This window comes from Fistularia commersonii, chromosome 8, assembly GCF_037954325.1.
Source record: "Fistularia commersonii isolate RoL2024-O1a breed Wild chromosome 8, RoL_Fcom_v1.0, whole genome shotgun sequence".
NCBI lineage: Eukaryota > Metazoa > Chordata > Actinopteri > Syngnathiformes > Fistulariidae > Fistularia > Fistularia commersonii.
In genome coordinates, this window is record NC_141291.1 from 17,177,402 (window position 1) to 17,321,580 (window position 144,179).

Below are 144,179 nucleotides of genomic sequence, written 5' to 3' on the forward strand. Positions count from 1 at the left end.
CTCATAGCTACTCATGTTTTCACAAATGAACAGATTATGTCAGATCTTCAATTGACTACGTTTACATGCACACAATAATATGATAGCGGGTAATAATCGGGTAATATCAGTTTTCCAATTGTGTCCATTTCACAGGCACTTAACAAAAGGGATTTAATTCAGACAAATTAGTCAGATTTCTAACTAATAAAATGATGTGTCAAACCCCTCGCCATCTTTGCGCATGTACAGCTGTAAATTAATAGCCAATAGAATAAAATTAAATAAAACAATAAAACTAATGTCTTTATGAATCTAATCAATGTTTCATATGGTACATTATGTATCCTGTTTTTTCTCCATTTAATGAAATACATTGTATTAACTGTAATATCATATATAAAGTAAGGAGTGTTGGAGTTGTTTTTGATACATTGTGTATGTTGCTCCAGGCGGTGATCAAATGTCTGTTGACAACCTTAAGAAGAGACAAGAGCATGAGGAAACTTCGCAAACAGAAGGAACGCACGAGAACATGGTTTTATAAAAACCCCTTCAAATTTGTCAGACTTCTTCATTCAGGAAAAAAAGTGGAACACTAAAAACCCCTCGGCAGGAATTGGAAAATCATCTAGAAAACGTCCACCAGGACACAGAAAGATACTAACAGCTCGTCATCCCGCATGATATCTCACCTATCCAACCTCCCGATTTCCACATGTAGACTGGTCCTCCAAAGTGCAAAGAAATAGAGCACACAGTATGGCGTGCAAGGTCAGCATCGGCTTCCGGACCAAATGCCACATAAGCTCTATAAGAACGCGCCAGATGTACTACGACACCTTTGGAGGCTTATGAGAATAGTGTGGGAGAAGGGAATAATACCTTCTGAACGTGGAGGGGAAGATTTCCTTCAGTGTAATAGCCCAGAGGCAGTCAACCAATCTGCAGAAGAATAAATATGTTGATACATCAGTACAGAAAGCAGGAATTCCTGGGTTCTCGGGGTGTCTGGAGCACATCATTATGATCTGGCATCAGCTATAGGCGGAAAAGAAGGAAAAAAGAGACCTCCATGTCATCTTCCTCGATTTGGCCAATGTATTAGGATCTGTTCCACATAACTTCCTCGTTCAGCTTCTTCTCCCTGGCAAAGGCCTACTTTGAAGACCTGTAACTGTGCCTTACAACAGCTGGCAGCATATGGAAATGGGCATAATGGCAGGGTGCACAATATCAACCCTTACCTTTACAATGGCCATGGAAGTCATCATCAGGGCCTCAAGGTGGGTGGTGTGGGGAGAGCAATCTGCCTCCCCACAATATGAGCATACATGGATGACATGACCATCCTGACCACTACTGTGGCATGAGCCGAGTGACTACTTGGGAAACTACAGGAGAACATCACATGGGCCCAGATGAAAAAAATCAAGCCGAGCAAATCACAAAGCATATCAATAGTAAAGGGAGAGCTCAACATGAGCTTTTACAATGGCAATGACCCAATACCAACGGTATATGAGTGACCTGTTAAAAGTTTTTGGGGATTGTACAATGCCAGGGACAAAGAGCGAGTGCAACAGCCAAAGCAGGATTTTACCAGATGTCTGGAAAACATCAGCAAGACCCAAATACCAGGAATGGTATTTCTCCCTATCTACGAGGTCCCTATAACATCTGTAGAAATGATGGAACTAGCCATGACTTCATACGTGAAGAAATGGCTTGGTGTTCCATGCTGTCTTACCAACATCAGCCTCTATGGCAAAGGAGTCCTTGAGCTGCTGGTCACAAGCATCACTGAAGAGTACAAGTGCTCTAAAGTGAGGCTTCAAATTACCCTAAAGGACTCCAAAGATCGGACGGTCAGTACTACCGCACCACCTCTGGCAACTGGACGGAAGTGGACAACATCCAATGCAGTGCAGTCCTGTCTCAGCCTTAGGGGACAATGACATTGTGGACCATGTCCAGTTGGGAACAGGAGGCTTTGGTGTGTCAGTAAGTAAACTTACTTGGCACAAGGCTTCCACAATGGAAAGGAGGAAAATGGTGGTTGAGGAGGTCCATTGCCAGGAGGAGGCTAATAGAACTGCAAAGGCTGTTTCTCTTGCTAAGCAGGGGCAATGGATGAAATAGGAAGGCCTTGAGAGAAGAAAGCTCAGCTGGAGGGAGCTCTGGGAGATGGAGGCAAATCCGAGCTACCTATGATACACTCCCATTGCCAAAAAATCTCCACCAGTGGTATGGCGAGGACCTAACCTGTGTCCTTTGCCCATCCCATGCGACTCTCAAACACATTCTGAACGGTTGCAAGACCAGCCTCACACAAGGATGTTACACCTGAAGGCACAGCCAGGTGTTGAATTGTCTGCCAGCTGTACTGGAGAACAAGAAGAATGCAGTTAATTCCTTACCCCTGAGAGCGACTAATTCCACCATGGCAGCCTCATTCATCCGCGAGGGTCAGAAAAGCCTAACCATCTTCCAACACATATTCAGGCCTGGACAGCTGGACATGGCCCGAGATTGGAAAGTATTGGTTGACATTGACCTGCAACTAATTTTTCCCCGAGAAATTGCATCTAATACCCTTGGGCCAGATTTGGTACTTTGGTCCCCATCACTGAAGTCTGTGTACATCATAGAAATTACTTTTCCCTGGGAGAATACGATTGAAGAGGCCTATGAGTGCAAGAAACTGCAATACACCGAGCTGGTGATGGACGCTCAACAGTGAGGATGTTGGTGTGTGCAAAGCCACACTACTTATAATGTGTCCCAAAATTTACATCTTTTCTGTTAGTTTCTCATTTTGCTCTCAATATATACCTCATGTAGGTGCATACCATCTACTGGTACAATGAACAGTTTTACATCTCGTCCCATGTTTCTATAATTCTAGGTAAATCACATACGCTCACACACTCGACAGTGCATACAGACACACACACACAGGATTAAAAATCATGACTGAAATAAAGGTACATTTTGGGGTGTTTTTAAGCTGGAACACAAATGTAAATTTTTGGGAGTTAAATTGTATTTAAGATTATAGAGAAGAAATACTAATGCAACATAAATTAAGTTTTCTCTCTGCTGAGCTGCTAATCCTCTCTTGGCTACGGCTGAGGTTTGACCTCAAGGTCTCTCTCCTTCACAAGATTTCTCCCTACTTTTTGCAAGTATAGGCTCAAAGCATGGGCACCTCAGTGGTAGATTTTTTCCCCCAGATACTGCTTGGGTATGCCTTTGGAGTTTGTATTCAATATTCTTGGTTCCAGATGCTTTTGCATCTAGGTTTGCTATAAGATTTACAGTGTAAAATGCAGAAGCCCAGAGTGACTGTATCTCCAAAATATTGAACTATACCTGTTTATAACATATTTATGTGTTTTGAGGAAGTGGTGTGTGTACACATACACTATGACAATTGAAATTACAATTCGGTTGAACTACATTTTCCTGGTACAATAAATGAGCAAAGCAGATGGAGTCAGAGAAGACAATTTCTTTTCTTGCCTCAGGCTAAACTGACAAGAACTTTCTGTCTATTACTGCTTCACACTGTGTAAACATCTTGAGTCTGGATAGGTGGTCAGAAACTTTTTGAAAAATCATATAAGCCTGAAGCTTGATCTGCAGTAAAAGGTGTCTCTATATTCACTTTTCCAGATATAACTTTTAGTCTTTGCCAGTAGCTGGGCTGCTCCGGTCAAAGTGAAACTGCAAATATTACTCATTAAATGTAACAAGGCAGAGTGTGGTCTTCTTTAAAATATTCTTGTGTGTAATGGGTGGTAGTCTACAGCTGAGAACTAATTTAGTGTCCAGCTGAGACTGGTGTGAGAAACGCATCTTGGAACACTAATCAATCATAATTGCTCGATGTAGGTTGGAGAGTGCCTGGCTTATCTTTCTGCTGGGGCTCCCATCACTGCTGAACTTGCAAAATTCAGCTTTTATTCTGTTGAGTTGGACAGGTAAAGGAGGGGGAAGCCATGGTGCTGGAGGTGGTGGATCCATCATCCAGCTGAACCACAGGCTGTATCAAAACATCTTCTGAAGGCTCATATGTCATGTCTGTCACCCACAGCCTGTGCTCTCCCTTTGAATCTGAAGGCAGAGCCCTACCTTATATCTCTGGTGTACACACTGACATTTGGAGACGATAGCGGTAATATCAGCGGTAATATCATTACACCTTGACTGGTAAATTATAGATCAGTCGGCAGATATCACTCATGCTGTGCTTAATATTTAGCACTTCTGCATCACAACATTAAAGTTACCATAAATAATGTATCAGAGGCGGTTGGGTGAGTCATCTCATCCAGAGAAAAATGAACAGTATAGTCAAGTTCAATCAAAATACATTTCACACAATGACTCATGGCAACAAAATATTGTAAATTTGTGAACAGTATACATTAAGTGATATGAATACAACTCGTACAAGTAAAGCACAGATACAGAAATGTATCCTTATTTTAAAACTATATTTGAAGTTTCAGCTGGAAGTTGTGCCGGTAACGCTTTGATCATATGTTCAGTGTGAATAATCGATGGTTCTTGTGCCACAGCTTGGGGGTGTGTGTGAAGCGATATGTCCCTTGGCCCTGGAGATGGAGACTGTCGCTCACTCTCCACAGATCCTCTGAGAGGTTTCTGGTTATTGTTGGGATGGTAGGTTGTGAGAATCTGTAAAAATTTAACTCGTAGACAAATTGTATTTCTGTGTTGCCTCCAATATTTTGGGATGATTTCAAATTGCAAGCACAATATTTATTTGAGGATAAATATTATTACAGTGCAGAACTTCACCACAAATGATATATTTCACATATGACCAAAGGAAAGCATTGGAGTTGGTTGTTGCTTTTGTCATTATTGGATTTCCCTTCCAGGTTCTTAGCATCCCTGTTATTGGCTTATTCCCATAAGGACTTGTCTGAAAAACTAACTGTTGCTCAGCCAGTGAGGAGAGACAGAGAGAGCGAGAAAGTCAGTTTGCAAACAGCACCAAACGACCTACTTCTGATTTTTTCAGCAGGGATTACTTTCAAATGTTTGGCCAATGGGGGCACAGCTTGGTACGAATGCTGACTCTACACAGGAAGGGCCGAATGATATTTGGTGCCGCACAGTGCCTAGGTTTCAAAACCACCATTGTGACAAGTCGCCAGTTGGGAAAAGCTCCCCAAAGCCTGCTTGTATGTGAGTGTGTGTGACTGACACAACTTTCTGTATGTTTTTGGATTGTGGGAGGAAACTCAGGCAGATATGGGGTGAACTTGCAAACCCATGTCAGCATCGAACCAGGGACTTTTTGCTGTGAGGCGGAAGCGGTAACCTTCTGCGCCGCCATGCAGCCCACATGATATTTATGATGAATAAATCCTGTGAGCATGTCAGTGCTTTTCAATTAAGAAGTTGTTCTCACACATGTATTTCATCCAAAAACATGCAGAAAGTCAGTTGGAGACCCGAGAGAGGTGCAAATGACAGTAAATGGTTGTATGTCTCTACAAATGGCCCATTCAAGGTAAACTGCCCCTTGCTCAATGACAACTGAGATAGGCTTATGCAATGTAGATATTGAATGCTTAATGAAAGAATAATGTGATAACACAGGATGATTGACAAGCTGATATGCATTTATGTGTAAACACACACACACACACACACACACACACACGCACACAAACACACACACGCGTACACACACACACACACACATTTTTTCATATACATGCAGTTTTTCAGTTAAAAAACAATGAAATGAACTTGAATAAATGAATATAAGACACGATTTGGCAAATGTACTTCATTTGTATAAAGTAAAATAAAGTATATAAATTGGGTTCCCCTTTTTCACATTAAGTAATTGGTTAAGGGTTTGGGTTTGGACAGGACAGCCAAGAATCTGGATGGCAGTCTGTCCTGTGGGATTTATGTGGGTTTGCCTCAAGATTTATGAGCGACACAAATGGTCAGTTGTGAGGTTCACTTTGACCCTGAAAACTTCTGTCTGTAACTGGTCATAAGTATAATCAGTGTTATGGGTCAACCACTATTCATCATTGGTGATACACTCTATATTCTTTCTTGTTGTTTCTCTGTGCTAACGTTTTTTTTTTTCATAAACTGTTCTCTGGTTCAACAACTCTGGTGGGGATGTTGACATATACAGTAATAATTCTCAAATTGTCGAACATAATTTTCTTGGATTTTGTTGGACTGCCATAATTCAGGTGACAAAAATGTTTTTCAGTTTGCCTCACTTTTGAACAAAAGTGCATGAAGGGGGAAAGAAAGCGTGCTACAATACCAGATGAACTATGAGGACCGTCAAGAAAAAAAACAAACAAACGAAAAAAACTTTTACAATTACAACTTTACAATTACTTCAGTCAAAACCAGATTAACCTGGAGGTCATGAGAATCTGTCCCTCATTATCTCACATATCTTTTTTAATTTCTGACCCCTTACTCCTCTTGAAAACTGAAACGTAAAAACGTATACTGTTTCAAAACTGCTCGTGAAACTTTTCACGCTTAATACAAGCCTATAAATAAATACATACAAAACTATTATAGAAAGTACAAAGTACAAAGACAGGATTATTCTTAACTTGAAATACGAACTTTGACTTACGTAACTCAGATAACACCACTTTACATGTTAGGTATTAAATCTATGATTTTCTCTCACTCTCTCTATATATACACATATAACATGGCTGAATATCATGGAATGTGCATGTTTAAAGTACATCTAGAATACAATGCAAAGATAATATATGCACAACAAGCTCAAGAGACGTCCTTAAAAATTAGCATAATATAAAGTATTTGGATAACCATTATTGAAAGTAAAGAAGGACAGAGTATATTTATATTTGATAAAGTGGGATTACAGATTCTGAGCTGCTCTTCTGATAAGTAAATGGGAATTCTTGGCTCCATGAAAACGATTGAGTGGTTGGAATTGTTGTCAAACTCGGGGTGCAACTATTTTGCAGGTGAATGTTCAAATATAAGTCATAAACTTAGCAATGCTGTCATTATGACAATGACAGTGTTACCTCTTACAAATAAATCTTTTGATCATCAATAATAGAATTGCATTTTGCTTTTCTAATTGCATTTCTAATTTTTGAAATAAGAGAGAAAAAAAAAGGTACTCCAATTAAACAAAAAAATTGCTGAAAAGCAGGGACAGTTATGATTAAGATTTTTTGTGATGGGAAAATAAAATATAAGCCATTCAAGCAATCAAAGTCAAAACAGTAGTTTTTTTTTTTATGAGAATAGAACAGTTATTAACAGCTATAGTGTTTTTTTTCCTTTTTGTTGGGACCAGCTGTCTGAATGATAGCCTGAAAATCACTGAGACCTTATTGAGAGAGCGGCATTTGACCGAGATTCCAAACCGACCCTTGTTCTGGAGTGAGAACATGATCCGGCAGAGCCCCCGCCCAACCTCAGCTACAGCACTGGCAGTTAAAGTCATGTCTGCTTAAAGACAAGATTGACCTCCTTCACTGGGTCAGATGTTTGCATTGAAAGTTATAAAAGCTTTCCAAATATACTCAATGATGTGAACATGTTGGCTGCTCTTAACTTCCAGCTTCCTCATCCTCTCCGTCTTTGACTTCATTCCTGTTTGTGGTGAAAGAAAAGGAAACAAACGGGAAGACTTAAATGTCCCACTGCCAGAAGATCCAGTAGGTCTGACGGAGAGCAGATGCAGCAGTTATGAGACGGAGTCACGTTCGGAAAGAGTGGCTGTGAAGATTCTGGCAAAGCTCAGTGCTGCTGGGAGCACCAGTTGAAAAGAGCCAAAACCTTTCCAAAAGGGTATTCAGGATTATTAAGGGGGACGGGAAATCATTAAGGAAAGGAGAGGAAGACAGGATGAGTGCAAGAGAGTTGGGGAAGGAGAGAGGAAGTTGGGTTGACAGTAGTTTCACCAGCAAAAAAACATTTCTAATAGCACAAGAATGAATATAGTCCTGAATGTACGAGCACCATCCCATTCACAGTTTGTAATTCTGCTGTGGAGGGGACAGTTAAGGAATCATTTCTATTAACAGCATCTTCTTTTATGTACACATCACATTGGCTTAAGTCTTTTTTGTGTTGCAGCTTATTTTTCTAATTTAGTCCTCATTGGACAAGATTATGATCAATGATCGAGTCATACTGTTTTTAGATTTGTCTAACAATTATAATAATTATTATTGATGATGAACATAATAATTATAATAATAATAATACATTTATTGAAGGCACCTCACTCGTCACTGAAGCACACTGTACAGACATATTCATACATATATATATATATATAAATAATATACATTTAAAAGAAACAAAATAAATCTCTATATATAGATACATTATATATATTGTATGATTATTAGCATTCAGCATCCATCCACCCGACGCTTATCCTATTTAAAGTCATAGGGATGCTTTGGCCTATCCAAGGTGCCATCGGGCAGATAGGTACACCACTAGTAATAATAATAATAATAATAATGATAATAATAATAATAATAATAATTTTTATTATCATTTTCATATTTAATAATGGTGTGTATTGTTGTTTATTATTTTCATCATTTTACTATCATTATTTATTTAACTATCATTATTCAATTATTATTATTGTCGTAGTTAGACAACAATTACATTTATTGTTGCTGTTTTTGTTTCTGTCATTGTTATATTTTGCTTGTGCAAGTACGTAATTGTGTTCATCATGTGTAAGATAGTCTGACCCAGGTGTGCCCTGTCTACATAAAAAATCCTGGGACAATCTGATAATTGAGATATGTGTGTTTGTGTGGGTGTGTGTGTGAGAGAGCGAATGAGGGGGGAGAGTGCATATGTGTGTGCAAGTGTATCAGTTTGTCTTCTGATTGCCTTCTCACTTTTGCTGCCTTTAGGGTACAACCTCACATATTATTACCTCAAAGTTTACACAATTCTTCTTCCTGGAAATCAAGGTGGTGACCTGCACTGACAAAGATGACACACCTGTCAGTGATTTTGGGTAGCATTTAAATACATACTCACAATTTTCAATATTCAGGCCTTTGAATTTTCAAACTAGCGCCTTTTCATCATGATTAGGGCAATTATTCCAGACTGAATGCAATATTTCTGTTGCCAAATACTGACAAAAGAAGGAGCGAGCTTCCTGGGGGCTCTTTAGAGACAGCAGTCTTCTCAGTAATGACAGGCGACTGTGCATAATGGCTGGTTCCGTCAGCGGGGGCTGCCAGCGTCATAGCCTGTGACTCAGGGTAGCAACAGCCTTGACAACAACATACTGATTGACTGACACACATAGAGACAGTGTTGATTTTAGACATTGGCGGGTTACAGAAGGTTAGTGGGACAGATCATGAAATATCTGTATATAAGTGATGACATTTCACAATTGTTATTTGATTTGTGGTGAAAACCAGGACAATTATATCCTGGTCTATTATGTAAATAAACAAGGGCATTTTATTGTTGAGGCCTACTGATGTTTGTCGTCCTCTTATTCTCTACAACTACAAATATAAACAAGAGCTCAGCTGTGCAAAGGTCAACGATGACGTTCTTCATATGTGTAAACTGTGATAATGACTGTCACGATGCACAGAAATATTCATTCTGAACACTTTATATAAATTCAGGGCTCAGATGGGGTCACATAATTTCTTCTGATGGACAGCTGTCTCAGCTTAGACTGGTGTGTGTGTGTGTGTGTGGGTGTGTGTGTGCAAACTGAACCTTCATCAGAAGGCTAATGGTTTGCCAAACTTGGCTGTGATGCATTAGCATGCATGCTCCCACACACACACACACACACACACACACACACACACACACACACACACACACACACACACACAAACTTGCTACTCATCCCTCGGTGTTAGTCTAAGTGGAAATTCATTGATCCGGCTCATTACATTTGACCCTCCCCTATTATCTGTAAAGATAAGGGGTAAATGAAAAAAAATAGATTCTGTTTGGTTCAGCATTCTGAGGGAACCACAAGTTAATGTATGGCTCTTAAACAAGGTGACAGCACTCACATGCGTTGTACTCTACTTAATACAATGAGCACAGAAAAGCAAAAAAAAAAACAAAGATAAAAACACCAAAAAATTATGATTGCACTTTTACTTTGCAGGCTCCCACAACTTCGACGACATTGCAGAATTCTGAGAATTATGGATGAGCCATCACTGTCATAATCAACGTTTACTGGAAGGCTGATTCAAAACCATCTGAGAAGTATTGCGCTTCAGGGGAGTCATTTCTGTGTTTGAATGAAGCATCGAGCTCATGGTCGCCCTCTAGTGGTCAAAGACGCGCTGTGGGATTAAATTCAGTGTGAGTGCAATGTGTAATGAGGGATTTATATCAACAGTACAACAAAGGTATATTGTCAAAAGTTGGTGAAAAGATATTAGATTCCTGCTATTCTTGACATTTCAAAAGCAAGCTGTTTTTTTTTTTGTTTTTTTTTTGGAAACATGGCGAAGCAATGTAGTGGTCATTGCCTTTGTCAACATTTGCCATTGACCGGAAGAGCTTGACAAAGGATTCCAAGAGGGATCAAGGAAGTTTTTGTTTTGAAGAGAGTTATGAAGACGGAGTGCACGGATTTAAAAAAAAGGGAGATAGACGTTATTTTATAAAATGGAATTAAAAAATACAGTGCGCGTCGAGCGTGTTAACGCGACCCATCGCACCGACTGACCCGCCGGTGTTTCCATCACAAACCGGCCGGGAGAGAAAGGCAGAAAGGGGGAGGGGAGGGGGAGGAGGGCAGCCCGCGCATGCGCACTGGGCTCTGGAGCACGATTGAAAACGGGCAGCTATGCCGCGCGGCTCAGAGAACGGGCTGGACGCGTCCGCTCGGAACAACGTTTCGTGTGCCGGAGGACTATCCCGGGGACAGCGGGGACCGGGAGGCTGCTGACACGCGTTGACGGCAAGTCGTTCCCCCGGGGGGAACCACCTCCTCCTGAGACCCGAGCCGGAGCACTCGACGGATCCGCTCCCGTTCCCCCCCACGCCAGCCCTCCTCCACCACCACCTCCGCTGTTTTCTGCTTTGGCCAAGAGACGACAGACGCCGAGATGTTGCTGCTAAACGCCTAGGATTTACCGACTCGTGTTTCCGTTCTCTTCCCGTGTTGATATCGCGTGTAAATAAACCCGAACTGAGACAGAAACACCACCGTGGACTCACTATGGTTTTATTGGCGGCGCGCAGTAGGAGATGTGTTGATAGCTGCTGCGTGGGGACGTTATGCGTGCAGTTGTTGCTGTGGATTTTATGCGCCGTGAACGGAGAGGAGCAGCCGTTCAGTGTAGAGGTAAGAAAAGAAGCCAGGCCGTCATTCGTCGGCATCACACGCTAGCAATAATAATAATAATAACAATAATAAAATAACAATAATGATAATAATAAAATAATAATAATAGTATTAATATGCATATGTGCATTCACGCACTCAGCCCCCTGAAACATCACTTTAGTCTAATTCCACGGGTGTTTTACGCACACTGTGTGTTCATTGTGTTCGTCCAACAACAGGGGCTTTGTGGGACTTCCAGCTGGATTTAGTTGCATTTCTTCTCTCTTCACTCAAACTGTTTTTTTTTTTTTTTTTTTTTTTTTGAAAAAGTGAGGGCAATAAGATACAGATTGAGTTTAAAATTCCACCCGCAGTATCGAAGAATATAGTTTAATGATAAGTTTTATGAAGGAAAGCGATACCTGCTTTATTCCACCGTTATGCCATTTAATGAGGATTGAAACCTGGATCGAATTCAGCCGTGCAAACATACCATTAGTTTTTCTTCATTCAAGAACTCCGGCACGTACACCTAAGAGCACAAGATCGCTTGTATTCGTGCAACAAAGGCTCATAAGTCTATTTTGTCTTCATAAATTGATCTTCTGGGAGGCACGGTGGACAATGTGGGAATGCAGAAGGAGGATCTGTCCCGTGCATCTGACCTGCGGCTATCACTGATCGTTTGAAGGATCTTGGCTCACACTGAAACACTCAGTTAGCTTTTAAATCAAATAAAAATAAAAATCAGTCTGTATTTTCTTGTTGGGTGGTTTTATCAAAATGTGTGTTTGTTTCCAAAGTTGTATGCATTAGCTTTATACAGCGTCGCTCGGTAACCTCTCATTGTCTCTTTCACTTGGCTTCACACACACACACACACACACACACACACACACACACACACACACACACACACACACGGAGGAACATCCTGGCATATCTACTGACAGTCATTCACATCCACATGATTTGCAAGTTTGGCATGCCACAGTGCTCCCCACTGACCGAGCTGGCCATTAGATCCAGTCCAGATGCTACAGGTTATTCCGGTAAAAATTTCCGATCTCAGGTTACAAAAAAGAGGAAGAAGACGAACTATAAAGAAGTTTGTTCTTCTCTCTCCGTCTCTGTCCTGGTGTTGACTCAGCTGACCACTTTTACTGAAGTGCTCCTCTGTCTCTGACTTAGTCAGAAGGTGGCGGATTCTAATGGAGAAAAAAAAAAAAGCAAAACTTTGGTCTTTGGGCTCTTTGACTACCGAGGTTTGATTTCATGGATGAAATCACCATCGCTGCTGCTTCCCACAAGTTTCTTGCTGGTTCTTAGCTAATTTTTCACTAAGTTTCAGAGACTTAACGCTCATTCTTGCAAGCACGTACAGTTATTTATCGATGGTCTGATGCCACACACTTTGAATTGTCTGAGCAACATTTCAAGCAATGTCCTGGTGATTTTCATCTTTACTGAAACAGATGCGGGAAAAAGAAGCACTTCACAAACAAAACTCCCCTGATGGTTTCATATCGGAAGAAATCCCTGACTTGATTCCACAGTCGATCAAATGTCTGCTCTTCAGCTCAGCTTTGCTTTATGTCATAGTTAATAAAATAAACAAAAGCCTCATTGATCATGGCTGCTATTATCCTCATTCTAGAACCTCACATTCTCATCTCCCACGTCTTTCCTCCTCCATATGCATGTTCTCATTCTCCCTCAGCATGTGTCTTTCCCACGCTTTTCTTTGTTTGGTGCTCCATGTGAACACCACCACAACACTTTTAGCCATTTGAGTTGAGACTTTCTTGTTATACACTGGCACGCTTTGTTAATGGTGTGTTACACAACAGGTGGGCAGCCCATTGACTTGTAGTCTGCAGTATAACCTGCAGAGTCATTAAATTTTTAACCGCCAGATTAGATTTATGTTCAGTTTACATTCAAAGTGGGTGATGTGCCCGATATGACCGTGTAACTTATAATCACTCCATGCTTTTATGCTCCCATATAAAACTGTCACACAATCTGTGGAGAGGAAAGTTAAAGAGTGCCTGGAGTCATGTGATGGAAATTTAGTCAACAGTTTCCTCACTGTCCACCAGCAATAAACAGGCAAGACTGTGCAACTGGATGCCTTCTTGCTTTATTTATAGACAGTCGATGTCTGTCGGAATCAGCCAGTAAGTGACAAGCATAGAGCGGCAGGCTGAAATGTTGTGTACATTTCCCTTCCTTTTCTTTTGTTTCTTGCTTGTGTTTTCTTGAATAGGAAATAGCAAAGAAGTAGGACAAGGCTGCAGATTTGCATGCTTTTTTCTTGGATTAGTTATGATGATGATGATGATGATGATGATGATGATGATGATTATTTACCTACATTTTGATTACTGCTTGATATTTTTCTGTTTAGATTTCTGACTGTTATTGAAAAATATGTTATTTTATTGTTGGTCTTTTTTTCCAATATATATATATATATTTTTAAGTTTATTTCTTTAAAATAATTCTTTGCTATGATTTATGTATTTTCTTAAATTTTTGGTATTTGTCTGCTTTTTTGTTCAATTTCTACTGTCCCTTTGAGGTTTTCAGGTCATATTGGTCAGTTATAGTAGCTTGAAAGCTGACCGGAGAAAATCCATCAATTCTTGTTATTTTATGCCTTCTTTAAATGAATATAATTGCTATTTTTTGCAAATTTTCTGCCCAGCGTCTTAATGATTTTAAATAGATCTTTCTAAACACACAATTTCAAAAAATGGAAGGAAGATAGCTGTTAGTAGAAGTGTTTGTTCCATCAGGATGAATTATGTGGCAGCTTCAACAGGAGTGACAGCTATGTGCTTGAGTTTGTGCATGTGGTTCAGTGTGTATCTGTCCCAGAGGTTTAAGAGGTTAACAATACAGTCTAAGAAGAGTATTTTCTCAGCATAACAGGTAGGGTTTGATGTGGAGAGTCATTGTAACCCTAAACTGTAATTGCCAGACAAGTTCTAATCTTTAAAAGAAAACAAAAACTCTTTCCTTCATGAAAACTGGTCCTTTTTGATATGATTTCGTGGCAAAGCCGCCTCTGCTCTTAAACCAATGTTGTCAGTTAATTTTATACTAAAAGGAAAAAAACTAATGACATTGATCGGTTGGAAAAAGTATTATGAAGAAAGAGAAAATGGAGATTTAAAACTGGGTGGTTATCAGACTCTTCCACTGATCTTTCAGTAGAAACCACATCAAAATGATTTGATGTGATTTCTTCATGTCAGATTGTTCAAGCAAGAAACCAAACAAAAATTAGATGTTTGTAGAATTGCGTGCTGCCCTCCAGAAAGGTTCAGTTGTATTCCCGTTGTATTTCTTCACAATCTCAATAAACTGGTAACATCTCACTTCAGTGTTGTACTTGTATTCACTCCTGAAATACTCGTGAAATATCTGATCCCATGCATCTCGGCAGAGGTGTTCCTTGTAAATGAGTCACAGTTTTGCAGTTACTACAGTGACCTTTCTTTGCAGCCCGCCCCATCAGTTTAACGTGAAAAATACAGTCTGCTTGTCAGACAGCTGCTAATTACACTCCCAAAACAAGTGTAACAAGTTTACTTTATTATTTTTTTGGTTTATTCATCATTAAATTGATTCTTGTTGCATTTTTTCAGTAAATATACTCATTCATTGGGAGGCAAAGACAAGCGTCAGAGCTGGAGGTCGCAGAGATGAAGATGTTGAGGTTCTCTTTGGGAGTGACCAGGATGGATAGGATCAGGAACGATTCTATCAGAGGGACAGCTCATGTTAGATGTTTTGGTGAGAAGGTCAGAGTTGGTTGGGTCATGTAAAAAGTAGGGATAGTGAATATATTGGTTGACGGATGCTGGAATTGGAGCTGCCAGGCAGGAGGTCTTGAGGAAGACCAAAGAGAAGATTTATGGACGTAGTGAGAGAGGATATGAAGGAAGTTAGTGTGAGAGAGGAGGATACAGAGAATAGGGTTAGGTGGAAAAGGTTGATTTGCTGTGGCGACCCCTGAAGGGAAAAGCTGAAAGGAAAAGAAAGAAGACTGGGGTGTAACAGTTTATCATAAAAATAGCGGAAAGTTCACGACAAATGCATAATAAACATTGCTGCAAATAACTTGTTTGTATACTTGTTCCTTCTTTTACTTTTTGTCAGTATTTGGGCAAAAACCCAAACACGACATGGAAGCACTCATGCCCGATGAGCATTTTAAACCATGGCAATGGTATATTACTGCGAGAAATCAGGTGCAGCCATTTAGCCCTTTGTCACATTGTGTCTATTTGTTCATCAGACAATGGAAAGGTGCTGATTAAGAAATAATTCCAATTACATTTTGTTTCTGCAATGCAATGTCAATAAAGTCTATTCTATTCTATTCTATTCTATTCTATTCGATAATGTGTCGCAAAGCAGAGATTAGGTCTGCCAGTCAGTGTGAGGCGTGTTCCAACAGTTATTTGTATATATGGTTGTTTCAGATTAATAACTTGTTGGTTTTAGTTCACGTTTGGGGTATTTTTGTGTAATTGTAGTTATTTTGGGTTTGGTAATTTTGTGGTTGGCAGGCTATCCAGTTCTTTTGAATTTGGAGATTTAAAGGTAATTTCTTGCAAATATTCTGTGTTTTTTTTTCATTTTTTACTTATTTCTAATCTGATACTTTGTAAACTTTCCTTTCAGTTAGCAAGTTTGAATCTCTGGGGAAATCGCTGATTCAGAGATAATGTGAAGTAAAACCAACACACTTTAACATTGCTTTCCCTGATGTGTAATAATTGACTCTGTTTGTATATCCACCAGTCTATGCATCGGAAACTTAAAAAGAAACTATCCCTTGGACATTTAGCCCAAGGACACTTGCATGGAGGCAAGAGGAGCTGGCATTTGAACTTCCAACGTTGTGATTGGAGGGATGCCCCAAGACCAAATGAGCCACAGCCAACTCGCAAGTCGTACCTATTTGAGTCCATGATGTTTGTCAGTTGTATGAATGCAGTTATATTATAGATGAAAACATGGTAATATGCATTTGTCTCACACATGTAACTTTCAATAGGAAGGAAAATGCAGAAATTGATGAATGTCATTGGACAATGATAATTACAAAAATATGTATTTTACCAATTTAAACAAGTATAGTGATGTAGAGCTTTATTCCACCGCCAATACGTTTTAAATGTGATAGAAACAGTAAATGATTGTTTATCTCAATACATGGCCCTGTGATTGACTGGCGACCGGTCCTGGATGAGCGATGCCTTTCGTTCAATGACAGCTACGATAGGCTCCAGGCACCCCTGACCCCGACAATAGGATAATGTCGATATGAAAGAATGGCCAATATCCTGGAAAAAAAAAAAAAAATCGAAAATTTTCCAGTAATTTTTTGAATGATCAAGGTCTGACTTTGGTAGTAATTTAAACAATGGTACCTTTTTCCTTTTTGCTTTTTCTCAATGTGATGTTCTACTCACTTCCTTTTTGACTTTTGCCATTTCTTGGCACCATTTTGGGAAGGGGAATCCTTGCTGAATATCATCGCTGAGTTATTGCAAAGTTACTTTTTCATTTTTCCCTTACCCAATGTTTTTTTTTTTTTAACCAACTGTATAAAGCCCCCATATGTATGTGAGAAAAAACTCGCAGGCCGCATTAACTCAAACATTCGATTTCAGGCAGGGGACCACAAAATATTATTCCAAGGGCCGCAATGGGCCCGCGGGCCGCGAGTCTGATACCCCTGCCTTAATGTGTACATCTGCATGCTTTATATATAATAGAAAACGTCTCATCAATATCATGCTGTGGATTTGCTGCCCCGTGTCAAACACCTCTAATTTAAACTACTTGATACCTCATATCTGTTGCATTGTCACGTTACCAGTTGGCAAGACCAGCTGCATCTGTGTAGTGGTGTGTATGCGTATGTTTGCTTGTGTGTGTGTGTGTGTGTGTGTATGTCTGCAGTCTTGTGGTCCCTCTGCCTGAATATGTGTCTTCACTTCCTTGATTGTGAAGCGGTGTGTTGATGTTCCTCCCCAGTCCTATTTACCGAGGCAGGGGCTTCTCTGACCTCACTGCCCTGAACTCTGCCAGTTCACTTGCTCAGCAGACCAGAGGAAAGATCGGAGCGATGTCTGTGAGTCAGGAAGTGGTTGCCAGGCTATATTTAGGCTGAAATATTATTGCACACAATCCCAAAGCGTGCTCACATAACTTTGACGGTTTATTCGTCCCTGCCGCTTTATGCTTTAAAGCTGTTTTTGTTTTCCCCTGTGTCTATTTCCCAGAATCCTACCTGTGCAAAGGTGACCATTTCCATTATTAAACGACTGATGATGTTAAAAAAAAAAGCTTTCCTTATTTTCCACTTAGAGAAAACTGCTCAATATCTAGATCAAAATAGCCTAAAATTTAAAAATGGTCCCGATTCCCGATGTTCAGCGCAGCAAATGGGAAAGGCTTTAGTGACGGCTGGTTTGATTTCTTTACCTCACTCATCGAGCAGGACAGGCCTTTATTCTTGTGCGGGGACTTTCTTCTGACTTTAAATCATTTTTTTTAGCCAAATTTCACATAATTTACCGCTGAGTTTTTAACTCATTTTTGGAACTGAGTTTCTAGGTAATTTAATCCTACTTTTACAATATAACCCGTTCTTATGAGGGATTATCTTTTTCTTGTGTATGCCTCTGTTTTTTTTACTCCCTGCCATGAAAGTGTAAACGTTATAAGTCCCTATCAATGTGTTTTTTCTTTCTTACTTACACATTTCTATCGTTCTATCGTCTATCGTATCGTACTGTAATGATAATTTTAAGGTAATTTGTTGCTTTTACGTTTGAGGGGTAAATTCATGTTTATTATGTTTCTTGCTGTGTTTTGTGTAGTTTTTTGTTAATTTTCAAATAATTTATTGCCAATTCTACTCATTTTTCATCTAATTTCTCATTGATTTTTGTAGAATATTATACATTTTCATACTTTGGAATTTTTGTGTCATTCATGCTGTATTTACATTATTTATTTAATGTATTAACTTATTGTGATTTAGCTTATTGTAGGGATATATTGGGGATATTTAGGTCATTTTTCTTAGATGATTCCCCGCTGCATGTTAGATTTATTGCATGTCCTTTGGTTCTCATATTTTGCACTTTACATGTTGAAAAGTTGCCTGTGCTTTTTCCACACTTTCCCTGTCTCTGTGCAAGACAGCATACTTTTGAGTATATTTATATCGGCTTGATTTGATCCATTTCTCACTGTGGAGTCCTATGGATTCCCACAATTGCGTCTGTACGTACACACACATAGACTCTGACACACACACACACGTACAAACTCACACAGGCGTCTTTACGTCATTTGGCTCATATGTGAGAGCAGATTTCTGAGCCACCAGGGTGTCGGTGACAGTCTATTCACCCAATCCTGCAGAAACACACACCTGCACCGACCTAAATGATTCATAATCTTGCTCTCTTTCTTTCTCTCACACAGACACGCTTGTTACAATAGTGTTTTGTTTTAATTTGTCTCCACAGATCCACTGGCATCTTAATGTGACTGACACTGTATCACTCATGAGCTTATTACTGAATGCTTGTTTGCATTCGCTGCGTGTGTACATTTTTTTTACACTTTTATAGCACTTTTTTATCACATTGCTCAGTTTTATCAATTACAGTAGCGCAAATCATCTGTTTCTATTTTCAATAGCATCATTGATTAAAATCATTTACCGGTGTATTTAAATGTGTGAGAATTGCAAAACAAATGCAAAAAGTAACATGGATCAATTGCCATTTTTTTTAACCCTTCACTTAGTTAGTGGGCTGTCATTTGACATCCCGATCTAAACATTTTTACACCATCATTACAAACTTTTTTCGTCATCAAAATGATTTGGGAATTTCCCCTCTCCCTCTCCAGTCCCCCAAGAACTCCCCCGAGAGATATTCAGCTCAAAAGGCAGTGTTCTGATCAGTATGTACGATCAGACTTTGACATTTCTGTGTGACATTTTTGTGACATTTTATCCTAATGGGATGACCAAGAGGGTGGGCATGGTGTGCATACACCTTATTTTTTTTATTTTTTCAAAACATGAATATGTAGCGAAATATCAGTCTTCAAGTGCTTGTTAAAAGTCATCTTTTGTATGTGAGATATTTCACTTTTCCCCTTTGGTTTCAGCAAATAGTAATGTGTGTGTATGTTTGTGGGCGCGCGTGTGTGGGTTGTGGGCAGGAAGGCTGTGGTTGCCTTGACGACCCTGGCACACTTACCAGTGGTTCCCGGCCTTTTGAATAATTGAAGGTGGTCCAAAGGGAGTTGGGTCGAGGATTGTGGGTGGGTGGGAAGTGAGGAGGGGGTCGTATTCCGACAAGCCATCAGGTACTTTGACGTCTAATCTGTCAGTGATCCCTTTTCCCCTTTTCAAACCAATCTAAGAACTACGAATTAGTAAAATGTTTTTGATTTTTTTTTCCACCAAGAAACAAATTCTCATATCAACTATTTTTGATGTTTGGCCCTAAGGTTTGCTACATATTTTACTCCCTGGAAGTGCAATCATTCAATAAGCATAATGATTGTAGTCATTAACAATCGCCATCAACACTACGGGAAGTTTTACAACTCACAATCCATTTACCCCCACTTGAGTAAAAGGTATGGTGAAAGTATCTGTTTCTATTTTTTTGTTCTTCATGTTGCTTTGTCAAACTTTTTGCACATTGTTTGCTTGAAGATGGTCGTAATCTTAGAAGCTCCACCACTTCCGCGTGACAAGTATTCATTGCCGGTTTGGACGATTTTTATGTGCCACTCTTCCTTAAACTGCTTTAACTTTGGTAGATCTGGAACTCGTGGTGAAGGAAAGGTCAGAATAGTTTACTGTTTTTTTCCAAGAAGAGAGATAATCGCATTCACTCAGCATCCCTGTGTGCTAGTCGTTTTCCGATTAAACAAGAAGTGTAGAGGAGCATCAGCGGTCAGAGCTGACGGCCAACGTTTTGCATTTTGGGGACACTTCCCTCTTGTTTTCTGACACTTTTCAGGTTGCACAGTGTCTTATGGTTAACTACTGTAACTGATGCATACTGTTGTTTCACAGTGCTTAGATTAGTGGCTCGAAAGTTGTTAAGGTTCTGATACAAGTCACAACACTTAGTGGATTTCGTTAATACAGCCGTGACTCGAGAACATATACATATACATATACATATACATATACATATACATATACATATACATATACATATACACGCATAAATATATATATTGTATAAATCAATTTATTGAGCATTTATTTTGATACATTGGAATTGTAATAACTAATCTTACTTTTTACATCCAGGATACCTATTTAGCTAGTTCTTTTTTTATCCCCAGGAAAAAAAACAAATATAGAAAGAATTTACCAAAAAACTCAGGAGGAAGTGATCTAAAATTCCACCATTTTGAAAGCAGTTTGTGCCACACTTCCCTCTATAAATTCAGTTAAAATAACTAAGATATAAGACATAAATGAAAGAAAAACTCACATTGGGTAATCCATTTCAGTTCACCAGGGTAGGATAATGTGTACTTATATGTTTTTTATGTCATTTCATAATAGAAATGGAGTTTATATAAAACTTCCAGAGCTTTAGAAGCTTGTGGTGTTACAAATCGATTCGCATTTTCGACAGTATCATGAACCTCTCAGGGGAACAGCGTGAGCAGGATGGGGCTCTTTAGACAAAATAAGGGTGTAGTGCTTCCTCACACTGCTGTCCATGACTTACCTAGGTGGCAATCGACTCCAACCCAGACCTTAATCGGAAAAGCATTTTCTTCTCTTCTCTAATTTTACATGTTAAAGTCTCATTAATGTAAACATTTCGGCCTTCACGTCTAACCAAAGCACCACAGTTGTGCCTACAACTCACTAAAGAAGGGAAAACAAAAGCCACTTGTAACCGGAGTAACTGAGCTCCCGTCAGCTGTCGCGTCACAACACGAGCGGTGAGGGCTCCTCTCTACCCACCAACCTTCTCCAGGCCTCATCTCATCTATAATAGAGCGTTTCTTTACAGTTTGGCCTTCTGATGCCGCACATCACCTAATTAATTAGGCCGCCTTCTGGTTTTCAGGTAGCAGGCCAGATCGGCTTTATGAGGGGTGGTCTGGTGATGCAAACACATTGAGTTCACTCAGTGCAGTGCCTGTTTGCTGCATATGGCTGAGGCTGACGCCTCTGTCACTAATGTACTGCCCTCTGTTTGACTTCCATGTTGTTCTCCAGTTCTCATTTTTATTCTGTGATGCAGTCAAGTGAGTCGTTGTTGACAGAGCTTTTTTTTTTTTTACACCAGGAAAGTTTTTTAGTTGAGTGTCACACCAGTCTGTCTTTGCTGTCTCAATTGGAAGGATCAAGAATTTAAATCACAAGCCGTTTTTCTTGCAGCGTAACAAAGTTGGAAAGAAAAGAAGCAGTTATTGGTGGAGGTGTGCCTAAGCGCCTCTTATAGTAGAAGCAACACAGAATCCCACTTCAAAGTGAAAAGAAATCATATGAGGAGAATCCAGAAACAGGCAGTGATGCATTTTAGCCGGTGGGGTCCTTATCGTCCACCATTTTTAGGAGTGGAAAGAACATTTTAGCCACATTATATCTCCACTCACTCTGTAAATGTTAGGCCACTTTTACAAAGAACATAAAGTGATGAGATTATTTTAATTTCTTTTGAATATGATGCCATTAACCCAGTAATTTTGTTGTAGGGTAGTAGTAGGGTTATTTTCATGACAAATGTTTGCACTGCTCCAAAATGAACGTGAATGAATGTTGAAGTTTAGGAATCAAGGGATATCGAGCTCAATACAGTACATTTATCTTTAATTCAATAAAAAACTTTCATCAACAAAAGGCTTAATACATACAAAAATTTCGAGAATATTCATATTTTTGAACCAATTATTTTTGAACCATTCAAATTGCAAACATTTCTTAAACTACATTACATTCCTATATTTTTTGTTTGCTACTTATAATGTTGTGTTGCTGATTGGCATTACTATACCAGGGGTGGGCAATTATTTTGGCTGGCGTGCCACATTTCTTATTTAATATTTATGCACGGGCTAACTAGGTGAACAAACTGAAATTTGCAGCATAAATATTTCAATTTTTGGCATTTTATCTCAATTTTAAAATTATTAATAATAATATAAATGTACCGACCGACATTACTTTGGAAAAAAATTAAAGGAAAAAAATTGAAAAGGAAAAAAATAAGTTTCTAAATTCAATATTGATTGAAAATACTTTTGTTGAAATTTTCAAAGAAAATAGTTTGGCGGGCCGGATAAAAATGCAAAATGGGTTGGATGTGGCCAGCGGGCCGTAAACGGCCACATCTGATCTGCACTGATATTCATGAAAGCATATTTGTTTCGAGAACACTTAGACTAAATTATCAAATAAATTGGTCTTAATCACTACTTTTGACACTGTTGGCTCTACCACTTGTAAAAACTAAAAGCACAATGAATTGTGTGAAAAAACAACCAATCAGAGATTTTTCTCAGAGACCTTACACTCAAAAATTAATGTAAATTCAAGAAATACACTATTTTTTCTTTTTACTAAATCAGGCTTGGTCTTTCTCTATGTTTTATACTTATTTCTAAACTAAATCATAAGAGCTCCTCATTCATATTTAATGAATGGATAAAAGCGTGTTATCAAAAGTTCACATATGTCTCTCGCAGAAGTACAATGTTTACAGACAATTTTCTTATTGCTATCAATTATGAATAGGACTCAAGAGGAAAGGTAGAAAATTGAACAAAAAAAAAAAACAACAACAAAAAAAGAAAATCATATTATGTATGATTAGTGTTCCATCTCTTCATTATTGCCTACATGGAGCAGAAACTGCCGCTGTACTGAACTGCACCATCATTGCTCATATGATTTCTGTATATCCCTGTGAAGTGAGAAGGTGCAGGGGAATTCCTGTCTCATTGAGCAAGGAGACTGTTGAGCCTCAGCCTCCTGCTCCTAGGAATCCTTACATCGGCAGAACCCTGGGAACCATAGATCATGCAGAAAAAGAATGAATCAATGAAAAACAGAATAGAGCAACGGAGCGGGACAATAAAAAAGAAAAAAAAATAGCTACAGAGACAGAGGAGTGTGGACAAAGCAAAGATCTCAGACCTGATGCAGCAAAAAAGAAAAAAACACTGACTGTGTTACAAGAAAAAGATGGGCCGTGATTCTGGGAGTGTTGAAGATCTGGCAGAGGGCCTTAGCAGTCGAGATGAAATGAGCTTCACAAAAGACGTGTGAATTTTATCTCACATTTAGTGACATTCACATTTAGCTTACAGCCATCACAGCGATCCTTGCTAAAAGATGTTGGGTTTGAATGAAATGAAAAAAAAAATCACACTTACAGTGAAGGTAGTGCACGCCAGTGATGTTCAATACCAAAATAACATTTGGTTGTTTAAAGTTTAGAAATGCAATAATGACACTATTGAGCCACTTGAACTTGTGCAAGGGCAGAGACACACACCGAAAACAGATCATGGGATCAGTGACTTGGACACAGTCGTTGAATGTTGATATTGGTGTATTTCTTGAGCTCATGGTTTTCAATCAACTTTCTATGTGTTCATTTTGATTCTGGAAATATTAGGTTTTATGGCCATTTGAATACAGATATTAAATAATATCCAATTGAATGATCAACTAATGAAAAGAATGGTCCTTAAGTGAACTCGTGGGGTTGAAAATGCCTCCAATGGTCTCAACAGTTCCAGACAGCCGGAATAAAATAGAATATGATTGTCTTGGCGCTACATTATTGATAAAAAAAAAAAAAAAACTGTGTTAGGAATAAAATTATGCTGCTCAGCTAAACCAGGCTCTTATTAGTTATATAGTCTATGGTATTTACCCAGTACAATACTTTGCCCAGTTTGTTGGATACGCTGTTAAGGTGTCGCCTGTACAATCCTGGATGTAATCAGTCCCTCCTTGGCGAATAAGGTGGTGTTAACTCTGCGTATGTGATCATTGACAAACTTCCCTCTCAGATCCTTCTGTCGCACCCTCGGTTCAGAAGGCCAACGTCTCCCTTGTTCAGCAATATTTAAAAAAAAGGGGAAGTGAAACATTCTTTTCCCGTGCACTTCATTTCCAAAGCTTTGCTTCCTGTAAATACCACCATGGCACATTCAAACAACATCCAGCCAAGATCTCTCAACAGGTGTCCTGTGACCTCATGAATCTGAGTCACCGTCATCCATAAGGATGATGTCAGTGCTGAACGGGCCTCCCGTGGCCTACATCCCCTACTGCATTCAGTAACTTTAACCCAGATGAAGCGCACATCGTTAAAATCCTGAAAAATGTTAAAAATTCTGTGTAAGTATAAATATGGGCAGAAGATGTTCACTAAATCCATCCATCCAAGGTTTTGTAGTGACATGCTCCATGGAGATGTCTTTTAAATTAGCCCTTTCTTTAAAATAGTGACACACAACCTTCCATCATCAAACTCAGTGTTGCAATTTAAGACACCTCAATGAAGCAAAGTATAATTCTCAGCTCCGGTAGCCCTCCTGCTCATCCAGGTGCATTTGTATTTCTATATCAACATCGGTATGAGCCTATCAAAAGCCAAGTATTGATTATCTGTTAAAAAAACAGTAGCTATGACTGAGACAGAGATGTCTCACAACAATACAAGCAAAAACACATATTGGCTTATTCAAGCAACATCAAAACTGTCTCTTAAAAGCCATCTCTGTCCTGTTTTCCTTGCCTCCTCCATTTACATAATACATGATGTGACTCATGCTGCACAGATACACTTTTCTGAAATGCCAAACAGTATCATAAAACATGTTGAGTTAAAACATTTTGGTTCTGTGGGTGTGAGTGAAGTAATACACTGGAAATATATACTAGACAATAGCGACTGCGGCGTCTTACTAATATAACTGATTTGTACATGAAGTTATATTGCATTGACACAATTGTAAAGAATAGTAAGTGGCTTTTTGTATGAAAGCTTCATTTTCAAAATGAGAAAAGCGTTTTTTCACTTACATAGCCCTTTCATCACCTTACTGTTTCATTGCACTTGACACTGGACTTTGCATTCACTCATTCACACTCCCACGTCAAGCTGCTGAGATGCCATGCATGTTGCTAACTGAACCATTGCGAATAACTGGATGTTTGGCCCAAGAACACTTCAGCATGCAGAAAGGAAAAGCCAACTTTCTGGTACTATACCATCTGATCAACCACCGCGCCCAGTGATCTCTCCTTTGTGTAATGTGTCGTACGTAGTGAAGCTTGCTCTGCAAGCACAGTCAGAATTGAACAGAAAAGCTCCATTGTGATTGTAAGGTGCAATACAACACAAATAATACGTTCTCACAAAAACATTGGGTAAAAAAAGGGGAAAAAGGTAGTACTATTTAGATATTTGTTTGGATAAAGTTGTTCTGCCACATCTAAGCTAAAAACATTTTCAGTATTATCTGTGTTCCTTTCTTTTTTCCCCGCCAGCCTCAGAGAAGTTACAGAGTCAGTGGTCAGGGCGAAGCCAAAAGTGGCTCAGCTCGTCTTGAGAGCAGATGTGAGGAAAAGACATGGGAAAGGACAGATGATTACAGGAGAGGAAAAGAGAAAGTAGGCATTCGTAGACATTAGAAGAACGACCAAAAACGTCAACATGAAAGAGAAAATAACACTGGAAGAAGCACTGTGGAAAGTGCCAGAACAAGTCTAGAGCTTGATTCTTGTTTCATACTTGCTGTTTCAACGGGCTTGAGTGAAATAAGCTTGAAACTTAGATGCATCGAAATTTGAACCAAGAAAGAGTAGCATTCAGTTAAAAAAAGTCATTATCCTAGTTAAAAATTCAAACCCTTTCTTTTCTTTCACTGAAATAGCCGAATGAAGTCCTTCATTGTTCTTTCGCTCAATTGGTATGAGAAAGAAAAAATAAAGTTGGTCGCTGTCACGGTTATGTCAAAAGGTTGACATAGGTCTCATAAAGGCTGGCTCTGTAAAGCATAATCTTTGATTGTGGGGCTGGAAGATATCTCTCTATGAGGGTGCATGTTCAATGGATCATATATTTTTTTGTTTGTCCCCCTGCAATACGATGCATCGTGTTTAAGCTGTGGGCTCTCTGACAATAACAGCCATCAATTTTATTTCAATGGAGCCACATCTGCATAACTTTGTCTCAATGAACGGAGACATGAGTTCAGGACATTTTGTCCCAAAACTCTGACTCTTCCTCCTCAGCCACTTAAAATAAAAGTCTTAAAATTTCAAACTTGGGTTAAAGAGGACTCAGCAGATTTGAATTTAAGATTAGCATGTCTTTAAGAAGTGCTATGTGGTTGTAATATAGACTGAGTGATGTTTGCACTGCTTTAAAGTTTCAGAGTTTCTGAGCCTGTCTTGTAGAAATTCAACACTTCTCTTGAGATTAAAATATGCCCTTTCAACTTTACACTTGGGATTTTATGAAAGCATGAAAGTAAGGAAGCTCAATGCAAAGTCAGTGTGATTTGTAAAGCATCCGCTTTCGTTATACTCCAATTAAGGAGGGAAATTCACCCCTGCAGAAACCTTTTAACTGGGGAAAATGAAAGAAACGTCTGATCTGTATGTGCTGTCAGACAGACAGAGCAACTTTTTTACTTGTGGATGCAACGGTGCTCAGCAGACGTGTGATTACAAAGCTGCACTCTCAGTACCTGAGTAGTAGGTATCTCTTAGTGGGTAACAAACATCAAAATATGCCATCAACAAACTAGGTGAGAGGGAGGAGTGAGGTCGGTAGTAATATTGAACTATATTGGTAGCAAGGGAAGAATGACACGTGAGGAGGGAGCCTGGCTGAAGAAAGGTTCAAAGGAATGTTAATAATGACACAAATTACGATTTGACGTCATTCACAACGCCAAAAATAGGGCATCATAAGTCACTGCTACAGAGAGAATGTGTGAATTTGCCTGCCTTTTATTCCTCTACAGGAAGTAGGTAGGTGGAGCACTTGGGATTTGTTCCAATCTCATTAATGATCAACTACAGAGAAAAAGATTGGCTTACATGCAAAACTTTCATGGTAAAGCTAATATGAGACGCTCGCTCCATCTACAACCGGACATTGCCAGTCCAAATAATTAAGTCGAGAATGTCTTGTCTTATTCACACAACATGCATTCTCCTCAGAGCAAGGCAATGAGAGATGCTGTGCTGAGAAAAAAAAAAAAAAATCATATTAGTATCAGATACTTTCAAAAGTCCAGTAAAGACCTCTATTCTTAGAGACAACACAATAAAGTGTTTTCTTGTTTGACATTAAAAGCAAATAACCCATTCAGGACATCAATCAACCTCACGGGCAATAGCCATATTGTATTTAGCAAAAACGCCCTCATGCTCTTGTAGGCATTGGTTAGATTTTGAATCCCCTTTAGATAATTAGTTTTGACTGATCCAGGAATCCCAGGTATGTTGGAAAAACAGAATGAATGTTGTGTGTGTGAGGGTGGGGAAGTAGGTGAGTAGGTCTGTTGACTTCATTTACTTACTTCCTCCTTCTGTATAAAGATTGACAATGATATCTACAATACTGAAAACTAACTATTTGGCTTTTTCATTGAACTCAGGCAATATGCATTTCTTTAATAGAAATATCTAAGATAAGATAAGATAAACTTTATTGATCCCCATAGGGGATATTCCTTTGTCACAGCAGCATTAACAGTTATGTCAAAAAAAAGGAAAGTAAATATGAGTATAGATAGAAAAGCAGAAGACAAAAGATAGCAGTACATCCACAAATAAATAGACAGCAACAACAACATCTGGATATTTTCATCTAAAATGAATAATAATAGTTTGCAAAGGAATTTGGTCCTACATGTTATCAGTCATAAGGCTGATTTTCCTATTTTCAAATCAGCATAAGCTGATTAATTGTGTACACCTGTGGCCTACGAAAAAAAAAAAATGAATTAAATTTTCTAAAAGAGTTCAAGGTGAATAATCATTTGGATAGAATGCAAACTAGAACACCTAAATAAGCATCTTGAGAAAGCAATTTGTACCGTGGTCGGTTAAAAAGAGGAAACATTGCTCTAAAACCACTTAATTGCTTTGGCTCAGTGTGAATTGTTAATGAGAAAGTACTTAAAGGCAAGAGAGTGCTGGATTTGTATTCAATTTACTGATGTCAAGTAAAAAATTCTCTATTCTCATTCAGGTATTGCCTTATTAATCAAGTCTGATGTTCAGTGGGTAGTTATAAACAATTTAGCACTCCTCTCATCCAGACCTCAATGACATTTGGGGATATGGAAATGTTTTTTTCATGAACAGTTTGTGGGAGTGGAACATATATTCCTCACTGTGAAGACCATGGACTCTTGTATTAGTTTGGGCCTCAGGTTCCGATTCATTACACCTCTATTATAAAAGGTCACTATTGTATAATGTTTTCGACAGCACTACAACATTGACAAAGTAATAATTTCCCTTGCGTATTCACCCAAGGAAATGGACCCCCAGCATTCTCATACCTCCGATGTCAGATTTAGCTTCACAGCACAGATCCACTTTGGACAATATCGCAGTAGCCTGATCCTTTTAGTCAAAAGTGTATAGTTTTGTTATAATTAACATATGATATGACATCCTCGAATACTAGCCTTTTTGCTACTATTTTCGCCCTTTCTATAGACATTATATATGCACCTTTATATACATACATACACAAGACCTCTCTTTGTTTGTCCCAGTTTTGTCGCCTGTCCAATGGATTTCCATAGAGCCCCCTGGTTGCTTGGAACCTGACAGAAAGCTCGCTCAGTGTAATAGCTTTTGACACACATTTGTTCCCTTGATGAGTAATGCTTTGCCTTTAATTGCATTCTCCACGCTTTTTCTTGTACTGTACTTCCATTCCTGCTATCCAGAGCAGCAGGCCAGCTGAAGTAGCTCGGCAACACTGTATTAGAACAGGACTTTCAACTCGCCGCTCCACAGAATGAGTGGAAATTGAAGCAAATTTGCCGCCTGACAGTTTATTGGGTTTTTGAGATCCTAGGTCGTTACTGTGTTTGTGTTGTTTTGCTTCACTTCAAAGGGTACAATTTATTCTTGCCTTTTATTGTTTGGTTGGCTTTGTGTTGCCAAAAGCAGCAGTTGGCGAATCTGTTTACCATTTTACTGGGAGAATACAAAGTGACTGGGACTATCCAAATCCCTAAAGCCTCTTGGGTGGGAAAGCCCAGCCGACCCACATCTCCCGACTTTCCGAAGATCTGAGCTGTTATTTTCTTTGGCAGGGTTTTATAAGGACACTGAAAGGTTTATTACTCTGAAGCTTCTCACTGACAAACCAACTGACATGATAACAGATGACATTCTGCCCCACAGACTCGTGATTCTCCTCTTCCGTCTTCTTATGTTCTAGTTTAGTGCTGTAAAAAAAATATATATATATATTGATTTTTTATTTTTTTTATTTTTTACTCTCTGCTCACTTGTCAGTTTTAATGATATGAACTGTTTTACAGTCCAAAAAAAAAATGTTTTTTTTCAGGTAAATTGTCATCTTATCTACATTGCCATCGTGGTTAATGGATCATATTAATAGCTGATTCTTTGACCAATTCACATAAATGACACATGTATATTGCCAAGTCTATACTTTTTGTATACTGTATAGTGTCATATAGTGTTGGCATTGCATACTTTAAAACAAACATACAGATACACAGACATACAAACACAGACAAATCTTTTTCAAAAGGGAACGGAAGGTTTTGTTTACTAGTATATATACAAGACTTGAGGTGTTGGTTTGAAGATGTAGTTTGTCTGACAGATGTTAAAGACTTAAAGTTCAATACGCGCATGTTATATTTAAGAAAGAATGAAAGCAGCCACGATATTAAAGGTTCTATTTATTCCCTTTGATGCATGTAACAATTTAGAAACCCTTCAAAGCTTCTACTTCCCAGTTTGCTTACTACCTTCTCCAGCAAATTGAAATTCAACCGTGAAGGGTTCAAACCAGGCAAGTCGAGCAAATGTGAGCAGTCCCACAACATTTGAAATTAATCAGTTTGCTGTTTTGTTTCAGGAATTACTGTCTACCATCTGTAAAATTCCCAAAAAGGAAAGCCGCGGGCCTTGGATTTGACACTTTGGATTTTAAATAAATTCGAACTAGTTGCTAAATACTTTATGTGCTTGTGATTAATCAATTTTGACATCACTGAAATTATGTGAAACCTTTTCATTCCTTTTTTCTTTGTTTTTTTTTTCTTGACAGGCTTGGCTCCAGAGGTATGGCTACCTCCCACCTGCAGATCCCAGAATGTCAGTGTTGCGTTCTGCTCGAGTCATGCAGTCTGCTATCGCTGCTATGCAGCGCCGCTATGGCCTCAACGTTACAGGCACCCTGGACAGCAACACCATAGAGTGAGTCTCAAACACATATTTAATACAAGAATACAAGAAGTCTGGACTGTGTTGACATTAACTTGAAGAATTTTTCCCGCTGTTGTAATTATACCTTCACATTTCAACAAAATTGGTGTTCATGGTAAATTGAATGTCATTCAAATTTAACTGAAGAGCAAGTGATGATCAAGAGCAAACAATAATCATATATATTATCTGCACTGTTGGGCATTTGAATTAATGTGATACATGAATTTTTATTTCTATTTCTCATTTATACATTCTAATTAATAGATTTATTTAATATGTCCCTCTTGTACCTTTAATATCTTAATAACGCTAACAAATATCCGGGCACAGTTTTGCTTCAACAGAACAGAAGCGTCCCAAAATACAGTGGTTCATTAAGCAGTGTGAAAATGAGGCGGTTCTTAAATTAGACCAATGAATTACTGTGAATTTTAAAAGTTGCTGTTCATATAAATGTACCACGCTAAGCACCTCATCTTCTTATTTAATAATAGCACATTACTTTGGTTATGATGTTAATAGCTTTTCCAAGAAAGGTTGTTTGACAGAATGTTTAATCAAATGATTGATTGGCAGAAAGCTCAGGTGAAGAGACTTGAATGTTTGTAGATGTCACCATCAGACAGGTGATTCGTTCATGATTTTCTAAGCGCTGTCAAGGAGAGGGATGACAAGGGAGAATTGACAGAAAGCGTTTATGTTGCGCCTGCTGTCATTTATTTCACAACGTCAAGATCTGCTAAGCGCTGAAGTTTGTCATGCACAACGCCGAACGGTGTTTTGCATTCTGGAGGCTAGAATAGTTGTTTCACCAGACACAAGTAACCCCGACATGGATTAAGTGGGTTGTTTTAATTTGATCAAAGGGGCCTTGTAAAGACAGTGAATCTCCGTTGTGAGATCAAACCGTGCAAAATTCCAAAGTATTAATACACAGTGGAGAAGAAGGCACAGTTTGTCTGCTCCTTGTTTGATCAGTTTTATTTGAACACATCAGTCATGAGAAGACTTAGGAAAAACGGGGTTTGTAGAAAGAAACCTCACCGCTCTGTTTTCTTGTAGAATTTTTGGTGCACTGAGGGGCAAACGATTCCAAACCTCAGTGTGCCAAAGGCAAGATTTAAGACTCATAATCAAAATCCACACAATATTTAAGAAGTACAATATGGCAAGAAAAAAATGTGCCTGTTGTGATTTCGATGAACTTATCAAGACGAGGAATGCCACTCAGGTTCTAAGGGATGAACAAAATCCAGGTATCCTTGCCTTTTTGACATGCTTCTTAAGATACCAATATTAGGACGCCTACTTTGTGCCACTGACTCAGTATTGTCTCTAGAAACAGTATTCAAATATAGAAATGTGTCGATCTCAAAAAACTAAAATGCACTTCTTTAACCTCACTTAGACCCATGTGCATGTGACACATTTTTAATTCACTCTGTGGTATTCAGGCTCCGCAGGGCTCAAAATAGTGTGAAAACTAAGCCTTTTCTTTGAATGTTACCCAGCTATTTGTTTCCCAAAATTGTCTGGAACACAATTCTATCAATATAGCCTGCTCTCGTGAAATAATTTTGAGCAAAAGTTGTGAGAAACAGTTTACGTTCGGCATTCTTTTGTTACCCCCTTTCAACTGTTTTTCACAAACTCTGACATCTGAAGAGAGTTTCAGTTGTTCTATCTTGTATCTATCTTTCAGCAACATCATTTACAAAAACTAAACAGACAAATTCAGGGAAAATATGAAAAATAATACGAATAAATAGATGAATAAACAAATAAATAATTATTAGAATGTTTCGATCTGTACAACAAGGTGTTTACACAGGTGGTGTGAATGCAGATCAACAGTCAACATTCTTTACTGACACATAGTGAAAAGCTAACAGTTTACCTGTTTTGTTTATTTTTTTTCTCTCTTGCTTCTCTTTGTTGATGCAGCAATAACACATTAAGGTGAGGCCCTATTTGTTTTGATTATGTGCTCTCCATGTTTGGATGTGTACAGTTCTGGATGTGGGTAAATGTCCATATGTTCTCTTATAATAGCTCTACATGTACAACCATGCATCATCTGCATATTGTCTGAGTCTGCTCACAATGTAAAAATTCACTGCATTTTCTTTATACCACACTGTAAAACGCAATTACAATAATCATCTTGTACCTTGTTGTAAACAGTTGCTTAGAGAAATATTCACTGACATTCATTGGCTCTTATCATCTTTCAGGTGGATGAAGAAACCCAGATGTGGCGTTCCTGACCAGATAGGAGGCGTGTCCAAATTCAGTGTCAGGAAGAGGCGGTATGCTCTCACAGGACAGAAGTGGCAGCATAAACATATCACGTACAGGTGTGTTGCCCTGGATATTAGGAGTATTGGGAAACAGAGTTACATTATGAAAACTACTCCCTCCTGGTGTTAAATGCCACTTTAATGTTGTTGTTTGTATAATCTTTCAGGCTGTCTGCTTCCCTCTTGTTCTGGATTTTTTTTTCCTATTGGCAGAAATTGATATCTTATTTATTCCCCTAGCGCATTATTTTACACTTATAAAACTGTGATATTTGGCTGCTGACCTGTGAAAAGATCTGAAGCAGAGAAGAAAGTAAATAAATACTTTAGTTTTTCAAACAGGCACAGCAAAAAGTAGAAGGTTTTGCTTTCCAAAGCTTCTTTAGAGACTCTGCTGATGCATCTAAAGTATTTATGCTGTGGCCACTCAAACAGGGTTTTCGTATTTTCTTTTTTTTTTTTTTTCATTCACAACATGACATTCCATGGATAGATTTCCAGCATGTGGATGCCTACATTGTTGCCATACCAAACTACTGACATAGCTATGTGATGTCTGGGCACAAGTCTGATCTTATCAGCTGACATTAATAGTGTGCGCAAAAAAAAAAGATCTGTATTGTGAATTCAATCAGATTTGCTTGAAGTCTGAATAAAGCTGAAGAGATAGTTAACAGCATCTGTTAGACTTTGTTTTTAAGTGTCTAATACCCAAAACCTCCGCTTTGCTTATTGCTTCAACTCTCCTTGTCAAAGCTGCCTGAACCTCATAGAGCATTTTGTTTTCATTTTTAACCTCTGCTTCTGCCACGAAGGAACCTAAAATGAACCTAAAAGACAATATTTGAACTTCTTGAACAGGAAAGACGGTAAAAAAAACATACAGTTCAACCAAAGTTCAACATCGCCTCCACCTCAAACATTAAACGGAACATGTTCTTCAAAGACTGCATCAGAATGCATCAAATCCAGCTTTTGCTCGTAGCAGAAATAGTAAAATACTGCTCAGGAACCATAAATACGAGCATCAGAGATCTCATCACCAACTCAATAACTCACAGCGCTTTTTCTGACATGCAGCTACAGAAGTCATAATGCACAGAACTGCATGCTGTTATATAATATGTCTCTGTTGATTTATTGAGGTCAGTTGCCCACATTCTGTAATATTTTATATATGCCGTACTGTCGCTTGCCCCTGGCTCCATGTTATATGAGTTAATCCTAGAGAAGGGGCTTGTTATTTTTCATGTTTACCCTGCCTTGTGGATAAATGTATGCATAGCATTACATGAAAAACATAATCTTACAGATCAGTGGACTATGGCTGAAAAAGGACTTTACTGTATATCACCGAGGACAGCCACATGCTCATGCATTTTTCTTCTTAAACTATGGTACCAGGCCTGGATTTGAAAATTGTTATGCGTGCAAGTGGTTCAATTGCTGTGGAACAGATCAGAAAGCCAGTAAATGATCAGGCTTGATGAAGAGTGGGAGCGCAGACATATAATGAGGCTAGGGCAAAGTAGTGAGAAGTAATAGTGGAGGAGGAGGAGAGCGAGGAAAGCCCAGTGGAAAGTCGAGGGTGCTCTGACAAATTAGGGTTACGTAAGCGGATGGAAGTATTTTTGAGTGTGTCTTCTTTTGCCGACATATACGTATGTATTTGAAAGTGTCTGCATGTCTTGGTCAGCATGCAGATTTACCTTAAGCCTCAAGTTGGAGGATTAGAAATGGTATTTTAAATAGTTTATAGTCTTGAAAATCCTGATGTTGAGTTTACAAAGGTTAAGACAAAAAATATAAAAAGAGAAAAAAAAGTACGGCTAACAAGAAATCTTTCTTAAATTTTCCATTTATGACACATGGCCATAGCTATAGATGTTATTATGCTTAGCATCGCACCTACATTTCCCGAGCTTTTGTCAAGTATGCATTCTCAATTTATCTTCTACCCGTTTGAAAACTTTAAGACCTAACTAAGCACTGAGAACTAATGATTATCTTTCACTATTTAGCAGTTTACCAAATGTATTTTTTATTTGAAGACAATGGGTTCATTTCACTGTATGGTTACTAAACCAAACCCTTTGGACCACATTATTACATTTGGTGAATTGTGAGACTGCAGGGGATTTTGTGATTAAATCCCAAAGTCCCAAACAGATATTCTTTAATTAGCAACGTCACCACTTGAGTCAGTTGACAAGTTAATTTCAAATTAGCATGTATTTCAAACTGGGGAAGGTTATATTTGAGGTCAAATCCTAATAAGACAACATGGCATGAAAGGAGAGAGAAAATGTCCTCATTTGAGAGTAACTGAAGTGAAAGGAAACTGAAAAGCAAGGCAAGATTTTCCTTAAAGAGAATATGTATGGATTTCAGAAATATTAAATAGTTGCGAAAGCTTGATCTTGGTTGCTTACAGCACGGTCGGAAGTGATATATATCACAATTCTAAATAGTGTGATAATATGATAACATCCAGTCCTACAACAGACACCAGATTAAACAACAGTTAAAGTACAAATGACTGATATGTTTGAGATAGCCAGTGATTGATCCAGATAATCTCCTAATGTTTCAGACGCTTTTTCACTCACTCACCCTCTCACTCTCTCTCTTTCTCCTATATTGGATTTATACCACCAAAACCACTTGCCCTAAAAAAATACAGAATTCAACAACAGCTTAATTTTATGTTTTGTTTTTTGATGCAAAATAAGGTTGCGTTGTGCATCACATATCCATAAATTAATCTATAATGCCCTTCCAGATGGCTCCAATCACCTTATTGTGGTTTCGTTTCACCTTAGGTTCTATGACTCACGCCATCAAACTCTTTCTCTCATTCCCTCTTTTTCTTTCTTAAATAATTGTGGTATCCAAAGCTGGTTATTCCGTCTGTGCTGGTTTGTGCAAAACACTTGCTGTGATGAGACACTAATTAGCTTTGGCATTCCTACTGTTTTCCCTGCATGCAAGTACAATTATAGCACATTAGCCACATCCGGAATTGTTATTGCCTCATAATATAGAGTTAAATATTTGATTAGTGCATTTCCAGTTTCTCCCTGCACGTGTTTCCTATCTCAGTAATCCTGTTTTTTTTACACTGATGTGCATGAATTGACTTTGGGTATGAAATCGACCGAAACAATCTTTTTGTTGCTTGAACAGCCAGAGTTGTTTGTTTTGCCCCCCCAGACATTGCAGGACAAAGACATGTATCCATGCTGGACCCTGGAGGGGCTACAAATTGTTCTCACCATTTTGATCTCGGGGAAAAACATTTTCGCCTTTTCAGAGTCTCTGCAGGCCAGTTGATATTGATTACAAAGCACTATTGTTTCTTTCTGCTTGTCACACTTGAACTGTGGTCATTCCTGTATCCAGTAGAGAGGATTCTCACAAGACAAACTTCCCATTTCATGTTTCCTCCACAAGGAATTTTGATTAGGCAGAGATAGTTTGTTTGGACACAGTCACCTTTTGAAATGATACCTGATTTTGTTCCTGGAAGTATACAGTATCAAGCGTTAACCTCTATCACAAATCGGTAAAGTGTTTGCCGATGTTTCGCAGCATGAAGGTCCCTGGAATATTTTTGATTGGGCCCATGTTCTGTAATGTCTGTCTGGGTTCTCTCTGGGTTCTCTGGTTTCCTCCAGCAGTCCACAATCATGCAATAGGTTATCTTAAAACAATTTGTCAGAAAGTATGAAAGGCAAAGTGAATGGTTGTACGTCTCCGTATGTGGTCATTGTCAGATGACCAATGCCTGATGAGCCCTGCCTCTCACCCATTGCCAACTGGGATTGACTCCAGCCCCCCCTGGATACTGTGTGCAGGATAATTGGCATACACAATGAATGAATGAATGAATGGATAAATGTGTCTCTTACGATAAAGTTAACTCAGACAGAAAAACTATATCTGATACAGTTATATTGACTGGGGCACAATTGGTGGAGATATGATCAGACAATATGCATTTAGAAATTTGCATTGCTGAAAAATGCAACGCAGTTGAAAAAAGATGTGAGAAAATGTGAATATAAGGAACTGGTATGTTTTAATTTTCTTGCCTCTCGGGTCACATAAAACCAATCTGAAAACACACAAAAAAGAAAGCCTTAATCTTATCTCATCCGCCCACAAAATGGTCAGAAAAGATGCTTGAATAAGAAATTACCAAAAAAATGGCAAGAATTGACTGAAAATGGGATGAATGAAGCCCAATTGGAAATCTATGGTTGCCTGAACATGTAGAAAAATTGTGCACATAAAAATAAATAAATAAAAAACAAGAAAAATAGGAAAAAATATTTGCTAAGTGAGATATATAATATCATATTATTGAATATATAAATGTTGCAGAAAAATAATTATTATAAATATAAAATAATAAAATAAATATAAAATCATTCATAAATACATTATTAAAGTAGTCAGTGTCGGTTCTGTAGCGGATAGGTTGCTGCGACTAGCCAAATATTTAGAATAGATTTTGCAGCTTATTTACATTTAGTAACCATATCTTCCATTTAGTAACCGTATCTTCCAAGTCAATACAAATCTGAGACGACATACACTATAAATGTAGGGTATGTAAAACTGCCTTTGAGTGTGCAATTAAAGACCTACTCAAAATAATCATCCTCTCATGGTAAATGATAAGCTGACAGCAAAACGGAGAAGCACAGAAAAATGAGTTATTTATGTATTTATTATCTATTTATTTATATTAAAAAAATGGGGGCAGTTCAAGTTGATTGGGTAGGAAAAAATGATGTCTGAATAAAGTTTAAAAAAAAATATGCATATCTGTTTATTTTCAAAGTATAGTGCATGTATCTAGTAATTACCCAACGACCCTTCACCTAACCCAGGTAGTTTGTTACAATGTAATTCACTGTGCATATATTCAAGTTAGTAGGTTGGATAATGTAAACTATACCTATCTTTCTATCCCTCCAAGAGAAACCAAATTTTAATAGAGCGTGACACATATTTTCAGAGCAAATAAAGTGGGGAAAGGTTTTCCTGATTGCCTAAACCATAGCAGGGCCCTCAGCAGGCAGCGGGCTGTTGATAATCCTTAATTAGAAAAAATAAATTCCAGAGGCAGGAAATTGTCCCATCCTTTCCACACCTGCAGCAACTCAAAGCCAGCAGGGGAGGTCTCAGCTGCTCTTTCTCTCACACATCACTCCATTTAACGGATGGGCATGAAATAGCAGCATGGAAGGGAAAACTTTGTTGTTGTTTTTTTTCCTCAGCATAGCAGCATGATTTTTTTTTAGCATTTTTTATATACTTAGTCAGGTTACAATTAAAGTCAAGCTTTGTATCATTACAATGTGTTTTGTCACAATTAAACAAAGGGTTTCATGCTCATTTACTTCTTGGGCTGTTATTTGAACTGCACGTTGGACTTTTTTTTTAGACTTTGCATGTGTTTCCAATCACAAACAAGTCCCTTGCTGCTCCCGAATCAAAAAAGCCCATCAACGATGTTGTTGCAAAAGCCAGAGCAGCGAGGTGGATATTGGGACGTAAAGTGAGGGGAAAAAAATAGAAATGACAGTGAAAGCAACAAGCCCTGCGCTTTTTAAAATGAACAGAGAAGTCTATTTTGCTTTACTGGTTTATTTTTGAATGCGTATAATGATCCATATTAAAATTTTTTTAACCACGGGTCTCGATATGAGGATACCATTATCTTTGGGGAGGTTGGAAGCAGACCGTCTAATCTCTCACTCTCTGTGGCTTGATAAGGGAACCTTAACTGTTCTTTTCTGGCGCTTCTTTCTGCAGCATAAAGAACGTGACACCTAAGGTGGGCGCTGAGGAGACCCACGACGCCATTCGACGAGCCTTTGACGTTTGGCAAAACGTGACGCCGCTACGTTTCGAGGCCGTGCCATACAGTGAGCTGGAGCGCACCAAGAAAGATGTGGACATCACTATCATCTTTGCTTCAGGTTTCCACGGTGACAGCTCACCCTTTGACGGGGAGGGCGGCTTCCTGGCTCATGCATACTTTCCAGGTCCAGGAATAGGAGGTGACACACACTTTGACTCGGATGAGCCTTGGACACTGGGCAACCCCAACCATGACGGTGAGTTGTTTGGAATTATTTATGGCCTTACAGGGAGATTTTAGGCATATTAATGACAAAAAAGTTCAGATGTATATCAGCATATGTAACATTGATGTAACCGTGTGGGAGGGATGTTTCCAAACGTGTGATGGACCGAGAGAGAAATCTGCTTGAATATTTAGACGGCTGCTGCCTGATATATATTTGTCCTTCCTCATCACAAAATACCTAGTCTCATAATTAACTTTCTGTTTTCATTTTCATTCATTAACCTTCAATGGTCACCCACCATCTTGAGACAGAGAGATAACTGAAGTGTAATAGCTTGAACAGTCGAAGAGGGGCATTACGTCTGATATCTCTTCAAATTAATATGATATTATCTGTATCAGAAAGACGTTTCTGGAAAAAGACAAAATAAAGTAGCGACAATCAACAGTAAAAGCCCTGGAAATTAGCAAGAAAATGTCTACGGATTTTTAAAATTTGTAAAAAGAAATACGTAAACACATAAAAGCATTGTATGTCTGAGATACAAAATGGTGATTGTAGATCAATGACTTTAAAATCACTATTATTAAGCAAAAGATGTCCTTTTCAATTACACATATGATACAGGATACATGATCACTCTTTCTGTGGACATTTGCAATGGGATATTGTTTATATTATGAGTATTTTTTTTTCCAAGCTAGTCTATTTCAGATTCTGAAGACGCCCGGGAACAGTATTTACAAAATATTCTCTAAACGGTACCATAACATAATAAATCTCATGGCTTATTACACTGCATTTGTTGCGTTAAATTGGATTTTTTATGGACACTATTCACCCTGTAGTTCAGTGGGTTGGTTTTTGGATAAACTCATACAAGAGTCATGGAAAAGTAAAATAATGGCTAATGCTGTAGCGTCTTTCACGAAGCCTTTAATTTGAATGCTTTGGAGGTGATTTTCCAACCGTGAAATAATGAAGAAGTGTAACGCTGGATAATGGTTTTGCTGGTCAGCCCAGTTTGTTCTCCTCCAACTGTGATCTCTTTGAGCCTCCATTTCAGTGGAAACAGGAACAGCCTTTGTAAACTACAGTGACCATTTCAACTCCAGTGAAATATACATCCGACCAACGTTAATGGGATGTTGGTTCAAATTAAGGATGAAAATGAAAAATGAAATATAAATGTATTTGCTAGAAACTAAGATACAAAATAGAAGTTATGGAAATCTAAATCTAACACACGAGCCAACCTTATATATACATATATATTGTGGAAACACATGGTTGGTTAATTACAAGAACATATTGCCAAACTCAACGGTACAACAATAATGACACACGATGTGTCAAGTGAGAAAAATACGTACAAGTTACTCAGTTTCAAAAGCGTCAAACAATGTCAGCAAGCAGTTTGGTGGCTGCAGAGCAGGATGAAGAAAAAGTGTATATACATTGGACACTATTAACACCGTGCAATAGATCTAGGATCAATGAAGGGTTTTGGAAGAAAGAATACTTGTCACATGTCTGTGTATGATGCCAGTTATTTCTTTGTTGTGTTCATCACTTTCAGAGGTTTCATTTTCTTTGGAAATGGAGGTTAAGAACTTCTGTCTTCTTTTATTTGGTCACAGCTGACAGTTTTATTGTGAAAACCTTCCCTACTTGGACAGGATGGCAAAATGGGTTTCAAGGCATTCCAAGGCACGGCCTGTGGATTTGGTGTGTTTTCCCCTTTTAACTGGCGGAGTTCAGTTTTCCATTTACAACCACAGACAACCTCCCCCCCGAAAGACAATGTACAATATACAATTTGAAGTAAAAAGATTTATAGTGAGTTGATAGTAGTTAAGGTATCTGCTCCGTGCCAACCTTTGGAAAGGCCAAAAGGTTGTGGGAGTCAGGTGACATTGTATTAAGGCAGTGTTTAGATTCAGCCTAATGAGCATAATGCCTGCTGACATTTGCAAATACAGGATACATAACGCTCACAACCTCTAACTTGGACCAAAGTCTTCTTGCTTGAAGAAATGGTAGTTTTAACAGAAAGCTACTGGAAAAAGAAAGAGACAACATTTTCCTTTTTTTTTTTTTCATAAACTACAAATATATCATGTTCAGTCTCAAAATTTGGTTTAGCTTTGGTATTATTCCTCCTGCCTTGCCCCTCATAACCTTACCATACAATGCAAATGTTACTCTTCTTTGTAAGATGCACGTTGAGTATCTGTGATGGTGGGTTGAACAAATCAATACAAATATTTCCCTGCTGAGAGACGGTAAATGAAACTGGGTCATGTCACGAGAATTTGTAGTATTTCTTGATTGGCTGTCTCTGCCATTGTGTAAATAATGAATTGCACTTCAAGTGAATATTCGGTTTACTAGTTGCTTGATTTTCCTGCATCGTAAAATGGAGCAGGGTTATCACAACAAATTCATCAGGTTACCCCAAGGACATCAGCTCCTGATGATGTAACATGAGATTTGTCACGTCTGATGTCGTGGATAAGGATAATTGTACTTTGGATTGGCTGCTATTGTGGATAAAGAAAGAGATCAGAAAAAGTGGTTAGAAATACAGAGGATGCAAATTTTAACAGGAACAAATAAAATCAAAAGAGGAGCAAACCTTTTCTGTCGAAGCAAGTTGATGCATTTTAGAATTTCTCTCAGGCCCTTAAAGATAGATGTTTGCAGGGTTTTTCCCTTTGTGGCTTCTTGTTAAATGGAAGGGGCAAGTCTGCCCTGCGGTCAGGAGAGAGGACTCAGGTGAAGTCATGATGGTCACTGAGTCAGAAGTCAAAACAATGACAGAGATGACTGAGCCAGAGACTCCTCAGAAGCACCAAGAAAATTAGAAATTTTAAAGCTGGAACGACCTGCAGTAAGGCTGCCTGAGATAACAGGGGCAACAGATAGAAGGAACGGATAAGAAGGAATGGCGGAGTATCTCTAGACAAATATTGGATGTTCAAGAGCTCACAGGAGAGACAGACAGTGAGGGAAAGCCCCGAGAGCCTAAAAGAAAGGAGCTAAGAAAATATCTGAAGTGGAAAAGGAAAAAGGAAGAGAGGAAGAGGCTTGATGCTTCTGAAACAGAAGGGAAGAACTTGCTGTCGACAGCTGAATTTTAACTAGAGTTGAAGGAGCTTTTGTAGACCTAAATGATATGTCACACAAAGCCTTATTTAGGACACTGAGAATAGTTGTTAGAACCAATTGACCGGAGTCTTGGGCTCTGAATAGCAGAGTTGAACAATCACCTCAAGTAAAGTACTTGTGATTTTGTTTTTTTCCCCCTATGTTAAATCTTTTTATTATTTTCACATTTGATTACTGGTTTCTTTCTGAGTGAAACTGATCCATAATTTGGAGTTCAGGGAGCAGTACAAAAAAAGGCCCTAAATCTACAACATCCCATTATCCCACCACTGAAAAAGATATAATTTAACTTTAATAAATTCAAGGTAAAAAAAGGCCCTGTATCTTCTCATTTAGCACAAAAATTGACCTGCTTATTTTAACCCAAATAACTCTACGGATCCATTACCCATATGTGCGACTGAAAATCTTGCATGTGTGCGCCGACACATTCAGAGCTGCCAATGCCAGGCCAACTGTCGTACCTCGGAGCAAGGGGAGACGGCTGTCATTGAAGGCTATGATTCACTACTGTCAACACACACGTACAGACACACTCATTTTTCTTCATTCCCTCAATGCAATATCAACCCAACCCTGTTGTGACTTCGGCAAAAAGAAAAAAAATCCCATAATGCAATGTCCTCTTAGACACTCTCCAGTAGGCTTTCTTGCCAAATATGAACACAAACTAGATGGATGTTGACTTCCTGCTGTAGTGCAAGGTGCTACTTTCGTTCTTTGTGCTGCTCAATATTACACAGCCAGCTTTAAGTTGCCCATATTTTGTGCCTGAAAAATTAATATCTTCACCATTCTGGTGCCACCAACAAATACGATGCAATTGAAATTTTTTTTCCCAATTTTTTTTTTTTTTTTTTTAACCACAATAGCAAATCCTCTGAATCATTGTGTGGATTCTGGTAGGCGTCAGGTAAAACCCTGTTCGATGCCAGTTTTCAAAGTATGACCACTGACAGAGCTATTCATTTACATATCCATGTTACTGCCGATAACCAGGGAACCCTCAATCTGCTGTCGACAACATGTATTCTGTGGTATATTATCTTATAAAATGGTCTAATGACCTAACTTTTCAAGGTATACCGATTTTGAGTCCTGATTAATAGACTGCTTTTTAGTAGGTGTGGATATCTGATGAATCACCTGCAATAGATTTTCAGATATCCAGGAATGAAACTAATTTGTAAATAAAGGATTGTGGATGCCACACCTATACATTTTTTACCATGGAGAAGAGGACGATTTCATTTTATCATTTATAATGTTACCAGTCCAGTGATTGAATACACATTTCTATTTTCACATTTTTGGCTTAACAAATGTGCAACATGAAGACAATTTTGTGCAGTTCCATGTAAAAAATAAATAAATGAATTAAAAATATAAAATATATGTATATATATATATATATATATATATATACACACACTTTTGAATGCTTGAAGGATTATATTAAAACACATTGTGATAATACATGTAATGTTTTTTTTCTTTTTTTTCTATGTCTTGTTTTCCTTTGTCTGAGCAGGTATTTTTCTTCACACACTCCTCCACACACACACGCACGCACGCACGCACGCACGCACGCACGCACGCACGCACACTGGACATGAGTTTGTCCGAAAAGCTGTCATATCTAATCCCCTTAGTGTTGTCGGGAGGGATCAGTTGTCACGGCGACTATTGGCAGCATCACTCAGTCGATATTATTGTTGTGTTTTGAGTGATGATGTCATTGATGCACACAGGAGGATTAATCCCTGTCTGCATGAGATAAACACTTAGGTACACATGGTTCGTTTAAGCACAAACACACACACACACACACACACACACACACACACACACACACACACACACACACACACACACACACACACACACACACACACACACACACACACACACACAGTTTCCAAACATCTTCACTCAAACTGCAACTCAGGCATTTGAAAACTGAGGATTATTCCAAAACAACATTCGGTGGGAAAGTTGTTTTTAGCACCCGCAGCAGATGAGGTTCTTATTAGGATTAGATAATGGCATTTTAAGAGAAACCAGAATACACAAGATTCAGCAGCCAAGCTCTATGTGAGTGTAATTTATTTTATCGTGGAGAAGAGAGGACACTTGGATGTCTAGGAAAAAAAAGACATAAAGAGAATAGTCAAACCTATTTTTTTAACTGTAACTGGAGACTTTACCATCCTGGCCTACAAATTGTTACCTTAGTCTGTATTAGAACCTGAAAAGGTTTGTTGAATACAAGTTCTCATCCCTTAAATAAAAATGTAAAGGCATTAACTGACTAGTGAAGTCAGTGGAGAAATGTGAAGGATTAGGTCATTTACAACAAACTCATATGCTGCATATTAAGCCTTTCCCAATACATAAAAAAATTTCCAGAAACTAAACAAATGTAAAAATGTCTTCTAGGTGGTGTGCGCTCAGCAGCGACATTGTTTTATGTGCACAACTTAAGTTCTGTAAAAGTGAAATGTCTGGTTAACAGTTGTCTCACAGACACCTGCCAAACCCCCAGCTTTACAACATCTTTACATGCAGAATCTCATGTCTAAAAAGAAGTTCAGAGCTCCGGTGGGTCAAGTGCGTTTGACAGAGAAATCCTTTCTTCTATGAAGACTTACTGATGGATTTGCGCTTTTCCTCGCTCAAAAAGTCATTTCAGTGCTCTTCAAAGCATGTCGGCGTACTTTAAAACCTCAGGGTTTTGATTTGAAGGAAACACTTTGTTTAAGAGATGTTTAAATGAATAGACTTAAAATGAACATTCTGTTTAAACTTAAAGATCCTGCAGGAAGTGGTGAGAAAATAAAAGGCTGCATTTGAAATGTATCTTACACCATGCACAAAAATTATATTGCAGAACAGAACAACATCCATCATGGTTTATTTGGCACTCTGAGTTTATGCATCCATTTAGAAAATGAGCAGACCACAGTGCAAATCTGAACCCAGAAACCAACTGATCCAGACCAGAACCAATAAACATTAAAGTGACTAGGCAAAATAGTAATTTCTTGCAGCTCTAAAATGCTAAAATAAGACTGGATGGGATAAAATGGGATAAAAGAAAAGTAGGGAAAAGGGGGAAATGTATTGTTGTGTTGTTTTATTTTTTCTAATTAAACCTGTTATTTGTATTGTATTGTATCGTATTGTAAGGATGTAGAGTTTTGCTTTTGCTTTGTTTGTCCCGGAGTCATTTCAAATGATCATGACATGTTAATATGTTGGTTATATTTCTTGCAGATTATAAATATATTTAATTTTTGATGTCCTCAATATGAAAAGCACAAAAATATACACCTACACACACATGTGTGTAGGTGTATATATATATATATATATATATATATATATATATACATATATATATATATATATATATATATACACACATCTGAATACACACACACACACACACACACACACACACACACTCTTATATGTATGTCCTTATGATTCTCAGTCGGAAACAGCAGTTTGCTCTGGAGTGTATTACCGCTTGTTCCCTCCAATCTCTCTCAACACTTGATGATACTTGATCAATATTAAACACATTTGTAGAAGCCATAATAGCACCAACACATCAGAAAAATGACATTAATTAACTTAAATAAAAGAAACCCAATACATGATGGATAATGGACATAGGAGATGACCCTGATTTATAGGGATTAATCAGCATTGGTTCTGTTACTATGGTCTCGTAGTATTAGGGAGCAAAGAAAAGGAAAAAAAAAACATATTATTAATATCTGTAAACATAATGTAAGGACTAATGTCTCTGATTAAACTTCTGACATTTTCCTGCCTCAGTCTGTCTAAATCTGCCTTTTACTCTGAGGTTCAACGCATTTTTCTTAACAGTTGTAGCTGCTAGTCTTATTGTAGCCTAGATAATACAAAGAAGAAAAAAATATTAGAGGAAAGAGAAACGTAAGGGGGCGGATGATCAGCCAATAATCTCCACTGAGGGAAGGACATCCCTCGAGGCAAAGGAAAGAGATGTGATCCTGGTACTCCTACAGCTGCCCTACCTTCCCTGCCTGGCTGCTTTAGAAACTGAGGGGCGATTAGCTGTGATGGATCAATGGGGTGGAAGATAGATAGATGTATGGCATAGTGATCTAAAGGCATACATAAATGTGATCAACCAAAGCTGAGGTTGGATGCGGAAATGATGTAATAAGAAGATGGCATATGATCAGAGGACACTGGATGATGGGGAAAACATCTCAACAAAAGAAAGATGTGAAGGAAGAGCGCTGAAAGGCATGAAGAAGGCGGGAGGGCAGGGAGGGTTAGTGTGAACAAAGGCGGAGAAGAAATCGGAAATAAAAATTATTAGGTTGTCCTTTCATCAGATCTCAATGTGCCACCATCCCCGTGGAGGGGAGCACATTTGCAGGAGGTGTTTATTTGACAGTTTTCCATTTCTGTGCTACAACAAAAAAGGCAAACAAGCGCTCCCTCCTCTGGTTTTATCACAAGGTCATCTCAGTTGGCTGAAGCCGCTGTGTTTCCTTTGTGAAAAATCAAAGAGATGCAGGCAGGGATAGATAAGACAGTCCATTGTGACTTTCAGTCATACTGAGACCGATCGGATTTTACGAAGAACAAAGTAGCCAAGCATAAGAAAAGACGTTTCACCTCCGAAGTCCAGCTCATACGCTGATGCACAACAGCCAGTCTCACCCCAGGCTGACTTATAAGGCCTGGTATGCCTTCAAGGACCTCCAGCGGTATCAGTGAAAACTATGTAACATAACACAGTACGCGAGCTAGACATACACACAGGAAATTAGAGATTCCAGAGCTTTATTATTTTCCTTAGCCATGCTTGGAAAGAGGTTAGAAAAACACATCACCAGGAGGAAAAGTACTGCAAGCATTTATGTTACCAGGTATCTTAATTAGATAAGGTCTGTGTGGTTATGGAGCTGCTTAATAACAAAGATGATTGGCTAAGGGACGGCATTGTAGGGAGGGTCTAGACATTGATCTGATTGATTGATTAGTTGCGGTAGCCCAGCAGAGAAGAAAACTCACTTCCTTGGCGCAGATTTGCAGAAATGTTCATCATAACAAATGCATTCTAAATGGCTGTCATTTCATTACAGTGGGTGAACAAAGATCAATCTTCTCCTTCTTAGCAGTGACCAGAGGGGTATTTGTCAGGTGACACACAGCTGCTTCAATCGTGGATGAGGAAATTGGAAAAGAACGACAAACCGGATTGCAAAGCAGGTCGAACCAAAGTGAGGGGAAAGGAAGAGAGATAGGGGAGAGGAAGAGCATATGGTGTCCTTGCAGGTTTATTTTTAGATTGCTACTCCTATTGGGTGATGAAGAGGGAGCAGTCGATGCTATCTTTTACACAATGTTTTTTTGTTTTTCTTTGTTCTGTTATCCCCAGACACTTTCAGTTTTCCTCTTTCTGCTACATTCAGTGGGCTTTTGTTTGCACGGCGAGGAATTTGTTGCCAGGGCGCTGTTCAATTACCACTGAAATAATAATAGACTCGAGAAGATACTAGAGGAACAAATAAAAAAAAGATGACTGATAGAGATATAGATTTGAGGATTTTCGGAGAAAATGAAAAGGAGAAACTGGTATGCTGCTTATTTCGTTTGAGAATTTAAGAAAGGGCTGTGTAAAAGGCTAATATCAGTCCGTGAATGATATTACCATTTAGCCCTTACCCTTACACAGCAAAACATTTTTCTTGAAGTTTTTCTCAAGGTGGCTGTTTTTATCTAAATTCAGACTGAAGTCAGTCTGACGGTAAATTGTTACTTGGCCTCCCGTCTTGTAATCTTCTTTTATTGGAATAAGGATGTTTTCATCTGCAAAGAATTTGACATTTTTTTTCTGTGTTTCAGCCTCATTCTCAAATTTCAAATACACCTTCCTATGTGTCATGAACTTGACCTTTTTTTTTTCTATTTTTATTATCATTATTATACTTTTGCCATTCATAGTTGTTTTTAGAGGCAGTGTTGTCACTACTCTCAGGTTTAAGCATGAAATAAGTTGTAGTTAATCACAACTCTGTGTGATCTCTACACCTGAGGCTCCTCGATGGGTTAGCTGTCACAGCTCTGTAAAGCAAGATCAACAAATAGTGAGCATGAGTCTGGGGAAACTGTCGACACAAAGCAGGCGGAGACACCTGGCTCCCTAAGTTAAGGTGATGATAAAAGTTTGCTGCAGAAATTTCATCTTCGTTTTAACTCATAATCACCTTCTGAACCTGCAGATTTCCATAGCTTTGGGTTAGATTAACAATACATGATCGCTTTTTTATATATCTCTCTTGATCACATTGATCACGTATACATCATCGTGTTATCCTTGTTCTCTATTTATTTATTGCCTTGTTGAGACGGATCAATTTTACCTCATTCATATACCAGGTTGAAATGAATACTTTGTAGAAAATGAAATCAAAAGTAATATTGTACATTATAGTAATTCAAAAAAAAATCTTAATCAAATCATTTTTATATCTTGATACATTTCTATAAAAAAAAAATAAAACGTGTCTTTTTTCCATTGTCCATTATTTTCATAGGAGATTTGTAAACATTAGACACATCTTTATGGATTCAGTTTTTCATTTTTGCCTACACAACACAGATACTTAAGGGTCTGTGTATGTTCTGGAGAAAATAAACTACATTAGTACTGAAACAAGAAATTAATAAGGGCTTTTGCAGGAAAACAGCCATTTCTTCTATTCCCAAATTACCTATTTTGTTGTCTAGTGACGCAGGTGATTCTTACCAGCATTTCATTAATGACATTGTACCAATTCTGTCTTGATGAGGCAACTGCTTGAAGCTATTTTCTTGTAATTGTTTATGTCTCAGCAACACTCTTTATTCTGAGGTTACATATTATCGCAGCATTGTAGATGATGATTCTGCCTGGCCTCCAAGTTCCATACATCTGACTGAGCTAATCACAATTACTGTTAAAAAAGTGTTGGCAAATTGTTTGCCCTTACTGACGCTTTTTTATGTTCAGCTTTTCAATGCTTATTTTTTTTTTTGGCAGGTTCCCTAAAGATCTTGTCCTTCTTTGCCGCTTTCTTCTCCCTCAATGAGGAAATTAATGTTGAGATAAAGAAAAAAAGCAGATCTCCCAGATCTCAATCTTTCACTTAAATCATCTCTGCTTGCGAGCCCTGAGGGCATCCTGCACAGCCACATTTGGGTACCCGGTAGGAGCAGAATTGATGGTTTGGTTACTGTAAATAGAATATTTTGTGGGAGGACGCAGGTGGTGAAGCAGAGCGGAAATATGTGCAAAAACTTACAAGTTTGTAAGGCAGTTCATTTTAAGGCAGTTCACAATGACGGCCGTCGCATGACTGTGACATTGTGTATTGCATACTACATAATATAAAATACATAACATCATTATGTTGATGCATACTATCAACATGTCCATTCATACTATCATCGCCTTCATTCATTCAGTTATTCAATCATTCATTCATCCATTTATTATCTATTCCACTTATTGGTGGCTCGTCCTATCCCAGTTATGAATGGGATAAAGACAGGGTCTTCCCGGGACCGGTCGGCAGTCAATAACAAGACCACATATTAATTTTTTTTTAAATACTGTTTAAATATAAAAGTTCAATGATGCAACATAGTTGCACAGTTTTCACAATGTTTGACAGAACAAAATCATACACATTTTCAGATAATCCAATATTTTTGTTAATATGCAGCTAATGTGTAATTCTTAAAATATTTTGTAAAATGCATGCACTTGACCTATTTTTTTCTTTCTGTTTTTCCATAAGACCAGCAGATAGCCAGTTCAAAACTGACCTCATGTATTTCTTCTGTATAACTCACACTGATGTCAGGATTCCATACGGTTAAGCCAGGTTGGGTTGAGGGCAGCATGTATTATATCTGCAAGATGCTCAGGTGGACATATTGTGAACAAATATGTTCACAATATCCATTTTATTTCCCCACAATCTTTTGACATCAATCCCACACATTCTTATGAATGATGCTGCCGCCCAATGTTGTCAATAACCTTGGAGAAGAAGCATCACTTAATTACTTTCTAGAAGGTTAAGAAATGTACAGTTCAGCAGAAAATTATGAAAAGGTAAAGAATGTATACAGGCAGTCCTGCCCAACAGACCGCCTACTGACAGCAACATGTGGGCAGCAGTACTCTCTTCCGCCCACACCTGGGGTGCCGAGGCCACCTACTAGTCAATCAGATGCTTTCATAACATCTTACCGATAATCCTGTGCAATCAAATGGTAAACAACCCCAGCAGAAATGCATCTCCCTTTGAGTAAACACACATCAGATCATTCTGTTTCTCATAATGCGACTTCGTACTTCACATTACCATGGCAACCCCTTTTCTGAACTTCACTGTTGAGGCACATTAAGCAGCTTATTCTTAAAAATAACAGTTTCCTCAGCATTTTCCTTTCGCATCTAAAACATGCAGTATGTTCATTGGAGATCCTCAATTGCCCAGACAAGTGAACGAGAGAGTAAACAGTCGTAAGTCTCTATATGTGGCCTCTGTGATTGACTGGCAACCAGTCCGGGGTGTATCCGCCTCTCGGATAGGTCGCAGCCCTTTGCGACACTGAGTGCAGGATAAGCGATTTAGATAACGAATGAATTTTGGTCATGATAAGAATTATGTGTAAATCTCAATTTCACCATCTTACTGGATTACCGTAGGCAGGACAATAGGAACAAATGAACGCCATCAAGTCATACACTGATGGAATTGCATCGTGATGTAAAATTTAGACACCTAACATACAGTAACAAACCCTGCTGTTGGCATTCAAAAATGTGAAATGAATGCAATTATTAAACATTTGAAGCTTAATTTTAAAGCTACTGCAGGAGATTGTCTTAAGAACCCCTGAATTAAACTACCGAGATAACAAAGTCATAAAAATGTCTCGCGCAAATAAATTCAAATAAATTACATGTCAGAAGTGGAAGCAGTGAAAGTTGAAACGGAATCTTGTCTTTCAACTTGAATTTCAACTGTCTCTGCATTAATCATTACAGGAGATATTCCAGCTGGCAACTGTGGCAACACAGTGAAAACTTCCTTTGCTTCTAAAGAAGAGATAAATCAAAGAAGTCTGGAGAACAAGCTGAACATTTGGAAAAGTTTAAATGTCTTTGAAACGATAGAACGTGGTCTCTGGGTCATCACTTGTACGTTGAACTTAGGCAACCTTTTTTGGGAGGAGGTGTGGTCTAGACCCTGTGCATACATTTGGTGAAGCATATAAGAACTGCATTAGATTTACGTTTGCATTATTGTATTCTTTAAAACCTTAAAGTAGCATCTCCGTTTGGGCGGGAAGCCCGTCATGTCTGCGATGAAGCTCAACTGGAATGTGGTACTTGTGAAAGCGCATGTGCACAAACATTGCTTGTAAATGCATTATTAATGATGGATGATCAGAATATAAACGTACACGGAATCCCCCCCGTCTTCCTCACAGGTGCTGTACACAGATAAACATGACAGGAATAAAGGATGTTCTTTCCTTGCCAGCCGTTATTCCCTATTTACAACTCGTTTATTTACCTCAAGTCCACAGGAACAGCCAACATTTGGATCCTTGGCAATGCTCCACATGCAGAATTTTGCAGTCTGTAGCCATTTCTTTAAGTAAATAATTACTCCAGCGTACATATGTTGCTTCCATCAGTTGGGGTTTTTGTTCTCTGATGAGCTTGTGAGAATTAAGTGTAATAAAGGCGATCGCACAAGTGTTACTCAACCAATGTCAACAGCCTGGAGCATTAAGAGAGAGGGAGGGTAGAATGACGGCAAATACCAGAGGCGGGAAGAAAAAACAAGTGTTTTAGAAGATAGTAGGTCAGTGTATGTCAATGGTGCTAGCGCGGTTGCTTCAACAGTCATCTGGATTTAAAAAAAAAAAATGTTATCACCTATATTTCTCTCATTCTTGCCATGTCTCTCTTAGTATAAATCATACACTGTCACCTTCAATGCATTATACAGTATATGTCTAATTCTATTGGGTGGAAAAAATAGGAGTAGAACATTTTTTGGAAAGGCATCAAATGATTACAAAGGGACGTGATTACCGGTACACACATCCTTTGTAATTACAGCAACTCTCATGAGCTCCCCAGGTAACATAATCCTGGACAAAAAGGGATTAAGCAATTTTTACCGACATCACTGAGTCACTTTACCGACTCCATCATTGTTCTGCTGCCGCTGTTAAATTGTGAGTTTACTTCAGTCCTGTTCTTTGTGGACACTATTTTTACAGTAATTGGTTTGTTTGTGTGTGTGTCTGTGTGTGTGTGGTGTTTGGGTTTTACTCTTGCTTATAATTTCAAATTGTGCCCAAACCAGAATGGGATAATATTTTCCCTTTAACTCGGTTACAGAGGAGCAGCTTAGTGTCTGTATTTCTTGGGTAGTAGAGACCATTTCATAGATTTTCCTCCAGTGACGGAGTATCTGGGAATTAGGTAGAAAATCAAAATCCTGTCCCTTATTTTGAAAGACCAGCACAGTGACAGCAGTTTACAGTTCCGCCCCTCTACTCCAGGACCACATGTTGTGAGATTTTGTTGCGCTGAAGCAAGTGTTGGTTGGATGGGGATTTTCTGAGCTCTCAGTCTCCGACTTTTGATCACTCCCCGGGGAGAACGAGTTCAAAGCTCCGGCTGAAGTGGTGCCTGCATTTTCAAGTCTCCAGTACAGCGGCCCAGCGAGGGCTCAGCTCTCAGAATTAAATAAAAGGATGTCCTAAACCTAATGACATTTCTTCCTGGAGCATCTGCGGTGTGCCGAAAAGTGACCACAAGCCCGGTCGTTCCACTCATCCATTCACTCCATGCTTAATCACTTTGTGGAAAGAAGTATACGTTATGTCTAAAACTCCTCTACTAACTCCTACTAAAACTCCAATACTAACTGATGGAAGAATTCTTCCCTGACAGAAAATACCTATGAATTCACCATTTTTTCATCTAGACAGATGATTTCTACCTTCTACCGACCCATGTCTACAAATAACCACACATAAAGTCGTGGAATCGTTCCAAAGCCGCGTTAAAAATGTACAAGTAAATCCATGCAAAATTGTCTCAAATCCGTAAAAAGTTGAAAATCCACACCAAAGAAAACTGTTGCAAAACCAGATCCAATCAGATTAGAAATGACTCACACCTTGGTTTTTCATATGTGAAGCTGATTTTTTTTCTTTGGAAGTGCAGAGTCTGGAAGTCAGAGTTGTGAAATGGGCTAAATTGTACGCTGCGTGTTCCCGTTGGGTCTTGTGACGGTTTGTTGGAAGCGGGGAGAGTGTGAAAACAGAAGGAGCAGAAAGCGGCCATTGTAGTTCTTCACAATGCTCACCCTGTCATGTTGGGCACACACCCATAGTTTGACGTTCTAGGAGCCTCTGAGCCAGGCATTCAATCTCCGGCGGCTTTACTCACTCACACACTTTCAATGTCTCGTCTCCATTCTTTGGGCGCCGCGGTTTCCTCTCACCTCAAATCTCCTGCTCCTCTCGGGGTTGAGACACTTCTGATTTCTGGTGAACTTCACACGGAGTAGCGCATCATTGCCACTTTCCTTCCTTTTCCTTCCTGTGTCAGAGGAAACATCAGACGGCAGGGTAGTGAACATCATTTAAGCATTTGGAAAATGGATTTGTGAAATAAGTCATTTTTATTTGCTCATTCTTGCATAGTTCAGGGAGGAAAAATTATTAATACACTTTTGTCTCGCAAAAAATTCATTGTTATGGTATGAATGGCAGTGAATAAATCCACACACTCTACTCTTACAGCAGAAATTGTAATTATGAATAAATAAATGAAAACATTTAACTTCATAAGAAAAGATAATGATCTGATAATTCACTTTTAGACTCAATTTTTTTTAGACTTTTTAATTTCAAAATTGCAAGTCGGCGGCGGTCTTAATGGAAATGATTGCAAAGAATCATATTGTCTATACTGTATTGTGACTGAGAAACATATTTAATGAAGAAATAGTTTTGTCAATGTCTGTACGGCATAAACAAATAATCATCAGATCTGTAGTAACATAAAGGTAACATACATTCATCTCTACTGTTTTTAAATAATGGCTTGCATTGGAAGTCGAATAAATAAATGAGTAGCTTTTCAGAAATCAAATTAAGATTTTGAGGGTTTAGAAAGTATATAAATGAAGGATTCATGACAACGTCAAGAAGGTAGGGAAAATACTAATGAAAACTTGTCTATCTTTGATTCAATTCACATCCTGTAATTGTTTATGTTCACTCCTCCCACCGCGCACACACACACACGGACACGCACACATACGCTTGCGACGAATTTGCATTTTTTTTTCTTGATCTGTTTTGACAAACTTAATTCATAAAATTGAAAAGGAATTCAGCTAAATGTGAATATTATGTTAATAATAAAGGAACCATGGTGTGAAAACGCAACCATGAAATAAATTAGTGTCACCCAGTTATCACTCTTTGCCTTTTGTTGCCATGCAGCTCCAGTTTTTCTGGGACCATTACTCAAAGTGCAGCGTCAGCCAGGCAGGAAATAGTGGAAGTTTAACAATGGGGGCCTTCAGGGATACAGGCTGTGCTTTGACAGCAAAACAACCGCGATGAGGATGAAGCTTACAGATGCAGCTGTAAGGATCACCTTTAAAACGACGGGCCGTTTTCTCACACAACTCAAATCCAGATAGTAAAATAGCAACCTTCCTGTAAATCACTTTTGTTAATTAGAATATATTTTTCCTCTAGACAATATTGTGCTGTGAGAAGAAAGCATTGCGCAGATAAAGGCTTGTTCTAACTTTATTCCTCAAACACCAACAGTAGCAGATAAGTATGATAACTTCCGGGTACGAAATATCCCCGGCTTAAACCACGCCCCCCCCCAACCCCTCGTCCTGTGGGGCGAGAGGCCACGCTCCCTTTTCATAAAATATCATAAAAATTCAATATTTTGTCTATTTTAGATACTTACTTTTCAACCTTACACATGCTTTGAGAATTGCCGGACATGGCATTGGTATTTTGAATTCATATTCATCCATTGCCATATTTAAAAAGTAACATAATGCGGTATTATCTACACACATTTTATTTCCTGCAGGTGAAGCACCTTGACAAGTAATTCGATTTTGGATTTATGCATGTGTCAGATGTCAATAGGACTTCGACAACTCGGAAATATTCAAGCGTCTGACGGACCTTTTGTCGGAAAGAGGAAACAGGTCGTGTCCCGATCGTGCTTTTATTCACGCTACACTGAAGAAAATAAGACAAGCGAGCGAGTGGAAATACAAGCAGGGTAGAAACTCCGTCGAAGAGTGGAATGGTTGCACATGTGTGCTCATGTCGCGTATCGAATGTTCTGGTGCTGCTTAGTTAACCAGTGAGTGAGAGGTAAGGATTACGGGGCCCTGGAGTCCCGGCTGACATTCTGAGCTATTACTGCACGGCAGCATCCAGGGCCACATATCTGATTTGTGGACCCATGTGAGTTTATCTCTGTGTTTATGTCTCGGCCCCGCCTCCTCCCCCCCGCCTTCGAGCGCCACCCCAAGCAAGTAGATGGGCTGCAGCTCTGCTGACATGCACATGGCTCGGTAAATTATAGGAAAAGAGCAGGTAAAGGTTTCAGGTGTCTAATCGCAACCACTGTTTACTTCGAAGCAACCCTCCTCATCATCAATCTCCTGTGACTCCCCTACCTCCAATCTATCTTTCGCTCTTTATTTCTCCTTCTTGTGCTCCACTATCTCATTAAATGTAACCTTGACCTGGCCGGGGGAGACTGCCAGTGATGCGGCATGCTGTCGCTGCCATGTGCTGCTGCTCTGGTTTGAAGTCATTGCTGCTCAGTAACTAACCACAGGCTGTTTTTTATTTTCAAGAAGTGATCAAGGACAGCTAAATTTGGCAGTACAGGTGGGCCTAGACTCCTGGGATTTTTAAGTACTGTTCTGATAAGCTGGCAAGTTTGGAAATTTGTTGATTAATAAACAAACAATTTAGCTACAATTAAATGCATTTCAACATAGATTTTTTTGTATCTCTTTTTACATAATGCATAATCTTTTGGCTTTTTCCTTTTCTTTTCTTTTCTTTTTGTAAAGTGTCACAGAAAAAATGTCTCTGGTAAACAGTTTCTTTTCTGGCAGATAATTAACTTCAGGTAAATTCTTGTGTAAGTTTGTTTTCTTGTAATTTCTTTCAAATTATTTAGTAGTTTATGCTTTTTAGAAGTCCCTTTACTAGAAGTAGTATATATGTTGTTTTTGATCATATGATATCCGTTACATTTTTGGCAGATTATATATTGATTATGGCTTTTTCTCCCAAATAATGTGTGAATATTTTGAGGGTTCTAATGAAAGAATGAGAAAAAGAGAACATTGTGTTTTTTTTGCTTTCAACATTTTGGACCTGAACAATCTTTTGTGTCGAGCTTGTCACAGATGATCATTTTGATGAGTACAGGACTGATTATAGGTGGAAGTGTTGCTATCAGCCATGCATTGTGATTTATTTCACCACCTTGGAGTTTGCCAATGTTTTTTTGCTCATTCTGCTTCGTATGAAACTGGCAAACTGACAGGAGGGTAATGTAATAAAATACCAAAGTCAAAGTTTAAGGTCATATAATTCATCAACCAGTCTTTTTTTAGAAACGTCTCATGAGATAACAAATAGTCCCAAACCTTATTATTTCCCTCCCCTCACTTTCTTCCTGTCTCTTTAAAAGTATTTTTTTCTCTCATCCATCACTCTGCACATCCCTTTATAGCCTTATTCATCCATTAACCATTTAGTTTTTCTCCACCTTTACCAAGCTTCTTTTCTTCCCATGCGTTTCCACCTGCCCCCCTGCCTGCCAGCTGATAATTAGTCGCACAGGATAAACTGCCTCAGCGATGTTTGTGGACCTCGGGGTCAGCAGGATGTCCAGGCTTCCGCTGCGTGTCTTACATAAGTCAAAACGCTGACCTCAAATGGTCCCAGGAGGCAGAATGTCTGACTCAAGATTGAGGGATAGAATAAAGATGGTAATGAAAAAGGACACAAGTGTCACTACTAATGTCACTATGAATTCTCTCATTCCCCACAGGCAACAGAAACATAAACAGCACAACCTACTATGTAACTTGTATTGACTATAAACTCAATTTTCTGTGTCCCACCTCAAGGAAAAAAAATCTGTTCAAATTGCTGAAGAGTAAAGAAACACAATGAAGGTTTTGTTTGTAAGCGGGTTGAATGTGTCATAATGCCATGCATCTAAAAAACAAAAAAAAAAGGTTTTTGACATAACATTTTAAACAGATTTCAATACCAGCAACAAAAAAAAGGCACAATAACTGGAGTATTGCAAGCATTACATTGTAAAATCATAATTTGGCAGAGATTAACATAATGTAAATACTGTTAAAGCAGCAACTGTTAATTAGAGGTCATTATGTGTTGAAATAACTATTTACTGCAATCTGATGATCTGGCACCGACATTGCTCACAGCTCGTCATCTGCCCCCTCAGCCATCTTGGGAACCGGCTCGAGGAAACCAATGTTTCCTCATCCGTGATTCTCGAAACCACTGAGCTGCTCCTCTTTATATACCTCTCTCTAAAGTTTCTCTTAATGTAGCTGTAAACTTTCATCTGAAGACACACCATCACTATTAAAAATGTGGATACTTTTCTCTGAAGCCTCCATTGTTTTCATTTTTATTTTTTTTTAATTTTTTTTAAACAAAAAGTCATAGATAGATTTTGATAAAACCTTGTTCGTTCCTACATTTCCTGTGTCCTCCTCTCACCTGCACAATGGTGGCCTTTACATTAACCTTCTAAAGTGTCTTTGGCATTTATACAGTCAATTGCCCTCTGTGAGGTCCAATTAAGCCAATATTTCAGCAGTGACCTCCCCTGTGAGTTTCCAAGCATTGTACGTTTCCCGCTGAGAGGCGACGTGACACACCATCTCCAACTGCTATTGTGTTATTAATGTTGCAAATTTGTCAGTCGATAAGTACTTTGCTTTAATTGCAATGAGTGACTGATGCACTGCGTTCCTCCCAAATATTACTTGGTGGTGAGCAAGAAAGAAAGAGAGAGAAAATGAGAAAATAGTAGAGTGGAGATTGTGTTAATCACGGTCACGCATAATGCAGCATATTTTTCTTGGTGCTTTGACAGGGATTTGCATATATATATGTATATATTTTTTTTTTTATTTGATTTTTTGATGTCTTACAGAATTTATCTGACTTCCTCCTGATTTTAGGCCGTTTCTGCCTGATATATGACGATTCATTTCTTAATTAGTGTATTCTGCCATGAGGTGCTTGCGAACCCACGGTTAGAGTAATTTTAAACAAAGACAGCCATTATGTTATTATTCAAACAGTTCGTATTCATGAGGAACTCTTCTAGCAGCGACAGTTAGAGCAAGTGCAGTCGGGAAAAGTGTGAAGTTAGAAAAAAAATAAAAATAAGTAGAAGCTAACTGAGCAGATAAACATAAGACTCTGCTCAAATTTACTGTCGAGAGCAGCAATAAAAGACTTTTTTTTTTTTTCACGCCCCCTCATATCTCATTCTGTTTCCAGGTAACGATTTGTTCCTGGTGGCCGTCCATGAGCTCGGCCATGCACTCGGACTCGAACACTCCAACGACCCCACAGCGATTATGGCTCCTTTCTACCAGTATATGGACACGGACAACTTTAAGCTGCCGATGGATGATCTGCTGGGCATTCAGAAGATTTACGGTCAGAACCTCATGCTTGATAACAATTTATGGGGAGATTTATTTGTCCTTCCACACTAACCCTGTCAGATTTTGAACCCCGATGATGAGAATGAGAGATTTTTTTTTTTTTTTTTAAACAGGACACAGCATGTCATAATTTATAGATCATGTGCAGGTCATACATGCTAATTGTCCTCGTACAGTTATGTGAGTGGAAGAGGTGTGAAGCGGCAGTGTGTGGGAAGTGTGATTTCGAATACGAAGGAGTGGATTTGTAGAAACACCCACATCATCTGGAGTTTTAGACTGGCTCAGTTACATTTGGATTACATTTTTTAAAAGCAAAAAAAAAAAAAAAAAGACTAGAATTCATAGCAGTCTTAAATTACATTACGTAACCTTACATTACATTATGTTATATAAAAAGTTGTGGACGGAGACCCAGAAGTTGGCTTTATTTATTTATCTGCCATGGAACTCGTAGATTTACATTGTCTTCTCAGCTTCCGTTTATTTTCCAGCCCGAATGACGCTTGTGACAGAAACTAGTCTCTTGCCTCTAAGGTGACTCTGTCCTGTCATGACAACGCACACACACAAAACTACCTGCCATCTGCTACATGGTTAGGGAAAGTACCTCTGGGAGTGACACACCCGGGCAAGCGATCACTCCTCATCCTTCTCGTGTCTTACTCACGTCCCCTCTGTATTCTGAGTTGAAGGGCAGGACAAGTGACTCTGCAGCCCCCTCTCTTTCCTCCACTGGCACTTGGCCTGAATTCCCTTTTCTCGTGGTAAGGGAGACACTAGTTGTAGAATCTAAATAAGGTCAGTGTTAACGGCAGCTCAGTTCACAGCTAACAGAGGTTAAATAAGGGGAAGGTTTGAATTAGTTCCACTGCAGCAGCCATCTTGAATTTTAGGACAGCCAGAGTCTGGTGGCAATAAAGGGAAGTGACAGGGAATTCTACAAAATGTAATTATTACTACAGTTTTTGGCATCATGGTTCTCTTCTGTCCTTTAGCTCGTCATTTGTTATTACACAGAATAAGTGCCTGCTGGTTTCGCTGATTTATGGTTTTTAAAATCACAGGGCGAATAAATGACAGCTTAAGGTATATGGGAAATTAATTCCAATGAAAATCAATGAAATGTTCATGCATCCTCTACATTGCTGTAAATTATAGAGACACACATCCATACACATTGAAGTGGACCTGCAATCATATAATTTGCTGTCCTTTGTCAACAAGCTTTGAACATAATGACTTCCTGCTCTTCAGAAGATAAGAGCTGGCTTCCTTTAAACCCAAGCAGTAACATACACACAACAGTCCCATTACTGCCTACAACAATGTTAAAAAGTGAAAATCAATATGAGGTTATTCACTCGCTTTAGAACTGTAATATCTTTGTTTTTCAGCTAGTGTTCATCCTGAGTATGAAATTATAGCTTGAAACTGCAGTGAAGATTTTTTTTTCATTTCAGGAGATTATTTAAATTAAAACTCGTATCTTGGGATTAATTGCATCATATCCGAAATGAAGCAAATTTGCCTATTGATATGACTTTTCATGTTGACATGTCAAGATACCAATACACTATTTATTTAGTTTTGTATAAATCATGGGCTCAGACTGTCATTGCAAGGAAGCCCGTGAGAGGAAAATCTGAATTACAATTTAGAATTCGTCCTCCTTAAAGGATGCAGAATGTGCTGTGTTTATTTCAATTAGTTAGTGCACATCCATATGAATACCTTCAGAAATTATAATTAAGTACCTTAAGTAAATATAAGAAAATAGTCCCTATTGTTTTTACATTTTGACTGTATTATCAACTATGCAGGGACTTTTTGAGGGGTGTATCATTTTTTTTTCCAGATCAGTTTTAAATCCTGTTTCCTTTGGTGGAAGCAAATGGTTCATCTGAAAGCGCTCGTTCCTATGGGGAACTTCATCTTTGTTCATTCACACAAGGCACTCTATTTTCTCCTAAATATATGATGTGAACTCGAGATTATTCTGAGGTTCGGATATTATTCGGACGGTAAACAGTATACTATATACTTGCACACGATATGCTTGTTCAATGTCATTTTAACCAGCAGCCTGACGTTTGGCTTGGTAGATCTGCTCATATTCCAGTTACAGTCACACTTAATACGCATGTGCTCCGTTCCTCATGTCTCGTGATACGTCGCATATCAAACTCAGGTATAAGTTGGGTCTCGGACGTCCACGGATCAGCACGTTAATGGCAGGAATAAATGCGTGAACATATTCGAATGAGGTCACACACACTGTGACTGGCTTTCAGCCAGGTGTACATTCAATCAGTATAGAGGGACCACATGAATCAGAAAAAAAAATCTACCGGTATGTGGAAAGATGAAAATTCACCCTACTCTAAGCCAATTCTGAAAAAGCCATTCCTCCAAATGTTAGTTATTCAGATATATATCCTAATATCAGGTACATGCACACACCTGTGCCATTATCCCAATAGTAATCGAGATAACTTGTTCAAGTATAAATAATGGCTAAGTGCTTTTGTTGCTCTGGTCCAAACTGGGCCTGGTTCGTAATCCTCTTCAGCCTTAGCCATAAAGGTTTACCTTCAACTTTGACAAACCACAGAATTTAAGCCAGGAATAATTATTGTTGTTTACACAGAACAGTTAAAGTAAATGATTTTGTTTGTAACATTTGTAATGCAACTCATTTTACTGCGTCCATCAGAATGGATCCAGTGGAAACTCTGCGAATCTCAGCTGAGTCTTTTAAGTGTTACTTGTTGTGTTTTAATGTTTAATCATTTTGATAATGATGGTTTCTCGCTGAATATTTTTTTCATTTGTTTCTTTCCTTTCTTCAATATTAATGTTCCTAAACTATTTTCAATTTTCTCTATTAAAAAAATGGTTCTCTGAAGGAAAATAGAAACAACAAACAGCGGTATGAGCAATTGTGGAACGCAACAACACTTTTGCGATACAAGCAACACCATCAATTTATGCACAACAAATGTCTAAATTGTATGTCTAACTGCATAGCTAAATGTTTTTGTGCATTATGTGACCTGCATTGGTTTGTATCAAATATACATGCATAAAAAACAGCATTATGAATTAAGTGGCAATAAGATAAGTGATCTAGCTAAATCTAGACTTTCAGAACATTTAAACACACTCAGTCTTAGTTGAAAAGCCATGGGTGCAATTTTTATGTTTGATCCCTACAGTTATAGCAACAAGCTCAATCTAGGACTTTGAATATGGCTTCTTGTAAAAACAATAGCAAGGGGTTTTATGCTCACATGGTCCAGATTAACTGGATAACCTGACCTGCTGATCTGCCCCTTGAAATGTAATTAAGAAACATTCTGGACACTTTGCTTGTTTTGCTTGTGTACACATTAAGCTTTGTTTCTTGTCACTGAACAGCGAACATGTATGTCAATGCCTCAACATGTTTGTCTCCATGTCGAGCTGACTTGAGCGACTCCCTATGCTTACATAACAGGAGGGAGCTTTTGCTTTGTTAATCCGGGATGTATTTTGGGGGATTTAATTCAGTCGGTGAATGAAATCTCTCTCAGGAGGACTCGCTGATCAGTTTTGTGGACTTGAAGATATCTGCTGCTCCTTCTTAATCCTGCCATCAAACGGATAATCAATGAGTTTTCCATTTTACTTCTCCCCAGTCTTTTGTCTCGCCTGCTCACTCTACTCTAAAGTTTTAAAGATTCGTCATTCACATCTGTAATCTCCCGTTCGTTCGTGGCCTTTGACAAAATCTTACTCACATATGAACAGTATATTTTAATTTTATGTGTGAGCATGACGCGCCAACACTTTCTGTGAACTTGGCAAAAAAATTGGCATTGTTCATGCTGCAGTTATCTATTCCTGCATCCGTTGACCTCAGTCAGCGCATGGCAACTCATATCCGTATTATTACAGCAGCACAGTGTGTTATCAAGGCATAATCTTGGTCTCACTTATTCATCCACGCAACCCACTCAGTTTCCCTCTCACCCTCTCCTCTTGTAATTTTTGAACATTAAATAGTGCCAAAATATGTATGTATAGTATAGGGATGGATGTGTGGATGTATAGATAGCTAGATAGCTAGATAGATAGATAGATAGCTAGATAGATAGATAGATAGATAGATAGATAGATAGATAGATAATTTGCAGGCTGTCATAATTTCTCTGTATTCTCTGTTAAGTTCAGCCTTTGCTGCATTTCCCTTCAAAAAAGCTGAATTGACCTCTTTCTCATTTAGTTTTTTTTTATGTTTTTTCCTCCCTTGTTTTCCTTCTCATTTTAATCGTCTTTGTATCCAACTTCCATTGCAAGATTTCCTCTCCAAATTTCCTCTTTTTTCCATGTTGGCGACAGTTACAGGTGAAGAAGTTCAACTTGGCGAGAAAATTCATTTCTTCCTTCCAAACCCAGACAGCTAGTTGGGTTTAACTGGCACAGTAATAATGAAACTGCCTCATCCATTATCATTATATACTGAATTTGACAGTTTTCCTGCTCATCCATTTAATCTACTTTGCCCTTCCAGGACTCACCTTTAGCATACAAGAAAGTATTGTTTGCCTTGATTGACACGTTTGCTTTAGGACCCACCACAAAAATTACAATTTAATTTAGCACCACCAGCAGGTCATTCTTTGCAACTGTTTCATTAAGAACCATAACATCCACCTGAAATTGGCCCAGAAATTCACTGTAAATACAGCTGGAAGTTGGAATAGAAACTGGAACATGCAGTTTTGTGTACTGAATGTGTCCAAACATATTTTTCTTTGGTGTTCTCCAGGGCCTCCTGATAAAATTCCCCAGCCCACCAAACCTTTGCCAACGGTGCCCCCCCCTCGCTCTCATCCTCCGTCAGACCCACGTAAGCCAGACAGGCAGACACGGCCTCCGAGGCTTCCCCCAGGGGACAGACCATCCCATCCCAACTCAAAACCCAACATCTGTGATGGAGGCTTCAACACCCTGGCCATACTGCGGAGGGAGATGTTTGTCTTCAAAGTAAGTGAAAGGGTTTGTAATACCGAAACAATCCCCTGGGATTTCCTCATTTGTTTGTCTGAAGGTACTTGGTGTAAGACCACAACAAGCACTCTTTGCGGTTCAAAACATCCTAGGATGTGCTTTATTTTCTACTATCACAATATGTGATGACAGTATAAAACACCCGCAGTCAAACCTGTGAACATCTGATCTCTAAACCAGTGCATAAACATACATTCATACTTACACAGCATATAGTGATATACTATATAAATATGAAATATATGATACAAGCTCCAAGAAAGTCTAACTAGGGTCAGGGGTTGCAAATTATTGCATGTCTAGAAAGCATCAATATCATGTGATTCTGGCAGTCACAATACCCATTATAGTGTCACTATCCCTGACATGTAAATCCATAATCCACAAAACTGTATCGAGAAAATGCAGTTTCTGCCTTGCAGAATGTGAACCATTTGTTAGAATAAGAAAGATTCATGAAGAATATCCATTCTTGCGTGAGGATGTTACAGCGGATGTCATTAAACCCACTAGCATTAGTCAATATGCATCTAGATAGGCTCTTCAATGAAGCGAAACATCTAAAAAAAGGAAATAGTCAGTGACTCAGTACAATGTGATTTGTCTTTATCGTGATACATTATCACATGTGTAAATGTATTGTGTGTTAAGTAGCTTTCAAATAAATGATGTTACACAGCAATGGGATGGGTTGACTCAATAGAATCGATCTACTCATGAAGCAACACAAAAACATAGGAACACATCTGTCAATTAAATGATTTTAAACAGGTTTGTTCTCTATTTCTGATGTCAGTTTGATGGGGAATCCTGACAGGTTCGGTAAATCACAGAGAGAAAGAGAAGGGATTGTGCTGTGTGTTAAAATATTACTAGAAATGTCATTTGTAATTCATGAGGAACTTAAAGACTCATTTGTGGTGTTGTGGCTGGTAAAGAGATTCATTGCGCTCTTTTCACCATCTTGAAGTCAACGTTTTTTTCTGCAATGTCCTCCATCTGTTCTCAAATCCCCCGGTTTATTCCGCAAGCGCTGTGAATTAAGTAAAACGTTTGGGGAATATGTAAAGGAGAGTTATGAGGGCCGAGCTTGTTTATTTCAGGGGAGCAACATGTGAATAATGCAAAGTTTAGGTGCCGATGGGGAGAAAGTGAAAATGAAAATGTGTGTAAAATAACGGTGAATTGTTACAACAGTTCATTTTGGCCTCAAAAGTTAATAGATCATGTGACACCACCCCACTAAGTGCATCACAGTGCATCAGAGAAAGTTATCACCTCCAGTGCTTTCAACGACAATGTTATTGCAAATAGCTAAAAATAACAACAGAAAAAAAAAAAATCACTCTTAATTCACAAGCCCGCAAAGGTCAGCTGTTTAAAAACTCCCTCCGGAAAAGCAGCTGCCTATGACAGTTTGGCATTCATGAGCTTCATGGGGTTCACAAACTGGAGATTCTGGCTAACCTGCTCCACGCTCTGTATATTCGCGCTGGTCGTACTTGGATGATATTAGATCCGCCACACCCTCATCCCTCCCCCTAGTTTAGTGCATAGAATGCGAGTTGTATTTGAAAAATCAAACTTAGAGCTAAGTATCCGCAGTTAGCTTTCATAGAAATATATAGGGTTGTACTTAAAGTGTATTTTCCGGCATGCTTTTAAAGGCATTGTGTCTAAACGCGTGCAGGTAATGGGCATTTCAGTGAGGAAACGCTGCATAAAATACTCCACGCTTTCTCTTTCTCCCCACAAAACCAAGCCTGTGTTATTCTACCAGAGGTACAAGAGAAATCGGCACGTCTCCAAATGTGTCTTTATCGTAGGTCATAGCTCATGAGCATAAGACCTCCACAACATGAAAGAACAGAGGAAAACCTCGAGGGCAACACAAAGCAGTCCTGTGTTCTTAAGAGAGGAGACAGAGCGCCTCTCACGCTTTATGTGACTGTACTGATCTGGGGATATAAATAGTATTCATTGGTTAAAGACTGTGCTTCGGGAACTAAGGGAAAATCCTCACTCTCGTTTTTCAGTCTAAGAAAAATCTGGGATAGAACTTAACCTGGTACTTGTAGAACAATTTTTGCCTGAATTGGACTAGTAGAATTTTTATGTTTATTTGATTTTTTTTTTTATTTTGTTTTGTTTTGTTTCAATTGATAGTTTCTTTCACTTCATCACTTCATGGGCTGTAGCCTGTTCTAACACTGATGAGAATCATGGGTCTTTTGCAGTGCCGAGAGAAACTATCCAAACAAAGGACCTTCAGCTGCGATCCAACTTTATTGCGAGCTTTGAGAGTAAAGGAGACATGTGATTTGGCTCTGTGTTACATCAAATGTAGCCAAAGTTTCTATCTGGTTATACCTCTGTGCCAACAACTCTGCAAAAGCTCATATTTTCTCCATAAATTTTCCAAAAGTTGAAATTTCATTACCATCGATTAAGTTTTTCGAAATGCCCCTTTAGGAGTTCAGACAAGATATTGGCGCTCATTATAGTGATTTTCAATTTTTTCTGCCTTAGCTGCTAACGCCCATGTGGTTCAATAAAGTTCAGCAATGTTTTCAACGTCTTCAATGGTCATTTGTGAGTTTGCGGAGTACTTTAATTAGGTTTACATTGCTGAGTTTCTTATGGTTTGATAAGTGTATTAAGAAATGTCACTGTATTTCACAGTACATGACCTTTAGAGGAATCGAAATGTTTTTTCTTTTTCATTTGAATTTGAAACATTATTACAACTCATTATATTCATTATTGATTAAGGGCCTGATTTTTTTTTTCAGTTAATCAGTTTGTTTAATTCTGTTTTGCTTGGTTAAGAAATGTGCTTTCATTCCTCGAGAAATAGCAATTTTATTTCAGTGTGTATGAAAAACAAAAGAGTATGATTTCCATTCTCACTGATTTAAGTTTATTTTTGGTCTAATGTAGAGTAGCTGTATTATCCTTGCTTCATTGCTACCTCTATCCAGTTGCATTTTTTTTCAACTTATTTTAGGCCAATAGACCAGTGTTATTACTATTAGACATATCTTAATCTAGAGTGACAAACAAAACATATACACATATATATGTTTCATATCAAAATTTAACATCCTTTACTACTTCTATTCCATTATGTTACCACAACAAGATCCAGGTTTTTTTAATTTAACAGAAATGTAACAGTACAGGATAGCAGAAGGGTATAGATGGCATGTTCAACATATAGAGTCCAAGTGATGTAGCTGCTTGCTCAGGTAAGAAATGAGTCCTTACGCATCATGTGACTCCAAGGTAATTATTCTTAAGTTAGATTTATTATCCCGATAAAGAAGATAATTTTTTGCTCGCGGGTAGTCGTAAATGATGTGACACCAATCGGTGGCATACAAACAATACAAACAATTGCAAAAATACATACAAAGGCGTGGATTTCAGGTAGGAAAAGGGAAGTTCAAACAAAAGATGCTGAAACTGTTTTCTCAATCTCAAACGCTGCATAATGCTGCTTTAAAGATCAACCATTGAGATTATGCAACAGTGTAAGATATTTTAGGCAATATATGTAGGTGGAAGTGTCTCCATTCCTGACCTGCCTCGGGGTCCGAAATATTCTCCTGCTAAGCAACCCTCTAGTCAGACCCATCGAGCATTTGCCATTGCTCAAAGTGACTCTCACTGAAATATTAGATAGATCAGAATATTTAGGTGTAAAAGTAAAAAAAATGTTGGTTTTTTTTAATGCATTGCATTCAGATTCACTTATTTATGTTACAGAAAACTGTTTTTTTATTATTTACCAATGTGTAACCACATGTTCTTATGTTACCGGTAAATCAACATATCTCAGCCAACCCTAGACTGAAAACTTGGCATGTCGTGTGAAGTTCCATCATTACAATTAACAAACTTAGCCTCAATACCAAAACACTTGTGTTTAAGTATTTCTGTCTTAAGTGCTACCAAATGTATTAAATGGTCCTATTTCATAATCATTTGTATCAAGTCACAAAGTCAAAGATACCTCACTGCCCTGAAGTGACTGGTAGGGGAGCAGAACCAAAAGAGGCTCTACAATCTGACATGACACTTTCTGACATCCCACTAGAACACAGGTTTACTTTCTTTCTATTTCAACAGTTCAGTGTCATGTTGTGTTTTTTTTTTAATATATTTTCATGATCAGAAGTATAGATTTACATCATGTTTTTTTGTGTTTGTGTTTGGTTTATCAAACTTGTAAACACATGCAATTCTGCACAAAGAGAAGATGGAGACTGATGCAACTTGTGTGAATCAAGTGAGCGCACAGGGCTTCCTGGTCCCGGTGATAGAATGTAGAGTTGTACACAAGTTGTGTTTTTCGTCATATTTTTTTTTACACCAGAAGACTTCAAAGTTACAGTTTTATTTCAAAGAACAGTATGAACTCAATTGCGGAGGTGAACTTTTCTTTACCTTCAAGGATTCTGCTGTTTAGTCTATTGTTAAATGTTAGGGCGAGTATCACTTGCCCTAACATTTATTGCTGTGGTGATTAATTCCGTATTTTTTTATAGATTTCACTACAGTTGTTTCTTTTGTTGTTGTCTTTTTGGTCAGGCACAAATGCAGTTTAAGTTAATCGTGAATAAATAGCAATTATAATTTTAACGCCATGCTCTATTGTTCCCAAAATAGGTCTTAGATCACATTTTGGAGGCTCTGCATGGCTAAAAGTCCACTTAGTCAAATGCACAAAGGATAATGTGGTTTCAGTCTCAATATTTTGTAGCAGCATGTCGGTCATTGCCTAATGAACAATAACACGCAGGGTAATGCCAAATCATGTTTGTTGATTGTTATAAAATTATAAATTGATTTATTTGCTAGCTTTTGGAACTCACTTGGTATGCAAAAAGGAATCAAAATAAAAGAATCAAATAATCAGCCGTAATTACTACTTGGGAAGGACGGGGATTTGGTACAAAGACTTTAAAGATTTTGACGCTTGCGTTTTTTGCTGGTTATTATAAGAAGCACATGTTCACCTTCTTTTTTTCCAGTGAATGAGGGCCAGCTATAACATGTGTTAGAACTCGCGAGTATGTTTGTAAATCTGAAGTGCTCAGATCATTACACAAAATCCATTTCTAAGTCTGTGATTCAGATGTTTTCAGTCATATCAAAAATCTGAAAGGGATCACAGGTTTGGATTCAATGAAAAAGTGTGTTTGAGCATAAGAAGAGCAGATGGTCCTAATATTTCTTGATTCTTACTGTGCAGTGCCAATTCCCGTTGCTATAGAGGAGCTCCTCAAAATGTATAAACAGCTGAATTGGTCCTCCACCAAAGCTTGATGTATTCTTTGACACAAGCCAAGGTCGATGCAGGAGCTGGTTCAAGTGAACTAGCTGTACAGCAGGGTAACATCTGCCCATGGCAGTTTTGATAAAATTGGTTCTTGTATCTTTTTGAAAGAGATGTTTTGTTTTGTTTTAATTTATTTTTTTGTTTGTTTGCTTTCTCATCAGTCAGTTCAATTGATTACTCATTTGGATAGATGGTAACGTCGGCCCATTTAGCTACGCAGCTTGGCTTTACTCACTTGATTGTTTTGGAAGGGCAAATTTCGCTTTGTGCCAAGTCATTATAATCCAGAGCTCAGCTGCCTCACAGTCTCCCTCTATCTCAGGTGGTCAAGTCTTTTTGAATATGGAGCTTCAAAATCCGAGGAGATGTCAACTAATCAAGCAATCCTGTGTACCTGCTGCTAAAAAAATCTTGTTTAATACTGGAAAATAGAACCAAAACAAAAAATTGTGCGTAAGTGTGTGGCAGCATTGTCGCTTAGTGAAAAGTTAAACTCTTCCTGTCACTGAACTTCCAATTTGAGTCCAATTCAATGTCTAAGAAAAAATAAATACTGCCATTTTATTGATCTTACATTTTCAGCAAAAAAAAAAATTCATTAACTCCTATTAGTAGCAGATACCGGTTATTGCTGCTGCTTGTAGGAAAAGTATTGAAACCTCTTTGAAGCTTAACAGCATGAAACATATGTTTTTTTGGAGCGATTTGTTTCACATTGCTCTCAATGATGAAGCCTGGATTCACGTTTCACGGTTCATGTTCATGGCTGCTGTTTTACAGGTAATCGATTTTACCCTCCAACAGGACAACAGAGGTTTATTTAAGGTTTAAACAAAAAAATTATGTTTTTAGCCACTCGGCTCCGGTGCCCCCAATAAACTACCCACTAAAATTACAACTCGACCACTTTTATGACTGTTGCCACTTCAGGTTTACCTTTGTATGAATTAGCACTTGGGATACGGTCAAATAACATGCCAAAAAGCACAGAACACATTGAGCATACAAGAGGATATTCTTTCTTTATCTAAAACATCCAATCGTTGTTGTGTTGACACAGATATAATGACTGATACACTATAATGATATAATGACTCTCCTTGACGTGTCGAAAAAAAAGCTAGGACTAAAAAAAGAGCAGGTCATATATCTTATCTTTTCTCGGAAATTCAGGAGGGCAGAAATAAAATATATAGATACACACATGTATGGAGGCTTTTTACATGTAATTTTCTATCAGGTAACCGTACCTTAGTTTTATCATTAGCTATTTAAGACTGCATAATTCATTGCAACACTATTAAAGGGTTCAAAGTGTTCAAATGGATTTTCAGAATTATTAAATCTATTCTTGAAGGGAAAAAAAAAAATCCATGTCTATTCACAGCACATGGGATTTTTAAATAAATGATAAATGTGAAACGTCTTCTCGGGTCCAGTCAGACACCTGATCTCTGCAGACTCTAGAAAGAGGAAAAATGCCTGTCTGCTCTCTTCAACTCAAAACTGCCCTCATATTTCTCAGGCTCTCAGTCCGACACAGTCTGTATTAATGGAAACTGCCACACTCTTTATCCCTCCTCCATCACCCTCGGTTTGCCCATAAGTGTCGTGCTGGCCACATGAGACACTCTTACCTTGATGTAGACAGTTTTAGGGCAGAGGATTCTGGGACACCAAAAGGTCTCTTGCTGTTTGGGATCTGCCTCTTGGCTGTTGATGTCAGGAACACGCTTAGGTTCTGACATTCATTCATGAGAACAGAGTAAGCAAGTGGGCTTGAAGCTGTCCTTTCCTCTCAGTATTTTCCTCTCCTTTTGGGTACCGGCAGGAAACTGATCGATGGTTCTGCAACAGTGGGGTATCTGGGTTAGAAAATAAGACAATAATCATTTATCCTTGATTAATCCCGGTGGGGTAATTCGTTCTCTGCAATTAACCCATCATGGATGAACCATGAGCAGTAGGCTACCGTCCACCAGCGGAGCAGTCAGGAGTTCAGTTCCTTGCTCAACAACACTTCGACACTCTAGGAGGAGGCGGGAATCAAACGAGAAATGTTCGGTTTGACGATTGCTCTACCTCCTGCGGCACTCTATCCCCTTGTTTTTTTAAATATAGGTGCGTGAGAACAAATACATATACATTATATATATGTATGTGTCTCTGGGTGTGTGTGTCTGTCTGTCAGTTTGTATAGTCAGGATTTCATCATTTGTGTGTGTGTTTGTAGTATATTGTTGGATTCATGAATTGCTTTCAACAGAAAAAAGGGGCTCAGTTCTGAAATATATTCCCGCGCTTGATGAAATCAATACCACATACCATCTGTATGGTGATAATGATGAAGCTCATGCCATGAGATGACGGACCGTTTTAACATAAAGACTGAAAACTGATGAAAACATCCACCCCTCCTCACATGCAATTCGTATCTTATATAACGTTTCTTTGTTAGCTATGATGAAGGGGGTTATTTAGTTGTGAGGTATGGAATTTTTATCGTACACCATTCTTACCACTTCTGTTTTATTCAAACATAATGTTTAATTCCATGTTTTAGATACTTTCAAAGTATTCAGCATGTGAAAATGTTCAAAAGAGAACTCGAGTTTACTAATACTCTCTTCCCTGATCCCAGGCTTTAACCGGACACCTAATTACTCTGAATTATTCACACCTTCAGTATCCTCATACTAAAGCTGAGCAAGTGTAAGCTTCACATTAACAGAGCCACAGGTCAGAGGAACTGACATCCTATAGCCGCTGTCTGTCAGGTAATAATCCACACACAGTCAGACAAGGAAGCACACATTGAACAACAACAGACAATGCTGTCACTGATATAGAATTAAGTGTCGCATCATCGCTGTAGTCGGGAATAACTTCAAAAATCCACCTCAGACTGTGGGTGGATAAGGCAGGAACCCTTGGATATAATACACATCAAAAGACATGGGCTGTGTGTTGTTATACAACAGACTACAGTAGATCACATTATTGTTTAATCTTCCTCTGTTGCTTAGTTTGGTTTAATGAATACAGAGGTAAAATGCACTCATGTTTTAATGATGCAAGGCTTGCCAACAGCCTTTGTTTTATCTTAATCCCCACTTCATTTTACGTTGTTAAAACTGAAGAAAGACCAAATTTCATCTTGAAAACAGTAGGGTGCTTTTCAAATGTCACATTGATGAGATACGTAAGGCAGAGAATGTGACACTTTTCTTTTTAAAGATATATATCCAATGTATCGTTGTAACTTTTTATATTCCCAACCTAACCACTGAGGCTATTTATCTAACGACTAAAAATGGAAAAAATGGGACCAAGGAATGAAGTTAAAAATTAATGCTATTTCATACAGGGCTGGTGCTGCTAGAAATAACACCTCGTCATGAAATGCGTTTTAAGCTCCAGGGTTCTGTCAGGCTTGTACAAGTCGCGATCCAACGTGCCTGCAATACACAGACTGAGTACTATGCTTACTTTTCCAGCTGTTATCATCAGCTGCTATTTATGGGCTCAGGTTAAATACTTCTATAACTTTTAGAAGGCTGTAATTTGAGTTATCAATCAGGAATAATTTATTATAATACAATGAACTTGAAATGCTGACGGACTGGAAATAACAATTCAGGTTTCGCACATTAACACCAAATGACTTATCAAATTTTCAACATAGCAATTTATAAATAATGACCTGATCATTTCTGTCCGCTTGTTAAACAAACTCACAGAGCAGTAAAGTGTCATGTGCAATTCAATTTACTATCCATTTAGGATCCAAAACATACCATGCTTTTATTATTACACGTGTATAAAAATTTGGCAAATGCATCCACATATGATGACTGCAACCGTACATCCAGAGTTATGATTCATCCAACTATCCACTTATCAATCTTTTGCCACATATATTGGATCAGTTTGCAGCGGTCTCCTGGTAGGACAGGCCTGTAACACCTTACCAAATGCCCAAACCACCTCATCCAGCTCTTTGCCATGCTGAGGGGCAGTGGCTCTACTCTGAGCCACTCCTAGATGTCTTAAGTTTCCCACCCTATCTCGAAGGGAAAGCCCATAAAATGCCGCTTGTATCCGTGATTTTGCTCTTCAGGTCACAATGTAGAGCCCATGACCACAGGGCAGGGCTGTGGATCAACCAGTAAATCAATGGTTTGTCATTCTTTGCAATGACCAACCAAAGCAGATCCAACTGTTGGTCCACCGCTCCATTCTTCCCTCACTTGTGAACAAGACCATGAGATACTTGTTATCCTTCACTTGGGGCAAAATCTCATCCCCTGTCGGAGAGTGTAAAACCACCTTTTTCAAATAGAGCTTTGACACTGGTCTTACAGAGACAGAGTAGCCCACTGGTTGGGCAAACTCCCAAGGTCCTTGCTGAGGACACTGCTCCTTAATCCGAGGTTAGGACTGTCCGGCAGACCTTTCTCCCTGGGATCCTTGGCTACCAGGGAGGTGCGGGAGTATGTTCCCCACATAGTTTGAACAAACCCTATGGTCCCCCCTCTGCGGGACCACCACTCCAGTTTGCCGTTCCAACCGGTGATTTGAATTAAGGATTTTGCTGTCTTGTGAAATAGGATCTTGAATCTCACATCTGATAATTCTGTTTTTGGGGACATTTCTGTTATTTCTGCTCCACTTCAGCGCCTTTCTCAACTCTGAAGAAAGCATCGGTGAGGACAGCTTGCAATATACATTGTTGTTCCTTGCTACTGCTGTGAAAGCATCATAATTGAACATGAACACTTTGAGGTATAATTTTCGACTTCTGTGAAAGCTTCAACTTATTGTGATGTTTTAGACATTTCTGTAATTGCACTGTGACTAAACTGTTGATTCCTGAGCTTTATATTTTGAGAGATGTTTGGGTGGTGAGTGGGTGAAAGAACATTTTCTGTAATAAAGTCAAAACGATTCAATGGGCTGGATTACATAGTTTGATCTGTTTTCAATTACTTGGCCGTGTCTTCTACAGAGGAAAATGCTGAACAATTGCAATGTGTGGAGGCAGTAAGTGTGGAGTGAGAGAGACAGAGGAGGAGTTGGGCTGAGAGACTTGGGGAAATAAAAAGGGAGAGGAGGAAGAGTCCATGGAGAGTGGAGAGTCCCAGAGAAACAATTGGATTAGATGGAGAGAGAAGGAAAGGCAGAGATTGTTTGATAAATGAGCTGTTTATTTAGCTTTCACTGTGAATGAAACAGAGTATGATGATGGGTTGTCTCCTCTTTGTGTCTGTGTGTCCCTCGCCACTCGAGGTCAGGCATTTTTTTGGCCTCAGTGCTCAGCGCTTTCTGTGGATGCAGTTGGTTGTGCTTTGCCAAAGGGTGGGACATGTCAATGAGTCCAAATGGCTTTCACAGCTGGGTCTCCCCCTGGCTTCCTCTGTCATCAAGTTTCATCCAACTTCAAAAGGACACACCTTCCACTTCACCGAGCTCACGTTTCTTCCCCAGAAGGAAATCCGAGACCTTTTGCCTCTCGTAACACTCTTGGCTATCACCTTGCTCCTCTCCTACAATATTTTTCCAGTATGATCTTGAAGTTCGCTGTGTTTTTAGTGACAGTTACATTGCCTCTCCAGGAAACATGAAATAATGTGGTGGATCCTTATAATGACAATGGCTGTAGAACCAGACAGCACCCAGAATTTGTCATCGTCATCATATTTGGTTGACAACGTGAGTACTAACGGTATACAGAACTTAAGACAACATTTTTATGCTTTGTAGCCAGGAGACTTGAATATAAATCATGTGCGCACCATATACTATATAAGCTCAACAGTTGTGCACCTTTAAAGAAATATAATACCATCCCTTGAGGCCTCCCATTGAAACTGCACTTGGCGAGAATCACATAATGTCTGTTCTTTCAACCGTTTGCCTCAAACAACAGCAATGAAAGCAACCCACGCTTAAAAGCAAGTGCTCCAGATGAGTCACAAATGTACTGAAACCACACAAAAACAACAAGAGTCTTTTAGGGCGGCGATACACTGTCCCAACAATGGCTTCCAGAATGTGAGCAAACGATACTCAAATGTTCAACTTGTGTGGTTGATACAGGGAATTCACATTTCTGTATGCAAAGTAACCTGCCACATCTCATGATAGACGCAGGAGAGTCACTTTACTATCTGTAAAGTGACTCTCCTGCATCTATATTTACTCTATGTAAAGTGAATATCCTGCCTCTACCCTAAGATGTGGCAGGTTCTAGCTTGTTCTCGCTTGGTCCATTTTCTAACATTTGTGAAAATTGGTAGATTTAGAATTGTCCTGTTGACAGAATCACAATAAGCTATGGCCCAGACCAGGGATAGACCATGAATATCCAAGGGACAGACCATGACCAGTCAAGGAACAGACCATGACCAGCTAAGCTTTAAACTTATTTTCAGTTACAAGCATGACAAAATAATGTCAGACCATCCATTATGATGACCTGTTTTCAACAACTTGTCATTCAACTATTTGGTGTAATACATCTTCAATTTATTACCTCTTTACCCTTACTTCTGCTCCTGGGATAGAATGGATTAGTGTTTATTGCAGGTACAGTTTATGGGAGGATTTAAAAGGCTCGGGCTATTTGCCCCAGAAGTAAGACTACTGCTGTGACAGAAAATAAAAGTCTAAGAAAATTCCACATGGGATTATATAAATGGCCTCCGAGGTTGTACGCATTCGACCAAAATCCTCTGTGTTTGTATTTCAGGACCACTGGTTTTGGCGAGTGAGAGATAACTCCGTAATGCCAGGGTACCCAATGCTCATCAGTGTTTTCTGGAGAGGTCTGCCACCCAAGATAGATGCAGTCTATGAGAACAGCGAGGGCAAGTTTGTCTTCTTTAAAGGTAAGGCCAAATGCTGGAACGTCGTTACAGTGTAGAGTTCATTCCTTGAAAAGCATCCCACAAGTTTAAGTCATGTTCCATCCTGTTTCGCATTACACTCCCGTGTCATCAGCCTCTTATGTTAATCAACCACAGGAACTAATAGATATATTCTGTTTGCATGGTTTTCATATTGTCTTTTTGGTGAACTTTACATGTCTTTTCAGTATTGTGCATGTGTTTTCTATAAGTGCCCGCTCTGAGAAACAAACACGGTCCTTTCATCTCTACTCACTGCTGAATGTTATCAAGCTTACTGACAGGACTCCCTTGATCTTATCTGTGTCTAAATTCACTGTAAATCTGTAGAAGATTAAACCAATGTTTTGCTCACTTGGTTGGCAAATCCAACATAATCCAGCAGCTTTGACTTTTAATAATGTTGGTGTTAACTTTAGCGGTAGTAGTAGTACTGTGTTTTAGTTGAAATCTTAAAAAAACAAAAAAAAAAACCCTTAAAACTTAAGCTAGAATTGATAATAATGCAAAAGTCTTGGCAAGCACGGTCATGATAAGTGCGGCACAGCTTTGGTGTAGCAGCCGTTTGATTCCAGATATTCATGGATTACATTTGTAAAAGGCTGTCTACATATTACAACCCAGACAAAGCTCATCTTAAAACACTGAGATTTAATGCTAATTGTCTAAAGCCTGCTTAAAAGAATCAGCAAATGTACGATTATCATCTGTAAACCCATTTTCGTGGAGTCTCCAGAGAAGATGGCAGGGGTGAAAGGTTTTTTTTTGTTTGTTTTTTTTTTTAATTAAAGAACACCTTGGTAAGCATTGACAGCCTGTGGGAATAAAGACTACATATCTGCACTCAACCCAATTTCTATTTTCAACATCCAAACAATTACTGGAAATGCAGACTGCTGGTGCCGTCTGCACCACAAGCTCTGCAAGTCTGGCTTTGTGTTTTTTCACCACCCTGCTCTCTTCTGAGTAACAAGCCTGCACTCAGATTTAAACAGAATGACATTTCTCTTTGAAATACCCACAGCTGATTTCCCCGAAGTCCTTATTCCATCATTCACAACTCTGAATACCAATTACAAAGAAACAAACTTCGACACTTTGATTTTCTATCCCTTTCGGATATCTGCTATGAGCCCCTCGTTTGACGAATTCTAAATTTTGGAGCCTTGTACGGAAGCCGGGGCTGATTAGACCGCTGCTGCGAGTGCCGCAAAGAGCAGGTCAGTAGGCAAACACTTCCTTTACAAAGTAGAAGTACATCCAGCCCATGTTATTCATTCCTACTGTGCAGCTGTGTGAACGTCCGCTGGATATCTGAGTTATAATGTGGAGTCAGCTCATCTTTTCAGAATGATTTGCAGCAGCCTAAGCTTTTGTCTGCTTTGCTTATCAGATTGAATGATTTTACGGAAACAGAACCTGCAGGCAGGAGTTAAATGATTCCATTGTTTAATCCAGCCAGTTTCAACTATGCAGTATTTATTGAAATTCAAGCATTTTTCTCCTTTGTGGCAAGGACCAATAAGACTTCTGTTGGTGCTAAGGAAAGACAGACCTCATTTACCTCCTGCAGTCTTGTCTGAGAGTGTTTTTTTGAAGATTAGATTAATGAATAACTCAGCCAGTCAGTAATGGTGTGTTAACTGCTCGATAAATAACGCAAACAATTAAATATTAAAACCCCTAGAAGTTCAAGTTATCTTCAAGTTATGTTACAGAGGCCCACCAAACTGGCACTTCACAGAACTGATGCAAATTTACTAAGGCTGCATTAATAGTTAAAGAACATTAGAGCAATTGAACATAAAGACAGCAATAGCATTATAAAGTTAACATTTCCTCTATGGGAACTAATCACAGAAGCATACAAACACACACACACACAGACACACACACACACACACACACACACACACATAAACCTTTCAGAACATACAGTGAAGCTGTTTTGTATCAACATCTCCGTCTCCGCTGGGATCACTGGTGTTTGCTTACATGATTTAACATGCATGTGCATGATCGTGCAGTATGTATGTGTGTGGCCTGCGTAAGGAAAAAAAAAGGAATCCTCATCCCATGCAACACTTGGTACACTCTTAAGGGCAGGCTAGGGATTAGTTGTTACACTGCAGCAGATGCTGAAGCTGCTGCTACATCAAAGCAGCCCTCAAAGTTCTGAAGATGAAGCCAGACTTTTATGTGTAAGGCGATGCAAGTTGGCTCCGTTTGGAAAAAAAATGGAAAAGATACATAAATAAATATATAAAAAGAGTAAGAGAAAGAGGGAGAGAAGGAAATAAGAATCATCTTTGATGACTATTGTACAGTAACATATGTAGTTTATATTACATTTTAATCAAGGTGTATTTTTCTGTACTTATTCACGTTGTGTGTGCAGAAGGGTGATGGGGATGTAACTCAGAGTGATGCCTAGAGAAAGAGATTTACTGAATTCAATGCCTCTTCTCTATTTTTAATTAATTTTTAATTAATCATTTACAGGCCTGCATGTAAAGGGAAATTAGTGTGTCACGAGTCAGCTACATTTGCCGTCCAATTGTTTTCCTCTCTCAGTGGTCTCTATCATTTCCTCTCTCTATCATTCTGGCCTCTTCCTATTTGCTTTCTTTATCATAACACACTTTCTCTCACACACCCAGACCACCCCTTACTTCCTTCAGGCTTGCAATAACCCCCCTCCTGTGACGTAGAAAAGCACTTCCTGAGGTCACCGCGTCATAAGCGAGCTGTTAATTACTTCTCACGAAGGGGCATGCAAGGAAAAGTCTGCATGACTAAGAAAAGACATAACCTCTCCCGGAGAGAGAGTGTGTTCATGTTCACTGAAGTAATGACAGCAAACTAGATTTTGCTGGCAATTTACAAACACAGTTTGATGGTTTTGGTGAGTTACAGATAACGCCATAATGTCAGGGTACCCAACCTGCTGTATCTTCGTATCCATCCCGAAATTGTGTTTGTCCTTTTTTAAGACCATTTCGTAATCGTTTTCACTTTTGAAGCCAAATTTGGGTCTACTCTTTTACAGTCCCGAGTTTCAGTCGAGTAATCTGAAATGGGGAAGGATTAGTTTTCCCTTAGTAACCAATATTTACAGTGAATATGATGTTGAATATATCAGCTCTCTTAAAGCACTTTTATTTTGCTGGTTAATCACACATAAACTCCGTCACTGTTAAATCTCTGAAAATTGACATTTGTACTACGACTGTTTCTCAACTGACCTGCTCAAACTCCAAAGTTCTGTTAGAAATTCTAAAGTGAGGGCAGTGGGACTCTGACACGATGTAGGCCAGGTTCAAATCATGACAGAAAAAAAGGCAAAAATCATGTTCAGCAACCCAGGCAACAACTTATTGCCTGGCATTTATTACAAGGTCTGAATCCATCCTTGTAAACCGCCTCATGTATTTTACCTTGAGGTTAATCCTTGCCATTACTGGTCCTCCCTTTTTTAATTTGTACTCTCTCTCTTCCCTGGTGCGTAGGAAAGCAGTTCTGGGTGTTTAAGGACACAGTGTTGCAACCCGGGTACCCGAAGGACATCACCCAGTTCGGCCATGGCATGCCGGCTCAAAGTATCGAGACCGCTGTGTGGTGGGAGGACGTCGCCAAGACCTATTTCTTTAAAGGGGACAGGTAGGTCTGAATATTTAATAATGATTTGGCCTTATTTAAACATGAACAATATGTCCTTAAATTCGTCTGGTAAAATATGTATGCAGTCTAGTGTTCATATCATTTTGCAATGCATCGCTTTTACATGCCCAGAGAGCCAATGAGATACTGTGAACTTAAATACATACTGCATTAAGATGAGCTGACCTTGATTTTGGCACAGTGCACGTTCAATCTTTGTCGTCCTACATAAGAAGTGATTACAAATTAAAGGCAACCTACAGAAAGGGAGGACTGAATCGTCATTTACACCACATTTAAAACACACATCATATCACCAGATAAAAAGATTTAAGACCGTAGCAATAGGTGTTGATATGGAAGCCATTTAGTCCTATATCCACAGACACACCCCACCTGCTTTGTCTTCCTGTTATTCATCATACACTCTCATTTAGATACTGGCGATACAACGAGGACATGAGAACCATGGACCTTGGTTATCCCAAACCAATCACAGTGTGGAGAGGTGTGCCTGAATCGCCACAGGGGGCCTTCGTGGACAAAGCCAATGGTAGGATATGTTCCGGCCAATACTCTGATTTGGCAGTAACAGTGTTGTTCACGTGCCAGGCGGCATAGATTTCAGCTGGTCACACTGTGCAGGAGGTAAACCAGGATAACATTGATTGAAAATTGCCCCAGTTATTATACTGTGGCCCAGCAGGTGGCACGGATCCATAAATGCTCTACCCAGGATCATAGTTCAATACAATGTATATGATGCACATGGAATATCAGAGGAGGTAAACTAGCCTAGAATTGCGTCTTTTTTTGATTGGTTTCCATTGTAATGTTTTCATACGCCAAATCTTCTGTTTGTCTATTCAGCTCAGTGTGTTGTTAGACCCGTTTTGGTTCGGATTACAGGAAGCAGAAAGGACAAGACAGCTTGCTTTCACCGAGAGTAGGGAGGTTTGATTTTTAGCCCGTAAAGGCCCATCAGATAGGGGGAAGTGAAGACCTTTTCCCGTTGAACGCAGTGTGCCAGGTGGTCTTGGACCTGATTCTGGCTGTGCCTGGCTGGGAATAAGCAGGACAGGTGGTGTTGAACGCTCAGGCCATCTGTGCTCGGGTTGGCTGCCAGATCCATAGCCGGGCATGTCTGCCGGTGAGGCCAGGTGGAGCGGGCATCAATCAGAGCATGAAGGGTGGATTGTTATCTGAGGGAATGATGGGCATATCACATGTTCTATTTCTTTCTTTATTGACCTCCTTTTTTTGGCAGGGCGTTGCCTGTGTCAAGTGGCACACTCACAACATTGACCCAGATAAGCAGGCATAATTGAGTAAGCCGCTGCCAGTGACAACGTGTGTGAAACAACACGTTTCAGAGTCGCAGACTGTGGTCAATGTTATTTTGCTCCACGCTGACTCAACCTCATCCTGTTGTCAAAGTACTGTAATTGAGTGCTGTTTTTTCATCTGCAGGCCTTCCATTATTTCACCTAATCATTATTATTATTTAAATCTAAAAGATATCAGTAGCTGTTCTGTTCACATTAGCTCACAATAATTGTCATTAGATTTGTAGGAGTTTTTTTTTCCTTTTTTCTTATAGATCCATTTTCAAGATGTCAGATGTGAGACTACATAGTTCACCTACATATTCACCTTCTTGTGCACACATTCTATCCGTCTTGGTGGAAACCTCTGTGCCAGCCTGCTCACCAGGTGCAGATATAGCTTCAGTGCCTTACACAGTCGGACAGCAAACCTAGAAGAAGTTGCTTGACCTCCTCCCAGTCCTGAGACGCTCCATCCCATCATGTGTAATTTATAACCGGCTCCACAGATGACCATAAATCACAGATGAACACACAGGAATTCATACAGTACTTGTTCCGTCACTTCACCGGGAACACATCTTCCCTTCACAACAAGACCTAACCCTCCTGTACGAAAGCTATCTCCCAATCTGACTGGAAATTTAGATCACTTGCGGTCCTTATTTCCCAATTGAGAAGGGTAGAAATGAATAATAGAGAGCCGGGCTGTCATACTGAGGTGAAGCCCCATTTTGCTTGGCATATATTTCATTTGCAAGTATTCCAGGGACAGTGACTTGTAAAAGGCAACCAACTTTATTGGCAATTCCAATTATGGATAAGTATAACTGGAACAAGAGATCTTGCCACAGTAAAGCAGCCTTTCCCGTACATCGAGTCCTTTTCTCTAACCCCATGCCATCTTATTCATCTAGAAAATGCGTACAGAAATGGTTACAATCATAGAAAAGACATATACACTCGTTCTCTCTCACTGTTTTTGTTGCCTTATACAGTCACGGAGGGACAAGTGTTACCAAGTGACCCCCATTCCCCCCTCCATTGAATGACAAAAAACTAAATAATCGCTAACTTACTTTGACCATATTTTTTTTTTTTTGCAACATCATTAATTGGTTATATGTTCTCCCTAGGCCAATAAAGAAAGCATTTTTTTTCCCTTAATAACTCAACAAAGCAGCTTGCTTGACATGTTATGTTGGTGTACGTTATTAATTGTTGTGTTACACTCCTGGTCACTTGTTTTGGTCTTTTCTGATTCGTTATGACCTATACGTTCTCACATCCAAGCCTATGTCAGATACAGACGCATTAGCACCCATTTTTTCTTCATTTTTCTACAAACAAGGCAAAGCGCCTGTTTTCAGGTGCCCTCCCAGTGGAGGACCGCAATTTTTCCGATTATAAGGTTTAGATATCAATAAAGACGTTGATGTGTGCATGACACTCCAGGTTTATGTAACGCTAAGGGAATCTTACCCTATTTGTCAGACTGTTGACACATTGGGAGTGAGACCGTGTTCCAGAGACACATTGGAGACAGAGATAGAGCTGAGAGATAAGCGCCTCAAAAGCCTTGAATAATTATACATATAATGTCTAGGTATACTGTATGCTTTGTTTCAGATCAGAATTTTTTTTTTCTCTGTCATGTCAAATAATGCAGTTGTGTGAGAGATTGTTCAGCATACTAATTAGGAAGCCGATTTTCCCGATGTGAAAATGAGCAGAGCTGCTTGGCAGATGTGGAATAAACGGACACATTGCTTTCCAAATAAAACCAGTCTAGTCATTTAAGCATGTTATGGCAGTTTTTCACCCAAAATAAGTATGAGACTGTTAGGTCAACTCCATAAAAGGAACAGCCAAGCCAAAACATCCTTTGTTTTGTCTTGAGTCGATTCCTTTTTTGCATGAAATGCAATGTTTATTTTTTGGGTTTCTTTTTTTCTAAATTGAACTTGAGCAACCGACTTTCCCGAAATGTGCCCATTTTAGATAGAGCCTATCTCTTAGCCCACCTGTCTTTTTCTGTAAACGGTTTCGTCTTAAATCCATACTTGCAACTATTTACACAGAAGTTAATTTCCCGGTTACCCATTACTGAAAAAAAGAGCTCACTTTTAAACTGCTAAAATGATTTGAGCAGCCATGAGTACTCACATTTTTCTTAAGATTCCCTCCAGAAGTCTGACTTCTCACCTCACTGCGTGGATTCAAAAGTGTACCCGAAGGTGCAACATCGGCGTTTGGTGAAATTCAGCCACAGATCAAAATGTACTAACTTTCTTTTTCTCCTATCGCCCAAGGTTTCACCTACTTCTACAAGGGGAAGGAGTACTGGAAGTTCAACAACCAGTTCCTCCGAGTGGAGCCAGGATACCCACGGTCCATCGTGAAAGACTTCATGGGCTGCGACCTGATACCGGTGGACCCCGGTCGGACCCCCACCGAGGACGGTAACTCAGATGTAGTGATCGAGCTGGACAACGAAGCGAACACAGTGAAGGCCATCGCCATCGTCATCCCCTGTGTGCTCGCACTGTGCCTGCTAGTGCTGGTCTACACTGTGGTGCAATTCAAGAGGAAGGGTACGCCACGCCACATACTGTACTGCAAACGCTCCATGCAGGAATGGGTCTGAAACAAGATGTGGTGGAACTGGATGACAGCCCTCTCATCCGGGGAGGAGGACAGTGGACAACGTAAGCCTCCTCCCCCTTTTGGGCGAAACAGAGGTCTTTCGTTCAGACCCAGAGAAAAAGTCAAACTGTCGGTGGCCACTTACATTCAAGGCACGACACCAGAACTTCAAGTTGACTCTGCCGGCCCCCAGCCTTTTTGTTTTTCTCTACCAGGGGGGAGCAGAGGGGCAGTTTCTTGGAGGATCTTTGCCTAAAATGACCTTTAGTCCCAGTCAAAAGAAAAGAAAATGATAGAAATAACAGAGCAAAAACAACAAAAAAAAAAAAAAAGTGGCCAGCTTCACTTTGTATCTCAGAAACGGTCGTCCCTCCCCCTTTCCTCTGTCTTTCTTTGGCCGACTGCTCTTAATCAAGGGGGAGTGAATTCAGGGGGACACACTCTCTTCCCACAGGGCAGTCATTGCATTGTCATCTGTCATATCAGGTGTTGGTCAAACAACAATTTTCTATTTTATAATTGTGATGCCCCTCCCTCCCCCCCACTCTGTGGTCAAAAGAAAAAAAAAAACAACCAAACAAAAAAAAAAGAAAGAAATAACACATATGTCCCCTTTTGTATTGTTTTTAATTATTCTCTTTTTTTAATTTTGATTATTTTGATAGAGGAGGTCCTCACTGTTCCCTTTAACACACTCCTGAGGAAGAGACATAACTAAACCAAATAAAATCTCTCCAAAGAGGATCACTTTTTTTTTTTTTTCTTTTTCTTTTCTTCTTTCATCTTCAGTTCATCCTTTCTCCTCTACTCTGGATCTGTGCAGTGATCGAGAGCCAGGGAACTCTGACTGTTGTGGCAGTCTGTTTGAGACACAGGGGCCAAAATTATTCTGCAATATTTTAACTCGCCTTAATTATAGATCATACTACTTGTGCTTGGTTTTGCTGTACTTTTATTTTTGATTTGTATACAGCTTTGTTCGTTTGCAAACAAAGCTAATGATAGCTTCTCGTGATTGGTATTTCAGGATTTATAATGTTACCCAGAATGCTCGGCACTGGCTTGCCGAGCTCTCGGGGATGGTCTATAAAAGAAGTCAGCCTGTATTTGAGAATAATGTGTAGTTAGTCGGAGGGTTTCGGAGTAAAGCCACTATTTTTTCGTGTTCTATTTGTTAATGTAAAACTTACTTTATCGTTTCCCTGTGACTTAAATCTGGCTAATGAAAAGCTTGAGAGTCTGGTTATTGGATTTGGTTTTTTTTTCTTAATTTGTTGCCCAATATTTCCCTTTGTTTTGCGCAGAGTCAGTGTGAATCAAAAAGTGATCACCCTGTTCGGTATTGTGAAAGGTCAGTTCGATTTTTTTTTTTTTTTTTCCTTTTTTAAATTTCATGACTTTCTAAACCTGTCTACTGCCTTGTTTGAGAGCTGACAGAACCCAGAATGATCTCGTCTATTGACGGAGGATCCACGAGCGAAACACCGAGTCCTGTGTCAGCATGCATACAAGCATTTACACCCAACTGGTTCTGCTCAAAGTGGCTTTGGAACCCCTTAAAATCTGTGGCCGTTTCATCCTTGAAATACTGTTTGCAATTGTTTTGTACATTTTATCTGTCCAAGTAATTGCCCTCTGCTTCAAGGTACAATTAATTGAAAAAAAGGAATAATAAATAATAAGAAAAAACAAATTAAAGAGGTACATTTGGGAAATTATTGGGGGAAGTAATGGGTGTTTTAATTCAGTCTGCTTCTAAACCACCAACGAAGCAGCTCTTTAGTGTCCTCGCTGCTGAGGCGAGCAGTTTCTGAATGTGTGTCTGTTTTCATGATCCAGACTGGTTTTCTTTCTTTCATGTTATTCTTGTTGAAGAAAATTGGACTCACAGTGAATTCTTTGTGTAAGACTTTGGGACTACAGAGCATCGTTGTCCTAACAGAATGAATAAATTGATCCATAACATGATTAAGAGCTGTCTTCAAACTCTCTAGTCATCTTTTGACTGTAAATATTATGAGTATATGTGCTGAATACAAATGCTTCTTTTTTGCAAACAGTATGAGTCCCCTTTCTAAGTTTAGGCTGATAACATCTCTGAACTTTGAAATAATGCACATCACGCACTTGACATTCTCGCAAGATGTTGCGCAAAGGCACTGGAGTAATCAAAAGTTCTAAATAAAAAGATAAACGGTGTACATGACACTACAAAGCAAATAACCCACTTGCAAAACCATACATTTTAAAATGTTAGTGTACGCCACAGATGTGTCGGGAAAGTGTTAAGAAATACAGGGGATTGTTTTTTTAATAAAATGCCAACATTTTCATTTATAGATGTACTCAGGTCTACAAACCAAAATAGATGTCCCATTTAAAAGTTAAAGGAGCAACAAAGTTATTACAATTCATTCCAAGGTGAGCAGGAATGTTGTTTCCATGCCTGAGAACAATTTCAGAAATGTCAAAAAGAACAGAAAAATGACAAAGGAAATTAAAAGTCTCTCAAATTTTGAAAATCACTGATCACATTTTATTAATTCTCAAAGAAAGCAGAAAATGTGTCTAGATGTAAACAACTCAATAAGGGGGTGTCGGGGTGCTCATCTCATGTAAAAGGAAAATATTTGGTAAATCTGATTTATCCTCCACATAAAGAAATAAGTGACATTTCTTGTCTGACTACGGATTGTAAATAATACAGTAATAGATAGATAGATTGCCTAATTTCCAGGAGGGGGGGGGGTCAACTTAAATTTACATCTTGCAGATGCCTTCAAATGTGCTTAAGTTACCAATTTATGATAAATGCCATTGTGTTTGTCTATTTTATATCGTGCAGAAAGGGGCAGTGATTATGGTCACAAGAACTGCTCGCAGAAGTATTTTTATGATTTTGTGATTGTCCAAGATGGTGCACCAAGTCTTATGATCCCTAAAGTCAAACATTCTTAGCCTGCTGGCATCATGTTTGATAAACTCAAGATCTTTGTGCTCAGTCCATATCATCAGTGCCTCATTCCCCCAAGTATGCTCTTTTCAAGGAAGTGCACGCAGACATACCTGTTGATATATAGCAGAAATGGAGGGTGGTGGACTCTTGTAATTTTATAAAAATCTGCTCAGCGTCACAAAAAGCAAAAAATAAATGATGGACTATCAGGCTCGATCTTCCATGTCGTGGTTCAAGAGCGCAGACACGAGAGACTTCTGCCAACATTTGGTTTCGCTACAGCTGCCTCAATGGAAATTACGTGATTAAACAGTTTAGTTCTTACAGACTTCCAAAATGTATCAGGCCATTATTAGACGCTTCTTTTATTGAACTTCTATAAGGCACGTCATTTTCTATACATCTTTCTATTTGATAGACATTAGTCTATCTGGAAAAGTCCAACTGCTGTGAAAAATGGTACAGGCGCAATTTCAAGGCTATCAACACCAAAGTCTTTCTATATCCTGGCTTATTAATTAATCCATTATACATTATAGCCCAGCGCTCACCATTTGAAGACCTTTATTACCTTCAGTGCCACAATTGCCCCATTGTGGGGCCAATAAAGATTAATGTAAAAAAGAAAAGTACACCGCAGATAAAGCGTTTCAAAACTTCAAACTTAAGAGAGACGGATATCCTTTAAGAGAGGTCATTGAAAAATAATTGGCAAGGATGTAAACATTAAAGGGTCATGATAACACTGAAGTAGTCATCAAATTTTAATTTTCGCCCATGGAGACCAATAATTTGTGATATTTTATTGACAGGCTGTTCATTAAAGTGTGTTACTTTGTTCAGATTTCATTTAAGCTTAAACTTAGCAAATTCAACTTGTCAGAAGTGAGCTTCTGGTGCTTCTTGAAATTAAGGTATCCGAGCGAAGAATGGTGGATGGGGTCAGCAGCAACAAAAAAACTAAAAGTTTCCTTTTTTTATTGAGAGTAAACTTAAGTAGGACACTGTAATGGGTTGCTATGCTTTATTGGGATGGGGGTAAAATAGTAATCAGGGTTTTAGACATCCTGTCCCAGCAGTGCATTTCAGCCATTCGCTGTGGACTGAGTGCTAGCTTTGAGTCTCATCGTTTCTGGCAAGACAGAGGTCAAGCCAGTTTACTGACTGTGGTCAATTAATGTGAGTGTGTGTGTGTGTGTGTGTGTCTTTGTGTGAGCGCATGTGTGATGAAATTACACTCTTCATTGGATGTCATCACTGGACTGTTCAGTGATGAAATTGCCTTTTTCTGTTAAACAAAGGCATTAAATGCTCAGCTGTGTTTCGATTGGTGCTTTTTCTTGAGCCTCCTAATCATGCACAGTTCATACTCGCCTCCCCAATGCAAAAAAAAAAAAAATATGTGTTTCTATTTCTGTTCCTCCTTATGTAAGCAAAGGTATATTAAGATGAGTTAGAACAGTGCAGTGCACGTATTGAAAAGATCAGTTCGCACGCCCCATGATGTGCGTGAAAGTGAAAGTATCATGCTTCAGAAAGTGAATCTCTTGTTTGCGTGCTCAGATAGTATGTTTGGTGCTAAACTGGCACATGCTTTCCTGAAATGTCATTTTTAATCCAACCCCCCCTCCCATCCTCCACCGCTGTCATGGCCTGGCAAAAGCTGAGTGATTACAACCGGTGCCGAAGGAATACATTTTCATTTAACCTACGCTTCTCACTCTGCACTGCTTAATGGCCCCTTTTTTACGTTAAGGACCATTTATCTTAGCGGTCGTTCTCAGCACACAACAGTGAAGGAGCTTAAAGGGGCCCGTTGAAGGTCAGCTGTGGTCAAGCTGTCGCCTTGGCCCCGGCAGTAAAATTTGAAAATATACTGAGACACCCACGAAGATGAATGGTTGTTTATTTGTATTTTGCCTTGCAGCACAGAGGCTGCTGGATCATCCATCTTCACAGATAACGCACCCAAGTCACTTGCAACCATATTGTTTCTGGCCTTGTCTGCTGTGTATCCTAGATCATTGCAGGCATGATGAGACGTATTGTATTTGTGATACGGTAATTGTCTGAGACAAGTAGACGTTTGCCTTCGGCCTTCAGTCATTCAGTAATTAATTAGCAATTCGAACACAAAGCATGTCTTTAGGTCATTATAACAATCATTTTCTGACTGTTCAAAAGTAAAGTTTATCATCCTTTTTGATTGATTTTTTTTTATCATTCCAAACCTGACTGTCTGAAAATACAGTTGAATTAAAAAAAAAAAAAAAAAAAAAAAAAAAAGAGATGCTATATTGTAACTAAACCCCCACTCCCCCCCCCCCCACACCCTCTACTGTGATTTCTAAACTATGAATAATATGAAATTTATTAAAGTCCAAAGCATTTGCACAAACTGGAACTCTTTTATTTGTTATTCATTTATTAATTCATTTTTAACTTTTGCTTTCAATCTCTTCCTGTGTACTACTTTTGCTTGGACCTCACCAAAGGAATTTTAATTCTATTCAAGAGCTTATAACCCTGAAGGTAATCAAGGTTTTCTCTAAAGTTTGCCATAATTAGAAAGTTTTCATACCTTAAGTTTTTAATTTACCCTGAATTCAGTCTGCTAGGACCTAACTGTTGAATATTTTGTATTCCCTTAAACAGGGTTTATTTAACATTTATATGGCCAACATATCCTGTATATTTTTCAGTATATTATTTATTCATTGTCTATGCCACTTATCGTGTTTTCTGTGTTGCAGGGGTGCCGTTGTCTATGCTTCACCCTGGACCAGTTGCCAGTTGATCAATATAGACAAACAATCATTCACATATCTGGGCAATTTTGGGTGTTCTAGGGGTGGAAACCGGAGAACTCCAGAGAAAAATCCCCCAGACACGGCGAGGACATGCAAAGTTCCCTGTCCGAATCTACCCGGGGACCTTCTTGCTGTGAGGCTGAAGAAATAACCACTGTGCTGTTATGCCGCACACTGTACTTATTCAATCTAACTGAAAAAATAACAAATATTGTTGTTGCTTAAGTCAAAGGTTAAGAGAAACAGTAGGAGGCCTAACATATATTCTAATGCAATAACAATACTACTACTACTACTACTACTACGAATAATAATAATAATAAAAATATTTTCTTCAAGCAGGAAACTTGATGTCGTCTTTCTATATTTTGTTGTGTTACTGTTCCTTTAATGGTCAAAAAGAGAATGTATCTTGGTGTGTGTCTTTCCACCAAACCAGACATTCCGATTATTCACAACCCGATGTTGATGTATGACGGAATTTGTGTCCTTTTCCCAGCAAGACAACCAAATGACTCTCCATCAGTATCGTTCATGTCTCGTGATTATTTTAATTTACCGTTTCAATGTTATCCACCATTGATGGGTGGATTTTATTCCGCCTATCTGTAACACAGCAGCAGTGTTTTTTTCAAGACTCTTAAAGAATTCCAAATTGTGTTGCCGCTGGTTTCCCCTCATAATGTTTCTGTTGGTTCATGTCTGGTTCTGGGTTGTGGCTGTTTTAAGCAGTAATACTATCCCTTCATTCATTTCTGACAAGACAGCTCAACCCAAATCCTTATCTTGATATGAGTCTGGATATGAAAGAACCAACATATATTTGTTTCTGCCCCCAGAAGGCGGCGTGGCACAGGAGGTTTGAGCGGTCGTCCTTGGAACCGAACATTCCCTGTTCATCATACCTTCAAAGGGGTGAATAGCGCTGCGGCAATTATTTTTTCCATTTTGGTGGGGAAATAGAATAGCTACTGTCACTATTTGGAGTGTGACAGATGAAAACCAACTCCCAATCTCCCTCAAGTCCATTCTGAGGCAGAGCCTGTCTCCTCATACCATATAGACCACAGCCCGCCTGCCATAAACCACCTCTGCATGGATGGGGGGATTCAAATTGATGGTAAAAAAAAAAAAAAAAAAGTACAGTTTCAGGCCTACCACACTGCACAGAATGATATCAAATGTACAAATCAATGCCACCAGTGTACTGCAAAGATTTCTCATCTAGAAAGAAAAGATACCCATTATAGTGTCTGCTGGTTCTGAATGTCTGAATGAGCTACTCGGACCAGACGTGTAATCTGTTTCCAATTTATATCATTTCCATCACTCCTTTCAAATGGTTTGTTCACCGGCGCTGCAGCTTCTCACCGAATTCAGCTTAGAACAACACCTAGATGCATATGAAAACATACCCAGGGCATGTTGTACATTCCAGACACTCAAATGAGGCACATTATGCTTTTGTTGAAAGTATATCTGCACTCGCAGTATTAGATTTTATTCCTCTTGCTGACATTTTGTTTAGCCCTCCTGCCATGTTTTGACTGAAAGCTTTCTAGGCTTTGCTTCTCCAGCTGTCTCTGGCTGGGCCGTCATGAAGTCTATGTTCACATCATTAACTTCAACTGTCTAGGTCTGGTGAATTGAGACAGATGAGAAAGGCCTTAATGTAGAACAGATTAAAATGAATTAAATAAAATAGTTCTTTGATTTTCACCCCGCAGTGTTCATTTGGTATTCCTCCCAGCAACCACTTGTGTCAATGGTTTTGGAAGTAAAGATGACAAAATTGAACTAATGAGATCTGTACTGCAGGAATTGCCCTATTGTGTCGATTTACCCTGGTAAATCGACACAATAGGGCTACTGTCGGGATAATTTCTTTACGTTTCGATTCATTTGATATACAGTTCAACTCATAGCTATGAGAATGAAGAAACTGAGAAATTGAACTTCAAAAGAGCAATGAGAAGTCTGTCCATAGCAATCTGACTGTTGCAGTTATATGCTAATGTTCATTGTGCTATAATATCATATTCTTTACAGTTATAAGAAGCCCAATGACCAGCTGATATAAAAGCCTGGCCAGGATCGACAGGGTCCTTGTCTGTGTACGTTTGTTAAGAATCCTTCGTGAAATTGTGGATATTCATGGCCTAAATGGATCTCGATGGATCTCTGCAGCTCACCAATGTTTTTACTGTTTCTTTACAATATGACTAAGGCCATTCCAGAAATGACCATTCAAAATGTGCCTATGCGTGGGCTGGGTTTGATATCATATATATATGTACACGTATACATACATACATACATACATACATACATACATATATATATATATATATATGTGTGTGTGTGTGTGTGTGTGTGTGTGTATATATATACACACACACGTACATATATATGCATATGAATATATATACAGACATATATACACACATTTAACACATATATATGCATACATATATATATACATATATATATATATAGATAAATATACGATCATGAGAAAAAAGTCCTCATGTTTCTCTGTGCAGGACAACATGAGAGGACACTGAAAAACAAACAAACAAACACAACAAAACAGAAGGCTCTTGATCAAAATCATTCGATGAATACATTTTGGGGGATCATTTTTGATTTTGTTGAGGCACAAACATTGAAGTTGATGTGGAATGAAAGTCAGGTTGTTATTGTTCAGTGACCGATTCAGAAAGAAAGTTCATGACCCTGATTCCAACCGTCAGCTCTAAGTTGAGTAATCCTGGCTCTAGAACAGCTGATCAGAACTCCTCAATTAGCCATAAATATGTTCAGTCCGATTGATTCTCTCTGAAGAAAGAAAAGTAAACTAATGTACATTTTACAATTAATCTTACAAATCAGATTGGTGAAGTCCAAGAGCAAAAAATGAAAATCACTCATATTTATTGTTATTCCCAGTGAGAAATATCTCACATCAATCCAAATTATAACTATAAATACTGATGTCCATTAAAGAGCAAGTCTGGCTGACACACTTCTATAGTTAATCCTTAGAAAAAAGCTCAGCTGATTCATGTTGTCACACCTAACTTTTTAATTTTTTTTTTATGAGCTCCCCTTAGCATTTTCACCCCTCTTCTTATTTTCTCCTTCACGGGTCAAAAGATCACGGTTTCTCTGGGGTCATCTGGAAAAATACCTCCCCCAAGAGGACTCTGGTTTTCAGTCATAACCTCCCAATGCCGTCTCCAGTGAATTCCACAGCCGTGCAATTTAACTCACATGTCACATATGACCTTGGGAAGCTGAAGGTCAAGGCCGATGAACAGTGTTTCACATGTTAGAGCTGTTAGACAAACACCTCTAAATTGTACATTTTGTTAGCCCAACCTTCGTTTCCAGGAGACGGCATATTTGCTTTTGAAATAAATTAATCCGCTAAAAATAAGTGACGCCTTTTATTCCCATAATCATGTGTAAATAATGTGTAATACCTAATACTTGTAAACTATAAGAGGATTTGGAGGGAAAAAAAACAACCCCTTCTATTTTTTCAAACATAGACATGGGTAGAAACACATCATTACGGACTTTGCATTTAGACAATGTTCCAATTGCAGGTCTTATGTTTTGTTTTGCCTTTATTTAATTTGATTTACAAAAGCTATGCAGTCTATGATGCAGTTACATGCTGTGTCGCACTTAAATGTCACATGATGTGCAGATGCATGGAGAGAAATGTAGATGCCTGGCAAATTACTTTTTCACCAAGTATGGGAGGTCTGTTCAGCTTTGGATTATTCCACATATTCAAAGTGTGTGTGTGTGTGAGAACAATAAACACTATGGCTTGTAGAGTTGTAAACAACAATGATAGTATCATACTTGTGACCTTAGGCTTTCCCATTTCAAGTTTGAACACACAAACAAATGCCATTATTAAGCACCAAGCAAAAGGTTTGCCATGGAAGTTAAATTGTTTAATCTCACACTCTCTATACATATAATTGTCACATGATCAGACTGGCTCTGCAGTGGAGCAGACAAGAAGGTGAGACCAATAACTTTGTGCTACCTGGAATCTTCAGCTTTAAATCTGTTTCACACTTGTGCAATGTAAGAATGCGGTGTGTAAAATCTGCATGGCAGTTTGTCATGTGATGCCTGCACACGTGGGTCAGAGCAAATCACTAGCATTCTTCAAGAGCATTTTCTTCCCAAAGAAAGCGTTTATCTCACGATAGCGTCTGCGTCCTTCCAATCAAACAACGAAAACCAGACAACGAATGTCTACAGTGGTAATATTAACTACAGCGTAATAATCAGACCATAATGCTGAAGCTATGACAAGTATCTACCCTTTTTCTGCCAAGGTTATCAAGTAGATAATACTTACATTAACATTTTAATAGTATCCCTAAAAGGAAGGGATCGGGAACAGCTTTCAAATCATCTGTATAATCTTCTGTGGCTCAGATTGTGATGTCAAGAGTGAATAATGGAGATTCATGGTCAAATGCACCTTTGGCCGGTAAATATCCATTTATAGGTCCTTCAGAGGATGAGATAATAGCATCGCAATGGGCAAGAATTCTCACAAACCAACATACATATGTTAGGTAAAAAAAAAAAAAAAGGATATATTTCAAATTACCATTTTTTTCTGTTTGGATGTAACATCGTTTCACATATTTTACATCACGTATTCACGAGCACAGTTGGACGTCTATCCACTCTTTTCCAAGCTATCACATTAGTAACGCTACGCCATATTCTACAAAGTAGAACCTCATTCTTTCAAGTGTCAAGAGATCACATGCATCATTTCCAATGCAGCGTTCTCTTTCACACTGGGAAAATGATACAAATGCAAAACAGGAATGCTTGTATGCTTACTTATATGTAGACCTTTGTCTTCTTTACGTGTGTGGTCTCGTTTATGTGGAGTGCAAACCCAAAGAGAGCCTAACAATGGCTGTTTGGTTGCGAGAGTAGGAAAGCACATCCCAGCCTGCTTTTATAAAACGAAATGAAATAAAATAAAATGAAATGTAAAAATTGTCATGAGATGAGTAATAAAAATGATAAAAATGTTCAATTGTTCGATAAATAGTTTCGGAATTTCTGTATGGAAATGCTCTGGAGTGAAGGACTTAAATGTCATAAATATGTAGGAAAACTTGATTCCGCTTTCTGCGGATATAACCCCGCATTTTTTTTCCCTCCGCTGTCCAAACGGAAACAGCATGAATAGAGAGTCATGCTTCAACCTATGTAAGCCAAAACATGTCGGAAGTGTCTGTGAAAACGTAAATGACAGTAAGGCAGGATAAAGTTAACACGCTGTCTGAGACTGACCCTGAGCACAGGGTCTTGACTGCAGATACAGTGACAAGCTTTAAGCAGCTGATACACTGTTCTGTCTCTTCATGGGCCGCTCATTAGTGAAGCAAACACTCTATCCACCCTGACTTCCATATAGACGGGGGGAAAGGAGGAGATGGTGAACAGGAAGTAATGATCTATGCTGTCCAGGTAATATTAACTCCATTGATCAAGCCATCGATTGGTCAACGCCCTTCCTTGAAGCAGGCATACGCTGGCACTGGATAGTCCGGGGTTAACCATACGACGTCCGTGCAGAAGCATCTTTGCTCTTCCAGAGGCTGTTTATTTTGTTTGTTTTTCAGTCTTCGGAGGACCAGTCAATACCTGTCTCCTTGCAAATTAAGAAGAATCGGGCCTAAAACCTTTCTCCTCGCATTAAAAAAAAAAAAAAAAGGATTGGCCTACAAACTTGCACTTCTCCAACTTTGTTATCTCTCTTTCCTCCAGCAAATTAATTTTTTGACCTACACATTATGAACTGTTTTCATTTTTGGCTGAACAAAAGTGAGAACATTTTCTTTTTGATTGATGACCACCTCTCAGCATGATGTACGAGATTCCAACACAGAGGCGCCATTATGTAGCTTTAGCTATTTGTCAAACCTGTGTAGATTGTTCCCTTACAGTAGCAATGTAGAGGGAAAGGGTTAAATATTAAAAGAAATATTTTTTGAGATCTCTCAAAATCAGTATGCATATATGTTAACTGTGTCACTGCAAGTTGAAAGAGAAGGAATAGCTGTGTTTTTCCAGTTTTTTATTTACCTTTCTCATTATTCCATCAATGATTTTAAACCACCGGTATTATTGGGAACTATCATACATGAACAGGAATCAAAGGATCCAGAAAGGGAACATAAAACATGAGCTAAATGAAACAGTCTGAGACATTTTTAGAGTAAAACTGTATTGAAGAGCAATAATAAACTCTCAGGACATCTGAAGTGGAATATTTGAAGTTCACGCTGGGTTTCAGACAGGAAAAAGAGTGGGCTGAGGCTGAGACAGACTTCTCTCGGTTTGTTGTTGGAGCTGCTCATCTTTCCAGCCCACTTGCAGCACAGATGGTCCAACCAAGCGTGTTTTTCTGTGTTGAAAGTCATATGTTCTGGGTTTTGAGACTGCTGGTGTGATCATACTGTCATTAGCCCCAGATTTAAAAGGGAAAATTGTCTCATTCACCATAGCTTGTTACAAAAAACATCAGCGAATACAGCCCGTGAGTAAAATATCTGAGTTTTGTCATAAAGTTGCCGTTGTTTCCGATGAGGTCTACACGTGTAATGATGAAATGCTTTTCAGGGCAAACGTACGCATTTTCTCAGTTTCTATAAATATATCTTTGAAATGTATTTTTCGATGTGGTTCACAATTGAGAAAAAGATGCTGCATTGCCAGGAGGCGGCATCATGTTTTTTTATGTTGTGTGTAACTGGGTGTCTGAAATACAGTGCGAGGGCAAGAAAACAGCATTACAGCTTTCCCATATCCTTATACTGCCATCCTTGTATCTTTAAGTCGGCTCCTCAGTCTATTTGATGCAAGGTTCCTGTTTTTGTATCCACCGGAGCACTGAACTGACACTTTCAATTAAGTTAATTCATTTGTATATCTAAAAATGGGACCTAGTTGCATGGCAGATTCACCTTTGCGCTAAACCAACAAAGTACTCATTTAATCAGATGTAAATGTCCACTACTGGATTTTGACAAAGTAACACATGCAAAGCCACAGATTTGGAAGGAGCATGTCTTTCATAGAAGGCAGAGACAACCGATAGAGCAAATGTGCCCAGGACCCTCTACGTGTAATAAACAATTTGTATTCATTCTGAACTAAGTACAGAACGCTGTATAACACACTTTCAATTTTGACCCTGGGGGAAACTTAAAGTTTCCCCCGCTGGTTCGATCAATTTTAATTCAGGCTGCTCATCTGGTGGAAAACAAGAAAAGGAAGAGATTCACTTGAGGTCTTTTTTTTTTTTAAATACTTGACAGCACATCACTGCATATATATACATATATATATATATATATATATATATATATATATATGTATATATACACATACATACACACATATATATATAATATGTATATGTTATATATTTAAATCTATTTAAAGATTTAAATCTATATTTACTTTACCACACACACACACACACACACACACACACACACACACACACACTGATGAGTAAATCAAACAATTTTTGTTTACTTTATCTATGTCTATAGGTTATCACAGCTATAAAATAATAATTACACAATAACATGTCTTCAACAACAATTAATTAAGGTCCTTTGATTGAATTTCCTTCTTGATTGTGAGATGACAAATAAAATAAAGATTGTTTTCATTTATTTATTTTTATCTAAAAAAAAAAAACATGCATCATCAGAAGCCAGCCTTTTGAGTTGCATTTAAGATTTTACTGATAAAAACAAATTCAAACAGTATTTCCTGATTATAAAAGCTCAAAGCTTAGTGGCAGCGCAGATTTTACATTCTGAACTTTACAAAGCTGGATAGATCTGAGAGCGTGAGAACATCAGACGACTGAAAAATATGTGTTTATTTTTTCCTCGCAGCTTCCTGTGACAGTGATAAAGTTTATCAGCAGGAAGATAGGATACAATCTTTTCATGTTGAACCTCACCATTTTTAAGGACTTTTGGTAAGACTTGGCTATATCAACACAGCCCAGACATTCTTTTCTATTTATGATTACTTTCAGCCAGTGAAAATCTAGGCTCAGGAAGTGTTGCTTATTTCAAACTGGCCTGAGAGTTGACTATATGGCTGCAAGGCTCCCTGCTGCCCGCTTGTCTTATTTGCTTTCCATGCTTTGTTTCAAACTTCAATGTGAAGATAATATAGGAGGGGGGGGGGCTCTATTTTGGAGCTGCATCTAGAATGGATAAAAGCTATATGTTTTCTTTAGGTCTCTGATACTTATTTCCATCTTTACCCGACCAAAATGGATCACTCCCATGAGGGGACGATGTTAAAGTTAGATCTGTATATTTATAAGGTTGACAGCAGGCCGTAGGAGATAAATGACGGTGGGAGAAAAGCAGCTCCACAAGACAATCAACCTGGTTTGAGGGGCTTTTTAAAGAGCAAATGTGAGCAGTGGCCTTGTGAGGCAAAGTGCTTGGTCTGTATGATCACAAAAGAAGGGACTATGGGCATTGAAGTGCAAAGCTGCGTGGTGTTTTACAGGATATGTGCTTAGTGGCCTGGATAGCCTGGAACCCCTCCCCATCTCCCCCTGTGTGTGTGTGTGTGTATGTGTGTGTGCATCTTATGCATGCTCCGTTACGACTTAAGACTTCATCTTATGTGTTTGTTTGTGTGTTTTGGGGTTGGCGTCACAAGATTCAGCCGAAGTCGCCTTCAGTTTTTCCCATCTCAATGTATGCGTCCATGTGGATGGGAGAGAGAGAAGAGAGAGATAGAGAGAAATTATCCATTTGAATCAACATTGACCAAATAGAGTTATTTGCTTTATTCAAAGCAAAAAAGGAAAAAAGGTAAACAAATTAATTCATCTGGGAAAACTGTTGAAATCAACACGCTGAAAAAGAGACACACAACATAAGAAATTTACATATTTTAAATGTTTTAAAAATGATTATTTCTATTTGTTTCGAACACTTTAGCCGAGAAACTCGAAACCCTGTGCTTTCACCAGCCTTACTCAACCTTACCGAACAGCACGGGGATAGAATTTGTCCGACATCCTTCTCTTTTTGTCCTTCATTTTGCCTTAACTCCTACTCTGCAGCAGGTCCTTAACCTGATAACGTCAATTTCTTATCTACATTTGGTTCAAACTTGTTCTCGCCCCTACTCTGGGAATCTCAGGAGTAATAAATGAATTGTTCCACACCACTAGAGTGTAACAAGAGAATCTTATTGTCTTCATATGGAAAAAAAAACGAAGAAACATAACATTTTTAATATCTGAAATCAAATAGAGAAATTATAGATCTATGTATCCTCAATATCATAAAATGCAGAATAGATGATCAAACAATAAAATAAAAACCTCCAATAGGAGTAAATTTTGCTGAAATGCACTTCATTAATGTTATTGTGAAGGTGGCACGTTGGTTAGGTTCATTGGAAACCCTAAATTGCCCAGATGTGTGGTTGAGAGGGCAAATGGTTGTGACTGGTTAGCCTTGCGTACAACAGGGGTTTGTTTTTTGTTGTTTTTTTTTTTCCATCCAGTGTTGTTTTGTGAGGAATATTCTATTAATTTCCAGAACATTAAACCAGCTTTAGCAGAAAGGCTTAGATTCTTACTTTATCAGCAAAAATGTCACGATAGAGAAGCGGAGTACATCACAAACATCATCATCGGAAAATGACCTGCCTGCTGCATCACATGATTATGCGACTCATAACTCGGCATGACTTTAAAAATCATCTGATTTATTATTGGATTATTCATTATTAATGAGTCGGTGAGGTGAATGATCAAAAGGCTACAGATGGCTCTTTGTAGAGCCACAAAAAACGGACAACTCAGTCAATGATGATTTAATACCACTTGTTCTGGTCATGTGTGGGTGGGACTTAGGGGTTATGGATATGTTTTGAGGTAGGATTTGCGTTGCCAGTGAAAGGAGTGTCTTGCAGCCGTCGCCTGCATATGCAGACGTTATATCTTTTCAATCAGTAGAATCTCAGCCCCAGACCTCCAAAGAATAAATGATGAAACATTTTCATTTAAAAGCCAGAGCTTATTTTGAATATGAAACAAACATTTGCACTCAGTCTCAAATGCTGTATAACTTTTAATGTTTAACGTTGAGAGTTGTGTTTATAAATAAATCAAATGTTGTTTTGTGGTGCAAATATTGAAAAATTCACTGCGGGTTCGTCTGAATCTTCCTTAAAACCCTTTTTAATTCAATGATGGGAGGCAACGGGGGGAGGTAGTACTTAAAAAGGATGCACACTTTTAGGCATTGATTAACTATTAGTAAATCAAATTGTGCTTTAAAAACCATTATCCCTGCATTAATAAAAAACAAGCATGCAAATCCTAGACAGTTACAGATCACATGTTCTAATGAATGAGATAAATTTCAATGTGAGGATTTTCTCATATCATGATTGTAGGATAAATGGTATTTATTTTTGGAAACCAAAGCAAGAGAATTGGATTTCAACTGACTTTGGTTACGTCTCACAAAAAGGCATGAATAAACATTTTTTTTAAAACAACTTTTACTGATGATGCTTGTAAATGTATGCGCTTCAAAATGTATGCATTCTTTAAGAAGTGTCTGAATCTCGCACTTAAATTACATCTTGGGAGCAGCATTTAACAGCTTGTTTATTTAAGGAAAAAATCAGACTGTCTGACGTGTTGATTTGGAATTTTTTTTCAGCACGGATATGAAAGGACTTCCGTTGAGAAATTGGTATGTGCTTTGTGGAAAGACACTTTGAATTTAGCATTTCACATATTGGCACATAATATGTATTTACATTGGGGACACATTAATAGCATGTTTTATGCATTTTTTTTATCAACTATCAATTAACCTTTACATTTATTTTCCTTGTCTCTTTTTTGTGTTTTACCTAAATCAACCAAAGCTGAATAATTTAAAAATTTTTTTTTTCTTTTGACACGTTCATCATGCTGCTGCATGTTGTCCTCAAACGCTGGACTGGTGGACAGATAAAAAGACATTCAACCGAATCTGGACAAATTAGGGTCTCGAATAAATCAACTGAATGTTTTTGCATCGTGGGAGGAAACCAGGGGAGCGATCACTGAGCTTTTCTTTATCCCAGATTCCATCTGAGTTTTCTCCAAAGCATTGACTTCATCCTGCATAAGAACCCCCAAGTATGATACACTTTAAATCCTGCAAAACACAGAAATCCAGATGAAGTCATCTGACTCGTCACTAGGATATTCTGGTGGCACGGCGCGTCATTTTTGTTACACAACTGTTTCAAATTTGTTATGAAGTGCAATGGCTCATTCAACTTGAAGAATCGGCGTCTCTGATAACTAAAATAGCAGGGTGTCTTTATTTGCTCATTTTTTTCCAACTATAATACCATTTGACACCGTAATAATGAAAGTGCTTCTATCTTAAACGGGCCGTTTCTTTAGTTGAGTTCTCCCTTAAGCGACACACAGAGTCTCCATCTCTCTTATTGCCGCCATGAAAATGACTTCTGCAGAAGAGGCTAATTAAAAATTGTACTCGTTCTAACACCAACGACAGATCTTATCTCCGACAATCTTTGCATTGCGTCAAAAGCAATTAAGGAAGCTGGATGGGCTAAGTTGGCTTTTGTTCCCTAGTCAGTTTAATTAGTGTGATGAATAGTGGAGGGACCACAATCTAAATGCCATTCAGAACAGAACTCAGAGGACAAGGCAGGTTTTGTAAAGAAAGGAATGATTTATGTATTTTTTTTTAATCCCTCAAAATGGCTACTTATCGAACCCCTTAGGTTCTTTTATTGTAAACTGCACACGTGCTGCAAATATTATGCAACTGAATTGCATTTCTACATCGTTAATCGAAACATGAGGCGTGTTGGACATGGTTTAAATTACGCCAGCTGAGATGTTTTTAACTTTTCTTATCGCATCATTCCAGCACAAATATTTCAAGTAAAATGACTTCTAATCCAGTACAATTGTGTACGCAGCCAAAATATAATTTTCTAAATAATCACTATAAATCAAGAAACATTAAATGAAGACAACTCTGCAAGATTAATTGATTCTTTATCCAAACCACATATCCTGCAGTCCCTCGGGGTTGCAGGAATGCTAGAGCCTAGCTGTTGTTGAAACAACATGTCTTACAGAAAAAATTTGAATTTATCTAAAAGCTGGTCGTAAAGCACTGGCGTTTCAAACGTTGGGGAAACTGTCTTGCCGTATGACGAGACTCTAAAATTAATAATTTTAATAAAAGTAAAAAAAAAAAAAAAAAGAGCAAGAAAAAGAAAAAATCAGAGAATTTTTGACTGGACATTTGTTAATTTGTTAATAAATATTAAAATCAAATATTATGATAAACCAAAACATTTGACAGGAAAAATCAATTTTAATTGCTAATATACATTAAATCGGACTTAAATTTACTCCAAACATCTAATTGTATGTTAACACATAACACCGAGCCATTTTTGCAAGGGTACTAAATGTTGTTATGTACAGGTAATTACACAATATTGTCTTTAATATTACATCATTAAAGAGCTGACAACTAAACAATGCTAAATCCTTTGCATCTGCTCTTGTCTGTATCCCGAACCCCAAACAGCATGTTCACTTACACGCTCTAGTCTCTGAATTATTCAGACTCACTGTTTCAGCTTGGCTCTGCTTACTCAGGCCCTGAAGTGCTTCATAATGACTATTATTCATGCTTTTGTATGATGGCTTTTATAACAGCTGCTCTGCTATAAACGGCCTGAGTACTAACTGCATCTGCCTGTGTGTGTGTGTGTGTGTGTGTGTGTGTGTGTGTGTGTTTGCATGTGTGATTGTAAGTTTCCAACATCCCATTTACCAATTTCTCTGGGATTATTGATCCACATGGCTATTAGAGTGGTTGCAATATCATATTAATAATTCAGTAAAGCTGTGAGGATTCCTCATTATGGATCCATTATGACATCAGATGGAGATTCCTTTCCCTAAAATTTGCAGGTACCTAAAAATCACCTAATCTTACCTGAAAAACAGCTTTGAGAAAAGATCTTGAACAAGGAAATTACAAAAAAGATTTAGAAGAAAAAAAAACCCACAAGGAATCACCTACAAATCAGTAAAAAAGGTTAATATGAGTCAGTGATTAACAACTCAATTCAAAACATGTAATAAAATTACCTCAAACTTGGTAAGAATTAACCTTGAAATCATAAAGAAATGATCTTTATGCAAAACAATCATGATAATTATATGATAATACATCACAAGTGTAAGGCCTAGTGGCAGTTATGCTTAAGCCAGCTGTTGGGAATTAAATAATGGTCACATTTTGTGAAAATATAATCATTATTATAATAATTTTCAGTAGCAGTATTGCTTCTGTGTTTTTGCTGCGTTTCCTGTTTTTAGCACGACCAGCACCTCTGGATTCACCTGCACGTCATCAGGTGATATTTCATTATTGAGAAAAGACAAATCCTTAAAAAGGATTAAACTCAGGAAAGACCAGAATAGTTCCCAGTGAATCTCTGTAGTGAAGCCTGATATGTTGATCGACTAAATTATTATTACACCTGAGAACATTCTAAGTTAAAACTTAATGTAATGACTCCAAATTGCTGTTGATTTGTGCATGGCATTGGTACAAGCAGATATTTTCAGTTGGCGTTTGCAAAGCATCTCTACTTAGTTCCAGTTACCCATTTCATATCCAATTATCAAATTGCTAATAACAGAAATCTTACTGTTCCTTTTTTTTCTTTTACAACAAAGTTCAGTTCAGATGGTTAACGTTGACCAGCTGCAATATACAAACCCATGTCAGAAACCGTATATATATTGCAGTTGTGAGGACCGTCCTTGTTTTTGTTTTTCATTGCAACTATAGTTTTGTGGTCATTTGGTTCTTTATAAAACTTAAATGCAAATAGCAGCCTGTGAATAACTGTACATAAAAATGCAGCAAATAAAAAAAAAGACAAAAAAATCTCCTAAGCCCACCCTGTCACTCTATGTTCTCAATCTTCTACGCACCTTCAGATTTTACATACTCACTTTTTAAGTTGACATTCAATTTTTCTGAGGGACAAACCTGCCCGCTGCTGTTGTCTGCTTCCTAATTGTAATAATAATTGTAGCTCCGGCTAATCTTGGCCAGGGCTTTGTCCCTGGCCTGCAGTGAGCGGATTTGAGATAATGAAATAATTGACCCGAGTGCTTTTTTTTGCCTGGCCAGCCTCTGAAAGCTGAACCTCTCAGATGAAGAGGCATAAACATTCATTTGGTCTGTATCAGCTGTATTTTCCACTTTAATTGAAATTTAGATTGTTGTTGACCCCCTTGGTAAGGTTTGGTGAAATGAGGAAGGGGAAGATGCACCTCAGATGGGAGGGGGAGCTGGCTGTTCAGCAAATGTCATCTCACATATATATAATATGTGCTTATAAAGGAAGAATCCTGTATTTCCCCCTGCATGAGTTGCAGAGGACAGAAGGTGAATGCAACTCACTTCTTTCTCTCTGCAACAACTGCAAGCTCATGTACTACGGCAAAGGCTGAGATGTGAGTAAATCAAAAAATTACTTTCGAGTGTCAGTGAAGGACCGCTACGAGTTTCCATGAAGGACAGCGGAGAGGGACATTGGCTACTGTGCTGCTATTCAATACGGACTCCATCTTTATTTATTTCTACATTAACTAATGAGTGTAGACCGGCGGTGTTTCCCTCATAGTAAATATCAAGAATTACTCATGATTCATCAGCAGACAGTTTAAGCAGCTCAAGGATTTTTAGTCATCCATCACGGTAGAAATGTGCGTTTTTATTGTGGGCACATTATTTCGGAGCAGCGCCTTAAGTGGGGAGTGAAATAGATGTTAATGATGCAGTAGCAACATGCTCTGTTTGCACATTCGAATTTTGATGCGGTAATTTTTAGACAGAATACTACGAAGTAAAAAAAATCTGCAATTATGTGAGGGGCAAGTCATAGCAATATCAAAACAAGTAATATTCTTACTAATGTAATTTATAAAAAAGAAAAAAAAATTGTAGGAATCCTTTGCAATACTATGTGTATGTTATTGAATAAATGTTAACTTTAAAAATGAGTAATTTACTAAAGATGAAGTGAAAAAAATTGTAGGAATCCTTTGCAATACTATGTGTATGTTATTGAATAAATGTTAACTTTAAAAATGAGTAATTTACGAAAGATGAAGTAAAACATTAAAAGTGAAAATCTGAATAATTATGAGAAAGCAGTAATGATGCATGGAGTTACGTTTTAAGATTTCTAGGAAAATTGTTTTGATATTCTATATAAATGTAGAAGATAATGAGAAGTGTTGTGGCATTTAAGTAACAACCCACGATACTGTTGAGGAAAATAAAAAGCTATTAAAAAGTCACTATTCTTGTTCAAAGAAAATCAGCCTGGCAATAAAAGAGTCTGCAGTAAAAGGAATAATGTGGGGCAGCTTGCTCTTCAGCATACTTTACCCATTTGTAAATGAGCACACAAATAAGAAAATATTCAAATAATGTAGAAATTGTGATTGTGAAAATACCTTGAATTATTATCCTCTTATAAGTAGACACATAGTATTTATAGCAACTGAAAAACATCCTGCGCTGTCAGATACTTCGTTATTTGTACTTTTGGGTCATTCAGAATCATATTTTCGCCACAGGTAACCCAGCAGGGACTGTGTGCACTTTGGCGTTTGTCCAGCTGGCAGTGAATTCTCAAATTGTGCCCAAGTTTGTGTCCGTTTTAGGCCTTTAGAAAGTCTTTCTAACCTATTGCTGATCATGCCAATGACCGTTCTAGTATTCCCTTTAACAACCAGTGAGCCGATGGCTCTGACCACTGAACAGGAAGTAAATCCTTTATATTCAACTTCTGTTGGCAGAATCCTCCTTTCCATCGTGACTGCATTGGATGATAAGCTTTCCATTTTTGGCCTGCTTTCGCTTGTTAACCACATCCATGTTTTGTACTCACAGTAGCTTCAGTATGATAACCTGCTTAGAGGCAAACCAAAGAACCATGACACAATGTAGGCGATCAATGGACAGCTGCTTGGGGACCTTTGCCTGCCCGCAAGGGTCCTTTTGCTGGGGACAGGATTCCTGTAGATTTCTCGGGAAAGATTTGTAGCTCTGAAGCTTATTAGTTTGGATGAACAAGTTTAACAGTTTTTCTCCATCCCTCTGCCGACAAGGTGGCCATCGACCTTTACGACCTTATCCTGGCTCCAGCTATACTCAGTATGTATATGGACAATACCTCAATATGTGATTAAGGGTTCCACTTCCTTAGCACAATGGACAGCTTTGTGACTCTGCTCAGCATTATATTGTATGTGAGGGATAGCTGGGCTAGGTTAAGTGCACTCCCTGAAGGATCGTGCACAGTGTGGCTCACATGAAAATGTGTCCATCCAGCCAACTCTTCATTCAAAACCATTGTTGGATTTTTTTCATGTTGACATATCTACATATTTTTCTCATCATTTTCTTCACAGCCTTCCACAGATGTGTCAAGCATTTTACGTATGGTCACAGAGTCATGCTTGAATTCCTGTTTTCTACCTCTACCTTGTGTCTCCATTTCAACGACTTGAGACAGTTGCATTAGCTTCAGAGATGTTGACAATTCGTAGCTCAATTTTCCTGAGTCTATTATTCTCCTTCTTGGAAAAAAATACTTTCTGTCTGTTTCAGACGATGTGAGACAATATGATCAGTGTGAAAAAATTGTTTTGAAAACAAAACAATGTGATGTCAATCACAATGGCATTCAAGGCAGACACTTGATGCAAACTCTACCATTTCATTGCCGGGATCAAAGCAGTACTGAATTCCTTTTATAATCACCAAAATAACTTTGTCCCAGGCTGAAGAACCTGATACAATAGCAATGGTATCAGGCTGTGACTTATACATGACATTTTGTTGAATGTGCTGCACCTGATAGTGGATAAAGAAACTGCAGGGGTGTTAACTAGCTCAAGCCAAATGAATGCTAGATAAGCTCTGTTTGCCAGGTACATTTCCCACAATTCCTCCTCTCTACAATGAGATGTAGATGCACTGTTTGTCTACTTACGAGATGGGTCAATTTGAAACTATGCAAGAAGGTTGATACCAAACCTCGCCAAACCTGGATGAACCTTCTTCTCTTGTCACAGCCCCCACTTGCTCAAGGACGTCTCTCCAGATGATCCACTACTAGTGCACCGGAAGGTTTTAGTTGTACTTCTAAATCTTTAAGTGCATGCCTAGCTTGGATGAGTCTGACAGGATTTAGCATAACCTCAGATCTTAGTTTTGACACTGTCCATCATCAACAGGTGTTTAAAGTTTTGCCTTAGAACAGCGGGGAACACTTGGGAAAGTGTGTAAGTTAAAATTATTCTTTGGGGAGGAAGCCAATGCTTGTAATAAAAGGTTTCCATGTCTCGGTAGGTCTTCGACCTGTACCTCATTGCATAAAGCTGTGCCTATTTCTTGGGTTGTATATTTTCCTGTCCTCAGTGGCAATGTAGATTTTCAGTCAGTACTTTCTTGTCCACATCTCTCTTTTTAATCAGTCCAGGATTTGACTTGAGCAGTAAAGTAATTTCTTTGTTTATCAGTCAAACCGGTTCAGCAAAGACACTAAGCAGTACACCAAGCACATGTTTGTTATTGCCTCTCATTATGTTCTCGGAACTCCAGCAGTTTACAGTTACCTACTGGCTCAGGATCTTCTGGATCCCCTTAGGGTTTGAGCACACTTTCCTACCAGGAACAGATAAATATGGATCTGCATCTAATTTGGGTAGGTCCAGAGTCACCCACAAGGAATAGATGAATATGACTACTAACAGATAAAAGATTACCTAAAGAAAGAAAATAAATTGTATTGTTTATACCGTCAAAGACCCCACAGAATAGTTCACTGCTGCTGGCCACAGCAGAAGCTCCTAGAACCTTGATTGTTGTGTTTTGAGATTTATTTCTATATTGCCGATAAAAGTGATTCTGACAAGTCACTCATGAAGTTGGTCAACAAATGTCATGCAACCTGGAACTTGATTAAATTGACCTGATGCTTTTGATAAGATACTTTATGGTTTTGGAACAGTCCTTGCCATGTTATTGGCATATATTTACGTAGCAACAAACATCTTCAACTTCTAAAATTTAAAATGTCGTAATATGGAAGTTAAAAGCCCAGACTTTCTGGTGCCGTGGACCTGATATAATTAAACAAAGCAATTTCACTGGCAAAAGAAGAGAGAAAATATATTGATATTCTGGTCTCAGTCTTTCACTGCATGTCTCTATTAAAAAAGCCATTTCTCAACCATTATCCACATTGCAACAGTAGGGGTTGATTGCATTGCAATTACATTGACTTCAGTTTAGCACGATGCAACCTGTCAAAACAACATGTCATCACGTGCACATTCTAGGAAAGACAATCTTGGTAAAAATTTGTGTCTAAGTGTGTATGCTAAGTGTATATCTCTGCATGGTGACGAACACCCTTTACAACATGTTCACAAGCAATTACTGTCTTTGGTCAGTGACAGTTAGCTGTTCTTACTAAGACGCAATTAGAACAATCTACCGTAAGCCAGGGGGTGTTTAGGTTGATCATAATGATTGCAGATTTTCAGGAGATTGTTCTTTTTTTTTACAAAATCTGTCTCCAGCTTGGAAGTTGGTCCCAGTCATTTGTTTCCCCGCTGCCTCCTATCAAAAGTTGATACAAATGTCATGCTGACCTACTGCATCTGAGATGCCATTCAGATATGGCACTTTCACCACTTTTTGATTCGTTTCCAGGTAGGAAAGTGTCAGGAATGAACACTTGAGCTCGTGTTGAGATAATTGTTATTATGGTCATAACATTAGCACCCTGGGATTATAATATCTGGTACAGTGATGGGAAGGGATTATTTGAACACAATATCTCAAAAACAGTCCAACGGGGAGATGGGATAGAAGAGTGGGAGAGTAATTTGAAAAAGGAAGAGAGAGTTGGGAACAAGTGTGTCATGCTGTGAAACCCCACAAGTGTAAGGTATTTTCCCACCACTATAATCACAATTTTCCTCGATCTGGATGATTAATGATCCAGATCATTCAACTGCAAAAGGTTTTGGAGTGCAGAATGAACCTTGCTGCGAAGCCCGCCTCTTCAGACTTGTGAGTACGACAGATCTCTTACAGCTGGTATTCATGTTATTCTTTCAGCTGACTCAAACAACAGCGATGGAAATATTTATCAATTAATTGATTAAAAAGGACATCGCAACTATTTCATATTTTGCCTCATAACATAGGTGATAACTCCAAAAGAGAAGAACAGTTCTGGCCAAATATTGTCATTTTCATAAGGTCATTGCAGGGTTCTTCCTTTCTCTCAGCCCCTCTCATCATCAGTAATCTCACAGGGCAATGTCAAAAAACAACCACACTCAGTCAAAGCAACAGGTCAGTGGCCAATTTTCCAATCTCTTTCCATTTGCCAAATTTGAGTTGAGCCCCAGCAAGGTACTTTTTGATAAACGTCTCACTAATTTTCGTTTTACTGCCTGCTTTGTATGCGTGTGTGTGCATATCCCGCCTTATTTATGTGATTGGCTGCCTTTGTCTGTCAGATGTTATTGGTCTGCCTTTGGGTGATGTCCAAACTCTGCCTTCTCGCCCAACCTGATTTCGGTGTCCTCATTAATTATGCTGTATATCTAAGTTTCGATCATTTCAAGGTTTCCCATCAGCATCCAGTCAGGCAGGTTTTATTATTTCATTTGATAGCTCTGTCCGGCCTCGTTGCTTGCTTTCGTAGTCCTGCTTTTTGTTGGATGAAAAATATTGAAGTCACCCGGTCCCTGACTTCTGACGTTTCAAAAGCTTCCATTTAACAGTTTTAAGTTGGGTTGTAATGTAGTGATGGCATGCATCCTATTTACGATGTCATTTGTGACACTAATTTATTATTGCATTTAGAAATTATTGATGCCTGTCAGGTAGGAATAAGTCCCATATTGAGCAAAAGTAACATATTTTTTGACAATGACAGATTTCATTGCTTAAGCTGGGGACACAGGAGAAAATTTCAAAGTCAAGTACACCCATAGCTTAAGGTATACGCTAGTAAACAGACTGGTTTTAGCAGTTTTTTTTTAATGGGTGAAAGAAGAGTGATCACATATATGACTGTGCCTGATGAGGCATCACAGACCACGTGGTTTTTAAACTAAGAGAAGCCAACTGAAGGCATCAGACCCTTGCGAAAGCTACCGCATCTATGAGAGTGGCAAGAAAGAGGGTAAAATTGATGACAAATGGCTGCCTGTTGCTATGTTTGCACAGCTATCTGCTCTTTCTTCCATCAGTGTAGACCAGTTTGACATTTTCCCTTTGCTTCCTTCGCTGTTCACTATCATTATTTTGGTGCAATCACGATCAATGATTTCAATCCTCCCCATTTTCTGATTGTGTTATAGTGTTATAGATTTGCAGACGTAATGTTCATGCGTAATGATAGCAGCTTTTAAGCTGTGAGAAGACCTTGCTTCAAAAATGCAAGCCATACTTTTATCTACAGCTGATTTCCTTTTACTTCACCAGACAGTATGACTGCGGACTTGACTGGATTGATGGCTTCAATCACTTTTTGCAACTTGAAATATTTCATTTTGTTGGCAGTAGAGGTCTTCATGGGTCCATAAATTTGTCCTTATAACCCCAAAGACACCCAGATTTACTGCATGGAAACAGACCAGACCCATCTAATATTCAAAAGGAACCTTGACCCATCAAACTCAGATCCAGAGCCAGACACTATTCTATTACTTGAAAATGTGGACCTTTGCCAGTAAAGAACCAGAAATGATCCGTCCTGGAAATGAAAACGAGCACCCAATCACTATTACTTTTTTATTTTGGCTGAATTTTATGCGCAAAGCCATTTTAATGTACAAACCGTCAGAGTCAGACGTGATACCATTCTCCCCCGTGTTTGGCCAAAATGCATACAATCGATATAGATATTTACGAAAAAAAATGAGTAAAAGACCCAGTGGGTTTCTGTAATGCTTCTCACAGTGATTAAAATTGTGCAGACTTAGTTTACATTTTGGAAGCACAGCTTGCTCTTTTGGCCTGTGATGATTGGTCATTCACTATGACAGATGCTTGCATTATCATTGCTAATTTAATTAAATATGTCTCACCTTTACTCTCTGAACAATCCTTAGCAATGAAACTTACTCTCACATTTTCTGGTCTGGGTCTTTTCATGCAAAGGGGGGAATGTCAGCAACCTTACAGCGCTCATCCCAAACACACTGGTCCATATAAAACCTATGTTTGTTTCCCTACATGAGGCAGATTGTAGAGCCTGTGAAGGCCTCAGCTCTGGGGCATCGCTGTCTATTTAGTCCTTATTTGACCTTCAATATTTATTGTTAGCATTATACTGTCTCACAAATTAATTATCAGCAACAAACGGCAGCCTCTCCCCATGTTTAATTGTGATGTGAAGCATGGACACCCACGAATCAGAATTACCCAATATATACCACATAGAGGAAATCCCATTTGAGAGCACTAACTGACAAATACTAATAGGATAATGATTTGTTAAAAAGTATGAAGAATTGTTATGTCTTTAGAAAACACAATTTTTAATACATATTCCAACCTACAATTGCAGTCATTCTTATTGTTTTACTAGCATAGTGCATGCTTGGTAGATCATGTAAATTGGTTCTATTGTGTTAACTTTCACCTTATCGCCGGTGTTAACTTTCACTTTTCAGAATCGCTGAATAATGCCAAATTGTGCTGTTTTTGGGTGCAATTTCCAGTCAAGGGAAACAAAGGTAGTGATATAAGTCAACAAAGCTTTCCAAGGGACAAGCAATGAAGAAAGGAGCAGAAAATTGTTCAAGTACATAACTTCCTTAGGACCCACCTCTCTCCAGATGTGTTTGATGCATTTCGCCGACCTAAACTGCTAAAAGAGCTTAAAGGTGCATCGAAGAATGAAGCAAAACACAGTGCCTCTGATTTTCTTTCACAAGCAAACAAAAGGTGCTTGGGAAGTGAGTGTAGCCGGCTCGAAAAACACCATAGGCATCTGTAAAACCCTTCCGATTTCAACCTGAGAGACGTGAAGGAGGAGGATAACACTTAAGACTGCGCTCAAAATCAGCTTCAGCTCAAAGACGAAAAGGCAAGAGTCGACCAAAGTCGCTGGACAAACTGGATGTGAACAATCCTGTCCTGCAGATGTAGCATCTGATGACAAAATAGCGGGCAGGAGCAGGATCACAGAGGAAGCTATGTTTTAACACAGCAGTCATTCAATCAAAGGAGAGTTAGATATGCATACTTTGACCAGCTGATGATAAAAAATTGAGCGCCTTATAACTCTTTTTATAACGCTATTTGTCTCTGTACTGGCACAGCAACGCAATTGCTGCATGCACACCAACAACACTGGCCGACTCTTGCCTCTTCACATCTTTGTTAATCTTCATTTTGAAGCTCATTTTGACTCTTGTCTTCAGTGTTATCCTCCTCGCTCACGTATCTCTCGGGTTCGAATTGGAAGCGTTGCACAGATGACAGTTTTGCACGGCAGGGTAAAATGAATTGGACCGAGTCCAGAGCAATCATTTCCACTGGAAAGCATTACGACGTAGAAGACCACAAGTGAAAAGTTGTTTTTTTTTTCCCCATTTAATACAAACAACTATATGTTGAGAGATTTTATCTTTTTTTTTTTTAATGTAGCTAGTACCAATATTGAACAAATGGAACAATAATGTCCTGGTAACCAGGAATTCCTTTCATAAATCTGCTAGCAATGACAATGCATCCTGTCAAAATACAAATTTGTATTCAACGCATGAACCACTGGAGATCGTCGGTAAAATAATGCATGAAATATGTTGTTTAAATACGTCGACTGAACCACATTACACCACGGTCAATTTTGTGAGGATAATGATACATTTTAATGGCACTTGACATTTATGTCCAAGTCAAAAAAGTATGGATGTCAAATACCCAGTAGATGGCCACGCTTCTACACCCTCAATGCAATAGCACCACTTTGCCACTTAGCAAATATTGAACCAGCAAACATGTGTCACTGACTAAGTTGTCAGGAAAACTCTTTAATAATTTAGTAATGAAAATGACTAGTTTTTCACATGATTGTTTCACTTGATTTATCGATTTTCCTCCTGATTGTTTCACTTTTGTGCAAACACATAGTCCAGCCCACCATGGTAATGTCTGCCTGTTTATCAGTAATGCCAAGCACAGAGTGCACATGCGGCTCATCAACACTAATACTGCCCCGGGAGATTCTCACCATTATGCCCTGGAACATCTCATTCAATAATCTTGCCTTTGGTCCTCACCCTCCCTTCTCCCCATTTCATATACTCTTTTTCTTCAAATGGTACCATCAGTCCTCACGGAGGCCATTGCCCAGGCTCATCAAGCAAAGTGGTGTTGGCTGCAGCTGAATGCATCTCTACAGGCTGCAGCAAGAGCCAGGGGAAAGGCCTGAGGCTACGTCTGCCATGACAGTAATGCACTGACTCAGCACTTAGAGCTCTACAATGTAGACTGGACAAGCCTCAAAGAAGTCTGGACACACATGCAGATGTGCACACACACACACACACACATGTCAGGTGACGTCTGTAGACATACGGTATGAGCATGTACATGCATAAACATCTGCACAATGAAAGTGTGTTTATATAGGTGTCTGGAGATCCCTAAATGATAATAAATATACACAGACACTAAAATATACACACAGTTAGGCTCACAGCGGGATATCCCCCTCTCCTGATATTTTCTCATGGAAATCCAGACGATAGCCCATTTTCCAGCAAGTATCTGGAATACAAAAGACCATAAACTCTCTCACCGCCCAGTCACCAAAATAATGTGTGCTTCTGTCCATCATTTGTTTGCTTTTACTTCTCGAGGCTTATCTCGCTCACATCATCTTAAGTTGACTTTTTTTTTTTTTTTTTTTTTTTAATATATAGTGTGCATACGGATTCTAAGGGGCATACACACAGCCACACTTGGGGGATTTTGTGGGGATACTGGGAATGCTGCAGCTGTCACCCTAACAGAGATAAATCGCAAGGGACAGGTTGAGATTGTTTCGTCTTTGTTTGCGTCGCCTTCAATTGGCCCCTGGAGCAGAAAAGTGATAATACTTTTAATGGCTCAATCTCCATCAACTTCATGGGCGAGACATACACAGGATAGTGCGCTAATATTCCCCTGTCTATACAGGAGACTATTTCCCATGTCGCGATCTTCCTCCTCAATTTGATCTTGGCGTCCTCAGCTGCTCACTCTTTTCTCATTTTCCTGGTTAACTTTTGCTCTACAATGTCTTTTGATGAGAGGACCACCTTAATGAATATCTGGGTCCTTGCACACTTTGCTCTCCAAAATCAACATGGAAGGAAAGATGTCATAGATCGACAAATGTTGATACGGCATGCAGAAGGGATTTAGGTTTCACAACCATTAACGGGTTGAGTAAAATTAACAAGGCTCCGAGATTAATGTATTATGGTACTCATTAACTCCAGAATGACATCGGAAAATAGGCAAGATTGGCTTAGGATAGATAAACATTATCCATCAATGAGTCTAACAAATTTAAAATACGATAACATTTTAGATGATTATTCAGTCACATGTGCAATCAAAGAGATAAAAACAGACAAAAGCCCTTACCGTTCCATAACGGTAGCATTTAGATTCAATTTCTGTTGCTTTCTTTTGAATTCTTTGCAGTAGAAAGAACAATCACTCACATTTGGCCCCTTAGTCTAAAAAGGTAATACTGAAATAGCATAGGCCTTAAATTAAGAGAGAAAAAAAATAAGCATAGACATTTCACACTGCTGTTCTTTAGAACTACAGTTGATTAGAAGAAGAATGTTTTCAAGTATTTACAACCCCTCTTGTTGATTAAACCCTTCTTTGATGATCCTGGAAGATTTTTCTGACAAGTACCGGTGCACAATTCGGGCATATTAGTTTTGCATGTGCTAATAGCAGCTTTTAACATTTATATTAAGACTAGTTTAACTAATTGGCTAATCTGTAAATTGGTTACTTAGTTGATTACTTCATGTAATAGTGCAAACAAACTATTTGAGCTGGCTGTACATGTGTCATCATATAAATTGAAGTGAAATTCAGCGGTGGGAAAACAAAAGGTCAGTTAGAGAACTAATGTTTGTCTACTAAACACAGCAGACTCACTCAGATTAACATATTTTGTCTTGCCACGCCTGATTCTTTGGAAATTAACGATGAAAATATTTCAGGAAACTACCAAGTTCAGTGCAGAAGGAGGGAGAGCCATCCTGAAATAGCTATTAGATTGTGTTTATGTGAATAGATTTGATTAAGAGCAGAAGGTGAGGTAGTTAGGGTGTTTAGACAGCAGTGATTTATAGATACAGAAGATAATAACTATTAAACTCATTATTACTGATAACATGTAATGCTTTGTGCTAAACTATGTTCAACCATTGCTGTGTTGATGGGAAAGTATGAGAATACTTAACATAACTGTGGTCAGCGTCGATGTCTATGGTTGACCATACAAGTGGTGTCTGGCAGAAAACCACTGAATCTATTCAAGAAGCCAAGTAGCGTAGGCACTCTCTCTCTCTCACACACACGCACACGCACACACACACACACACACACACACACATATATATATATACGTGATATATACGTATCACTGTCTGTTCCAGCTTAGAAACAGTCAAAGTTGATTGTCTTACAATATCTTACAGTTGGGGAAAGGACTGTGTGAGCCGAACGATTTTAAAAATACTCTTTAAAAAAAAAAAAAAAAAAAAAACGTTAGTCAACCATCGATCAAATAATGACAGTTGATGTTCAATTTGGATTGATCTTTTCGTATTTTAAAATATGAAAACTTAAAATTAGGGCTTAAGGCTTTGGATTTTGCAGGAAGAAGGAGAGATAAAGAACTTGAGGAAATAGATTTGGTGCTGTGAAAATCTCGGAGGCAAAGAGGGAGAAGCCTGCAGACTAGCATGTTACCATCCATCCATCCATCCATCGCCACTTATCCTGCGCTCAGGGTTGTGGGGGATGCTGGAGTCTCTCCCAGCTGTCATCTGGCAAGAGGCGGGTTACACCCTGGACTGGTCACCAGTCAATTGCTGGGCCACATATACAGACAGACAACCATTCACTCTCTCATTTGGGGCAATTTTTCCCAACTTTTTCCAATTAACCTGCTGCATAATTTTTGACTGCGGGAGGAAATCGGAGAACCCGGAGGAAACCCATGCAGACGGGGAGGAGAACGGGTGAACTCCACGCAGACAAGTCCCCTTGTCGGAATTGAACCAGGGTCCTTTGTGCTGTGAGGCTAAACCGCTAACCACCTTAAGTGTCAGTATGTGGTCTTGAATTGCTTGAGATTAAAATTGTAATTATTATACGTCATAATAGTCTGGCCACAACTAAGATAATGAGGGAGCCCAGCTGATTTGGAGACCGAACTGCAGAGGTGAACGGTCTGCAGTGCTCAGACTCTGGTGAGAACAAGAGGGGAGAGAAGGAAGTGGTCCCAGCTGACCTCGCACTTGAAGCTGGAGACAGTGAAAACTCTCCTGCATTTGTGCGCTTGGCAGAGCCTTTGTATACTCAGCCGCCAAGACCTAATAATATTTTCCGAAGGAGATGAATCTGTTTTGTGTTTTTCCAATGAATCTTAAACATTTTCGCCGAACTAAACAGATGGCTAGATGAAGGATACCACATGGTCTCGCTGAAATCAGTTAAATTACCAAAATTGTACAGTAGTGCCATATAATACAATGACGAATGGCAGGTGAAATTGTTTTCTAGAATAGAAATCTTCATGCTATCACAACTGTTATTGTTATCTCACCAAAAAGAACAGACTGCAAAGTAATCTCTCTCAAAGATGCCCCCGGGAGTTGGATACATAGTGTTTTATAAATCAAATGCTGAGGGTGTGATGATGTTTCTTGACCTATGAACAGATAGTCATAACCATCTAACTCTCAAAAGGTGTATATATGAAAGTAAGTACAGATATCATATCCTTAGGGAAAATGTACAATAGCACATTTTGAAATTCACAGTTCAGGTAAAACCCTGGTCTTATCGAACGTCGGCTTGGTCGGGCTGCAACCTTAACCCCAATCGCGGACAGTGAGTGAATTTAATACAGAACAATTAATTCTCATATAACACCGTGGATAAAAATGGCCCATCTTAACCTTGTAGGGATTGGACCCGCATCAGAGAAGTAGTCGGTATATATGGCCATATATGGCTCCTGCTTTCCGTTTCTTTCATAACTGATTGATGTTCATAATTTTTATCATGAATATTTTATGAGCTAGAGCTCATTTTAGCTTTAGTTTATATACATGATAGTGCCATGCAAATCCCAGTCTATACAGCAACAGGAGCGGTCAAATAGTGTTTTTCCCACAAGCACCATCCCACAATTATAGGACCGGAAAGCTCTGGTTATAATGACTCACCTGTTGCCGACTGGCGGGGGAGCAAGAGAACTCAGACGCGCATGATTGGAAGTCAATAGAACAGAACGAGGCCCATTGATCTTTCCTTGTGACACACAGTGGGACAGCAGACACGGGCTGCCAAACTGACCCCCTTTAACTAAAACTAGTCTTGTCCCAGTTATTCAATCACCCCTGCATACACAAGTCAGTATGTCAAACTTTCTTGCAAATCAAATAACTCCTGTTTGACAGAAGGGCTAATTAAGTGAAAATTCTGTAAGGGAACTAAATGTAGCGCTTTTGAAGTGTATAACTTAATGAGGCTAAAATGGAAATCGCATAATTATATTTCCCGCTGTGACAAATCATTATTTTGAGTTTTGTCTCACTTAGTTTCGGTGGTTTAATTTAAACATTAGTGTAATCGACCCCCTACTATAGTGTTGTGTAGTTAGCTTTGCTGAGAAGCAATAATGTCTTCATTCCCATGTTTTTCCCTCCTCCTCGCTGGAGGTTTATTCTGTCACGCTCCCAACTTTGCAAACTGAACTTTTTCTATTGTAGAGGTGATTAAGTAATATTGATTTTATGGCATCAATGCAAAACAGGAACCACAGTTGCCCACTTTTACAAATGATTCATGTGGAAATAGGCAATGTGTTTTTGTTTGTTTCTTTCTTTTATTTAGGGGGATGCACCAAATAGATCAATCATACAAAGTCCACCGACATGCAAATCGCCGATCAAAGTATGATTGGAACATCGGGTGACAAATATCGCATTAAACACAAAACCCTCGACTCGGACACATTGATCCATCGGTTCATATCGAAACAATGTTTACTTAATTTTTTTGAAAAAGGGTGCATTACCAGGGTGAAGAGTGAATAGGTCACTGGGATTTTCTGCCCGAAGATGAAATTCCTCTCAACGGGATTATTCTAATGTCATCTAACAGGTGGCTGTGTGCGCTCCAATGCAGAGATCTGGTAGCTGTTTGTCTAACCCTCCCTTCCAGGCTGCCTGTAGGTTTGCGGTCTTCAGTGACACAGCTGTCTCTCTGAAATCTTGGCCCTGCAGTCCAAAGAGGCAGCTCTGGTTACCTGAGGGGCCTCCCCTCTATCAAAGCAGCAAAGGGGGACCACGTCTTGGATGTTTGGCAGATGAGAGGCAGCTGGGGAGAGCCTGCTTTGCTTTTTCTTTACTTTGGATACGTCTCAATAGTTCGATGTGTTTTTTGATTCTAGAAATGTTCTGTTTCAGTAACTTAAGAGGGAGTGAAGACAAGATGAGAGGAGAATGCGAGCGGGGGTGAGTTTACACTACTCTTCTGAATTTAGCCGGCAGACCAAGACGACTTCAAGCATGACCTTTGTCAAGACCGAAATGGCCTGAGATTACCAGGTGTCGACAGCGATCTGTCATTGTGGGGGAATGATGACACGACACGATGAAAAATTACATGGAGAAAGAGGCAGTGAGATGATGTGAAACAGGGGTGGGTTTCACATCCTGATGGAGGATGGATCCGGCTCAATGTTTCGCAGTTTTCCTGGATTACAAACGGGCTTTGTCTTATGTAACGCTAGCGATCGTCAAGGAAGAGCTTCGATTGAAAACGTAAAAAACAAACGTCTCTTCGGATTCCGTGATCATACTAGTTTGGAAAATGTAAGCCGGCATATCTCTTGTTCAAATCTTAAGACGTGCGAAGCTTGCGAAAATCTCACACGGAAACCAAATACCGAAAAGAATGTTTATTTGTTTGGCTCGACTGCCGACAACCAGTAGAATCTATTCTATCCACAGTTACATGGTATTGAATCCATGCACGAATGAGCATATTCATTTCCCAGGTCTGGTACTTGTGTCAGAATCAGATCCACGAGGGCAAAATAAGAACAGTACTCTTCCTCTCTTTCTGACGACTGACTTGAGATTTTCACTCAGTTTCGAACACACAGTACCGCTACTTGACACGTGCACAGATACACGCACATTACACTGGTCGCAGCACTGGGACAGCGGTTCAATGGTCCAGTCTTACAAAAAACAGGCCCAGAGATCATTAACAATGTTGTACGGCCCACAAAAAAAAATTGATTAAATCTGTGGCTGTTGTTGACCTTTGAACGATTTGAAGGCTAAACTCTCTCACACCAGCTGAGATTTTCCCATTTGCGGTGTTATGTGTTTACAACGAGAGGCTCCCTGGATTCAGAAAGACTTTACATAGCAACAATAGGATAACAAAAGAACAATAATGTGGTCTGGCTGGCGAATACGTCACAACAATGGAAAGTCACTGAAATAACTTGCTCTTCAGTGGATCATAATACATAAATCAAAAAGGTTTTCAATTTTAATTTGATTTGTAGTCTGTAGGAAGTTTGACAAAGTGAGTCAGACAGGAAAACCTTATCTGAAGTCTTGTCAGTATTATTTGATGCTGAATCCCTCCATAACAGATGCCCTTTTTTTTTCTCCCCTTTCTCACAAACTGGAAAAATGATCTTTCAAACTAATTTTCAGATCCAGGTGCAGCCCTAATAAATGCATCTGCCTAGTTTATCGACCCTATGAAAAATGCAGGTCGAGATACTTGACAACCTGCAGAAACCACATCTTTATTTTTCTGCAAGAGTTGCGTTGCTCAAGGGGATCTAGTTAGATTTTGTTCATAGAGATGGTATTTTTGTCGGAGGTGTTCTCTTAAATGCTTTCAGGATTTGAACGCAAACATTTTTGCCTCTAGTGTAGCTCAGTAAATTTGAGGCTCCTACCAGCTAAAAGTGGTGCCATCTGTGAGCTCATACTTTGAGGATGAAGACGTCCCAAGGGCAAAACATGTTCATTGCCTCCAGCCACAACACATCTCTACAGATGGTGCACTTCATGGGGAAGCAAAACATTTTCTGGCTCCTTATTTTGCTTGGCCTCTGTCACTAATACCTCCTACATTGCTTTTCTAGTCCAAATACTCTTCCACATCTTCTACCATTTAGTCTCCATCAGCCTTCTCCCTGCTGCCTTAAATCACACTTACTGATCCTTCCTTCTCCTCCTTCTCCCTGCTGCTCCATCTGTCTAACATTGTCACAAGAGAGTCATCAGAGGATGCTCATATATCCGGATGCATTCCATTACAAAATGTTTGAAATGAAGAATTGACTTTCCAGACCATCGTGGAAAGGCGAGCTCGGTAAGCGTTAACGCTGAAACACCAGCTGGTATGCATTTAATAACCCATTTGTTCCTGGGATGTACCTCAATCCCCAATGCTGTCAGAGCTCATGGTATAACGGAAAGAGGGGAAAGAGAGAGACAAGGCTGAATCATCACGTTGAGCCGCCGTCGGTAACACCATAAACGGTCTCGAAAAGCCTGGCAGACGCAGGTGGAACTGCTCAACAAAGGCAAATCAGTGTTTCCTTACTGTCGTCGAAAATACGGCTTTTCAAGTATATCCCCTTTTTAGCAGCTGATGACACTGATGTCGAAAGACCATTCAACACAAGACCTTATTTGTTTGGGTAAATTTTCATCTTTTCGCATCCCTGCTGAAGGGGACTTTTTCCTCTCATGATGGAAGCATCCAGCTCATAGTGGTGCAATGTCGTGGAACAAACTCCTTTTAGGCATGGAGTAGCAACCCATTTTGTCAGCTCAATCTACCAGTCTGAGGCTGACAGTGAGATTCATGAGTGAAATAAAGTCAGCCACGGGCTCTGGGTAAACAATGGTGGTGAAAGAAAGAGGACTACAGGTTTTTTGTCATTATTTTTATGTACCAAAAGCAAGTGGCAAGGAAAGGTTTCTTCCTCAGTGCATCCAAAAGGCATCCAAAAATATCTAGCGCTGAGGAGCTGGTGAGTGATGAAGCACGAGACAGGGAGGAACAGTTGGTAGTAAAACATTGAATAAAAGAGAGTTTAATAACATATCCCTATCAGATTGATAGAAGAGCGGATAAAAGAAGGATTCATTTATCCACCAGGAGCTATTCATAGCTTTCTTTATTCATTACCTGTTATAAAAATGTTGTCAGGGACAAAGCAAAAAGCATCTGGGGTGAACAGGTATATCAAAACAAGTGTTGGAAGTCTGATGGAGAACAGTTACGCCTGAAAAACCTCTGGTGGCTCATGTGTTTATTCTGAAACCTCCTCCAACAATATATTTTCATCCACAACACAACATCTGATAATGCATTTGCCAGGATCTCCTATGATTTGTACTAAACTAAAACATTTAGTTTTCTGTTTCACTTCTACGATCCCCTCTGGTCATTATTCATCTGATAACTGTCATCAAAGTAATTTGCTCTTTTTAGCGTGAAAACACCGGAAAGCACCTCAGTTCTAGAAGTACATTCTACGTTCGGAGGCAATTAAATTCTAGTTCTATACTTGTGACTGATTTGAATTTTACAACACAAGACGGACGGTAAAACCTGTAATTTCTGAATGGATTTGTAAGTTAAAGTCAATTACATGCTGCGGCAGAAATGTGCAGGAATATATATACATCCACAACAATATATTGCGTGCAAGGTTTGAATTACGTTCACAGTAAAGTGATGAATATCAATTGAATTGCTTGCTGATACAACAGAGTTTAGTTAAAAGGAATTGTGTCGGTAGGTAGTAGAGATGAATAGCTGGTTGTGGGGTTTTAGTTAAATAAACCAAAATATAATATAGAATATAGAATCACCACAGGATGGAGTTTTCTGCCAGATCCCTCTAGAAACAAATCACTTTACGTTACTTGCACTACAAATGTTAAAACACTCAAATGAAAGCGGAAAATGAGATGCAATAAGCTTACTTTGCAGGAATACAAGGACTCTCAAAGCACAGTAATGCAGGAGGGAAAGTTCCAGCATTACAGCTATAAAATAAGACAAAATAAAATATTATGGGAAAAAATTCTTTTACATTTTGGAATGACACAGCTTGAAAAAGGGCTGCAAGATTTTCCAGACTGCAGGACGTCCTGTCAGTCACATACTGTAGGACAACATCTGCCACAATAAGAGACAGGGGTGTTTCAATACAGATTAAAATGGTCACAGGTTGTTACTTGACAGATGACCAACCAGGGATGGGATTCATGAGTCTTATTCATGGTTCTGTTCCATCCCTAGATCTTGTCTACTAGCAGTAGGGCCAGCATCAGAATGTAGACAGACACCCCACCAGTGTAATTTCCTCTGGTGTGTGGGATTTGATTCAGCAGAACTAAATTACTTTTTGTCACTGGTCTGCATTATAAACAAGGAATGTCTCTCAGCTTCCTCTGCAAAAGAGATTATGATACGGTATTAGGCTGCACAAGCCTTGAATGCCCCTCCTCAAAAATAAATAAATAAATAAATAAAAAATATGGTATTCTAAAAAAAAAAAAGGTTGCATTAATGTATTTTTCAAGTTTTGGTACAAGCTATCAAGGGGGAGGGGTGGTGTCTTATTTTTTTTTTTCTTTGCTCTTATGAATATCAGGTGGGGGGGCTTGATGCAGTGTATTTGACACTGAACAAAGCTCAGGTAGTATCTCTGAAAAGTATCCTTCCAATTAAAACCAAAAGTATCTAAATACATGAAAATAAATACAACAAAAAAAGAATATATTTAAAAAAACAAGTCAATTCAGCAAAGCTGCATGAATCCACAAACATGTATGTTTACACTGGCTACAGTAATCATGAATGTCTGTCTCCACTTCTTCCAAGGCGCAGCACGATGATAGATGCACAGACCAAAACTGCCTGACAGGACAGATGGGCTCTTTTACAAAGTTCCTTTAACCTTAAAAAAATATTTAAAAAAAGAAACACAGAAGAGAAAAGAAAACAAAGGTAAGATGCTTAAAGCGTAGTTTATTTGTAGGTCGTGCTGATTACGATCCATTCCATTACCTGCTGCCTTTGTCATAAACCATATTACACTGGCTTGAACCAGGTTAGTTGTTTTAGGATCAAACACAAGAAATTTTTCTTGTGTCCGACAAGCGGTTAAAACTGCCTCGCCAACGGGGGGGTTTGGAAATGGGTCACGGATATTATTTGGATGCCTGGACCATTATTTGATGAAGTGCTTAAAGGTTCCCCTAAGGTCTGAGTTAAGATTCTCTAATATGATTTCCCTCCTGACTAATTACATGATGAATAATTTGTGGTCCACTACTCCAGTTATCACATCCGTTGGTGAAATTGGTGCAGAGAGATGGAATATATGTGTTCGTGAATAAAATATAAAGTAAGAAAAGGTTCAATCTTGGTGACATAGGATGTAATGTCAGAGCAGCGGGCTAAAAAGGGGGCTGTAAAAATAGGGCTGTCCGAGGGGGTGAAGATGATAATAAGACAAGATAATGCATAGCTACCCGATAAAATCTTTATGAGAGTGAATCTGCACAGGAGCCCTCAATGACCATGTAATTCAGTCTGCCAGTAAAACACTAACTATCTGCGTCAGCTGCATCATTAATAAAATATTAAATATATTCTAATGTATTATCTGTGTTTGCATTCCAAAAATAAAACTCAAGGAGTCTTGCATGTATACCTGTACGACTCGGGCGCCACATCATGAATTATTGTTGTAGTTCATATTAGTCGTAGAAGAGGTCAGCATCTTGACCGGACATGACTCAGAGAGCGCGAGTCAAGATAATGCCGGAGCTTTATTACAAATTTGTTTGTTTTATTTTGCCAATGACTGATTCACTGTGAGGGAGGAGCCGAACTTGGGAGGTGAGCCAAGCTGTGAGAGGCGGCTCCACTGCCGTCCCTTTGGGTGTTTTTGATGCCGCTGCTGACATGGTGTTATTTGTTTCCTCTCTGTTGTTTCATTTTGTCATCCATCTAATCGAGTCGCCGCGTCCGTGTTTTCTACCCCGCGCTGAGGTGTAATTGGTTTGTGAGGTGGCTTTTTGTCTGTGACAGTTGTACAGCAAATGACTAAGATTAATGGAATATGTCCTGAAATCCCTTGAAAACTGTTGCAGTGCTGCACCATTAAATGTGCAAATAAGACTGTGGTCTGCTCTATTTTTGTGCTCCCTGAGTTCTCAGATATGTCACTCTGTGGTGTAAGGAAAACAATTTATGACTAGAATAAGAAACTAAAAGGATTATAACTATTGTTTGTTTTCCAGGATGTGCTTTGGTTCGGACATCATTTTCATTTAATTTCATCCAAGAGATCATGTTCATCATCTGATGAACCGACATTGACAGCCTTACAGGTTTTCTTAACAGCTGTCATGGAAATGTTCTGAAGAACTGGTTTGTTCAAAAGTTATATTAAAGAAGTACATCAGACTGATCTGCATATCTATATGTAATTCACGTTCACAGTATATGCAATAAATTTCTTACGCATGTCATTCGAGCAGGGGTTGTTTAGCTTTAATATTATGTTCTCTTTGTTTAATCTCAGATGAAGTGCTTTCTTTCCAAATGCAGTCATTTTAAAGCTCTCCAATTCCATCATAACATATTCCATCTGACAGACAGGCTCATTTTACGCTTTTTACCAAACATGCATTTTCCAGGTGTGTAAATTACCAGTTTGTGATGATGGAAACGATTGGCCGTTTTTAGACAGCAAGAAAAAAGATTTCAGCCACTTATTGCTGTGATTTCTTTCCGTCAAAGCCTTCAAATAAGAGGGTAATATGGTATTTCCTTGTTTCCTAAAATCTATACATTTGTTGTGTTGGAATGTAAATTCTAGACACCAGTCTTTCACTACAACAACAATTCCAACAGACACTGGACGGTAACTGTATACATCCGATACTATACACACAACCCAATCACAAATTCATATCCTCGTGAGAACATTACATTTTTAGGTTCTTAAGACCATAGCTTTTGTGTTCTGTGCTGAGGCAAAAGGAGATTTAAATAAACGTATAGGGATAGAGCTGAAAATTGATATGTTTATGTAACTGTGTGCACTTGTATGTGTGAGCTGATTTAAGTGAGTGATGAGCGGAGCTAAGGATAAAAGAGCAGATAAAATACTAGTGGGGACCATGAGACCGAGAACTTCGAGGGCAAGTGCTAGGGAGGAGATGGGGATCGAGAAGAGGAAGCTGACAGACCCTCAGGAGGATGGACAGACCATTGAGAAAATGAGGAGGATTGTCACGCTGAGTTTGCAGTGATCTGGAGACAAGAGCAGCAGGAAAGGAGAGCTCCGGTGACAAAAAAAAAAAAAAAAAATTCAAAAAGATATGCAGGCAGGAAAAGAAATTCCGGGAGAATATGGTATTCTTTTACAACGATGCACATTTTAATTGCATGTTTTGTTTTGCTTTTAACTGCTATGTCAACACTGACCAACCATTGCGTATTTCCCATCGGATAACTAGAAGTAAAGAGAAGTTCTGGCACAATCATGGCAAGAGCTGATCAGAGGAGGTTTCACATGGGATCAGGATCAGGATGTGAGGTCATGCAGTTTGAAGCTACTTCCCTTAAAAACAAACAAATACTGTACCATCACTGAATAATTATGGAAAAAAAAGAACAATCAGGTCGAGTGCTGTCAACGGTCTCCTCATGTCTGCTCAAATAGTCCAAGCCCTTAATCATGAAACTGATGTATTTTGTTGTCATATATAATTTGTGTACGGAGACACTAAAAGGTAAATCATTTGGCAACACGTAACATTCATATGAAGCATGCACACAGACGCACACACACAGGTTACATAAACATTTTTTCCCTTTTCTGTCCTCTATGAACTGTAGCCATCACACCCCAAATACACACCATCCGAACCCCCTCCCATTCAAACACCAAACTTCATGCAACAGGAGTAAGTAATGGAATAAGAATGATAATACAAACATTACTACCTTGATTTTCCAAACAATGGAAGATAAAGCATGTGAAAAAAAACATTCACTCGATATCTATTGAGCTGACTTATTTAAGCACAGAATTTGATTTGGTTTCCAAATTATGATCCATCTATGTATCATTTAAATAATGTTAAAAAAGTACATATAACAAAGTTATATTCATCACAGGAGTTCAATAAAAGGAAAACAAATCCCTATTGTTTTTTTTCCTCATTGCAGCAAATCTGTAAAGCTGTAAAAGAGATGACTTCAGGATGGACATCAACTAAATAAATATTTGTTAGTTTGAATCTTTACAGTGGGGCCCAGCTTTGACCATATGGTTTATTTTTCTTTAATTTGCACCCATAGCCAAAAGCTCAAAGCAGTTTTTGGTACTACAGTGCTATTACTGTAAGTTCTTACTTCTTGATTTTGAAGTTTACCAAATAACCCAGAGGGTTCACTTGACCCACATGGCATCTGTTTCTATGCCCAGAAAAATGGGAATGAATGCTGGTTTTAGTTGCCACTTGTGAATGTGTCAGTGGACACATGATGTTCAAGCAGTAAGGTTATAGAGTTGGATGTAATACAAAAAATAAAATTAAATAAAAAAAACACATTCTTGTGGTGATGTTTGCTGGCTTATATTAAAGCGATATCTTTATATATTTCTTGAGAAAATTACTAAGCCACATGTTCACAATCATAGCTTTTCCATATATAAATACAGGGATGGGCACAAAAAAAAATCATATATATATATATATATATATATATATTATTTTCCAATTTAGTCTCAAGAAGTACTGATATAATACAAATAGATTGTGTCACACCACTTTAATGAAGTGTACTGTGGAAAAAAAAAAATGGAAGCTTAAGTCAAGAAAAAGAGAAGTTAATAGAGTGAATTTTAACTTCTTCAGAAAGTCAACTTGGTATCTTAGGTTATTGTTACAGTCATTATACAGATTTGCCTCATAACACTTCTGGGACAAATAATAAAAGGGAGACTGACAATGCAAAAAAGCAGTCTGACATCTCATTTTGTTTCCCATCAATAGCCTTTAGAGAAATCCAGCAGTGAGGTACACTAAAGCAAAACACCTACATCAGTTTCATACGCACTGGCAGATGCTATTTACCACACTCCACCTGCCTCACCATGGCTGCCAAATTAGTCAGTATGGGAAAGAGGAGTTTGTGATGAATTCATCTCTACTGGATAAAAGAACCATTCCCATATGTTAGGCCTGCTGGGAATCTAAGGGCTGTATCCCTATGTCCCCTGAGGAGGTGGTCCCGGTAACCTAGACCAAGACACGGTGGAACTAAATGGAGGAGGGACAGGAGGAGTTTTATTTTGGGTGAGCACACACAAACACGGAGGTTCATATCCTCAATGTTACTATATCTCTATATGCTACATGCTATTGTGATTGCTTCTTGCAGTGTGTCTGAGGGATGAACTCGCCCGCTAAAGATTGCCTGGAATTCATATCCGCAGAACAAAGCAGCGGATGATGTTGAACGCCGTTGTGCTGACAAAGTTCTCAGATATATAAGGTAAACTCACAGGGGGATGTTTTGAACATTACAAAAAAGACAAGCATATTGCATCAAACATCACAAATTACAAGTGCCATGTTGCTTTCTTGCTCAAAATTTAATATCCATCCATCTTGTCCTGCACTCAGGGTCACGGGGGATGCTAAAGCTACCCCAGCTGTCATCAGGCTAGAGGCGGGCACACTCTGGATTGGTCGCCAGTCAATCGCAGGGCCACATATACAGATAAATAAGCATTCAATCATTCATTCATTTGGGTCAATTTTCCCAATTTTTTCAAATTAACCTGCATGTTTTTGGACTGTGGGAGGAAACCCACGCAGACAAGGTGAGAACACGCAAACTCCACACAGAAAGGTCCCCTGGTCGGAATCGAACCAGGATCCTTCACGCCGTGAGGCCGTGCTAACCACCGCGCCACCTGGGTGAAGAATATACAAGAGTATATAAAAACAGACAAGATTAAATATAGACAAGAGGAAATTAAGAATAGAGACAGATTAAAAAAAAGACTAGAGGTACTTATGTGCAAGTTTGTATAATAACTGTTGAGGACTGTGCAGATTGCACCACTAGCAGAAGAGACTGCCAAGTAAACCACTCGAAGGATGAGTGTAAGATGTCGGACAGATCTTGGAGGTTTTTGGCTGTTTTTATGGTTTGACAGTCCTGGAAGTAGGAGAGGTCTGAGGGGTTGGTCAATTATTTTGGAGCAGACCAAGGCGGGGCTCCCCAGGCAATTCCTATCATGTTTAGATTTTTTTTAATTAAGATTTGATTTTTTTTTTCAGGATGCTGTGCACAGATTGTCAATGTATTGAGGCACTGAACAATGATAGATAATACAGTAAAGCTATACAATGGTATTACCATTTTTAATTTTGTGTATCAATGAGCACTTAAAGGACTATGTGTACATTTTTTGTTCATGTTCACCTCTTAAAATGTGTCTCAATTTTTGCTGAAAGAAAACATTTGTGTATTTCACAGCTCAGCGTTGCCCCCTGAGGTAATGCCTAGCAAATGTTCATGTCATATGTTTATGTACAATTCTACCTATTTTAATGTAATTTCTACTGATTAAGTTGTTTTGTTGCCTCTGAATGAAGTAACTGATGACTTATGAGATTCAGATTTTTTATTTGATTTTATAGGGCAGCAATCCATTTACTGTGTTTTTTGTAATCTATTACAATTGATATTTGTAATTTCAGTGGGATCAAATACATCTAGACTATAACAATACATTTTGCACATCACATACAAACAAAGTAGCATCTTTTGGAGCGGCCTCGATATTTAAAGATTGAAATAAAATCAACTATTTAGTGCTGCTTTTTTGCTTTACTCCACTGACTTCAACTTTGTTCTTGCCAATGATCGGTACAGGAAGCAGTTTATCACAGCTATTTGCGGAAAATAAGTGTCTGCCGCACCTTGAAATGAGAGCAGTGAACTGCAGAATGAGGCGATTATGTGTGGTTTTGTTCCCATGTAACAGGCTTTTCACACCACACTACTTTTGATATATTCAGTGCATCAAAAATGTCACATTTTATCTTTTAGTGCAACTTTGAGATCATTTTTCACATTACAGAACTTAAAATAACAGTGCAGATGTTAAGTTTTAACCAACTAATCCATAAGATACAAGAGATCTTTGAACGTTACACGATGAGTTTTTTTGGAATTGTTGATTAAAGAATCACAAATGTACTTGTAGTGGAAATAACTTCCCTGTTCTTAATATTAACTGCTAGATGACAACCACTGAAAGTCTCTTAGTCTAGATCACATAAAAAGCAAAAAAGTTTCCTTGTCCTCACTCTGTCATATACGGTCTTATAATTAGAAAAACAATCGATGAGTTCAGCCATCTTGCAGTATGTAAGTGACGAATTCTTGCTCTATTTTCAAAAGTCACATTCCAAAAGCGGGTTGCCTCACAGCATGAGGGACCCTGGTTCGATTCCAACAAAGGGACATTGCCCCCCAAAAATTGCCCCAAATATTTGAACGAGTGAACGGTTGTCCGTCTCTGTACGCGGCCCTGCGATTGACTGGCGACCAGCCCAGGTGCTCCAGCAGCCCTGCAACCCTGAGTGCAGGATAAGCGGCAGATGACGGATGGATGGATATTGCAAAAGCTACAAGGGTGGATGTTAAGATTCATAACAAAGGCCGCTCCATTCTGCCAAAAACTAAACACTTAATTTCATGGATATTGAGATGAGGTGACCGTATTTAATATTTTGGCGATGTTCCCCATAGGCCGAAGGATGTGTCAGTTCTTCCTGTGATACCAAGGGAGGAGAGTGAATAAACAGAATAATTCTTTGAGAATTTGCTTCACCATCGAACTGCTCTTTGCTGCAAATGATAGTTGGCCTAATTTCTTTTTCTATTCTTCAATAGCTCGTCTTTGCTGTCATGGGAGCTAACATCGTGATTGAAAATCAATAAATCAACTAATATTTATTTTCCACCCCCTGAAGGAAATGATTTTTACCTCATGATAGAACAGTAGAGAACATTTATTGAACATTTCAAAGCATGACCGTTTGAAAATACGGTGTTGACTAGATTAACTCAAAGTCCAAAACCTTGGATCAGCCCATTAGATATCTGTTCAACCTGACCACCAATGTCATTTATTATATTAAGAATCACTGGAAACAATGTAAATAGATTGTTTAGTATGATAAAGCAAAAACTGTTTCACCATGGCAAAGCTACACCCCAGCGAGCTCGGGAAACAAAACCAAATCAGCCCACATCTATTATGCTGAACACAGGCATGTCTGGTTATACTCAAATTCTTTTGTAATTCTGCTGCTGTAAAAGAGCTCAGGACCATATGGAAAATATCACACATCTAATGCAGATTTATCTCTGACCACTATGATGGATATTACCCCTTTGAAAGAAATATTAAATAAGACTTTGACCAGGCTTTTTTTTTTTTTTTTAAGACAACATATGCAGGTTTGATGCATAAAGCAAATGCTGGCTTGACCTTCATCACAAGCAGCGTATCCATACAAGACTTTTGCTCCAGACGGTCATACATTATACTTGCCATATTTTGAAGGCAAAAGCTGAGATATACATCCGAGCATAGACTAAACAATGTATTATATAGATGTTAAACCGCACCTGGAGGACAGCTAATTTCTTCATGAATGACTAGGACAGCACGCCCTAATTCTCCATAAATCAACTTCAGAAACTTGTCTTGTTTACCATTTGTACTGTAACTGAAGATGAAAATAAGTGATAGCCTAACAGGCAGGAAATCAGATGTATGAATTTGTGCCAAAGAAAGCGGCCTCCCACACAACAGGTCAATGGCCTATTTGTTTTGTCATGCAAGCTGTCTTGCGGTGTCTGCAGTATGTAGGATAGAAAAGGGAAACAAGCAGACACACAGATGGACATTTTTTGTAGATGCAGCTCAGCAACAGGAATATGATGAATGATGTTTGGGTTCAGGAGGTTGCACTTCATTCGGGAGGACAAACTTTGTGCCAAGCCCAGCGCTATGTTTATTCTTCCTGCTCTCCGCGCAAAAAGAGACAGCACGAAACAACGCTCAGTATCATCGGAGAGGCTAGACGCTCCCACACTCTCTGTATTGTATTGTTTGTTTGTTTGTTGTCTGCTCGGGTCCCAGGAAGTTAGCCGGTTAGCAATGTGATGATGGATTACCTCCACACACTGGAAGTCAAGCCCGGTCTTGTGTTTCCTTCAATGCTCTATGCTTATTATTGCAGTGTGTGTCGAGTCATCTGTCAGCAGACCAGCTCCGGGCCATGTTATAGACACAGCAAAAGCTAATATACCAACCTGCTTCTTAATATTAACTTTTAATGTATTTCTACCAGTGTGATTTACATCTCAGGCTGGCGTGTCACCAACATAAATCTACATCATGGCTAATGTCGTTGTGCACATTTAGTGCTCGTGATGCATGTATTGCAGGCAGACACAAACACAAATCAGGCTCTGTATGAGAGCCAGTGTTTTTTGCGGCAGCAAAGAAAGCAGCAAGGTTGTTCTGACTGCATGTTAAAGGAAAATTGTGTCTTTTATTTGCATTCGTCACTCGGATCGGAAGCCCTGTATGGCATCCCAATGAGAAATATAAATTCCTGCTATCTACAAACCATCAATAGGTTTTCAATCTACGGGAAAATGAATTTGTCTTGAGACACTTCAGAGACAGGATGTCAAACCAGCGGTTTGAGTTTTATAAATAGAAATGTTTGATATTCCTATTACACTGAGGAGAAAATTACCCGCGAAGCAACAAATCCATTTTTGTACAATCTGAACATCACTCAAATGCACCTTTTGCACTTCTTCTTGTAAGCATGTACTGTACATTTCTAATCATCTGTAAAATGCCTAGTTTCTCAAGGCATGGCGAAAGTACAAATCCACAATTTCCCTACGTCTATCTAATTTCACTCAAGGTAGATTTCCCCGACACACCCTATGCATTATCACGTCACTTTGCAAGGTAAAGATCACTGCCGGGATATTTAGTGACAGTGAAGACACATTCCATGCCTCGATATCGACGAACTTTAAAAATGTTAATGCGGGACATTCAGGCGATGATTGAAAGCAGATGCAATAAAGAACTGTTCCACCCTGAAGCTCCACGGCTCTGGTCTGCTAGCTTTTGCAGAATGTAATGAACGTTTCCACATTAACGATGTATGATTTCACCAAACGCACCACATCCGCTATTAACCAGAATGTTAATTTTTATGAGCCTCTTGCCTGAGGACGAAAATGCAAGCCTCAAATCACAACCCCATAAAGGTTCAGGCTGAGTACATTTTGCAACCCCTTCTGACGCCACAAGCCGACATCTTTGAGAGCTTCTTTCATTTCAAACAATATTTTGAAGATGTCACAGTGGTAGCAGAGTAGCAATCACATACCTGCAGCTCATCCAGATGGGAGGTCAAAGGTGTGTCACACTGGAGACCTGTCAGCTGGTTTTCCGGTGGCACCTCCTGAGGCCTTGGTGTCACCGCACCTAATGAGTCTTCTGGCCCCCTGGGATGTTTTCGCAAGCTTTAGTCTAAATAGCGGAAATGACTTAGACTTGACCCTGCTCAGACTCAACAAAGCTTTAAACAATGAGGTCAAAAAAGGTGAATAATGGCTTCTCAGACACAGCTTGGTTGTAAAGCAGCTTTTTACAAACTGACACCTCATTGACGCTAAATTTAAACAGCTATTTCGCCAACTAGCTTCTAAATACTATCAACGGAACAGGTTTTTGTTTTCTCTTATAATTCAGTCTCGAAACCAATTAGTTTTACTAAAACAATATGGGTGCTCATGCATGCAGAATGACATATTAAATCTGGCAAATGTTCAAACATGAACACTAACAGATACTGTTTGTCAACCAGCGCTTTTGTAAACTATTGGCATTTAATTGAGGTTTTTAAATCAGTTTAGCTGATTTCTGGGTAATTCCCAAACTCATTTTCATGTGTTTTTGTACAACCAAAGAACTAAATACCTCTGGATAATGAGCAAAGTAAAGGATTCATATTCAAATGAATTGCTTGATTTGAAGTGACAAGGGACGCGATATTGTGACTCATACTTGCCTTCCGTCTACTGTTATTACCACCTCTGTAGTCAAAATAATAACTGATGCAATCTAAATCTAGCTCTTAAAGACTTGCCAGGTATATTTCCAGTCAAATAAGCGTGTAAAACCTAAGATAGAACACATTCAACTAACAAGAACATCAATTTGGGATTTAGTCTTACATTCAGTTTAAATAGACTGATTATATTTAAGATTTTTGAAGTATTTTCCCCGTAATCACATCCACCTATTTAGCTTTTTAAAATGTGAGATGTGTATGAAATAGAAGCTATGATGTGATTATATTTTGAAAAATGGGTCATGAAACATAATGGTCTAACTAGTTGTCTTTTTTTTCTTTTCTGGTGAACATTGGGTCATTTTAGTATTCTGACTTGGGTCAGGGTGGGATTTTTTTGCAAAGTCCGGAGGCGATGCCGGAAGCTTTAAATTAAGATCTTAAGTCTCCAAGGAGTGTCCTGATATAATTCTTCGAGACTTTGAGAAATAGTTTAGATTGTAAATTTTGAGAGCAACTTTGATATCAAAGACCAGCTTTGCAACGCGCAATAAACTTAGTGTTGGATGGGGAAAATCTAACTGCCGTATTTTACAGATTTTCTTCGAAGTTTGTTTTTTTTGGCACAATAAAAGAGTCAGAGGAGATACTTCATTGAAAACAAGCTTCAGCAGTTACATATTGGAACATTGGAGAAACCCTTTATCATGTTTTTTCAGGTCGCATCAATTTTCTATTACAGCATACAAGATAAAATTATTTTAAACAATTTTCATGGAAGTGGTATGACACAGGTGGTTGGAGTGGTTGTCTGGGAACCAAATGTTTGCGGTTTGCGCTCTTCACAGATGTCAAAGAGTTGTTGAGCGAGACTCTGAACCCCTGACTGCTTTACTAAGCGGTTGCCTGATGTGGGTGGTTTATAAAAGGCAGAGGTCAAATTTCACTGATGTAAAACTGAAGGAGCATCTTCTTATATATTGAATTTATCATTTTGTGAAAACCCAAGCATTTAATTATTCTGGGTACATATGCTTTGTGCTATAAAAAAGGATTCCCCTCAGACATGTCTGGTTTTATGGACAATCACGGGACACAGTTTAGTTTCTCCAGTGCTTCAGTTTACGGCACTAATGGATGGTTTCGATCCAGATAATACAGCGTCTTGTCAGAAGTCGAATCTACCAGTATGAAGTCGTGATGTAAACAAATTGCGGGTCAGCGTTTGTCTTTGAATGTGGCAACAATTTTCTGCCGGAGCAGAAGATGTGTCTGTGTCCATTATGTAAAGGGGTTTACGTGGGCCTTTGTTTTGTTCAGCTTAAAAGTTCAAACAAAATAAAAACACTATTTACGGCGCATTCAGGCTGAAGGAGCAAACCTGTCTGACTCTTGCAGCAGAGCCATGCAAGCATTTTCATAAAACCAGTAAGAGGAGCCATTTTAAGCCAAACGACACCCACTCTGCATTCATTTTTCTCATGTCCTCTGCCTTTTTGTAAATGTAGGCAGACATTTGTTGGCAGTTGTGGGGATTCAAAGCTTTAACAAGTGAACTGATTGTCCAGAATTTGTTTTTAAATTCAAACTCGGTCTTTAACGCCGCACTTTGACAAATCTGCAAAAGAATGAAACGAGCCAGGATTTACCTTGGCCTTAAAATCAATAAAATAAAACTGAGTAAATCTCGAGGGTACAAAGCTTCTGTCGGAAGAATGAGGAATCTAGCATTTTGTTGTTTCTTTCTGGGTTCACGTATAATTTCAGGGCAATCCATGTCAGAGGGGAATTTAGTTGACTGAAAGAAATGTTTGAATTTCTTTCAACAACTGGGTACAGGATTTTGTTCTCCACTGATATGAACGAAAAGTTCGATGCTGGGAAATACACTTTCCTAGCGTAACTGCTATAGTCACACTTGTACAAAGCCAAAATAGTTCAAAGAGGACACTTCCCCCTCCAAACGTGACATGTATAATTACATCTTTTGTCACAGGCTGGGATTTCAGGACTCAGTTGCAACATGACAACCACAGGACCTCTCTTATTTCTTATTGTTGACAGTACAAGTAGCTGCAGCAGAGTAGAAGTTGTGACTTACCGATCAAACTGATGAGGGGAGCAGACAAAGCGGTTGAGTCCGGGAACACAAAAAGGGACGTGGCAAATGGAACTAAAAAAGGCAAGGCGATGCAAACCAAGCTAGTAATGACAACCTGGCAAACAGATGAGCTCGAAGTCTGGTGTCTTTATCCTGGTTCAGGTGAGCGCAGTCATGTGATTGACAGCAGGTGGGTGGATCGAGCCGGAGAAATTCAGTCTTGGCCGAACTGATTTGCTCAATGGCTTTATATCGCAGAAGGTATTTCATTGGCTGTGCAAATCCTGCTGTCACCCCTGGTGAAAAGACCTTCTGCTGCTATAATTTATTAATCACACATTCTGAAACTGCATTATTTTTTCTTTGGATGATTTCCATTTTGTTGTTTGAATAAAAAGAAGCAGTGGTTTATTTTAGAAGCAACTCAATTAAGACTGCTTTGAACAAGGGTCAAGCTGACGATGAACAGATTGTTAAAAGCAGTATGTGCAGCATAAATGTTAAGAAAAAAAAAACTAAAAAATCAAAAGAGACATCTAACTCCCCTTTCATTCGCCACCTACAAAATAGTGGTAACATTTTAATTTGAACATTAAACCAGCTCACCAGCAACGACCCTGATTGGAGGATGCTTAACAGACAGGAGCTGCTGAGAACAGTTTCCAATGCACATGAACGTGAGATTTGGTGGAACACAAGTTCTACAGTACATTATTAATACCATTATGAGCTCAAGGATACCAGATTATTATTATGAGGGATATTATTTTACTTCTTTCAACTTTACAATGATTCCTTTTTAAAATGTCTAGCATCTGCATAACCATTATCTTTCATATTCTTGTGTGTGTGTTTCACAGCCACTGTTTTTTTTTTTTTTAAAACAGTGGCTGTGAATTAAATTCCTTCACATAACAGGCAATTGGTTATGTAAGCAGAGATATTAACCTCCTTCCCATCGGGCTTTCCTGCAACCTCTAAGACCAATTTGCGCAACAGCTACTTTGCAAAGTCCTCTGTTTACGTTGCATTTGTGTAACCAGACGACAGGAGACATGGAAACTCACCAAAGAAAGGTCCTCTCTCAAACCAGTAACCTTGTTGCTGTGAGTTAGAAGCGTCAATCACCTCACCATTGTGCTTCCCATGAACACAAGAAAACCCAAAACGCAAACATTTATGAAAAAAAGAAAAAAAAAAAAAAAATTTATCATGACACAATGAAAACTCATCAGCACAACTGAAGACTCATATGCAACAAAAAAGTGGGTCTTGGGCTTTGCTTTCATTACATCAAGAGAGCAGACCTTCCTAATATTAAGAGGCAGACTGTTCCACAGGGTTTTTGCAGGAAAGGAAAAGTCCCACTTGCCGACAGCTCCTTTTTTCCGACTTTGGGGACACATGAAAGCTTAGAACCCTGAGAGCACAATGACTGTCCAGGCACATATGACTTCACTAAGTTACCGTAGATGAATAAGATAATAAGCGCGATATCATCGGCTATTGAGGCAACACCTTAAAGCCTGCTCTCGGATGAACAGGAAGCTAGTGGAGTGAGACCGGCGATGGGGTGATGTCTTAAAATTTACTTGCTCCGGTTAGAACACGTGCTGCTGCATTCTGAGTGGTTTCCAGGCCCCAGACACTCTTCTTTTGAAACCTGGACACAAAGTATGTTACAGTAATCCAATCACAGTGTCACAAATACTCTCATGAAGATCTCTGATTTTAGCAATATTTCTAAGATAGAAGGAGGAGACTCTTGTGAGCTCATTAATATGAAGGGCTGAAGAAAGTACCAACCCAATGAATAATATCATCATCCCAAGGCAGAGTGAAATTATTGTAAAAATGACTCACCCTCGCTGGTCCAATTATTATTGTTTTGGTCTTGACTGAGGTAAGGAGCAAAACATTTACTGATAGCCGGTCTGAATTATATTTGAAAAGAAAAATTCCCTCTGCATTATTTGACATCTGAAGCTCATGAGGAAAAGTGTTTTTTCCTCAGGTGTGTCACGAATGCCTACATAGCAACATATTGTAAGAAGCAGTGTCATTATCTTCAGGGGCAGAATACACAAATCAATGAGGTTCTATTACTTCAACTATCTCATAGACACATATTTTGGATTAGAATTATAGGAAACAGATAACGAATCATGGAGTGAATCAGAGAGAGGCAGACACCCAGACTGATTTGTCTGCGGAAACAAATCAAGAGATCGATATGCATTATGTTTATGAATACAAACTGCTGCCCTACGATGGGACAGTCAGGCGGCCTGGGAATTTATATCTGAAATACGAGAACCCATGTCACACACTAATTTTCTGCCTTACAAGACCAATGCTTAAGCATGAACACACGCATGCATGCACACCCACACGCATAAACAAATCAGTAGTATAACAGATTAACAAAGGCCGAAAACACATTTCGCAAGATGGGAATGGAAGCTGGAGGCCTTTTATTGGGCTCATTGTTGGAGTTCACCTGAGGGCAGTTTTGAAAAATATGATGTCAGAAAAAATGAACACGTTTTCCCGTCAGTTTTGAATAAATGAATGTTGTGACTTCATGAATCTCAACACCTACAGGTAAGGAACAACAAAGAGGCAACAAAGAGCTGCATAAAGTAGCTCGATGAACAAAAAAATACCACGCAGGTTATAGGAGCCGTTCGATATCAAATAGAGCAGGTTTAGGGCAGGGAGGATGTTTGTTTTCGTCTGGTCCTTGCAATCTGGCCTTATTAGAAGAAAACTCAGTAAATTCACTCAAGCGTTTGCTTTTCGTCTGCGCTCCTATCCACTGACATCCCTTTACCCCGTTAATGTTGCAGCCTGGAATTTATCATGATAGAGATCAATCACTGACAATTTTAGTTTTTCTAAACTCTATGAAGCTGCTGATGTTGGAAAAATGTGGATCAGGCCAGTGAGTAGTATAAAAATGAAAACGGAAATTTTTAGACAGATTTTACATTTTTCCTCTCTGAAGTCCATTAATAGTGATGCAATTCTGCAGTCCAAGAATTTACAAAAAAAAAGGTGTGCGACAGACTCTAAACATGTCTTCAGTTGTCTAAAGCCTTCATGGTTCACCTCCTGATATACAGCAACAACATAATTTACTTATGAATTACTTATAGCCTTGATTACCTGGCCTAGCATCTAAAGTTTTTCCAACTCGGGCCTTCATGTCTTCAAGTGAATACTTGCTTGTAGAGTGCAGTTTGAGACGGCAAAAATAAGTAATTATGAGGACCCAACCTGCCTCGCTCACTTCTGAAGGACATTCAGCTTACAGGTTTACATCAGCTATAAACACATTGGAAGTACTGTAAGATAAGGTTAAACTGAAACCTTTTGTGGCCGGGAAACGACTTAAGGAGCCTAAAGTTTATCATTATATTATTAAACACTGTGGTTTGGACTTTTTATGTATTTTTTTTTCCTTCAGATGTTGGAAATACCTGATGAAAAAATAGATTTTTTACCACACATGCTCCTGGGCTATGCGGGTTGAACGTCCCGTGTTGTTGGAGCCGGCTTGCTGGTCCATTTTCTGTCGGGTTTTCAAGTCTGTCTTTTCTTTGTGTTTACCTTTCTGTCAAACCGCCTGTCAGTGTGATGTGATTATACATCTATGACATAATGATTTTTTTGGCCCAAGTCAAAATTTTATGGAAGGAAAAGACAGATCATTTTGGCAAACACATTGAGCGTGACGCAACCAGACAAACAAAAACAGAGGAGAAAGTGACTTCGGTTGAAAACTAATGGGAATTGGAGCTGCTCCAACACATCCACACATAAATCCATACACACAAACACACACAAAAAATTGGACACTGGAGTAAAGCAAAGAAAATCATTCACACATTCAGCTGAAATCTTCTGGTATGTCCCTATCAAATAATATTTTTGTTAGAGTGCATTTTAATGGGAACCTAATTATCAGTGCCAAAAAGATATGCTGTTGTTTTGTTGTTTTAGTTGTTTCTGGGTGCTGGGGTTTGATATTTATTTTATTGGAAAATTTCCATGTAATGGCACTGCTTGGCTCCATCCAAGACAGTAAGGCTCCAAAAAAAAACTCCAAACACATGTCATAATCACACAAAAGACCATGGATGTGTCTGTCTTCCCAGGCACATCTTCCAGAAATAATGTGAACGTTTTTTAGAGCACAGCTGGTCGAGCTTAATGAGGTCATTGTGGGTTTGTGTAAAGTGATTCACCATGAACTGTGATACCATGAGAGCATGTGTTACATTCTCCGAAAGTGACAATAGCTTGACATATTTGGTAAGAACAATTTCTGCTATTTTCATCAAAGTAAAATAAAAGACTGACTCTTCTAGCATCATGTTTTAGTTGCTTTTTTAGTCACAGACCCGCAAAGTCAACTGTTTGCACTTTTCAGTTCATATCCCTTGCACTACTGTCATCGTTAATATTGGCAATTTGGATATTTTATGAAGCCAACCAAAATGCAGCTTTCCTCCTGACCCAACTTTACTTTAAACATGAAAACATCCTACTTAATGATCAGACAAAGATACGAAACGGCTGAGCTGAATCACCTCTCATACTTTTCACGTTGGAGAGAAAAAAAAAGAAGTTCAAGTGTCAATTGATTGAAAAAAATCAACACTCTTCACATAAATGGTACATAAAAGTCAAAAATATCTGCGAGGAAATTATAATGGCCTAAATTCTTCCTGTTTTATATCAATATCGGATCACTAAAAAATGCAAAAGAATTATTTCTCCCAGTGGCCCCAAAGCTCCCCGAAGGTGTATTTTGAAATCTGGATTTATGGTTACACGGAGGCTTATTTTGTGAATTGTAAGCGTGTCTCAAGTGATGGAGATTGGCTCAAGACGTCCTTGTCCACACCGCCACTGAGAAAACTGGTCAATTTGAAACAATAGATGCATTTTCGAGGATCAAAACAGCTGTGAAATGACCCATAAAGCACTCATAGTTTTTTAATATTTGGTCAGATTTATTTAGAATGAAAAAAATACTTTTGTTTTTCAGCATTTTTGAGCAGCTCAGGGCCAAACCAGATGTATCCAGTGCTCCTATTCTGCGGACCCGCATATGGAAAACCAAACGCAAAGTCCAGTTGAGTCTTGCACATGATCTTATTGGAGATTCATTTCAAGCTGGTTTGGTAGAAGAATGTCGCAATGGGCTCGAAAAACAAACCGAATTGAAATAGAGGTCAGATCATCGTCATCAAATTATTGATCAAAAATATACGTTTCAAGTTGCCATTGCTTTCTGCGCTTTCAGCTTTTAGTTTTGAATACATGACATGGGGATAAAAACAACACAACAAAGATCCAGACGAATATGAAAATGTACTATAGCATGCCTAAATCAGTAAAAGAGGGAAAAAAAAGGTCGGAGTTCAGAGATGACTAAAAGGCATTTCAAGACTAAATCACTTGGAAAGAAAAAGCCAATTCCAGTGACATCTGACAAGCACTGATCTGATGGAAGGAGGGATTTCAATTCAAGTAAATATCCACTCTTCCTTTCAGCAAGAGAAGGCCAACATAAAGTATGAGAAAGAAAACAACACTGAGCGTCAGAACTGTCGCCAGTAATGAATCTAAGAGGTGAGTGATGGGCCAAGTCTAAAGGTATCAGAGTTGAGAAAAGAAAAGAAAAGAAAAGAAAAGAAAAGAAAAGAAAAGAAAAGAAAAGAAAAGAAAAGAAAAGAAAAGAAAAAAGAACAACTAGGGAAGAAGATTGTAAGCATGGAACCTTGATGTAAATTTTCATCTGTATTTCTAGAAGGAGATAATTCAATTTTCTAATCACTAACATATTCTTGAATACAATGAGAACACAGCAAGGAATACTCAAGAGAACTGCAGTTTCTCAGCGGCTGCTATATGATTGAGCAAAGCAGAACAGCATTATGCCATTAATATCGCAATGATGATTACAAGAGAAGACAGGACCCAGATCTGAACCTTGAGGCACGCCTGAAATTCAAGAAAAAAGATGTAGCATTTTACAAACTCGAACTTCTTAGACCGACACATGTAAGACAGATATTCTTCAATGTTACACATGAAATCCCAGTAATGGGACAAAACATTTTTGCATTAATCTTATTCTTTTAAGCATTTTGTATGTCTTTGTATTGGAAGCAATTGGCAGCTGGCAGAAATCAAATAAAAAAAGCCAAAAAAAGCTTACACTATGCTCCGAGAATCTGTCATACTGTATATAAAATGCTGTTGAACTCACCCTTAGTATAGAAAAGGTTATGGTGTCATCGCCCTGCTCCCCAGACACATAGCAGACGTATCCTTCTATGACTCACTCAACCCTTAATTGGGCATTTGTGTGTGTGTGTGTGTGTGTGTGTGTGTGTGTGTGTTAAAGAAAGAGCATCAGGTACCTGGTTTACACTGCACTATATTGACTGCTTTATTTTCAGAACAATTCAACATAATCACCAGATTAATTGAAGCAGAATATGAATTTGTTACCACATGGTAACAGCAAAGCGTATGTGCCAAACAAAACAAAGAAATCCTCGTGAACGTCATGCAGGTCATCACGAGAGGTACATTCATCCTCTTGATCTGAAGTAAGCAGGCTTTTGTAGTGCACTGTTAGATGATGATTGTTTATATTTTACAGACGAAAATGACAAGCCCCGGTAATATGAGCATGAGTCAGACCACTTTTTTGTTCTAATACTGAACCATCAATTATCCAGTTACCTCTTACTTGTTGAAAAGATCTTATTGTTACCCAATGGTTGCATAAACAATCAAATATCCACATAAAATCAGATTTTATGTGTTACTGCAGACAGCTCAAAATGTACATGCTATATTTGACGCAGGATTTTATCCTTTTACATTATGCAAAGTAGACGAACGCGTGAGTCCAGGACCAAAACTGTCAGCGGTAGGAAAAACAATTCCAGTGTTTCCTGATTTGCTCTGCGTTATTTTAGTTACAACGCAGGAAATGATAATACTGTTTATCATGTTTGGAAAAAAAAACCCTGAAGGATTGAATTTATCCAATCCAAACAGAGGGGGTCATGCCATAATTCTTAAGGCCAATTTGGTCATTGTGTCCGAATTTGAAGATTGAGAGCAGCTGCACCATTTTTCGAATCAACACGCCACATTGCAGAAATAAGCTAACAAGTGAAGATTGTTTTATAATTGGTGTATTTTGTTATTACACAGATTAGATGAATGTTACACAGTCATGGGATTTTAAGCGTTTCCTCAAACACAGCTCAAGTGCCTCTTACTAGGTGCTTGTGTAAATGTTATCCAATAATATCGATTAACTTTTTAGGACAAAAAGGAATATTTTATAAATAATTCTTACCTACACTGACTTTACTCTTATTATAAAACCCCACCAAGGAGGGCCAATTTTTTAAATATCTTCATTAGATGTTTGAATGCACGAATGATCTATTGTATCAAATAAATCATATAGGTTTATGTGAGTCAACATTTGATATGGAATCCATATTACAACTGTTAAAATCTAACATATGTTGTGTCATTATTCACATACTTTTTTGCATTACTGGTGCATTTGGAGTTGCATACTTTAGTTGTGGTGACTGGTGAACTATATTATTGTCAATAACATTTGCTCAGGTTTTGTTATGTTTTTCTTTTTTAACAGTTCAGCTTTTTCATATATATTATTTTGATGTCTCACTCTTCTCCCTTTAGAGATTCTTGTTCAGTTCTTGCTCATCTTATAATTGTTTTCCCATGTAACTCTCATGCAAGTGTAAGAAAAAAATAAGTTAGTTCAAACAAGGGTGAACAAAAATAAAACGGAAAGTCTTCTTTCACTCTCAGATTTTCCCTTCAGGGGTCACTACAGCGAATCAACTTTCTCCATCTAACCCTATTCACTGTTTTCTCCTCTCTCACACCAACTATGTGAACAGTTGCTTTAACTGAGGGTTGTCTTGGTGATATAAGTTGTAAATGGACTTTCTTCAGGAAGGGTCAGAGCAGGAGGCTCTTCCTGAGGAGACTAAGGTTGTTTGGTGTCTGTAGCTCCTCAAGACCTTCTACCAGTCTATGGTAGCCAGCGCACTCTTGTTCACTATAGTGTGCTGGTGGGGGGTGTCCAGAGTGGTGAGGCCAATAAGCTCAACAAGATAGTGAGGAAACCCTGCTCAGTG

General features: G+C 38.8%; 1 protein-coding gene across 2 annotated transcripts; it reads left to right on the top strand.

Moving 5' to 3' along the window:
- Positions 1-10,844: 10,844 nt before the first annotated feature.
- On the top strand, positions 10,845-86,287 carry mmp16a (matrix metallopeptidase 16a (membrane-inserted)). 2 transcript variants are annotated; one of them, XM_086151450.1, is made up of 11 exons: positions 10,854-11,377; positions 30,757-30,905; positions 32,862-32,876; positions 33,152-33,274; positions 39,044-39,348; positions 59,212-59,373; positions 64,195-64,412; positions 76,532-76,670; positions 80,198-80,348; positions 80,786-80,901; positions 83,986-86,287. In XM_086151450.1, the coding sequence occupies exons 1-11, from the start codon at positions 11,252-11,254 to the stop codon at positions 84,318-84,320; spliced, it is 1,839 nt and encodes a 612-aa protein (XP_086007576.1). In that variant the 5' UTR covers positions 10,854-11,251; the 3' UTR covers positions 84,321-86,287. The 2 variants fall into 2 exon arrangements, with proteins under 2 accessions (XP_086007577.1, XP_086007576.1); XM_086151451.1 differs by lacking the exon at positions 32,862-32,876 and having other exon boundaries at positions 10,845-11,377.
- The last annotated feature ends 57,892 nt before the right edge of the window (positions 86,288-144,179 follow it).

Excerpts from the sequence above, each read along its gene's own strand:
- mmp16a (XM_086151450.1), top strand. The coding sequence starts at position 11,252 with ATGGTTTTATTGGCGGCGCGCAGTAGGAGATGTGTTGATAGCTGCTGC. Across the intron at positions 59,374-64,194 it reads GGGCATTCAGAAGATTTACG|GGCCTCCTGATAAAATTCCC; the intron begins GTCAGAACCTCA and ends GGTGTTCTCCAG. Across the intron at positions 80,349-80,785 it reads TATTTCTTTAAAGGGGACAG|ATACTGGCGATACAACGAGG; the intron begins GTAGGTCTGAAT and ends ACTCTCATTTAG.